General features: G+C 37.2%; 2 protein-coding genes across 4 annotated transcripts; both read right to left on the bottom strand.

The window, feature by feature from the left end:
* Positions 1-3,005: 3,005 nt before the first annotated feature.
* PNLIPRP3 (pancreatic lipase related protein 3) lies at positions 3,006-39,786 on the bottom strand. Of its 2 annotated transcripts, XM_043926398.1 has the most exons (12): positions 39,620-39,786; positions 29,400-29,560; positions 24,256-24,375; positions 23,475-23,606; positions 21,885-21,993; positions 16,768-16,887; positions 16,562-16,684; positions 13,378-13,496; positions 10,381-10,513; positions 7,267-7,378; positions 4,174-4,341; positions 3,006-3,890 (listed from the first exon to the last, which is right to left on the bottom strand). In XM_043926398.1, exons 1-12 carry the CDS (start codon positions 39,690-39,692, stop codon positions 3,827-3,829), a joined length of 1,434 nt encoding a protein of 477 aa, XP_043782333.1. In that variant the 5' UTR covers positions 39,693-39,786; the 3' UTR covers positions 3,006-3,826. The 2 variants fall into 2 exon arrangements, with proteins under 2 accessions (XP_043782333.1, XP_043782334.1); XM_043926399.1 differs by lacking the exon at positions 16,562-16,684.
* A 48,948-nt stretch (positions 39,787-88,734) lies between these two features.
* On the bottom strand, positions 88,735-141,969 carry CCDC172 (coiled-coil domain containing 172). Of its 2 annotated transcripts, XM_043926401.1 has the most exons (9): positions 141,846-141,969; positions 141,238-141,382; positions 140,981-141,066; positions 113,240-113,356; positions 111,827-111,992; positions 108,513-108,614; positions 107,692-107,794; positions 89,729-89,816; positions 88,735-88,923 (listed from the first exon to the last, which is right to left on the bottom strand). In XM_043926401.1, exons 2-9 carry the CDS (start codon positions 141,314-141,316, stop codon positions 88,882-88,884), a joined length of 783 nt encoding a protein of 260 aa, XP_043782336.1. In that variant the 5' UTR covers positions 141,317-141,382; positions 141,846-141,969; the 3' UTR covers positions 88,735-88,881. The 2 variants fall into 2 exon arrangements, 1 of the variants encoding a protein (XP_043782336.1); XR_006345439.1 differs by lacking the exons at positions 88,735-88,923; positions 89,729-89,816; positions 107,692-107,794; ... (2 more) ...; positions 113,240-113,356; positions 141,846-141,969 and adding an exon at positions 136,838-137,006 and having other exon boundaries at positions 141,238-141,281.
* Positions 141,970-144,179: the final 2,210 nt, after the last annotated feature.

Genomic DNA, 144,179 nt, shown 5'->3' with positions numbered 1-144,179 from the left:
ATCTTTGGCCCAGTCTATATAGGCATTCAGACATTCCCTCATATTGGAGTCAAATCTAGTAGAAACATTCCACTCTCCTGAGTATAAGACTTAAATCACTTAGAGCAGAACTCTAGAGAATCACATGTAAAATCAAGAAGCCCATCTGGTATTGTAATATAAGTATGTATTTGGGGGGAAAATCACACAACATAACACAAAACACACCTATTATTTTTATTACACTATCTGCAGAAAGCAAAGATTTACCAAATCTTTTTAGCCAGAGGGTATAAGAAAAAAAAAAAAAATTGATTTTCCCAAGTAGAAGAATAAAGATCCCAGAAGGGACATGAGATTTTTATGTTTATCTAACATGAGCCTAGATTTTAAAAGGCTGGCAAACAGTAACTTGGCATAAATTATACTTCTGTTCCTGAAATGCTCTGCTTGTTCTGAAGACTTGCAGAGTCAACAAAACTTGAGGGCTCTTTTACACAGGGTGATTTCTATTATTCACTTTGATCTGAGGAGCCTGGGGAAACAGACACACAACATAAGCAGCTATGTGAATTTTCCTTAACTTCTGCAGAAACATTTATGATGCACCTCCTCCAGCCCTAGGCATAATGCAGAGGTCAATGCCTCCTCCGTAACTGGATCTTTACACAATTTGCCCCTTTCTTCCAGTCCTCCCAGAGCACAAACCCTTGTAAACCTTCTTCAAGTCACCTTTCTCCTCTTACCCTGCCATTTAGCAACTAAAGTCAAAGACATTCACTGTTTTATTTTACCTACAACTCTAGCTGGTATAGCCCTTTCAAATCTATGAAGTGCTAGTACAGACATAATCCTTTGAATGAATAAAAGATGACCAGCAGGGACTTCCCTGGTGGTCCAGAGGTTAAGACTTCGCCTTTCAATGCAGGTGGTGTGGGTTTAATCTCTGGTGGGGGAGTTAAGATTCCACATGCCTTGCAGCCAAAAAACTAAAACAAAAAACAGAAGCAATACTGTAACAAATTCAACAAAGACTTTTTTTAAAAAGAAAGATCACCAGTTAACTTGAAAGCTGTAAGTAAGGTGCAGAAAGTGTCTATCCTGCAGACAAGCATGGAAGGGGTCAATGCCCACCTGAATCCCAACAAGTATCCTGACCTAAGTAACTAGTTTATAGGAAATACACAGGAGAGAGGAATGTACTAAAAGATATCAAGGGGATCCCATCAGTTGAATGTGAGAAATTTTACAGGACAAGTAATTTGGTTTATTTAAAAACTTGTGTGAAAAGAAGGGGGAGGGGAAATCACTAGAGACAGGGACATACTAATCATATACAATTTTTGGATCTTGTTTGGATATAAATTTAAACCAGTCAATGGCCCAAAGACCTTTTTCAGACAATCTGGGAAAAGTAAAAACAACTGGAATGTAAGATAATATTAAGGAATTATTGTTAATTTTTTTAATTAATCTTAAATCCATTTTTAAATTACTGTCAATTTTTATAAGACAGATATTATGGTTATGTTCAACAAATCTATTGTTTACAGATTCATACTGATATGTAGGTGGGAGAGATGGTATTACATGTAAGATCTGAAGTTCACTCCATTGGCCTAAAGAGGAAGCAGATATGGTCCAAGAGCAAGATGCTCCCACGTGCAAGTTTAGAGGCGGTGTTTGTGGGTGATGTGATGACAAGTTAGGACTGTAAATCGATGGCGATGGGCAGTGAAGGAAGTGATGGCTAATGGGATGGGAAGTCACTTTTCAGCACTAACGGCAGTTCACTCAAGAAGCAGAAGAATTTCCTAACGGTCTTCACCACAAATACCCTTCTATAGTAACGCAGGGCACTCAGAGAGAAAAAGAATTTTTTAGAAGGAGCTTTCCTAGGTCGCAATATACAGAGAAAAGCTCCAAAATCTCTTCTACCTCTCACTCACTCTGAAGACCAAGGAACACTTTGAAAATACTAATGTGCTCTCATTAGTTTTCATTATTAATCAATAGATGTACCAACCCACGGGGTTACCATGCACTATACATCATGAGCTATAGACATAATTTGTCTTAGCAAGATTTAACAACATAGTAAATATTCTTCAAATTGTTTTGAACAATGGTTATTCCACCTGGAAATGCTCTAAATGTACTTCAGTGTTGTCACCCTGAACTCTCAGATCTGCCTGGCTGGCTCCTGCACTATTTTTCATACACACAACATTCTTATAAAGCAAAAAAGGGGACAGATATAAGAACAATAGGACAGAAATTCTATAGTTAATTAAAGTAGGGATCCCAGAAGTTAATTGACTCCAATTTGTCTTTTCAAGCTAAGAAACAGCCAGCCCAGAGACCCCTTGAACAAGGAAGCAAGCCAGGACTCACAGAGTTTAATGCAGCATCCTGGCTCACAATTCTTCCTTCCAGCTGGGGAGACCGTCCTGAAAGGAAGAAAGGCTGAGCAGAGAGTGGTGCAGGCTTAGGGCAGCTGCTCTCACAGGCAGTTTCTGGCCCCTAGAGCCAGGCAGCTGACTCTACTGCCAGGGCGCTCAGGAGTACTGGGGCTGTGACACAGTGAGTAGGGGTCAGGCCCTCCTGCGGGGGCTGCTCCTGGCCACCCTGTTCCTGGGCTGGCGTGGGCCTCGGGCTGATACGGCACCAGGGAGTCAGGACGCTCAGCCCGACCGTGCTAAAGACATCCTCATCTCCTTTCCTCCTTCCACTACGCCTGGCTCTCCAATCAACCTTCTACCTCCTCCTTGTTCAATGGGAAAGTAACCCCACTCTGTTCTCTGCTTTCCACCACAACTCAAGCTCATGTACAGCCACAGGTCTCTTCTTAAGATTCAGTTGGCAGCCAGGCACCAAGGAGAATCAAGAAATACCCTGCAGAGCATCTGTCGTTATTTCTTTCCAATAATATTTATAGCCTAGTGCTAAACACTGAGCCCAGTGACAGAAAACAGAACAAATAAAAACGCTCGTCTTTTATTTTCACTGGGTGAGGACAACTGAATTAGATGAAATTGAAGCAAAATAAAAGAGAAAACACATTTAGAAATTACAATATTGTTATTATAAATGCAAAGTATTCATCAAGTGCTTTGGAAATGAAATGCTGCCTTAGAATAAATACAAATTTGTAATGGGACCTTCAAGGCCCAGAGGGATAAGTAATTCTGTGATAGGAGGCTTCTAGAAGAAGATGCTGAAGATCCTCAAGACCTATTACTTACTGATGCAAACATCACAGATAAGCTCCAAAATCTCTTCTACCTCACATTCACTCTGAAGACCAAGGAACACCTTGAAAACACTAATGTGCTCTCATTAGTTGTCATTATTAATCAATAGATGTACCAACCCATGGGGTTACCATCTACTATACATCATGAGCTATAGACATAATTTGTCTTAGCAAGATTTAACAACATAGTAAATATTCCTTAAGCAGTTTTGAACAATGGTTATTCCACCTGGAAATGCTCTAAGTGTACTTCAAACACTCAGTCAGACAGAGGCTCATTTTCACTGACAAGTCTGTACCACCATTCTTGGAGCACCTCTTCTTAATTCAGAGAAATTGTAACACAACTCTATTTGGTCACTGAAAACCAGAATCCTATAAGTCACAGTACTGTACTTCGTCCCAGGGCTCAGTCTGGTTTTAAGGTTCAGATAAAAGCTTTTCAATAAGAAAAACATCCTATTTAGAAAAAAGGCAACTGTACCTTTCTATCTTATTTACAAGGGCCAAGTTTGGTCTGGATGCCAGCTAGAAGGAGATTAATTTTCCCATTGCTCCTATTAAATAAATCCATCAAGATTATATCTGAAATTAGCATGGTTTCAGGATCTGGGCAATATTAGGTCCTACGATGTTTTGGCTACAGAAAGCAGATCTGAAAAATTTAAAGGGGGAAAAAAGACAATATTAATATGATTCCAGTGTAGGTGAGGTAGAAAATGTAGGTAGGTCTTCTAATTTAATGAGTAGTTATTATTTTATAAACACTTTCACAAATACAGTATTGGTTTCTTAAATTTTTCTTCTCTTTAACTGAAAACATTTGAGGGGCACACATTTCTATCCTATTTGCAAATTTAAAATTATATATGGATTTTAAATGTCATTTACAAAGTTTAAACTGTGTTTGAAAATGCAAAGGAAAAAGTAAGACTTACTTATATCCATATTTTCCAGATATATCTATCACCATTTCTGCTCCCAGCTTACTCTGAGAATGTTCAAATGAATACTCCTTCCAAATGAACTCAATGCTTGTAATGTTTCCAACATTAATGTCTGCATCAATTAAATCTGTATAAGTCATGCCTGGCTTCAGTGTTCCACTGTCAATAGAAAAATAAAACTCATAAGCTTGCACTGGGTATTCATAATATTGAAGTTGAAGACAACATCTGTGTGTATCATGGAAGAGAAAGTTTCATTTCCCTGCATTTGATTATAGGAGATTTATTCTTGCCGTTCACCTTGGTCAGCATCTCAGAATAGCACAATTCTAAAGCTTAAAAAAAGAGTGAGGTAAATGAGAAGCCTGACTAGTTGATTTTTAGGGGCTAGTTCTCCAGTGAAGTTCTGGTCTTGGCTTCATGGTATCAGAAACTAGAGTTTATTGACACCCCAAAAATCATCGGACTATCAATGATAGACTAAATTCACACAAAAATTAAAGAAAACCTAGAAGCCTGTTATCAGCTCACAGTGGTGCAATGCTTCCTTTTCATTAACCAAAATGTACTCCTAGCCTTCCCTTGCTACCTTCTTCATCTGTACAAAAAGAACTGGGTAACCAAACTAATGATATAGAAAGGTGTTTTGGTGAGTGTGGAAATAGATTAGAGAGAATAAGTCATAAGAGACTTGAGACATAAGACATATTTTATGCAAGCCAAAATTACTCTAGATGAGGTATCTTTAGTCCTGCTATTTCCTTACTTTGTTAATGTATTGCTTGTCTCCTCTAACTGGAGGAAAAGTTCCATGAGAGCAGGACCCGTGTCTGTTTCCCCAGCAGTTATAACAATTCTTGGTATACAACAGGCATTTAAATGTTTGCTGAATGCATGAATGGATGTTGCTATTCCTAGGGTCTGTCTTGTTCCATTACATGTAGAATTAATTGATTTCATTACCAGAGGACAACTTTTTTTCAGGTTATAAGGGGTCATTTCCCTGTTGCTCCATGAACTGCCTTCACTCAGCACACACACAGTACAGCTCGTCATGATGGTGTCATTGGAAACCCAAATAACTAAAATATAATGTACAGTGAGGGCTTCCCTGGTGCCTCAGAGGTAAAGAATCTGCCTGCCAAGTCAGGAGATGTGGGTTCGATCCCTGGGTTGGGAAGATCCCCTGGAGAAGGAAATGGCAACCCACTCCAGTATGTTTTCCTGGGAAATCCCACGGACAGAGGAGCCTGGCAGACTACAGTCCATGGGTTCACAGAAGAGTCAGACACGACTGAGTGTATTAGCATGCAAGCATGCAATCTATGGTGAAGACAGACTCAAAGCTTGACTGAAGAGTGGGACTAGACCAGCACACAAATTCATTTAGCAGACTTCTATGCAAGATGAAACATTTACTGTGGACCTGAAATGCTTAATTATTCTTAAAAAAGAGGATTGGATAATTATGCAAGGATATGACAAATAGTTTCTTTAGACATTAGCAAAAGAAGTAGAGAGATGACAAAACATTCTCACAAATTTTAGAAGGGGTGGGGACCATGCACTTCTCCTCACCTGACCCAGGTCAGCTGCCTTTGTGCAGAACACAAATCCCACAGCCTCAGGCAATGAGTGCACTGTGGGCCTAGAGCCACAGACACAAGATTGTGTTGAACTGTCCTCAGAGGAATAGCTTAATGCAGATGTGAAGAACAAGTGGACATGAGACTTGCTAAGACAGAGAAGGGTATTTGGAACATGGAACAGCATGGATAAAAGTCAGGAAGGGAGGAAAGGGTGAGATGTATTTTAATGCTGGGTAGTGTAATCAGGGTAATGTGGCTAAGCCAAAGATGAACAAAGCCAAATAGTGGGAGGCACGGCTAGAAATCGTGGGTTGGAGCCTGTGTGTGAACCGGGATCCAGACAATCACTGACTGAACTCATCTTTACAGGCAGCTGCACCAAGGCAAGATAACAAGCACAAAGGCTGCCAGAGTGATTAATCCAACATATCCCTCAACCGACAACCACAAAGCCTCTGCTTTTGGTGCCTCTGCCTTGTATTTGAAGATGATGTAAATCACAGAGCCAAAACATCTAATTTATTAATCAGTTCACAAAATGGTAACATCTAATTAGTGTGTACAATGTTAATTCTGAAATGAGTTGCAGAATTAAGTGATGGAAGTGGAAGACATAATTCAAAAATTTTAAGGCTGATCAAAGAAAAAATTAAGGAAAACTCAAGATAAAAGGAGACTGTAGCCTTTTACGAGAGTGCAGGGTGAATGTCTCTACTGAATTATTCCTACCTTTGACTATCTTACCACATATCCTATACCTGTGAGTACTACTTAGGGAGCTTATTAGAAATTTGGCCATTCATATAAATACTTTATTTCATATGGAATCTATAAAAATAAAGTGATATGCCCAAATTTGTATAACAATAATGGACTGAATTAAAAGCATATATTGTTTTTGCGACCCCATAGACTGTAGAGTCCATGGAATTCTGCAGGCCAGAATACTGGAGTGGGTAGCCTTTCCTTTCTCCAGGGGATCTTCCCAACTGAGGGATTGAACCCAGGTCTCCTGCATTGAAGGTGGATTCTTTACCAGCTGAGTCACCAGGCAAGCCCAAGAATACTGGGGTGAGTAGCCTATCCCTTCTCCAGTGGATCTTCCTGACCCAGGAATCAAACCAGGGTCTCCTGCATTGCAGGCAGATTCTTTACCAACTGAGCTATTAGGGAAGCCCTAAAAGTAAAGTGATATCCCCAAATTTGTATAACAATAATAGACTGAATTAAAAGCATATCTTGTTTCCTGTTTTTTTCCCACTTGCTTTATTATCTAGATCTGTATTTCCATCTTAACATTTCCTAACATTTTCTGTTTGTAGCTGGAACTGTGGATGAAATAGATACTATGATTTCTATTTTATATTTGGGAAAAAAGAAAAGTTATTATCAGATGATAGCTGATGGCACTGTAGGAAAAGAAAAGACTGAGCCTTACTGAGCATGACGAACTCAGGGCAGCATTGTTACCTGCCAGGTTATCATCCTTGCCTACCTGACAAGCTCAAACTCCCCGGTCTTCCCAGTCATTCCACCTACACGGAGAAATATACTTCCTTGAGTGACACTGTTCCCATCAAGTTTGACAGACAGTTTGTGCCTCCAACCTGGAAACAGAGAAAATAGGAAAGACAGAGAGAGAGAGAGAGAGAGAGAAGGGTTTAAAACAAGTGGAAAGCATGACATCTTTGTTATTGTTGTTCAGTCGCTAAGTCGTGTCCGACCCTTTGAGACTCCGTGGACTGTAGCACAGTAGGCTTCCCTGTCCTTCACTATCTCCTGGCTACTTTAATGTAAAAGTAACTTTCAGGGTTAAAGTGGAAGAGGGCTGTTCATGTTCATGAGAAAATAATAATACAACTTCATATAGCTTGAGTGAATTTGGTGAGATTATATTTTTAAAGACATATAAACTATCACATGTTGATTTTGCAGAGTAAATAGTTTAATGATATTTTTTAGAGAAAATTATTTACTTTTCCATACATTTTTTGGACTTTAGAAAAATGTGTGTGTCTTCTTCCATCCATTACATTTGTATTCTGTGGTGTGTATGCTTTCCATCAGTTCAGTTCAGTTCAGTCGCTCAGTCGTGTCCAACTCTTTGCAACCCCATGAACCACAGCACCTCCCTGTCCATCACCAGGTCCTGGAGTCCACCCAAACTCATGTCCAATGAGTCAGTGATGCCATCCAACCATCTCATCCTCTGTCATCCCCTTCTCCTCCTGCCCTCGATCTTTCCCAGCATCAGGGTCTTTTCAAATGAGTCAGCTCTTCGCATCAAGTGGCCAAAGTACTGGAGTTTCAGCTTCAACATCAGTCCTTCCAGTGAACACCCAGGACTGATCTCCTTTAGGATGGACTGAACGGATCTCCTTGCAGTCCAAGGGACTCCTTGCTTTCCATAGCCAAATTCTAATTTGCTATAGTTTGACAATTAATCCAGAAAAATATCTAGAAAACCTATTGAGCAAGAAAGTCTGTTTTTTTTTAATGACTCAGAGGCAGAATGAATTGTCCCTTCCTCTCCCACCAGGCTTTGTGCTAGGAGTTCCCAGTCAGTACAGGTCTGAGTCAACACAAAGCGTGCCAGTAGGATAAATCCCTTGCAAACAGTCCAGTGTAACTTTTAAAGAACTCTAGAACTAAACAGATCTTTCATTCTGAATTCTAAAATTGTTGTATGCTTAAAAACACAGAAAAAAATGCAATTCTTCATAAAGTTGTTTGAAAAGTCTCTGAAAGAGGAAAAAATTTACTAGAATTTTCAGTTCACAAATTAATCATCGTCAGAAAGCTCCGTTTCTCTCCTTGACCATTCCACTGCACTATGGCTGCCACCGTCACCTCTCCACTGAAAGCTAAACTCACCAGTGACGGGACTTATCCCACGAACTCCTTTGGGCTCTGTCTCATTGGACCTATCTTTGGGGACAGTGAATGCATTCTCCCTTCCTCATCATCTTTCTTTTCTTGACTCCCACATGGTTTTATCTTTTCTCTCTTTATTCATTCCTCAGTGTCCTTCACAGGGACCACTTTCTCTGCTCTCTTTCTTCTCATCTGATACATTCTTCTTGGGTAATTACATCATCCACTTCATAGCTTAGGTTACTGTCTAAACATTTGAATCTTTGACTGTGGACCACAGTGATCTCCAGAGGCTGACACCCAATCTAACTGCACATGCCCAAATCCTAACAACATCTCAGACCTAATATGTAACAAACAGAGCCCATCAACTTACTTCAAACCAGCCTCTCTGCCTGGTTACCAAGTTCAGCATATGGTATGTCATTCACCCAGTTAGAATCATCCTTGACTTCTCCACTTTCTGCATCCCTCAAACCCATTCATTGAGTTAGACAAGGCTGACTCTCACATCCATATAAGACTCCTGGAAAAACTAGATGGACTGTCTAGTCAAAAGTATGGTTTTTCCAGTAGTCATGTATGGATGTGAGAGTTGGACTATAAAGAAAACTGAGCACCAAAGAATTGATGATTTTAAAGTGTGATGTTGAAGAAGACTCTTAAGAGTCCCTTGGAATGCAAGGAGATCCAACAGTTCATCCTAAAGGAAATCTTTCCTGAATATTCATTGGAAGGACTGATGCTGAAGCTGAAACTCCAATACTTTGGCCACCTGATGTGAAGAACTGTCTCATTGGAAAAGACCCTGATGCTGGGGAAGATTGAAGGCGGGAGGAGAAGGGGATGACAAGAGGATGAGATGGTTGGATGGCATCACCGACTCGATGGATATGAGTTTGAGTAAGCTCCAGGAGTTGGTGATGGACAGGGAAGCCTGGTGTGCTGCAGTCCATGGGGTCACACACAGTCGGACACGACTGAGTGACTGAACTGACAAACCCATTCACCCAGTTCCTTTTTTTTTTTAATTAAAACTCTTTTTATTTGTTTTTATTTATTTGGCTATGCCAGGTCTTAGTGGTGGCACTCAGGATCTTCCATCTTTAGTTACAGCATGTGGGCTCTAGTTCCCTGACCAGGGACTGAAGCCACGTTCCCTGTATTGGGAGCATGGAGTCTTAGCCACTGGACCACCAGGGAAACTCCTCACTCAGGTCCTTTTTGCTTCTTCCTGCCCAAAAATAAAACCCAAACTTCCCATATGGAGCACAATTTCATTTTGACCCGATTTACCTCTCTCATCTTACCTGACTCATATTACCTTCCTCCTGGTCTCTACAATCTCAGCAGGGGGATCTTTTTTAGATTCCAGCTCTCCCTTATCTCCAGGCATTTTCATATGCAGTTCCTTTTGCTTGGAACACTCTATTTCCTTCCTTCTGTTACTCACCTTTCAGGAATCAGCGTCAAAGGCATCTTTCCTTGGAAGGCTCCCTGATCTGAGTGCAGAAATTCCTTCTTTGCATCTCCCAACAGAAAGTTTATTACTCAGGGTTGAAACTGAGAATTTTCCTTTTCTTTCCCCCAGCCTAAACTCACTGTGTTGTTCTTCACTACATCCTCAGAGTCTGGCCCGATGCCCAGTGATTTAGTAGACACTCAGTAAAAACTGTTGAATATTTAAAGGTAAGTGCCTTAAGGCATTACAATAAAATTCAGCTATGATACTTACGGGCAAACGGCGCAAGAGTCCCTGTGTTTAAAAAATAATATAATCTATTAGGCTTCATTTTTTTTAGGTGAAATCTATCAGCAAAATGACCCATTGTAGGGCAACCTTCCTTGGGACAATGGAAGCAATTTCCCTGGTGACAGAAAATAAGAGGTAATTAGACATGTAATTAGAAATGCTGACTTTCAATAAACTCAGAATGTACTATTAAACTATAATAAATCTTTCGAGTCTAAATAAAGTATATGCATTTAAGAATGACTAAGTTGCCTAATAGACCATCCTGCCTGTTTTCAAAAACAAAACATAATAAAACAAAAACAACTGAGGGATAAGGGAAAGGGGCTGGCTGTCAGAAAAATGAGTAAATAACATGAATAGACAGAGAGTCCATAGAAGAGGAAAGTCAATAGTCAATAGCTATGTAAAAAGATGCTCAATCTTACTAGCTGTCAGGAGTGCAAATTAAAACAACATACAATTTCATACTCAGCAGATTTGCAAAAATTAAGGCAATTGGAAATACCAAGTATTGGTAAGATATGGAGTGGGGAATTCTCATTTGCTTCTTATGGGAATATAAATTAACAGACGTTGCAGACAGACATTTGGTAATGTCTAATAAAGATGGAAATGCACATATGCTTTGACAATTTCACTTCTATTGTATGTCATAAAGCAACTTCTACACTAGTACATAAGAAGATACGCAAAGGTGTTTATTGCAGAATTGCTTTTAATAATGAAAACTGCAAACAACCAAAATGCACGTTAGTAGGGGAATGAATAAATAAAATGTGGCTGATTCCTACAGAATTCCTACTAAATGCAATAGGTCTATATATGTCAATGTAGACCTTATAAATTTTAATTTAAAAGCAAATTCAGAAAGACACTTATAGTTAGATACTCTCTCTATATATATATATTTATATATATATAAATAAATGAAATAAAGTAAAGTCGTTCAGTTGTGTCCGACTCTTTGCAACCCCATGGACTGTAGCCTACCAGGCTCCTCCGTCCATGAGATTTTCCAGGCAAGAGTACTGGAGTGGGTTGCCATGTATATATGTATATAAATTTCCCTCAAAGTTTGCTTTGGGGAAGGGCATGAAGCAAATATAAGGTACTTAAATTTTATCTGTGTATTTTAAAATCTAAAGCAAAACTAACAAAATACTAATTTAATGTTGGAATATTTGCTATTTTAGGTTTTTGAACTTTCAGACTTATAAACTATGGATATTTAGGCTAGGACTATAGTGCACGCGTGCATGCTCAGTCACTACATTCGTGTCCGACTCTTTGTGATCCAGTGGACCACAGCCCTCCAGGCTCCTCTGTCCATGGGATTCTCCAACCAAGAATATTGGAGTGGGTTGCCATTTCCTCCTCCAGAGAATCTTCCCAACCCAGGAATCAAATCTGCCTCTCCTGCACTGCAGGCAGATTCTTTACTGCTGAGCCACTGGGGAAGCCTAGGATTATAGTAAAACACCCCATTTAAAATTCCATTTTTAATGAGGAAAAATACTAACAAAATAATGAGGGCTCATATTGACTGACCGAGTGCTTACCATGTGCAAGGCACTGTTTAATGCACTTTATATGCATTTAGGTCAATTAATCCTCACAAAATCACTTATTATTATAATATTTTTAGTCTCCTTATTTAGCAGATGAGGAAACTAAAGCCCAGAGAAGTAAGCAATTTGTCTGAGTTTGTTTGTCTATTAAGTGAAGGCGCAAGAATGTGAATCAGATGGCGTAGCACTAAAACCCCTATTATTTTATTTACTTATTTTTTAAAATTCCATCTCATTTTTTATGACTGTTGGGTAAAAGCACAATAAAACAAGTCAAGGAAATTGACTTAACATTCTCTAGTTTGTTGCCATAATTAGCATCTATGTGGCATAGGAGCCTATGGTTCTCCAGTTTTTAGCCGATAGAACCCCACTAACTCTGAATATACTGTGACTCTGAGAACCTGCTTTCACCTGCCTTTGATGTAGTGAATGTCAGGATCCCCTTAGCCATTCAGAGCAGCACCTGGGGCTTGAAGAAGGATGAGTTTGGGGAGAAGGCGGTTTAGGGGAAATGTCAGTGCTTGTCTGGCAAGGTTTCTGAGAATAGCAGTTCACCAGCCACATTATGAACAAAGAAGACATGCCCAGGAACTGAGAAGACAGCCTGAGGGCTCACTCACCTTGATCTGTAACAGGAGGGAAACACTTACTCCTGTCCCAACACTGTTCTTATTCACAAAATGCTATTGCTTATAATACACTTTGGTTTGAAACTCCACATTTTTCTACCCTGATAAAACAGGGGATAGGTCTCTAAAGCACAAGCAGGAAAATCTTTCTACTTTCCACTACAAAACAGATTTCCTCTTTACCTTTTCATAGTGATAAGCAAATGAAAAATATGGTCACTCAGATCTGGCACCACATGCTTCATGACTCAAGTAAAATCAGATTTGGTATTTTGTAATGTATATTGATCTGCATGGAATTCCTGTGAGCTATCTATGCTTCAGTTCTGCTCTGTATGAATAATCAAATTTTAATAAAATAATTCTCATGTTCCAGGTAAACCGTAATATGTTTGATAGTACCTATTAATTGGTTCAGCCTTCTCAGGGCATCTTAGAGGATGACATTTAAAATATATACACACAAAAATTTTTGCACTGGACTTATGCCTGGTACACAACATCTAATAACTGCATAACAAATGACCAAAAAAGCAAAATTGGATATAATTCAAAAGAACTGAAACAACCAGAATACAAATAGTTGGTTTAGTTATTTAAGCCCTTCAGGAACCCCAGCTACTGTTCAGTACTCAGCACAGAAACAATCTATTATTTACCAAAATGGCAGATGCATTTTTTTTGCTACATACTCAATGTTCTAATTTTTAGTTGGCTGATCATGCTTCAAAAAAATGACTTGCTAATTGAATTACACGGCAAAATGCTTTACTTACTGCTTTAAAAGATTTGTAGGATCTACAAGGATAAGCAATAAATGCATCAGGATTGAGAATGCTTTCAGCATAAAAGCGATGACTTCGGGCATGGTTGCAATCAAAGAAGGAAAACACTTCTGTGAAAACAATTTCCAATTAACTGGTAGCAATGAACTGATAACTGATAGTATGAAACATTTCCTAGAAAGAGTAATGTTAAATGATAGTTTCTTGACTTGGATCTGGGTCACCAGACCTTGTGTGTAGTCTTAGATATTGCACATTTATTAATATTACATATAATTTTCTGGTACCAAAGAATTCTTTGTGTGAGTCTAAAGGGACATTTAATGTAGATGACTGTGTTCTGATACTAATATCCCCAACACTTCCCAGATATCTGACGTGAGCACTTAGAGGTTTAAGTATCACTGTGTACACAGTATCTCTGCCTTAGACCAATTAATTCTCTTGTCTCCCTGTTTCTGCAGGAATGACTGAACTCTCTCCTATTCAATCATAAAACAGCCAGTAAGGTTAACCAGTGCACACCTTCAGCTGAGTTTCAAGATGTGACAGGTGGAATGTATTGTAAAGAATGCTATAGACAAATTGGTTTTGTCATTGTCAGGCACAGCATTACTGCCACTAGTAGTTAGGATTACTGCAATAATTCTCAAAAATTCTAAGTACATTTGTGTTATTCTGAAATACACTCCAGTCATTTATGCTCTCTTTTCCTTACATAACAACATTTTTACTACATGGCATGGGCTATTCTTGTCATGACCTACATGACTTGGCTCACCTTTGAGTCACTAGATGTTGGTTTTGGTATATGTGGCAAATCACTTATCTATAAATGTGGACTCCAAACAGTCACTCCTTCCTAGGTCCTCACCTCTTTGCAAAATAATGTTACTAGTCTTTCCATCAAGAGATGGAACTGACTTTTTGAAAAACCTTTCTGGATTACAGGCTAGTCTTGGGACTCCTTTGACTAATAGAATGTGGAGGAACTGACAGTGAGCAAGTATCAAGGCCTTGGTCTTCAGTGACCTTCCAGTATCTATTCTTGCTCTATTAGAACCCAGTCTCCATGTTAAGAAGTTCAGGTGAACTGGCTGGGGAGAGAGGCTCCAAGGAAAACAGACCACTTAGAGAGGAGAGCTAGTACCAAGACACTGCACGTGGAAGGCCATCTTGGACCTTCCCACCCGGCTTGGCCCAGCCCAGCCCAGCTCCCAGTTGGATGCAATCACGTGCATTCACCCAAAGGACACACAGCAAAGCAGAGCTCTGCCTGAATCTTGAGCCTCATAATCATGGGCAATAAACCATTGTTCTCTTAAGCCACTATGGTTTGTTATACAATAGATAACTGAGATCATTTCAGAAATGCAACATAGCAGTGATAAAGAATTGTCATCATTTTTTTTAAGGAGGACTTCTCTTATATCAGGTTTCTTTACATACAAATTTGTATTCATAACTAATTGTGGTTTAGACAAGATGGTTCTTTAAGACATAGGGAACTATGAATTTTAAAAGTAAATGACTTCTTAGTAATAAATATAATATAAAATAAAATATTTTGAGGCTGAAAAGTCATCTAAAGATATGAATGATAAATATGCTTTTAATCTAATAAAGTTGTAGGAATTATAGTATCTCAAAATGATAGCTTATGATAAATGTAGGCTTATTTTAATTCATTATTTTACAGAATTTCAAGTACTCAGTATATAACAATTAATATAGTTATGTCAAGGAGTCTTATGATCTATGTTTTATCCTAATAGAAATTATTTCAAATCATAATAAAACAAATAATGAGAAAGAAGTTTTATAATAGATCTTTTTTGAAAGAATTTTGCTAACCAGCACTGGATAGAGCTGGCTTTAATTCTCATTTTGAGTATCTATAGTTTTACCAGTTTTAAGCAGTCATTGCAAATGGATATTTCTAATTACATTTACTTTCAAAACAGATAGTAAAACTTTGTAACTTAGTGCCAGTTAAGAGGAAATTCAAGCTACTCTCAATGCCGGGATCTGTGTTTTTTTTAAACCTCTACAACTGCCAGATGGAAAATAGAATAATTACATTATCTAGACATTCTGACCACATGGGATCAGGCAGTGGGATATTTAGAATCATCCAAAAATTTACTATCATGTCATCAAACATTATATTACTGGGCTTTATCATATATTATGGATGATACATATCATTATTTACATGATAATGATATAGAGTTGGGAGGAATGGAACTCCCAAATAATAACTTTCTGGTGTCTTATAAAGTGCCTTATTATTATTATTGGAAACTGCTATAAAGGGCTAAATACTATTTGTTTAATTTGTGATTAAATTAACTTGTGATCCAGGGTGATTCTGTCAAAAAGCAAATCAAACCATGTACTTCTTCTGCTCAAAATCCTCCCATGGCTCCCATCCCCCTTAAGTAAAAGCTGAAGTCTTTGCTACAGTCCATAAGACCCTACATTATCTCCCCCTGCCCTGTTCCTTCTCCAACCTCATGCCCTGCTACTCTCCTCTCTTTTATTTCACTCTGGCCACAATAGGCTCCTCGCTGCCATGAAACTCACAGGCTCCTGCCCCAGGCCCTTTGCACTTGTCATTCCCACCCCTCAGCCTGGAATGCCTTTCGCCCAGGTACCTGCATGGCTAACTCCTTCAGGTCATCTTTTCAGTAAGGACTTCCTGTCCACTCTATCAAAAATCTCCTTCCCCTAGGTCACCAACACATCATATTCCCATTACATGCTTCTTTTTGTCTCCTTAGCACTTATTCTATTACTGTTTTTCTAGCAAAGTAGGGTATTAACTCCTACTAATTTTTGTCTTTTGTATCTGCTATTCCTAAAATAATCTGCTATTCCTACATCTGCTATTCCTAAAATAATGCCTGGCACATAGTAAGCACTCAATACATACCTATTGGATGACTACATCCTCCTTGTTCATACTGAGTGAGACATTCTGTTAGACCCTGGGGTAACAGACTTAACCAAAACATGGACCCTGGCCTTGCAGACCTCATGACTGCTAGGAACTTCATACATGCTACTGTGTTTTGGACTAAAATATATTTTTACATTATATTATATTCAAAAGCATATTCTATCCAAGAAGGGTGCTCATTGAGTTTATAACTGCAGTTTAGAAAGTATTTACCTTCCTTGTAAATATTGAGATCAAATTTAAATAAAGGTGTAATTAAATCTTCACATCCTGGCATGTGCTTCCCTCCATTTGGGTAAAAGTCAAGGTGACCACAAGCATTAATAGTTCCAGCACCTGAAATTTAAAAAAGCAAGATACATGCTTCTAAAACTCTCCTCCATCTTTCAGTGCACTTTCGATTTGTGTTAAAAACTTACCAAGCTCAAAGAAGAGGCGAACCGCATTTGTATGGATAACATCAACAAAGTTGGCGTCTGAGGGATCCAGCCTGACTTCATTTGGAGTGTCATGGAAACACGGCCCTGCTGGGTCCAACCCTAGGAAAAAGCATAATGTGTATTAAACTGAGACATATAAAAGTACACTGACAGTGTTGCTATTTTGGAAGGATAGATGGTGAAGGCAAAATATTCTTTCTTATATGATTTATGTAGGTCAAACACCACTCAGCCTGAAGGACAGATACATAAACAGTAGGATGTGTTTATATTTATAAATGCAGGATCTGTATATACTGCAATGTCAGATTCCTACACACAAGCAAGGCTGTGTCTGGACAATACCAAACCAGCTAACAAAGTCAGAAAAGTCAAAGCAGCTACTCTAGGGTCTGTACATGGAATACCATACAGACAACTAAGGTTATGGATTGCAGACCACCTTAAAAGCAACATTTACATGTAAAAAAATAAAAAATAAAAGCTAAGAACTCTTTAAAATGTAAAGATGAATCACAAAGCAACACAATAAAAATAACAGAATCATAGTCCTCAGTTAAGGCTCACTTAGTTCCACTCATTGTATTACAAACAAAAACCTGAAGCCCAAAGAAGTGAAGGGGCTTGACAAGGCCATCATATGTTAGATGCAAAATGGACCATCATATATTAGATGCAAAATGGTGGTCAGACTTCAGTCCATTGTCTCCCATTCAAATGTCTACTAAAGCAAAGGTTAAGATATCTAAGGTCTCTAAAATGTTATGATCATTCACATAACTCTTCATTTACATATTTGATGATTATTTATCAAGCACTTATTATGTGCCAGCAACAGGGTTTTGCAACTGGATGCAAGGAATAAGGTCCTCAAGGAGCTTTCTGTTTGGAGGGGAAGGCATCGCAATTCAATGTGCTCAGTGCTGAGACAGGCGAGAGCAGGTGTTACGCAATACAGAGAAGCAACAGGCAACCCAGTCTTGGGAAACTGGGACATGCTTCTGCTAGAGATGAGAAATGCAAGCAGAGATCTGAGGGAGTAGAAGAGTCAGCCAGGGTGAAGATGAGGTCAGTAGCATCCTGGGAACAGGACAGAGAGTATACGTGGCCGTCAGGCGAGAGGGTTAATCACATTTGGGAAACTGCAACTAGCTTTCAAGGGCCGGTGCATAGGATTTCAGAATTTGGTGAGAGATGAAGACAGCATTGTAGTCAGGAGCCAGATGTAATTAGCTGAGCCACGATGAGTTTGGACATGACCTGGTTGTCAATGGGCAGCTCTTACAAGTTTGCCAAAAGGGAGGTTTACAGTCAGATTTGTATTTTAGCAAAGCCTCTTTGCTGTGAAGTGGAGACCAGGGCTCAGAGCGGAGGGGACTCAGAGCTGAGCTGTATCTGACCCCTTGGGGAAATGCAGCAGGAGTGAGCGATGAATGTGCCACAGCTGTGGGGTGTTTAATACCTTGGCATGATAGACTGTTAAATGATTCCATTTTTGTTTTTATTTTTCTGAATCATATAATCATGAGAAAGAAATGATAGAACGAGAGGAGGCAAGGAGAGGAGAGAAGAGGGGGCCTAGATAGAACCTTGAAGAACACCAACATGTAAGGAAAGGTGAAAGAAAAGGAACCTGTGAGGGAGCCTGGAAAGAAGCTGTCAGACAAGAACAAAGACAACCAAGGAGATGCAAGACGGGGAACCACAGGAGCCAAAAGAGGGTGTTCCGACAGCAAGGAGGGGTTAGCAAGTCAAATTCTGCAGAGGGGCCAAGGAAAGTAAAGATGGGAAAGGCCTGGAAGAGTCCCACTAAGAAGCTGTTGGTGGTCATAGTGGTTTTGCAAGCAGGACTGGGGAAGGAACCAGACTGCAGTGGGTTGAGGAGAGCACAGCCCTCAAGGAAACATGGCCACTTCCTTTTAGAGGAGTTGGAATCTGAGTGAGGCAAGCTAGGGTATTGGTGAGAAGAGGCTGTGGCCTAAGCAGGAAACGGCACACATGTTTTTTGTTTTTTTTTTGACATGTCAGTTCTAATAGAGTTGAGGAAAAGAGCTTGACAAGATGGGAAGAAAAGCAGACAAATGACAGTCAGGTCCCCAAAGCTGGCAAGGGACTCAGAGCACAGGTGAAAAATAAAATTAGACAGAGGGCCAATGAAGCAAACCAACAGAAGAAAGCTGCCCAAGTATTTGTCTCACAATTAATCTTCAACTCTAGGGAGAATTGTTTATGCTAATGTACAATTGCTAATTAGATACAATCTTCGGGAGCTCAGTAGAGATGTATCCAAATATAGCAGGTACACCTCAGATGATGTTGATGTGAGGACAAGGCAACCAGATATGTTTTTTTAAAAAAGACAACTAGTGTTTTCAAGATGCAGGGAAGAGAGAATCTTGGATTTGTGGTTCTAAAAGATCTCAGGAGGAAGATCAACAGAGGGGAGAACTAGAAGGTTCAACCTCTTCATTGATCTGAGTTGGGGAGGCATGACCCCTATTGCATGAATGAAAGCTTCACCCTTTGGAAGCTGAGTTTGTTAATATGTATGTATTTGGATGCATGAGTGTATCAGCATAGAGAATAACCTCTTCTCCAATAGGAAAACACTGATGCTATTTATAGATAAAAGGAAAACAAAACCTTGACTGAGTAACCCCCATGCTATAGTCATCTATGATAACTGCCTACCAGTTATAGAGAATTACCAGAGACACAGAAACTTATGCATGTCCTAAAATCTACCATATTTTAACTGGTTTTATTATAAAGCCAACATTTTTTTTTGAGATCTCGGTTCTTTTGTTATCCAAGGAACGTGATTATTCAAAGACTAACCACTTAGAAGGAATATAGACTGCAACATCCAAATTATGCAGATCCTTCAGATGTTTAGAGAGCCTTTAAAAACCTATTATTGTCTATTTATTCAATAGGATAATTCAGTTGGCAGGAAACCCTGAAGTTAAAAATTATCCGAGTTGTGAAATAAGAATTCAGGAAAACAAAATCTCCATAAATTTATTGCAACCTAGTGTGAATTTTTGACACATTTATGGCAATGTTCTTCCTTTTAATTTACAGCTGAAATGCTCCCTTAGGCTGTTAGGCCCCATGAGATTGCATTCGTACACGGTGGGCCCATTTCTTCCATTCTCTGGCAAAGATTTTTGCTACACAATAACTTGGGAACCGACTCATTGGGAAAGACCCTGATGCTGGGAAAGATTATTATTGTGAGGGCAGGAGGAGGAGAAGGGGTGGCAGAAGATGAGATGGTTGGATGGCATCACCGACTTAATGGACATAAGTCTGAGCAAACTCTGGGAGATGGTGAAGGACAGCGTAGAGTGGTATGTTGCAGTCCATGGGGTTGCAAACAGTCGGACACAACTTAGTGACTGAATAAAGAACAACAACTTCAGGGTAAATATACGAATTTTAATATTCTATGTAGAAATGGTAGTGGTGGGCTAGGGCTGGAGTTAGAATCAGAGATCTGGGAAAAAGAGGAAACTTCCAGCAGGAAAAGCCTGTTATACCATTAGACTGCAGAGGCAATATATTAATACTTTAAACCCAATTTAGAATTTGGAAAAAATATTTTAAATTTAAATCTGAAATTAAAGCACGTGTGTGTGTGTGTGTGTGTGTACACCAGAGCTGCAATGTATTGTTTCAATGAACACAAAGTGTGTACCTACTATGTGCCAGGACTGGGATGGGAGTGCAGTAAGAAAGTCTTTCTAAGTAGTTCAGAGTCTACTGAAAATAACAGGCACATGAATAATTAATTAGACTTTGTGATACAACATTTGTGTCTTCATATATAATAAAGGCATATTTCAAAGAGTGTGGGAAGCAGAAAATTAACTTTGTCTGAGGAAGAAATATCTGAGAAAATTCTCAAAGGATGACCAGCGGGTGTTTAGGGTGAGGGGGAACAGGACTTGCAAAGGCACAGAATCATGAAAATATGTGAAGAAACATGAAACAGTCATACAACAAGTTCAGATGCTTTAGACAATGAAAAGTTTCAAGCAGTGGAGTGGCACAGCCCGTGTTTAGAAAGATAATGACACTGGTAATACCTGTGTAAGACTGGAGTACCAGCCTGTTCTGAGGAGTGTCCAACTCTTTGCAACCCCATGGACTGTAATCCACCAGGCTCCTCTGTCCATGGGATTCTCCCAGCAAGAATACTGGAGTGGGTTGCCATTTCCTACTCCAGGGGATCCTCCTGAACCAGGAATCGAACCCACATCGCGTATGTTTCATTGGCAGGCAGAACTAGGCAGGGCACCAGTCATGAATGGCAAAAACTCAGGAGATGGAGAGGGCCTGAGCTGGGACAGTGACTGGGCCACAAAGAGGCACAACGCAGATGCAGGAGAAGATTGAAGGATGGAGGAGATGAGGGGTTTGATGACTGACTGTTGGTGGGGGATACAGAATAGGGAGGGGTCAGCCCAACTTACCAATAATGGAGCTGATATTTTGATTTCTAGTCAATGGACTCAAGTAGTTTGGAAGTCAAGAGTACAGGGAAGGGATGCAATTAAATATCATTCCCAACACCTTGTTCGTAGGACTCACTTCGCAACTTGTTTTCAGGTTTAACATTATACTCAGGAACAATATTCAACTTTAGTATATGTGTTGTTGAAGCAGGCACACTCAGGGACAACATTCAAAGTTTAGCAACTAGACTAGCATGGGCCTTAAACAAAACAGTCCAGCATTACAGCTACACTGGGTGAGCAGGACCACGGTGGAGTTTCTGTTTCGGTCTGTGTAGAAGCCATTATGGAATCGCAAAGCATGGAATGTGTCATCCTTCAGTCGACCATCCCCGACAGGTGGATGATCACAGGTCCCACTCCTCTGTCACCACAGATAATGCTACGGTGAACACTCTTGAAAATGGATTCACACACTCACCCTTTGGAAGCATTTCATGTTTTAGTTTAGGGAAGGTCACATTTTCTCTTGTCTTCCATTTGCTTCTGTGACCTCCTTGGTGTTCAGATATTTGATACTTTGTACACAAACAAAGACATAAACAAACCCAAGGACCATTTGCAGGGCAGGCTTACCAGTTATCCTTCCCAGGCCTGGCGTCCTTGACCCAGCTTCCCCAGCCAGATGAGCTCCCAAGCTGTGGCCAATCAAGTGTACTTTAGAAGCAGAATATCCAAATTTTTTCTGAGAGGATATTTTAAAAGGAAAACAGAACAAGCATTATTATTTTTTTTTTTTTTAAGCAGGTGGAATGGCTGAAACTGGCTTAAAATGAAAAAGGAGCTGACATGTTTCTCCCTCTCCCCCTCCAGGATGAGGAGACTGGTAAAATGACAATGCAACCCCATGTCCACCTACATCCTTATCTAGCTGAGGGAGAGAACATCAGGTGGGCCGGAGGAATACCTTCTGTCGGCGCTTTCTCCCTGTGCTAAAGGGCCTCGCAGTTCTTGGGAACAGGAAGGAGACCAGCCCAGTGACCCTTCTGTAGCTTCCAGTCCATGTTCATCCTTCCTGAGGCCCAAACCATCCCGCACACCCCCACATGGGCTAAAGGCAGCTCACGCCCAGGGGGGGGCAAACGATTCACTGAACATTTAAGTCAGCCAACACGTTCCCCTTCAGTTCAGCAAAATCTCCTCCGACTTTTTTTATGCGCCTTTAGGAGCCCACAGTTCAGGCCCCAAGATCAAGGAAGAAATTCACGAAAGCTTAGTTAGTCCTGGATTTTCTCTGAAGAGGAGGGGTGGATGGAGAAGAGGGAGGGCAGCCGTGAGTATCCGGCTCCCTGACTCTGCTCCAGCCTGAGTCCTAACTGGGCTCAGTGTTGGGCCCGCTCTCCTGACCGACCCTCAAAGTGAGCTGCAGCGCCGGCCAGTCCCCTTCCCGCTGCCTTGAATTTTCCCACAGTCCTGTCCCCACACTCCGTCAGGGCAGAAACGCTGTCTCGCTCACCGTGTCCCTTCAGTGCCGAGAAAGGAGCCCGGCCCGCAGCAAGTGCGGAGTGAAATATTTGTTGACTGTAAGGAGTGAAATCTTAAGAATCTGAAAGGGTCATAAATCTTTAGATTTTTTTTTTAACTTCACCGCATTGCATGGTGGGAAACTACTTTCTATTATGGTGGAGCATTTGGAGATTTATAAATGTCTCAGAGTATAGCCCTCATAAATAGCAAAGCTTATTTTATTCTCTTTGAAAACGTGTAGGTTCAAGAGTTGTGCCTGGACTGGCCGAGGGACCTATTTCACTGCCATAGAACCCAGTTTCTGTGGGGAAAACGCACTTCACATTCTGCACAGATAGCGCCCATAACCCAGAAACGGTTTCCTCTCTACAGTTAAGGACAGGTTTACCTTGTGCTGAAAGGAACCGAGATGGTCCTCCAGGCCGACCCAGGCGGCGACCCTGAGGGGCGGGGATGGGTTTGGTGAGGAGCCGGTGAAGACACACTGCCACCAAGTGGCGATTTGTAGAACTACAGGCACTTCTTTCACCAGAAGGAACCTAACATTCCCTTTTTGGCTACCATACACCAACGCTTATTATTTTACATGTTCGGTACTTGTGTAAACTAATAAAAAAGTACATAGAATTGCCCCCAAATTCTCGGTGTTACGATACAAAGCTGGCTCAATGTAATGTTAAAGCAATCAACTGTTCTTACCACAAGAACATCAATAAAATAAGCCACCTCAGCACCAACAACGCGGAGATTGTTTACAGCGTGGATATATTGCAGTGAACCGTTAATCCAGTCTAAATTAATGCAATTCACATCTTCCACTTTTAGCAGCACCTAAAAAGATTTATTGTAAGTATTAAAAATAAGAATTAAAGGAAACCAGAGTGCCCAAACAACTGATTCTACAACAAGAAATAACATCTGCAAGTATTGAGGACCTACCGTGTGCTTGGCCCTGTCCTAACACTTGTACATATATTAACTTATTTGATATTCACCTAAAGATAAGCAAACCTAGGCAAATATAGGTTAATTAACTTGCCCATGACCACAGAGCTAGTCAATAGAACCATAATATTCCAGACAGCCTGACTCTACCACACTGTATGGCTTGTAAATAATTAATTGCTTACTACGTTAGCAGTCTATTCATCTTGAGTAGAAGAGAGGAAAATTAATTTCCTGGAGTGAACTTGGAAATGTTTTCCTTAAATTAAATGAGAAATTTATCATACCATTCAATCTTTTGTCAAAGATGAAAATTTACTAAGAATAATTATAAAAATCTTCTATCATAATCTGTGCAATTCATAACCAGTGAAAATAAATGGGAAATGGGTAATTCATTTGGGTCTTGGAATATGGTTAATGTGAATAACTGAATGGAGAATTTCCATGAATACACGTTAGTACCTTGCAAAGTACATTCACATTAAACATAAAGCTTTAATACACCATAAAGAAGAGATTATTCACATCATACATTGCACATGTCTTGCTGCCATTTGCCGTCTGATTTCCATCCAGGTATATTGATACGTGTGATCTTGTCTGTTGCGAAGTGTGAGGCTTGGATAGTTAAATAATTAACTGCACTGACTTCCTGTTTCAGGTGAAAAGAAATTAAGGTAAAATAATTGAAAATTATTTAACATTTAGTAGAAATATTCTAAATTTGCTAAAAAGTTTTCCTCTAAGTTTGACTTTAACAACCATCTTTAATACATTTTTATCAAAGAAATAGTTACTGCTACATATTGCAAAAGTACCAAGGAATTATTAATGCATTACAAAATGCAACATACAAATTTTATCATATGGAAAAGAAATCAAAATGTTTGGTTTCAAGGTAATGCTTGTTAGAATTTCAGTAAGCCTTACTTTTGTACAGCATTTTTCAGTTGTCAACATAACTCATGAGAATTACCTTATCCAAGGCTTAGATGCATATTCCAAAGGTGACAAGATAAAATTGTCCACCACACTTTATGAATGAGGAGTAGAGGTTAGATCCTTATCACATGAAATACAACAGCATATTTAAGATATTTTATGTGATGGTGTTAAATATTGTTTTGTATTTCTTGTACTTTGTTAGATGGTTTTTATGACAAAACTCTTGAAGGCTTTAGAATACTATTAATTTAAGTGATTTTGTTATTAAGAGAAAAAGTATAAGTCAAAAGTATAAGCAATTAAGTAGAGAAAAAATAAAAGGTCAAATCAGCAAATAGCAAGTTTGACAATGGTAATCTTAAACTAAAAAACAGCAAATTTAGATACTCATGAAACTGAAATGAATGGCTGATTACTAGCTACCTGTGTTTAACGGTATATACGATTAATCATACGACCTACTAAAGTTTCTCCAAGACTGTGAACAAACAATTAAGAGAATCCCAAGCTGGCTTACAAATGGCAATAATTATAATACAGATAAAACTCGTATCTATCTACATTATAGGTACTCTGTGAAAGAGTGAAAGTGTTAGTTACTCAGTCATTTCCGACTCTATCCAACCCCATGGACTGAAGCTCACCAGGCTCCTCTGTCCATGGGATCCTCCAGGCAAGAATACTGGAGTGGAGAGCCATTCCCTTCTTCAGGGGATCTTCCTGACCCAGGGATCGAACCAAGGTCTCTTGCATTGCAGGCAGACTTTTTACCCACTAAGCCACCAGGGAAGCCCTGTGGGTACTGTGTAGAGTAGCTCATTTGGCCTTCTCAATGCTGTGATGTAGGTACGAACTTTACAGGTTAGGAAGGGGTGTAATGAGAAAGGAAGTCACTTGTCCCAAAGTACTGCAGCTGATGAATCCTGGAGAAGGATTCAAACCCACATGGTCTCTCTCTAAAGCCATGCACTTCACCACTGGGCTTTCAAGTTGTGATCTGATCATAGTGCTTTCCCCTGATGGGATGCATACCAGCTGAAGAATTTGTGATGTAGATAATAAAATCTATTGTATTGGGGCTTTTCAGCAAGCACTTCTCTGTTAAATAATCGAATCCAAGTGCAAAGATGTTTGTATATCTATGTATTTAAAAGAACTCAATGCCCATTCCAACTCTGGCTGGAGCCCCTTAAACACCTACTGTATTCCTGTTTCTACACCAAAAAAAAAAAAAAAAAAAAACCTATTTAGGAAACGTCATTTAGTAGAAAAAGTACGTATAGTTTTCCACTGTCATGAGAATAGTTGGAAGAAGTGGGACCTCGAACAAGCCTCAGAATGGCAATCTGACAAGTATTATGGTATCCAAGCATTCTTTGTTGTCACAAAAGCCATTAAGGATTTATTAACATAGGAAAAGGCAACAAAACAACTTTGTTCACTGTGCATTCAATCTAGCACACCACTTTAAAATGACACACTAACTTAGGAAATGGGAAATTCCCAAACAACATCATGGAATCAAAAGCAGACAACTTGGATCCCACAAGGACAGAAACTAAAAAGGGTGTCAGGACAGAACAGGTTATCTAGAGATAAGAGTAGAGTATTGATGTCTAGCTGGGTGCTGGGGTGTTTTCTCTTAACATTCTTATTTTTGAGTGGTCATGGAGCCTAACTGACATGGAATCAACCCATCCTATAAGTGAGGCAAAAACAGTCACCAGTTAGGCATGTTCTAGCCTTGACAAAAGCTGCAGGAACAGGAACCACTGTAATTACACAACCATGCATCACGACTAGCAATGGCAGTGAGTCACTAAGGTTAAGAAGTCACGGATACTATACTCTCATGATTTAAAAAATAAAAAAAGAAAGAAAGAAAAAAAAAAAGAAGTCACAGATTGATGGGAAAAAAAGTTGGTTTTATTCTTCCAGGAAGGTAGCTGAGACCTACGCCTCAGAAGACCATTTACATCAACAAATTGATCCTTGACAATTCACCAATTGCTAAGCCTTGATTACCAGTTCCTTATTTGGTAATTCCCAAATTGCTAAGTCTCAATTGCTAAGCTACTGCATGATTTACTTCTTTCTCATAAACAAAGGTAATCAAATGTATACAGTATAGCATGAGTCAAACCTGTGATGATCCTTGCTTTTAGCATCACACCATGACTCAGTCTACAACCTAGCTGTTATTAAAAACCACATTAACAACAAACCCTCAGGTGTCTATCTATTGCAAAATTCGGGTACAGATCTGTGTTGTCACACATGATTCTTTCCAAATGGAAGGGAGTGGGAAAGATGTGGAAAGCACTGTTTTTACGGCCCTTTTTTTAGGAAAGTAGTCGGTTTTCTGATGTTCTCTCCACTGCCCATTGGGCTCAGCCTTGCCTGAAGACTGGTCTTCATCACCTTCTGTTTTACTGCCTATGCTCTACAAAGTTCTAGTGCATGTCTCTGTCCAGAAGGATAACGGATCAGCAAGTCCTACGAGGGCTGAGGGTCAACATCAGGGGATACAGTTAGTCCTGAGCAGAAAAATTCACCCTGAAAGTCCCAAATGGATAGAGGTGCCCCCAAACATTTGTATTACCTTTTTTAAAAACGTGGTAACATACACATAACATAAAATTACTGTTTCATCCATCATTAAGAGTAAAATTCACTTGCACTGTCATTCACATTGTTATGCAAGCAATACCACCATTCCAGAACTTTTTCATCATCTCAGACTGAAACTCTGTACCCATTAAACAGTTAACTCCCATCACCGCCTCCCCCAACCCCTAGTGACTATTGATATTCTACTTTCTGTCTCTCTGAATTTGACTATTCTTGGTATGTTATATAACTGGAATCATATGTTTGTCCTTTTGTGTCTGGCATATTCAATTTAGCAAAACACTTGCAAGATATTGTACCATCTATTAGAATTTCATTTCCTTTCTACAGCTGGGTAATACTTTTCTCTTTCCTTTTTGACAGTTATAGAAATCAAACTTTTGAAGAAATTTTCTTTATAAGTTTCTCTGTACTCAAATTAAAGTCTTGTCTTTTCTTCTTTGTTCTCACCAGAGCCGTAATCTATAGAGCAGATGGTATATTTCAGTAAAGAGTTATGTGTACATATGTATGTGTGAGTCTGGTAAGTAGATAGCTATGTTTGCAGGGTGTGAAGGCCTAGAAGAAGGCTGTCTTGGCTGGTGAGACCTGCCCTGCATGTGACGGGTCTGGTGGAAAGCAAGCCTCAAGGTTATAGAAGCAGGTAAAGACTGGAGATGACTTTTGCTCCTTCCCTGGCTCCTTTCCCACCTGCCCCCTAAATGCAGATGCTCCACCTGGGTCTCGTATCATGCTTTATTCTCTCCCCTGAGATCTCATGCACTCTGAGTTTCAACTCTCACTTCTGCGTAAAAGATTTTGAATGTGTTTCTGCAGCTCCAGACCGCCTGCCAAGTTGTACGACTAACATCTCCAATAGTCTAAACCAACTTCACTTGTCAAAAATTGAACTTTTTCTTTTGCCCTAAATTTTTCAGATAAGAGGGTCATTTTTCTTCCTATCATGCATATGTGAAATCTCAGGACATGTTCAACACGTCAGTTTTTTGTTAAAGTACTCACTCTCATTACTCTGGCTCTGGTTAGCTCCCGTGTCTGATCCAAATCGCACTAGAGCTTTATTCAGTGCTGTCAAATAGAACTCTCTGTGATGATGGAAATGTCCTATATTTGTGCCGTTCAACACAGTAGCCACTGGTCATGTGTAGCTCTTGAGCACTTGAAATGTGGTTGGCGTAGCTGAAGAACTGAATTTTTAGCTTTATTTCAAGAGCCACATGTGGCTAGTGACTAGACAGCAGAGGACTAAACCGGCTGGCAGTGCCTCCCTCTCCCCACCCCCCAACCCCTGCTCTCCCAGCTCCAAGCCAGAAAGTACACTGCAGCTAGAATAAAGGTCCTAGAGCCTCCTAAAAACTCACAATGGGTCCTCATGGCTCCCAGGGTAATAGCCCATCTCCCCAGGAAGGAATTATACAAATTGTTTCTAAAACTGTGTTTCTAACTCACTCCACATTTGAAGACTTCCTCTCTGCCTTGTCTAACCCAACAGTGTATCATTTATCAAACACTCCCTCTTGTCTCTCTCCTCTGTGTGTGTGTGTGCATTCACACCATTTCCCTGTCTTTGCATTTGAAAACCCTGCCCTTCCTTCAGGACACACCTCAAACCCTCCTAAAAGTCCTTCCTGTTTCCCATCCCCACTCCCAAGGGGAAGGTAATCCCTTCCTCTCTCTGTTCCCAAAGTCTTTGATCTGTTACCTTACATCACAGACCAAAATCATGCTGCAACAAAGCTATTAGGTTACATATCTCATTTCTCCTAGTGCAGTAAATTTAAGGCACTGTCTTGTTTATTCAATTTAGTACATAATAGGTATTGTTGCTTCTTTAGTCTTACAATGTGGAAGGTTCTCAATTAATATATTAACTGAACGAAATATCAAATTTATCCCATATGAAAAACGTATTCAGAGCAATCTTTGTTTTTAAATAACAGGGCAAATAATGAGAGAAATATGTGGCTCACAACACTAAAAAGAAATGTTTCCCTTTAACTCAAGAGTTTCTACCAGAATACATTATCTATGGTTTCTGTGCTTGGAGTAACATCTTCTATTTTAGAATAATACGTGTGTGAAGGCAGCGAGTTAACTTACCTGATGGACTTTGGGATTCTGTCTAGTGTAGAGCAGAAAACGAGTGTTTATCTTTTCTGGAGACCAGGGTAACCCTGCAAACTGTCTTGAGAAGGTCCCAGTCCATGGCAGACCATCTTTAAAGCATCCCACCCTTTCATAGCAAACTTCTTCCCCTGCAGCTAAAAGATAGAGTGTTAGTATTATAGGAACCAGGCCCAGAGAACGGCTGTGTTTCACACTAAGAGGGTTTATTGAAATTAGTCTTTAAACAAGTGTGACTCAGGGAGAGTCTTTTCCAAAAAATGCTCTCCCTTCCGCCTCCCCTCCCACCCCTTCTCCATCTCACGGCCATGACCATGTGGACTTCAGCACCGCAGATGAGAGTGTAGGAGATCTGACACGACACATCCCTGACTTTGGATAATTATGTTACCTTTTTTAGTCTCAGTTTCCTTCTCTGTAAAATGGAGACAATTCCACTTACCTTACAGCCTGGTTATGAAGATTAAATGAACCATTACACAGGATAGTCCTCGTTAAAATGGGCCAGAGACATAAGATTGGATACTGTGTCTTCCCTGAGGGTCTTCTTTTTCTTATAAGACTTATAACTCTTGGTGAAAGGTATCTTTGTGTCTCCAGAGCCTAGTACCATGCCTGGCACACAGCACACAGTCTGAAAAATGTTTCAGAGTGTATGCCTACGGGCTAAGTTGCTTCAGTTGTGTCTGATTGTTTGAGACCATACAGACTGTAGTCAGTCAGGCTTCTCTGTCCATGGGATTCTCCAGGCAAGAATACTGGAGTGGGATGCCATGCCCTCCTCCAGGGGATCTTCCCCACCCAGGAATCAAACCTGTGGCTCTTATCTGCATTGGCAGGTGGATTATTTACCACTAGCACCACTTAGGAATCCCTTCAGAGAGTATAAATGAGGGCAAAGTTTCATTCAGTTTTAACTGTTTCTTCTTTCTGGAGCTCACTTTACTCATCTTTAAAATGAGAGGTTTGGGGAAAACTAGGTCTTGATCATTTCTTTCATTCATTGACTCTAATTCATTTTTCACTATGACCTTACATTCTCATGTGTTTCATAGATGAACACAAAAACTAAAAGCTGGTTCTTTAAAAAGGTAAAATTGACCAGCCTTCAGCCAGACTCACCAAGAAAGAAAGAGAGGACTCAAAAACATAAATCAGAACAGAAAGAGAAGCCAGTACTGACACTGTTGAAATATAGAGGATCATAAGAAACTACTATGAACAATTATATGCTAACAAATTGGACAACCTGGAAGAAATGGATAAATTTCTAGGAACACAAACCTACAAAGACCGAATCATGATAAAATAGAATATCTGAACAGATCAGTTACTAAGGAGATTGAATCAGTGGTCAAAAAGCTCCCAGTAAACAAAAGGACAAGATGACTCCACTGGTGAATTCTATCACACATTCAAAGAGGAAGTAATAGCAGTCTTTGTCAAACTCATCCAAAAAATAGCAGAGAAGAGAACTCTTCCAATTCATTTTACAAGGCCAGTAATACCCAGAATACCAAAATCAGACAAGAATGCCACAAGAAAAGAAACTTAGGGGCTACTATTTCTGATTGACATCAACGCAAAAATTCTCAACAAAATTTTAGCAAACAGAATTCAACAATACATGAAAAAGATCATACATGTCCTGCGTCTCTTACATCTCCTGCTTTGACAGGTAGGTTCTTTACCACTGGTGACACCTGGGAAGCCCATACCTCAACACAATAAAGGCCATATATGTCAGGCCCACAGCTTAATCATCAGGGAAATACAAATCAAAACCTCAATGAAATATCACCTCAGACCTGTTAGAATGGCTGTTATAAAAAAAATAACCAGTGTTGGCATCATGTGGAGAAAAGGCAACCTTTATGCACTGTTGGTGGGAATATAAATGAGTATAGCCATTTATATTGATACTATATATATGATACATATATATGAGTATATTATATATTATATAATATTATACATTGATGTTATATATATGATATATTTATATTATATATATGAGTAAAGCCATTATAGGTTTCCCTGGTGGCTCAGTAGTAAAGAATCTGCCTGCAATTCAGGAGACACAGGTTTGATCCCTGGGTTGGGAAGATCCCCTGGAAAAGGAAATGGTAACCCACTCCAATATTCTTGCCTGGGAAATCCCATGGACAGAGGAGCCTGGTGGGCTATAGTCCATGGGGTAGCAAGAATCAGACACAACAAAGCGACTAAATCACCACCACAGCCATTATGGAGAGTAGTATGGAGACTCCTCAAATAAATAAATAAAACTACCATATGATCCAGCAACTTCACTTCCGGGTATTTATCTGAAGAAAATAAGAACACGAACCTCAGAAGACACATGCACACCCATGTTCATTTTAATATTATTTATAATAGCAAAAGGAGAGAAGCCATCTAAGTTTCCATCAGCTGGTGAATAGAAACTGTAGAACATACATTTATACATTTGAACATTATTCAGCCATTAAAAAATGAAATCTTGCAATTTGCAACAACATGAATGGACCTCAAGGGTATTGTGCTAAATGAAACAAATCAGATAATGATGATATATCAAGCTCATAAACACAGAGAACAGACCGGGGGTTGCCAGAGGCAGGAGGTTGTGGGCCTGGGATAAACGGGTCAACTGTTTTTTTTGTTTTGTATAAATAAATGCTTTAAACACTTAATTTCATACTGTTTTTCAGAGTGATAGTTTAACTTATTCAATTATGATCTTAATTTATAATTATGATTTATTCAATTACTGTTATTCAATTCAAAAATTGATAATTTATTCAACTTATGATTATTTATTAATATTGGTTAGAGCTATTTGAAGACTTGAATTTGAGGATTTTCTTTCATCCCTTACCAAAATATATTAAATAAATCTCGATTTTCAAGTCCACTATTTTTTAACTTCGTAGTTTTAGGAAATTTTGCTTTGCTTCATTCCCTAAGAATAAGATTCCATAGTAAATATATATGAGATATATTTATTAATTAATATATTTTATTATACATTATTAAATATATTATAATATTTATTGTATATTTATTAATTTATATTTAATATAAATATAATTACATTTATATTAAATATAAATATAGATGAAAGGAAATTAAAACATTTTTAATCAAAGAAGTGTGTGTATGCTAAAAATATGTTCTGATCTTTCACCTACCCACCCATACACCCAACCCTCTCCCCAGAGGCAACAACTTAAAACACATGTCTGCAGTTCTTATGGTTACCTCCATATCTCTAAATAATGTGTTTACACTACTAGGTTTTGATTTATCAACGTCAGTCACACATGATCTATTAACTTGCTGCAATAATAAATGAGGATTTCATTAATCTACCTATTTCCTGGATCATCCAGGGCAAGAAACAGAAACCACTCTAGTTACTTTAACTGTGAGAGTTTAATACAATACATTGTTACTAATCAGGTTTTGGAGACCTGAAGAGGAAAGGAGGAACAACCTACAGGGAGCGGCTGCAAGCAGAAGGGCTGGTGAGAGAAACAGAAGAGGTGGCAGGGTTGGTGCTGGTATTCAGGCCTCTGAGAAAGGGGTGCTAGCTGGCTGGGGCTGGCCTCTTTGAGCGGGCAGCCTGCGCCTGGTTCTGGGAGTATTAGGGAAACCTAAACTACTGTTGCTGCTCCTGGATGGGTGTTTGTGCGAAGTGAATGTCCGAGAGTCATGTCCGACTCTTTGCAATCCCATGAACTGTACAGTACATGAAATTCTCCAGGCCAGAATACTGGGGTGGGTCGTCTTTCCCTTCTCCAGGGGATCTTCCCAACCCTGGGATCGAACCCAGGTCTCCATGCCTTTGCAAGACAAAGTTTGAAGAGATACTGCATCTCTGCCTGTCTTCCATCTCTGATATCTGTCTGCTGCAATTTTACATTCATACTGTCAAGACTGATAATATTCAGTCCTTGTTCTATGACGATAATTAAATCGCCCCTGTCTTATCTGTACACTGACTAAAAAAATTGAAAATCAATAAACCAAATTTATATTACTATGACCCGATAAATATTTCTTCCCTTCAGAGCCAGCCAGCATGCTATTTCCTTCTCGGCACTTCCATTGTTCACATACCCCTTCCCTTCAAAGGAGAATATTCAAATGAACTCTTATTTCCCACAATACACAAATTCCTCCAGGTCAGTGTCACTTGATCTGACTCCACATTCAGATCATGCTTTTTGTGTGCCATTTCTGTTTTCCAGGATTCTCTGGCTGACTTTGTTTCCTCCTGTTGGAAGTGTGAAAATGTGCCTTCTTCAATATATCCCTAGAACAGTGCCGCGTCTCATCAGTATTTCTCCTGCCTGGAATCCATTCTGTTTTTCCTCTTGAAGCACATATACATTCAGTTCCAATTTGAACCAATGATTTCAATTTGGATAATAGCTTTCTAATACAACCATCTATTTTTCATAGAAAGTCCAACTGCCTTAGTTTTTCCATTCCATGCCCCACGCCCCCACACCCACCACTGCAACACTCTAAGTTCTCAACTACATTATTCAGTCAAGGAAAGAGAGTTTGGGTTTAAAAATGAAGATTGTAAATACTGCATGTTTTCTATGTTTGTAACTTATCAGGGGTATTGGTCATCAAGCCCTTTTCCCATAGGGCAACAGAAAGGGCATTAAAGTAGAAGAAATTAGATGTGGTTAAGAAATTAGATGTGATTTAACTGGCAACCACTCCAGTATTCTTGCCTGGAGAATTTCATGGACAGAGGAGCCTGGCGGGCTACAGTCCATGGGGTCGCAAAGAGTCAGATAAGACTGAGCGACTAACACACAATAGCTTATCAACATCATAAGCTATTAAAACTATTTAGGAAAAAAATGGAAAGATTAATAGCTGTTTAAAAATACACATTTGGTATAAAATTAGTAACTTGAAATTGGGCCAGTAATTTAAATAGCCTAAATACCAAAGGATATAGTTCTAAAATTATAGAATTAAAGATATTATCTAGCCATTTAAATGTTTACAGAGAATTTGTAATGAAACACTTAAAGAAAGTGAGAATGATAGTGTTGGTGGGAAAAGACAGATAAGCAAACTACTTGGAATATACAGTTTCATTTAAAATGTATGAGGGAAAAGATAAAATTCAAAGGAAATTCACCAAAATATTAACAATGGTGTTAGCATTGTTTTTGTTTTTTTCCAACATATTATTCATTTATGGTCTCAAATTTTCAATAATGAATATAAATTACCTTTGTAGTAAGAAAAAAGCCACAAAACTAAAAAGTATTTTTCCACCAAATTATGTCCACATTGGCTTTTTTGTCTTATAATAATGATAATTAAAAAAGCAAAAACAGATTAAGCCCTATGTGTCATGTGTGATGAAAGGAAGACTTAGAAAAGGTGATCACCTTGTTCAATGTTTCATAAGCAAAAATGAACCACAATGCAGGTCAATCTATCACTAAACAGAACTGGGAGGTATGTCGTCAATTAGTTTTTTCTAGGTTGCACTGTGGTAACACATGATTTCCAAGTCTCACTGGCTTATAAAAATTAAGTTCAGCCCCGCCCGCTGTGCGCGCGCTGGCCGGGCAGCATGGCGGCGGCGGCTTAAAAAAAAAAAAAAAAAATTAAGTTCATTTCTTATTCATGTTGTATTTTGACTGCAACGGTTTTAGGTTGGATGTGGCTCTGAGCTATCAGTCTTCTTTATTCCAGGATCCAAGCTTAAGGAACAGACCCTGTTCAGCACTCTTGGGGCCAAGGAAATGGACGTAACAGCCGAACCAGGCAGATTTTAAGCAGGCCTTCAGACTTGGCACTATTCTCTGCTGTACGGTGTCCTGTGGACAAAGGCGGCTCTGTGGAACCCTTTGGGGGCGGCGGCGGGGTAAATAAGGGGGAACAATAAAATCTACCGCAGAAGGGTATGCACATTAAATTCCCATATGCACCAACTTTTGCCATTTTAGTTTGCATTTTTTAACTACCTATACACTTGAACATCTTTTTGTGCATTTCTGGCATTTGCACATTGTCTAATGGGTGAGATTTTCATGCTGTATGCACATTTTCCTAAAAGGTTATTTTTCTTTATTTATGTTTAAAAACTCTTTGAACAGTTAAAAATATTTACACCCTTTCTCAGATATTTAGCAAAGACATTCTAGTTGTTATATATTTTTGTTTAATAGATTTTACTTTTTGTCATATAGAAGTTTGCATTTTATTCAACAACATAATCCATCTTTTCCTTTATGGCTTTGGAGTTTTTTCTTGTTTAGAAAAACCATCTGCACTCTAAGATCATTAATGATTTCACTCTGTTTTCATAATATTTTTGTTTTACTCTTTTACTTTTAAATGTTCATTTATCTGGGATTTACTTTGATACAGAGTTTCAGTTTTCTTAGCATAAATTTATACAAAATGTAATCATTTAAATGTCTTTCACATCCATGGTTATTTCCCTTTGTTTATTTAAAACTGCCATCATGGCTTCATTTTTTTTTTCACGTTTATGTAGCAACCACCACTTACATTTATCAATTATATTGTTTTCTTCCTGTTTTTCTAATGCATTAACCTCTATTTTTATTAATTAAAATTTTCTTTCAATGTTAATTGTTCTTTTATAGTTTCTTCTATTATTGAGTCATATTTTGCTGTATTTTTCAACTGAAATGTTTTGTTTCCTCTTTGATCTAAAAGTTCTTTACAGGAGCATCTGAAATATAGCACATTATATGAAACTAGCTTTAATTGGCTAAGAAATCATAAATTGGCATGTGCATTCAGTTGCTAAGTCATGTCTGACTCTTTGCAACCCCATGGATTGTAGCCCACCAGGCTCCTCTGTCCATGGGATTTCTGAGACAAGAATACGGGAGTGGGTTGCCATTTCCTCCTCCAGGGAATCATCCCCACCCAAGGGATGGAACTTATGTCTCCTTTGTCTCCTGCATTGCAGGCAGATTCTTTACCTGCTGAGCCACCTCTGTTCAGTCAGTTTGGTTGGTCATTCAGGTCCGACTCTTTGTGAAACCATGGACTGCACTACACCAGGCTTCCCTGTCCATCACCAACTCCTGGAGCATGCTCAAACTCATGTCCATGGAGTCGGTGATGCCATCCAACGATCTCAGCCTCTGTCATCCCCTTCTACTTCTGCCTTCAATCTTTCCCAGCATCAGGGTCTTTTCCAATGGGTCAGTTCTTCGCATCAGGTAGCCAAAGTATGGGAGTTTCAGCTTCAGTATCAGTCCTTCTAATGAATATTCAGGACTGATCTCCTTTAGGATTGGCTAGTTTGATCTCCTTGCAGTCCAAAGGACTCATGAGTCTTTTCCAGCATCATAGTTCAAAAGCATCAATTCTTTGGTGCTCAGCTTTCTTTATGGTCCAACTCTCACATGCATACATGACTACTGGAAAAACCGTAACTTTGACTAGACAGATCTTTGTCAGCAAAGATCTCTATGCTTTTTAATATGCTGTCTAGGTTGGTCATAGCTTTCAATCCAAGGAGCAAGCGTCTTTTAATTTCATGGCTGCAGTCACCATCTGCAGTGATTTTGGAGCCCAAGAAATAAAGTCTGTCACTGCATTGTTTCCCCATCTATTTGCCATAAAGAGATGAGAGCAGATTCCCTAATTTCCACTTTCTAAATGAGTCTTTTCTTTATGGTACTGTGTACAGCCTTTTTCAATGACATAGAAAAGCTAGAAAATAGACTCATTAATTTATTCAAGAAGTATTTATCTGAGTGCCTATTATATGCCAGGGGTGGTTCTCAGCACTGAGGACTCAGCAGTGGAAAAAGTAGTTCAGGCACCCATGGAGTATGTAATCTAGTTGGGGGTAGAAGGCAGGCAATGGATAAGAATACATAAAATATGGTATATGTTTAAGTGTGGCAAGTGCTGGGAGAAACACAAAACACGACAGGGGTGAAGGTGCAAGCGTGTTTCTGTCAGGAGGGGTTACAATTCAAATAGAGTGGCCAGGGAAGACCTAGCGAAGAAGAGTGGCATTTGAATCCATACCTGGAGGGGATGAGGAGTAAACTTTATGGATTTCCTGGGAGGCATTCCAGGCAGAGGGAAGAAGAAGTACAAGCACATCTGGTATGATGAAGAATTACGAGGAGGCTGCCCTGAATGGAACTGAAGAAATAGGATGGGGGGTGTGGGGAGAGGCAGGTCCACGACACCTTAGTCTGAAAATTCAAAATCTAAAAGTCTTTGAGGAAAAAAGTGGGGTTTTTATTGTTTCCTTTTTTTAGTTTTCAGCAAACTCGGTAGAAAAAAATGGGTCTAAAGCCATATATATATTTTTTTTTCTTTATTCCACTTAATGTGAACATATAAGTTTTACCATAGAAATACAGGTAACTGGATAAGTGTGGTACTGGGGATTTATGAAGGGACTCTTCTTTTTATTTCTATTTTCTTTTCGAAATAGGAAACGAGCCCATCGGCCAAGAGTGTTAGTGGACAGGAAGGCACTGGAGGTTTGAGTAGAGGGGAGAAGAAGGGAGAAGAATGAAGTAACCCAGGAGCCTGGGAAAATGAAACAACCAGGGAAGCCGAATATGATGGCTTGGCAGATTCATGCTCCACTTTAGTGTAACAACCATGATTTCACAGTGAGACAGTCAGCCTGGTATGTGTTTTTCTCCAGGCACATTCAGCTATACAAGTGCAGTCACAATATTGCAAAGTGTCAGATTTAATCAGGGTCATGGTTGACCAAGTGAATCAAGAGCAGCAGAGAAGTCCAGTGTGCACACCAAGGAAAAAGCATGACTGATCACATTAAAACTGGGTAAGGAGGGGACTGAGGAGACAGTTAGCTGCCAGATCAAATGCCTTTTTAAAAATAGTTATATAAAATTTAGGTTATATATATTTCTATTACACATTCATATCTTAGCTGCCATAATTTAAAAACTGAGTCCATATCACATTTGTTTTGTAAACTATATCACACCTATTCAATTTTTAATAGAGTCTATTTGTTTTCAGTCTTCTGGTACTTGCCATTTTATACTTTGTGCTTAATTCAGTGAGATTCTAAACAGAAGTCACTGCCTATTGGAAAGCAAATATTTGAAAAACACGTATTTCTGATGGATATGGAACTTACCAATCACAACTGGGTCTCCAGAGCTTAACACAGTACTTGGCACATAGCAGGCGACTGTATTTGTTGATTTAAAAGAAAAATGTATTCATATCCTTGTTCAGAGAGGATTTTGAGGGGTGGGCTGGGAGTAGAGATAGCAAGAAGGCCTCTGAACTCTAGGAGGAGGTGATACCACTGAGAAGAGATGTGACAATACAAGAAAATAGACCAGGGCATACCTGACTCAGTTAATTCTGCTCTGGAACTCATTAATCTGCTTTCAGCATTCAACTGGAACTGTCCTGGGGTAGGAAAATCATGGAAAATAGAGCATAGTTCCTGGCATATACTAAAACTAACAAGGGCTCCATCCCTTTATTTTTATTCCATAGGGAGAGCTGGACAGCAGGGACTAAAACACACTGAAATCCCTTGATTCTATTTTGGTTAAAATGCATCAACTAACTTTTATTGTGCTTACATGCACAATGTTGAAGCAGGGTGGTAAGAACAAAAGAAACCAATAACTACTACATAGGTAATGTTAATACATAAGGAGTTTACAATATAAAGTTCAGAAGTTAATAAATACTGAGATAAGGTGTAAGATCATGACACAAATGGAAAAAATCAATGTGGAGTTTCCAGTCAGCATTAATCATTCATTCATTCAAACATTTATTGAGCATCTACTGTGAATCAGGTAATAAAAATGGAAATATGTATGTCTTTATTTACTGCTACATACTCATCTTAGAACTGAAGAAACTGAAACTTCAATGGATAAATTATTTGTCCAAGGCCATAAAGCTACTAAATGATGAAGCTGGAGGCCCAGTACAAGACTGTCCAGTGACTTTTATTTTATTGGAAATTGATGCTTTTCATATGCTTGTCAGATTCATTATTATGAAACTGGTGCATTTTCCTTTAGATAACTTTATGAAGAATAAAATATAAACAGAGCCAATATTTCAAAGTCCATGTCAATTACATTTAAGATGTCAATATACTCTGTTTCAAAGAAATTATAGATTATGAGTCTTACCTGGTGATTTGTCAAAGAATAAAAGTGCAGCAATCCAAATTCCAAACATCTGAGTTGATTTTTTAAAAATCATGTAAAATCTTGAAGTTTTTTGCTTGCAAAGTCACTGAACTATAAAAATATCAAGCAGTTTTCTTCAAAATGGTATCAATTAGTATATAAGTTCTAGGTCCAGAAGAGCATGGGACTCACACTACCTTTAATTCTTCTGCCTTGCAAAGTAAATATGTCATAGTCTGGACTTCTAACTTCACGTTAAGAGAGATAATTAGCAGGGTGTGCCTTGTGTTATGTGATGGGTAATTAAAACTTCTGAGGTGTTGCTGTTTCATCATTAGCAATATTTTGGTTAGGCATAAACTGAGTCATTCTTGAAAGATATTTTAGTACTTTGGGATGGTATTATAGTTAAGAAACATTAAAAAAAGAAAAAATTTTCCAAACTAGGATTATACATTTTATGTATTTTTCCCTAACACATTTCTTTATTTTAATTTTTGTTTAAGTTTTTATTAATTTTTAAATTTCAGTTGTTAATTTACAATGTTGTTAGTTTCTGCTGTGCAGCAAAGTGAATTGGTTACACAAACATTTACATTCATTCTTTTTTAGATTCTTTTCCCACACAGGTCATTACAGAGTATCGAGAAGTGGTCCCTATGTAACACAGTAGGTTCTCATTAGTTACATATTTTATATGTAGTAGTGTATTTATGTTAGCCCCAATCTTGCAACTTATCCCTCACCCCCAGTTTTCCTCCTTGGCAACCATAAATTTGTTTTCGACATCTGTGACTCTATTTCTGCTTTATAGATAAGTTAATTTGCATCAATTTTTTTAGATTCCACATATAAGCAATTTCACATAATTTTTGTCTTTCTTTGTGTGACTTACTCAGGATGACAATCAGGTCCATTCATGTTGCTGTAAATGGCATTATTTCATTCTTTTTTATGCCAGAGAAAAACATAATTCAAAAAGATACATGCACTCCAGTATTCACTGAAGCACTATTTACAATAGCCACGACATGGAAGCAACTTAAATGTTCACTGATGGATGAATAGATAAAGAAAGGGAACAATGGAATATTATCTAACACATTTCTGAGTGAAAACATCCACTTAATACAAGGCCCTGCCAGAATATGCTATGAATTAAACAATGAACATGGCTTATTTGGCTGTCTTACCTGTGTGGCAATATAGCATAGAATTTACCTGGTGATTGGAGCCTGATCACCTGGGTTCAAATTCTGGCTGTGCACTTATTAGCAATGACCCTGGGCTAGTAAGCTCACTGTGCTTTCCTCTGCCTGTAAAAAACCAGGGACAATCCTGGTTCCTAATACGGTCATTTAGATGACTGAATTACTTACTATACAAATAGTACCTAATATATAGTAAGTACTATATTGTGTAAATTTTATTATTGCCATTTTCAAGTATGTTAATTGTTCTAAGAGCAAGTTTATGTTCACATATAGCTAAGTATACCCTTGTACACTTGGTATACATCATTGTACACAGGATTCATAATACACTTGAATGTAAGACAAATTTGTCTTTTTGGCTACTTCATTAAGTGATGAGCAATTCAACTCACAGATATGCCTTGGTCAGTTTCTCAATTTTTAAATGTTCATGGAAGATGGCTGAAAGTATTTCTTAGTGTTTCTTAATTTTTCAGTCTCACCCTAATAGCATTAAAATTTTAAATTATTTATGAAGCATTCAGCCTTTTTATATAAAACTTGTAACACTGTGCAAGAATCAGACAAAGGAGAGATTTTGAATAAGACTAGTTACAAGTCTCGGGTGCTTTTTTGGTTGCAATATTTCCTTGAACTCATAGTAGCCAGTCCACCCTGGCGTGCAGACATGTAGTGATTAGAGCCTAAACCACCCAGCAGCACCAAGTTCAGTCAGTTGGTGTGCCCTACACCACAAAAAAGGTGTGCCCTAAAAGTTTCACCAGTTATAACTGGACATTGTTCCCAAGTGGCATTTCAAGATCCAATGTTTTCAGTCACACATGTGGGATCAGCATGAATAACATAATCTATACCTCTCAGAAGACTGCATCTTATTCATGTCTACATGAACAGGTAATTAATATTGTTGTTCAGTCACTAAGTTGTGTCCAACTCTTTGCGACCCCATGGACTGCAGCACATCAGGCTTCCCTGTCCTTCGCTATCTCCCCCAGAGTTTGCTCAAACTCATGTCCACTGAGTCAGTGATGCCATCCAACTATCTCATCCTCAATCAGCTCCTTCTCTTCCTACCTTCAATCTTTCCCAGCATCAGGGGCTTTTCCAATGTGTCAGCTCTTCACATCAGGTGGCCAAGAAAGTATTCGAGCTTCAGCTTTAGCATCAGTCCTTCTAATGAACATTCAGGGTTGATTTCCTTTAGGATTGACTAGTTTGATCTCCCTGCTGTCCAAGGGACTCTCAAGAGTCTTCTCCAGCACCACAGTGCTGGAGGTGGTTAATAAACATGGTTAAATGAAAAAAAAATCTCTCTTCGATGTTTTCACAGAACTTTTCAATGAAACTGCTATAGCATTTAGCATATCACAGACTTATTAGGCAATTACCTATTAGTCTCCTTCCCCAGACTAAATCATTCTGGGACAAAGGCAGGTTTTTGTTTATCTTTGGGCTCCAGCATCTAGCAATAATTCTATCATAGTAGACATATGGTCAGTCTTTGTTGAGAAAAACATGTAGTCTTAGATTTCATTGATCTCATATCATTCAAGGAAATTCTTCCTCTAGAGAGATTATCATGCTGAGAGTTAAAGACTCATTATACTTTAACAATTATGTTTAACGGGGTTCAGATACTGGTGAATCCTATTTGCTCACTGGAATTGTGGCAGTTCTGCCTGAAAAATGTCACATAGAAGAATTAACAATAGCTTTTAAAAGCTCATCACAAAATCAGATCTGTGCTTATATATGACAGCACACTAAAACAGAGGAAAAACAGCATATCGGTTGAATTCTTGACTCAAGAGTAGAAAATAATTCAATTAATTCTGTCCCTGGCGTGATAAATTATTTTGAAAATTTAGTAAGGCAGAGAACCTTTCAGTATGTAATGATGAATATTTCAGTATTAATGTCAGAACCCTGAATAACATGGCTATAATTTCTTAAATAACTTTTTAGGCTATTTCTTAATGCACAGCTCTTTGAATTATCCAAGATTTCAGGGAGGCTGGCATCATGGCTATTTTGGGGAAGCAAAGCAAGAGTGAAATACAAAGACATGTGCCTGAGTAATCTTAGCATTCATTCATTCATTCATTCGCCAAATATCTGAGTGGCTGCTATGTGCCAGGAACTCTTCTGGTTTCCAGTGACACACCAATGAAAAAAGACCCTGCCCTCTTGAATATTATAGTGAGGAAAGTGAAAGTGCAAGTCACTCAGTTGTCCAACTCTGCAACGGCATGGACTGTAGCCTGCCAGGCTCCTCTGTCCATGGAATTCTCCAGGCAAGAATACTGGAGTGGGTTGCCATGCCCTCCTGTGGGGGATCTTCCTAACTCAGGAATCAAACCCAGGTGTCCCGCACTGCAGGAAGATTCTTTACCAACTGAGCTACCAGGGGCAGCCAATAAACACAGTAAACCAGTAAATTCTAAAGTATGTGAAAAGGTGGCTTAAACTATGGAGAAATAAAGCAGAGTAAAGGAGACTGGGGCCTCTGGGAATTGATGGGCAGAGTAGATTGCTATTAATTTTGGTGGTCCAGGGAGGCTTCACTGAAAAGGTGACATATGAGCAAAAGAGAGTGACTAAGTAACACTTCAGGAAAAAGGACAGGTAAGCCGAGGTCAAAAGGCAAGAATCTGCCTCATGTTTTTGAGGAAAAGCAGAAAGGCCAGTGTGTCAGGGGCAGAGGGAGAAGGAGGGGATAATAGAGGACTAGGTCAGAGAGGGGTCTGGAGGCCAGAGTGGGCAAGGCCTTGTTGGTCATTGTAGCAACTTCAGCTTTTCCTCTCAGAGAAAAGAAAGCCAGTGGCAGCCTCTAAATAGAGAAGGAATCCGATTTGACTTTGGTTATAACAGGGTCTTTCTGGCTGCTCTGTTGCCAACAGACTGTAGGAGAGGGAAGGAAGGAGCCAGATGACCAGTTGGGAAGCTACTGCAGTGATCCAGATGAAGATGATGGTGGTTTGGACAGGAAGGTACCAATGGAGGTGGTAAGAAGTGGATGGGCTCAGGATGTAGCTTGAAGGTAAGAGTCAACAAGATTTCCTTTTGTTGTTGTCTCTGTTCTTTGATTTAGCGCTTAAGGGATGTAATGATTGAGGTGTATACCCAGTGCATCTTGCAGAGGTAGACAAATTTACTTTTTTTTCCTCCGATTTATTCTTGAATAATGTATTTTTCTCTCATAATTATTGCCAGGATATTCCTTACAATGTTTGACAGGACAAAAATCTTTTAATGAATTGTTTACTTTGATTGGTTTAAGGGATGTAATTTTCTCTGCAAATTTTGGAAAATATGTTTCTAAAACAGATTATACTTCTGAAGTTTTTTCTTTTTGTTGGTAAGGCTTTATTTGTATGCACATTTTGTAGTAATACACCACTTGTATGCAGACATAAAACAAGAACCTCATGTGGAAGTATAACTTCTACTGAGGAAATATTGTTGTAAACTATTACTTTGTGAACTATAGACTATAATTAGATAGTCATCACATAGTTGTTAAATTATATACAATAAAAATGCACATAACATCAACACAATTCATTATAATTACAAGTTACTCTAGAAGGCTACTTGAAGTTTCCAAGTAGCACACTTCTCATAATAGTAATTTGCCATACTAGAATGTGGCATATTAAAATTACACTTTGGAAAGTTAAATTCTTTCACATTCAGCAAAGTCAGAATAATATAATAAAGAAAAATGTCACCATCAAAGAGGCAATTGTAAAGAAAGGAGAAGTTGGGAGGATTTATACCTGCATTAAGAATTGGCAAATCATGTGTGGGATTTCAATATAGTTTGAAAAGGCTTCACTTCTAGAATCAGGGGAAGAAATGGTGATGTGGAGCCTGGACTTTAGAATTGGATCTGGGTTCAAGCCAGGCAGGACTTTAGCAGCACTATCTTTGACAACTTAGTTAATTTTTCTGAGCCTCAGACTCCCTCTATATGTTAAGTAGTAAGTATATGTCTCAATATCTTGCCTGCACTAATTCTATTTTGAATACTATTGTTTGCCTTTTATCCTTAATCTAATTATTCATTTCTCTTTTTCCTTTAGCTATATTCAGTATAACTGAAAAGTAAAATTGTATATATTTAAAGTATACAGTGTGATGATTTGATATACCTATAAATCATGAAATGATCACCATGACTGAGTGATATGGAGTTATATACCATAGAGTATTACTGTCAAGATAAAATGAGGTTATGCTCATATACGGCTTAGCTTAGCACAAGGCGAATAGCAAACATCCTATAATTAGGAGCTATAATAATTATTTTTAGGTCCAATCCAGTCTCCTGTTAATGTGTGGAGATATTCAGTGAATGTCATTGAGAAAGGCTAGGTACTTGTCCAAACAAGCCTAGGACAAAGGCAGGACTGAAAGAGAGGATCATTAGTGGGTAGGTGTTCTGAGAAAGTGAAATAACAATAGGGAAGTCTGGATGTAAATGGCTTTTGCAATTGTGAGGGAATGTGGACCCAACAGAAATGAACCACAGGGAGAGTCATGGAAGACTGACTCAGGAGGAAGGATGATGAGGTAGGTAGGCATGGGTGAGCAAAGGGTTAGTTGATGGGCAGGGATTTTAGGAAGAAGAACAAGAAAAGTAGGTCCAAGGACAAGAAGGTGACTTATAGGTAAGAAATGAGAGGGTGATGATTTGTTTGTGTGAATTAAACTTCTGTCCCACACACTTCTTGTTCCATGACCAACAGCATTTCTACCCTTCGCTAGTAGTTCTGTCACTTTCTTCCACCCATCACAAGGACAACAAGGGCATAAGTAGAGTAGAGAAAATCCAGCCAAACACATTTTAAAATAATTCAAATGCTTGTCCATAAAAGGATTTCAAGGCTCTTCTCTAGTATCGGTGCTTTCAAGGCCCTGGAACAAGCCTTGGCAATGTTTTACTTGCTAAGATACTTTGACTGCAATCGTTTTAAGACTTTTAAGTCTCTTTCCACTCTGGCTTTCCTTCTATCATACTTCTCCTTTTTAGGGTGGTGCTATAGTGGCAGTGAGTATTTCTGGGGTCCAGCTAAGGGAGATTTGGGGAAACACTTCGTAAAAAAGAAAGGTTTCCCTGGTGGCTTAGGTGGTAAAGAATATGCCTGCAACACAGGAGACCCAGGTTCAATCCCTGCATTTGGAAGACACCCTGGAGAAAGAAATGGCAACCCACTCCACTACTCTTGCTTGGGAAATCCCATTGACAGAGGAGCCTGATTGGCTACAGTCTATGGGGTCACAAAGAGTTGGACATAACTGAGCAATTAACACTTTCTTTCTTTGTAAGAGTCTGACTCCATTTTTTGATGTTTGACTGCTGACAAATTTTAAGAGTCACTATTACCTTTGTCCTTTCTGCCCCACAACTAGGCAGGTTAAGAAAGCCTGAATGGGCTAAGAAAGCCTCTTTCGGCATGAATGGGAAGTCCAAACCATGGAAGCCCCTGCACATGGGAATGGAAACCCTTGTCCCAGCCTCACCTCCTCACCACCAAAAAGTCCCAAGTCATTGTCCTTTTTCTCCCCTCTCCAGCCATTTTTAGATCAGCATGCTTGGTCTACCCTGGAGCCTACCCTGCTCTTCCCAGAAAGACTCATGATATGAGTAATAAACTTTTACTAATCAGGTTCTGTATTAGATGTTACATTTACATTAGCCCATTTTGTTCTCACAATGACCCTGATATGTTTCACTTTTTATTCAGATAAGGAAGTTGAAGTTACATATGTTAAAGAAATAATCCCCAAGATAATTATGAAAGCTGATTTGCACCCAGTATAAACCCTAAACACTACAATGTCTCTCAATAGCCTTTCAGATTGTTGATTCTCCCCAGTCTTTCGGCTGCACTTACTGTCCCTGGCACTGAAACACACATCTTTACCTTCAAGGCTCCTGAAATCATGTTTTCCCACCTACTTCTACAGCTTCTCTTGTTCCATGGCTGGCAGCTTTTCAGTTTTCTTTTCTTATTTTCAAACACAATTATTCCCAAGAGTCATCTCTTTTCTCCATATTTTGTAGATGCGTAGATATTTCCACCTGTGGCAGGACAGCCCGCTCCTATGACTCACCTTTTGTCTCTCTGTAAGACTCTTCCCTCTTCTTTCCAAAGCTTCTCGCCCAGCAACACCAATTGTCTACTGGGCCTTTCTAACTGGGTGTCTTACGTGAATCATAAAGTTACCATATCCAAGTTTTAAGAAACTCTTTTCTGATCAAAGAGCTTCTCCTCATAACCTTGCCATTCCTATTTGTTGAGTCATTGGCAGGAAATGTCCACATGGTCTTTGATACCCTCAAGGTCCCTGGCTTCCAGAGAGTCCTGTTGAACTCTGTTGATGCTTCCTCTTTGGTATCTCCCTCATCATTTTCCTACTATGAAACACACTGCAGAATCCCTGCTTGGGGTTTCATTTCTTGCCTGAAATGCTGCTGCTGTCCCAGGCTTCTGTCTCTTCAATCACATATTCTAGACATTATTTACAGATCATCCATCTTGAATCACATCTCTAATCATATTCTCCTCAAAAGTTTTTAATGAATGAAACAAACTATTTGACTTGCGTAAAGGACCTCCTGTCCGCTCCTCAGTCTAGCTTCTGAGCCTTCAAGTCCACACCCCTTCACACCCATTGCATCTGCTGAGGTTTTGCTCATGCTGGTTCTTCAATCTTGACAGTTCTTCCTCACCCTTCTTGATGTGCAAAATCATTCTCATAATTTGAGAACCAGTTCAAGTATGACAATACCTTTCATGAATATTTTTTCTGATTCCTCTTAGTCACATATGATCTCTGCAGTTTATGGATATCCACTGCATCTTGTATTATTTTTATCCTACTTATTACATTTTTTATCATTTCATTTTTAATACTGGACAATTTCCAAAGAATTTTCTTGCTTTTTTCCCCTCTTTATCTTTGACCTGCTTCACCCATTTCTCCCACCTCCTGCCACTCTCCTCTGGAAACCACTAATCTGTTCTTTGTATCCATGAGTTTGGTTTTGTTTTAGTTTGTTTTGTTTTAGATTCCACATAAAAAAGAAATTGTATGGTATTTGTCTTTCTCTGTCTGACTTATTTAACTCAGCATAATGCCTTTGAGGTCCATCTATGTTGTTGCAAATGGCAAAGTTTCTTTCTTTTTTTATGACTGAAAAATGTTCCACTGTATATAAATACCACAATTTCTTTATCCATTCATCCATCAAGGGACACAGGTTGTTTCTGTATCTTTGCTATTGTAAATAATGCATATAATTACCTTTTATCCTTCCCATAACTGTAAAAAAATTCATGTTACTTTCTTCATCTCCATTAATAACCTGTAAACTTGAAAGCCAAGACTGTGGAATTGTATGCTTGTTGTGATACCTGATTAGTAGTTTTTGTTTTTTTCCTAGAACACATATCATCATTCCATTCCCCTGCTTTGTCTATGAGATAAAGTTCAAACTCATCAGCATGTAATGTATGGCCTTCCTGAAACTTCTCCCTTGTGCTTCTCCCACTGTTCCTCACTCTAAGCACACATCAAGCGGAACCACTTAGAGCCCTGCAAACACACTCTATGTCTATGCCTCTGTGCCTTCATCTTTGCTATTTCTACACCATTTTCTCTCCCACACCTCTACTGAGTAAACTCCTAATCCTTCATCCAGATTCAGCTCAAGTATTATCTACTATGTGAAACCACTCCAACCCCAAAATTGAAAATTATCACTTATTCTAGGATCCTCCACACTTATCCAGAGATATCTCAAACTCTGATGCTGTTATTACATTATAGTTAGTCGCACATTGGACTGTGCCAACGGATTGCCATCTTGAGGTTAAGGAAATCAATCAGGTGAGGGGCCTGGCACTTGGGGGACACCCAGTACTTCTTAACAGACCTTTTATAAATAAATGAGCAAATGAAAAACTGAACAAAGAGAGGAAAGAAACTATCTAAATAAATATTAAATGAACTCAGATTGATTTGGTTTAAATATATCAAAAAGTAAAATTCTTGTCTATGGCCCATATTCCTATAATTGTAATTTTCAACAACTTATAGAGAAAGAAGCAATCCTACAAGTTTATTCATTCCACTCTTCACATATTCTAGTATAGACAGGCACTTTAAAAAATCAACTTCAGGTCTGGTTCCTAGTCTCTGAAATCCAAGGATCACTATTATGTATTGTTCTCATTGAGATAATAAAAGTGATATACGTATCCTAATATAACAAATATATGTGTTCCTACAACAAATAATACCATGAATTCAACTTTGTTACCGATGAACATTTACTTCTAATCAGGGTAAATATTGGATTACCCATTAACTAGTTCAATTTTATTAATTTGTGCTTCCATATTTCCAAAATGTCTAGTTGCTATCTTAGAGAATTTAAATTTTCTGAGAAAAAGATGACAGGGGTAACTTGAAGATAGTTGGGTTTTCTTTTTTCACAAGACAGCCAGTATTTGGGCTGCTATAGACAGAATGACATACTACTATTTGAGGTTTATTGAATATATATCCTTAAGCTCCTTACTTGATAAATCACAAAACACATTTTAACCAAAGAACTTATTTCCCTCTGGCAGATTTTATATTTAAATTTATGTGACAGTACATGATACAGAAAAGACCAAATCTGACAACTGAAGAAAGTTGTATGAAAAAGCATTCTGGACACAGAGAGATAACATAAATAAAGGGTTCTGGTCTCTACTTCTCATACCACCACTACTAGCTAACCGAGGAAAATACATTCTGAGTGTGACCCCCTGGTCTATAAAATGAGGAAGTTGAACTCTGTCATATAATGCCCTTTGTGATTCTAAAACAGTCTATACTTTGAATTTTAAGGGTCATATTCATAGATATTCGAGTAAGCTCTTCTCCTGAGGGGAAAGGGGAACTCTCTCACAATAATTCTGGTGCTATAACCATAAAACCATCTTAAGTGTCATTATTTCTTACCATCTATACTGACTCAGTGTTTATCATAGCCAGGTGGTGACTCTTGGCACCACCCAGAAAGGAGCTCTTCTCCTGGGGCAGGATATCATGAAGTAATTTTAAGAATGGAAAACGACCAGGATTGCAATTGGAAAAAAAAAAAAAGAAACCCAAAGAACCAGTGTGCTTTGGTGAGTAAAGGGGTTGATTTAGGTTCAGTCAAATCCAAGTCAAATCGTGGCAAATAGAAGGGGGGAAAGTGGAAGGAGAGACAGATTTTGTTTTCTTGGGCTCCAAAAATCACTGCAAAATGGGGACTGCAGCCATTGTAAAGGATGCTTACTCTTTGAAAGCAAAGCTATGACAAACCTAGAAAGCATATCAAAAAGAAAAGACATCATTTTGCCAACAACGGTCCATATAGTCAAAGCTATGGTTTTTCCAGTAATCATGTATGGATGTGAGAGTTGGCCCATAAAGAAGGTTGAGTGCTGAAGAATTGATGCTTTCGAATTGTGGTGCTGGAGAAGACTCTTGAGAGTCCCTTGGACAGCAAGAAGATCAAACCAATCAATACTAAAGGAAATCAACCCTCAATATTCATTGGAAGGACCAATGCTGAAGCTGAAACTCTAATACCATCTGATGCAAAGAGCCAACTCATTGGAAAAGACCCTGATGCTGGGAAAGATTGAAGGCAGAAGGAGAAGGGAGGAACAGAGAATGAGATGGGTAGAAGGCATCATCGACTCAATAGACACGAACTTGAGCAAACTCCAGGAGACAGTGGAGGACAGAGGAGCCTGGAGTACTGAAGTTCATGGGGTCGCAAAGAGTTGGACATGAATGAGCAACTGAACAACAACAACAAAAATCTGAGACCTTGCAGTGAGACCTTGCAGTGGCAAGGAAAATGAGGAAAATGAGTATCACTTTTATTTTAAAGAAACCCATAAACTGGGACCAGCTTCTTTCCCCCACTGTAGAAGGGAGTAACAAGGGAGCAACGATAAGGAGATGCTTTATGTTAAAGATGAAGCCCCACCCTTGGGCTAGGAGGCTCTTCAGAAAGGATAGGACCAGTTGACAGAAGTTGAAGAGTTCAATTTAAGGAGTATTTTCTAGTAAGTTCAGTTTAGTTGCTCAGTCATGTCCTACTCTTTGAGATTCCATGGACTGCAGCAAGCCAGGCCTCCCTGTCCATCACCAACTCCCGGAGTTTGCTCAAACTCATGTTCATCGAGTCACTGACGCCATCCAACCATCTCATCCTCTGTCGTCCCCTTCTCCTCCCGCCTTCAATCTTTCCCAGCATCAGGGTCTTTTCCAATGAGTCAGTTCTTCGCATCAGGTGGCCAAAGCATTGGAGTTTCAGCTTCAGCATCAGTCCTTCCAATGAATATTCAGGACTGATCTCCTTTAGGATGGACTGGTTGGATCTTCTCACTGTCCAAGGGACTCTCAAGAATCTTTTCCAACACCACAGTCCAAAAGCATCAAATTTTCAATCCTCAGCTTTCTCTATAGTCCAACTCTCACATCCATACACGACTACTGGAAAAACCACAGCTTTGACTAGATAGACCTTTGTTGGCAAAGTAATGTCTCTGTTTTTTAATATGTTGTCTAGGTTGGTCATAGCTTTTCTTCCAAGGAGCAAACATCTTTCAATTTCATGGCTGCAGTCACCATCTGCATGTCCTCAAATTGGAACCTATTAATTACTTCAATAATACATTTGAGAACGTTGTTTTAAGGAAAACTCATACTGTAAACAGGATATTAGGCATTTAAATATTGAATCTGCCCTCAAAGAGAGTACAGTCTGGTAGAGGTCATACAACATATACATAAAGAACTCTAATACCAGACAGAAGGTAAAATTTATGAACAGAGCAGAAAGGTAATAAATCCAGTGGTGATGGCACTGTTTAAGGAGAGGCTGCCTGACTATTTGGGGTGATGTAAGAGAGATTTATACATCTGGTAGGAAGTTAACTACATGACCTTCAAGGTCCTTTCCAACAAATGCTTTGTGGTTTTATTAAAACTATCACTACAATAAGGAATTAAAAAAAAAAAAAAACAGGATGTCTCATTTCTCTCATTCATAGCTAGTTAGATATTTTCTTCTTGCATAAATGTAAGAAATCATTTTTCCAACACACGCTCTTAAAACAAATGTTCCTAATTAATTTACTTAAAACATGTCTGAGAATTCAATCAGTTTTAAAAAATCAATAGAGCATATTTAAAACTATTTCTAAAAAGGCAGGTACCAACATACTTTCCAATATAATCATGATGGATTTTTTAAAGGAAAACAATTATTTTATACAATACAAACCAGAGAAATGAGACTAATATAATACACTTACATACATCTATAATTTCCATTCACTCTTCATACTATTTTAGCTTTAAGATTAATTGTTCAGAATCTTATTTCACAGTCACTCAACTTTGATTGACTCCAGTATTGACAGTCTTGGTACAAGTTATAAAGTCTTATGTGGTGTGATTATATAATTAAAATACTTTGTCTCATATTAATGGGTGTATGTCAGAGAACGATGATTTTCTCTGAGAAGAACGTAAACCCATACTAATTAATTTGTTGAGGAAAAGCCTACCAGGGCCATTACCTACTTGGCCTGTGCCTTATCTAATGACGTTCTGGCAGCTGCAGGCCGTGGTTGGGAGCCCTGCAGGCTCAGCCTACAATCTTCTTTAATGTGACTTCTGTGTAACAGTAAATCCATAGGTACATTTTTCAAAATGTAAAGTCACTGGATTAGATTAAAATAAAGCAGAAAAAAAAAGCATTAATGTAAGTATCTTTCCCTGGAACTTCTCACTAGCAACTTTGATTAGCATTTTAAACAGTTCCAAACTTCTCCAAAAGTCTTCACCAATGCCTAAGCTCATCTATTTTACGTGGGCTTTTGAAGATTACTTTTATTTCTAAATTATTGTGGTAGTGGAGCCTTCACTGTTGTTCCTAACTAGTCATACATATTATAAATTTAGTTGAATGGTAGTGGGCATGGTCTAACCATTTTTAGAACACTCAGTTATAAAGAAGTAGCAGGTCCACTGTTCGTGGGTCAAGATACTTACTCTGTTCTTATACCTAAGGGTATTAAGGCTCTAGCAACTGATTTAGCAAACTGTCAAGAGGCTGCTCTGTAAACTGAAAAGAAAATATATTCATGTGGAAGAGACAAAACCACTTTTAAGGAGAAAAGATATCCTGGTGTCTGATAATTATGTTCTCTCCCTTAGGCCAGATTAATAATGCTTCTGTTGCTTGGTGAGCATAGCATCTGATCACAGATAGCTAGCTGGATGATATTTATGGCCACTGTTATCCACCTAGGAAAAGACTGGTGCATCTATCTCCGCAGTAACAATATCCTTGAGGCCACTGGTCAGGTATATTCTTCCCCTAGACAGTGCTGGAGACACTCTGACAAATTCTTGCTTTCTGAATCTCTGTTTGTAGACATCATACAGGTCATTCTTTTTAATATAATCTTTCATTAAAGGATGATTGCATACTGTATAGAGGCTTAGGTCAAGGCAGGGCTTACTCATTCAAATGCCTACAAGGGCCAGTCAGTCACAGAAATAAGTGAAGCAGATGAAAGGTGAGAAAAGTCAAGTATCAGAAAAACAACCAAATTTCCTTTATATTGACTGAATTCAGTATAAATGGGTATGTACGGGATTTTTAGAAACATATAAAATTTTAAAATAAAAAATAACATTGAAAAAATAAAAGTATTTCATTACTTAGATCTTGTTGCATTATTTATTGTTTCTTCAATTTTTATTGAACCTAGTATGTCACCATCAGACCATGTAAACCTAAACCACAAATCCTTCAACTGGGTACAGTAGTATGATTTACTCAATTTCATATGCAAAATGGAATTTACAAACATCAGTGCTACTATGTACAGACTCTCTTTATACATATGTTATTCTTGGTCTAGTGTTCAGTTATGACATTCTAACATCACTGTATTTAATTTTCAGTCACATTGTTTTGCAGGTGAACAACTTCAATTTGTAGTTCTTTTTTCATATTCAGTTCAGTTCAGTCGCTCAGTCGTGTCTGACTCTTTGTGACCCCATGAATCACAGCACGCCAGGCCTCCCTGTCCATCACAAACCCCCGGAGTTTACCCAAACTCATGTCCATCAAGTCGGTGATGCCATCCAGCCATCTCATCCTCTGTCATTTCCTTCTCCTCCTGCCCCCAACCCCTCCCAGCATCAGGGTCTTTTCCAGTGAGTCAACTCTTTGCATGAGGTGGCCAAAGTATTGGAGTTTCAGCTTCAACATCAGTCCTTCCAATGAACACCCAGGACTGATCTCTTTTAGGATGGACTGGTTGAATCTCCTTGCAGTCCAAGGGACTCTCGAGAGTCTTCTCCAACACCACAGTTCAAAAGCATCAATTCTTCAGCGCTCAACTTTCTTCACAGTCCAACTCTCACATCCATACATGACCACTGGAAAAACCACAGCCTTGACTAAACGGACATTTGCTGGCAAAGTAATGTCTCTGTTTTTTAATATGCTATCTAGGTTGGTCATAACTTTCCTTCCAAGGAGTAAGCATCTTTTAATTTCATGGCTGCAATCACCATTTGCAGTGATTTGGGAGCCCCCAAAAATAAAGTCTGACACTGTTTCCACTGTTTCCCCATCTATTTGCCATGAAGTGATGGGACCAGATGCCATGATCTTAGTTTTCTGAATGTTGAGCTTTAAGCCAACTTTTCACTCTCCTCTTTCACTTTCATCAAGAGGCACTTCAGTTCTTCTTCACTTTCTGCCAGAAGGGTGGTGTCATTTGCATATCTGAGGTTATTGATATTTCTCCCAACAATCTTGATTCCAGCTTGTGTTTCCTCCAGCCCAGCATTTCTCATGATGTACTCTAGTATAAGTTAAATAAGCAGGGTGACAATATACAGCCTTGATGTACTCCTTTTCCTATTTGGAACCAGTCTGTTGTTCCATGTCCAGTTCTAACTGTTGCTTCCTGACCTGCACACAGGTTTCTCAAGAGGCAGGTCAGGTGGTCTGGTATTCCCATCTCTTGAAGAATTTTCCACAGTTTATTGTGATCCACACAGTCAAAGACGTTGGCTTAGTAAAGCAGAAATAGATCTTTTTCTGGAACTCTCTTGCTTTTTCGATGATCCAGTGAGTGTTGGCAATTTGATGTCTGGTTCCTCTGCCTTTTCTAAATGCAGCTTGAACATCTGGAAGTTCACGGTTCACATATTGCTGAAGCCTGGCTTGGAGAATTTTGAGCATTACTTTACTAGCATGTGAGATGACTGCAATTGTGTGGTAGTTTGAGCATTCTTTGGCATTGCCTTTCTTTGGGATTGGAATGAAAACTGACCTTTTCCAGTCCTGTGGCCACTGCTAAGTTTTCCAAATTTGCTGACATACTGAGTGCAGTACTTTCACAGCATCATCTTTTAGGATTTGAAATACCTCAACTGGAATTCCATCACTTCCACTAGCTTTGTTCATAGTGATGCTTCCTAAGGCCCATTTGACATCACATTCCAGGATGTCTGGCTCTAGGTGAGTGATCACACCATCGTGATTATCTGGGTCATCAAGATCTTTTTTGTACAGTTCTTCTGTGTATTCTTGCCACCTCCTTTTAATATCTTCTGCTTCTATTAGGTCCATACCATTTCTGTACTTTATTGAAGCCATCTTTGCATGAAATGTTCCCTTGATATCTCTAATTTTCTTGAAGAGATCTCTAGTCTTTCCCATTCTTTTGTTTTCCTCTATTTCTTTGCATTGTTCGTTGAGGAAGGCTTTCTTATCTCTCCTTGCTATTCTTTGGAACTCTGCATTGAAATGGGTATATCTTTCCTTTCCTCCTTTGCTTTTCGCTTCTTTTCTTTTCACAGCTATTTGTAAGGCCTCCTCAGACAGCCATTTTGCTTTTTTGCATTTCTTTTTCTTGGACATGGTTTTGATCCCTGTCTCCTGTAGAATGTCACGAACCTCCGTCCATAGTTCATCAGGCCCTCTATCAGATCTAGTCCCTTAAATCTATTTCTCACTTCCACTGTATAATCATACATAATAGTGTCTAAAAATATCTTTCAACACTCAGTCACATAAATCCACATGCTACAACAGGCCACTACAGCATACATCTGATTCATTAAAAAAAAAAGGCCTAGAGTACCTGGATTTCATGCTGTGGGATTTTATCCAGTTTACACTGCTAAATTACTTGTACATTCAGGTATATTGCATTCAAACATTTTTAGCACAAAGCCATTCCTGGAAAATGATAGAAATGGAAAATGATAGAAGTCAGGAGACTTAAATTCTATGTCTTTTGGAAAATGTTACCTTCTTGAGTTTAAGTTTTCACAGTAACTATATCCATTTCAGAAGTTTAATCACACTTATTCATCTTGACCAATTATATTACATTTTTCAAATTTTTTTTACAGACAAAGAGAAATCATTTGCTAAATTCTAGTCAGAGTCTCCTTATTTTCTGACACAAAATTTTTTGTCAATATCACCAATTTCATATAGCTGACTATGTGATGTCATTTATATCCATGCTCTCATCACCCATTCTATTTTTATGGAATAGAATATGCTACAGCCAATTTAACGTATTTCAAAAAACATATTTAACATATTTCAAAAAAACTTTTCTAGAAGTGCTAAGAAATGACTTCAGTTTGTTGGTTAATATTATTTCCAGTAAGAGTTAAATTTACAAATGCTTGCCTCCATGTAGAACACATATATTATTTTATAAAATTGTCCACTTCATCAGAAAAAGATGTTATCTTCCATTGTGCCTGAATCAAGCATCCTTTTCCTACATTCAGTGGAGATAGGATATTGTTGTTATTGTTCAGTTGCTGAGTCACGTCAGACTCTTTGAAACTCCATGGACTATAGCATGCCAGGCTCCTCTGTCCTTCACTATTTCCTGGGAGATAGGGTATAGGTTTCTTTTCCAGGAGAAACAAGTGCAAGTGGCAACTAAAATCAGCTCCAGTGTTAGAAATACAATAAGGAGTCATAGTGATTGTGGCTAAGGAAAAAGCAAATGTTCCATCTAAGGGAATAACTGCTGCTGCTCTATATAAAAAGATGTGACTGATGATTTTCATGCAGAAATGCAAGTCTAGTATTGCCAAAATCAACTTGTGAAAAGAGAACCTGAAAATGACTGGCTCAATTAAACAACAAGAAAAACAACGACAAAGCACTACAAGTCAACAGGCTGGACAAAATAGTTCAGCAAGCCCAAACAGCCCAGTATTCAATCTTTTTATTAAACTGTTAGATATTTTCATAAAATTTTACTTTTTTGAGACTACACTGACTACCACGATTGGAGTGCTGTATATTCTCCAACACTCCAAACATTCGCAAAAAATTTTACAGATATGTGTTTATAGTGTGAATCTCTTCTTTTTGTTATCCCAACAAGCTCTTTCTACTGGTGGGAATGTCCCTACTAGGTGGATGTACTGTATCTACCATCATAGAGAAGATGTTATGTGCTGCAGGGTAGCCACAGTTCTGAGATTTACGGATGGGCGTGTGACCCAAGTGGCAAGGATACATGTAAGAACTGTACAAAAACGATCTTTATGATGCAGAAAACCACAATGGCATGATCACTGACCTAGAGCCAGACATCCTAGAATGCAAAGTCAAGTGGGCCTTAGGAAACATCACTACAAACAAAGTCAATGGAGGTGATGGAATTCCAGTTGAGCTATTTCAAATCCTAAAAGATGATGCTGTAAAAGTGCTGCACTCAATATGTCAGCAAATTTGGAAAACTCAGCAGTGGCCACAGGACTGGAAAAGGTCAGTTTTCATTCCAATCCCAAAGAAAGGTAATGCCAAAGAATGACCTAGGGAGAGGTGTAGCTCAGTTGGTAAAGAAACTGCCTGCAACATAGGAGACCCCGGTTCGATCCCTGGGTTAGGAAGATCCCCTGAGGAAGAAAATGGCAACCCACTCCAGTATTCTTGCCTGGGAAATCCCATGGGCAGAGGAGCCTGGCAGAGGAGCCAGACAGTCTATGAGGTCAAAAGAACTGGACATGACTTAGCAACTAAACCACCACCACCAAAAATGTTCAAATTACTGCACAATTGCACTCATCTCACATGTTAGCAAAGTAATGCTCAAAATTCTCCAAGCCAGGCTTCAACAGTATGTGAACCGTGAACTTCCAGATGTTCAAGCTGCATTTAGAAAAGGCAGAGGAACCAGACATCAAATTGCCAACATCCACTGACTGGATCATCAAAAAAGCAAGAGAATTCCAGAAAAAGATCTATTTCTGCTTTATTGACTACGCCGAAGCCTTTGACTATGTGGATCACAATAAACTGTGGAAAATTCTTCAAGAGATGGGAATACCAGACCACCTGACCTGCCTCTTGAGAAACCTGTGTGCAGGTCAGGAAGCAACAGTTAGAACTGGACATGGAACAAAAGACTGGTTCCAAATAGGAAAAGGAGTACATCAAGGCTGTATATTGTCACCCTGCTTATTTAACTTATACTAGAGTACATCATGAGAAATGCTGGGCTGGAGGAAACACAAGCTGGAATCAAGATTGCCAGGAGAAATATCAATAACCTCAGATATGCAAATGACACCACCCATCTGGCAGAAAGTGAAGAACTGAAGTGCCTCTTGATGAAAGTGAAAGAGGAGAGTGAAAAGTTGGCTTAAAACTCAACATTCAAATGAATTCTTTTTAATGGCTGAGTAATATTCCATGGTGTATATGTACCACAGCTTCCTTATCCATTCATCTGCTGATGGACATCTAGGTTGCTTCCATGTCCTGGCTATCATAAACAGTGCTGCAATAAACATTGGGATGCATGAAACTGGAGCCCATTATACAGAGTGAAGTAAGCCAGAAAGATAAAGACCAATACAGTATACTAAAGCATATATATGGAATTTAGAAAGATGGTAACAATAACCCTATATGCAAAACAGAAAAAGAGACACAGATGTACAGAACAGACTTTTGGGCTCTGTGGGAGAAGGCGAGGGTGGGATGTTTTGAGAGAACAGCATCGAAACATGTATATTATCAAGGGTGAAACAGATCACCAGCCCAGGTTGGATGCATGAGACAAGTGCTCAGAGCTGGTGCACTGGGAAGACCCATAGGGATCGGGTGGAGAGGGAGGTGGGAGGGGGGATCGGGATGGAGAATACATGTAAATCCATGGCTGATTCATATCAGTGTATGGCAAAAACCACTACAATATTGTAAAGTAATTAGCCTCCAACTAATAAAAATAAATGGGAAAAAAATGCAAAAAAAAAAAAAAACCCAACATTCAAAAAATGAAGATCATGGCATCTGGTCCCATAACATCATGGCAAATAGATAGGGAAACAATGACAGACTTAATTTTGGGGGGGCTCCCAAATCAATGCAGATGGGGATTGCAGCCATGAAATTAAAAGTCACTTGCTACTTATAGGGAAAGCTATGACCAACTTAGACAGCATATTAAAAAGCAGAGACGTTAACTTCACCAACAAAGGCCCATCTAATCAAAGTTATGGTTTTCCCAGTAGTTATGTATGGATGTGAGAGTTGGACTATATATAAAGAAAGCTGAGTGCTGAAGAATTGATGCTTTTGAAATATGGTGTTGGAGAAGACTCTTTAGAGTCCCTTGGACGTCAAGGAGATCAAACTAGTCAATCCTAAAGGAAATCAGTCCTGAATATACATTAGAAGGATTGATGCTGAAGCTGAAACTCCAATACTATGGCCACCTGATTTGATGAACTGATTCATTGGAAAAGCCCCTAATGCTGGGAAAGATTGAAGGCAGAGGAGAAGGGGATGACAGAGTATGAGATGGTTGTATGGCATCACCGACTTGATGGACATGAATTTGAGCAAGCTCTGAGAGTTGGTAATGGACAGGGAAGTCTGGCATGTTGCAGTCCATGGGGTCGCAAAGAGTCAGACACAATTGAGTGACTGAAATGAACTGTGTGACCCAAGCCAGCTCAGTCAGAATCTAACCCAGGTTTTCATTTAGACAATTGAGATACTCTCTTTCCTTAGGGCTCACTACCTGAAAGTACAATGAAGTGTAGAATTGCTTGTGGTCATTTTTGTCACCTTGTTGGAAGAGTTTACTTCAAGTCATGCCAACATGAAGATATCAAAGCCAAAAAAAAATACTGGAAGAAGAGACAAATTGGATAATATCATTTGAATTGCTGAATCCAGCCATTTCTGAAGCCAGGGTTTTCTCTGGCCTTTCTGGTTACATAAGCCAATCTATTCTCTTTTTGGCTTAGGCTGGTTTGGGATGGGTTTCTATGACAAGCAGAGTCCTGACTTTTATCTGACTGGTACAGATAACTCATATTACCAAATATGTCTGAGTTGTTTGACAAGCTATATGGGTCATATAATCCTGAATTCTCTTACTGTAATTTACTATGCTTAATTATAATATCTTATTTAGCATCTACTATATGTTAGATTTGGAAAAGTGAAAGTGAAAGTCACTCAGTTGTGTCTGACTCTTTGCAACACCAAGGAATTCTCTAGGCCAGAATACTGGAGTGGGTAGCCTTTCCCTTCTCCAGGGGATCTTCCCAACCCAGGGATCAAACCCAGCTCTCCTGCATTACAAGTGGATTTTTTTACCAGCTGAGCAACCAGGCAAGCCCAAGAATACTGGAGTAGGTAGCCTATCTCTTCTCCAGAGGATCTTCCTGACCTAGGGAATCAAACCAGAGTCTCCTGCATCACAGGCAGATTCTTTACCAACTGAGCTATGAGGGAAGCCCAGTTTGGAAAACTGTTAAGGGCCAGATAGTAAACATTTTAGACATTTTGGGCCAGATGGACTGTCACAACTAACTCATCTCTGCATTTTAATATGAAATCAGTCACAGATAATACATAAGCAAATGAGTGTGGCCATGTTACAATAATGGCACTGAAATTTGAATTTCACATAATTTTCACGTGCCATAAAATATTATTCTTCTTTTGATTCTTTTTCAACCACTTAAGAATCATTTTTACTGTGTAAGCCACATTTGGCCTGCAGGCTTTAGATTGCTGACTTGGAAGCAGATGATAATTTTCACAAGGGTGAGCAGTGAGTCTGATTTTCAATGTGTCCATAGCACCAGAAGCAGGGCTTGCCAATAGCAGTTTATCACTAATTATTGAAAGGATAAGTGAATGCTCAAGGAAAATCAACATTACAGAAAGTTTAGTTTTCCAAATCATAACAGTCATATCAAGTATTTTAGAAAATCAGTAAAACTATCAAAGATTTAAGGAAACTGAGGAAGGCCATGCTTCTACCTAGTTCTCTAGACTCTTTTTTGTTTTTCTCTAATCTCTTTACAACATTTGCTCCTGATCAGGCCCAGGAACCTCCAAGTTTTTTTCCTTCTGTTATGCAGATTAATTTTTTCTCTTTACAGCTTCATCCACAAACTTTCATATCAAAATCAGTCAAGGTATTCAGATGAACACAGGGATCTACCCCATATGAGATGACCAGCCTTCCCAGTTCCAATAGTGACATTCTCAGAAGGTCCTTGGTCTCAGGAAACACATTTAAAAGCTCATTTTATTCACATATAAAATGGAGAGAATCACCCGTTGAACCAACCTCATATGTTCTCTTTAAAGCTTCACATGAATTACTGTATAGAATATATTCATTTCATATATATATACATATATATATATATATATAGTGGAATATATACATAAGCTTTTAAAATTCATCCAAAAATTTAATATATTAATAAAAATTTTAGCCATGTTCACAATGATCAGTGTGTACAAAGGATGTGATCCGGTCTGCTTAGATCAAGTTTAATTTTTAAAAAAAGTAATCATTTTAATGAAATTTCTCATCTTAAAAATAAACTAGTTCAAAGGTTTTCTTGGGAAAAAAAAATCAACTATGACTGGAATAATTTTCATACTATATTTTTCTAATTCTAATGAAATCTTTTTCTCTTTCATTAACCTGGAGGATAAACTTACATTTTAGGTTAAAGTAAGTAAAAAATGAATAATACAATGTATTATCAATACATAACACAGCAACCTTTAGCAATAGTATTATAAAATTTTTTAGTCTTTCATACAACAATGAACAGGTCTCTTTTCCTCAAAATCATCTTAAATGTGTTGCTTAGCTACTGTTGCTAAGATTTTTTTTTCTTTTTTGAAAAAGGATAATGTGTCATACCACCTATGGGTTCTTCTTTTTCTGTCTTGACATTTGCTATTATATCTACATAAAACTAAAAATCTACAGAGATGTGTATCTTTGTTTTAAACAAAGAATCATACATAAAATTGGTTATAATTTAATTGTTTTAAATGTTTTGTTTTAATTGTTTTAAATGTTTGCATTATGTTTCAAACTGTAAATTCTCACAAATGAAAAGTTTGGATTTATAGACCATGTCATCCAGTTCATCTGTCCATTTTCACATTTATGTCCATTTTCACATATATACCTGGCAAGCATGCCAGGTGGTCATCCAGTTCATCTGTCCATTTTCACATTTATGTCCATTTTCACATATATACCTGGCAAGCATGCCAGGTGGTGCTAGTGGTAAAGAATCCACCTGCCAATGAAGGAGATGTAAGAGACATGGGTGGGATCCCTGGGTCAGGAAGATCCCCTGGAGGAGGGCATGACAACCCACTTGGTATTCTTGCCTGGAGAATCCCATGGACAGAGGAACCCGGCAGGCTACAGTCCATGGGGTTGCACAGAGTCAGACACAACTGAAGCGACTTGGCACACACGTGAAATATACAAGTATGAAATACTTAATGCTAAGCAAAGGTGATTCCATCATTTAAGACACACAGGATGAAAACACTTGATTACTTTAATTCTAAATAATATTAATAGCTCTCTCTGGTTATCTCTCCCTGGCTCTACAAATTCAAGTGTGGACCTAAAGGGGAATATTTTCCCCCTACTCTATTACTCTAGAACGTAGTATCATTTTCCATAGCTGATTATGAAGAACTTTTACCAAAGAGGAGTTCACTCTCGTTTTTTGTTTTTTTAAGGATGGTGTGGGTAGAAGGCAATAGGGGAATGCAGGAAATTAAAGCATGTCCAGTCAATTTTCAAGAAAAAAAAAAAGATAATGTACTCTTGTCACCTCTCAGTTGTAACCTCCTAACTGGCAGGAACTAAAGTTGTGCACAAGTCTAACTATCACATTACACTGTGAGTTCTTCAAGGGCAGGGCCCTGTTTTATTCATCATTTTGCCTCTTGCACAGTGCAAGAGAATTGGGAGAGTTTAGTACGAATGTTGAAGGAACTAATAAATGGGTGAAAGAACAATAGTTGAGAGTCTATTTGTAGTCATGGCCACAACTCATTTTAGAAGATAAATGACAACATCTCATTAACTAGGACTTTAGGGTGAGCCCCAAAGAATTAGATTATTATTGATTTTAAATATTGAAAATAATTAGTGAAAATCACTCAAAAATTTGCATTCATCTCTTAAGACCTAAAAGTTTGGATTGGTTTCTGATTGACTACAGGCTACGGATGAAAGAAATATCACTAGATTAGAAACTAAACAAACATTTTGCATGTCAAGGACCATTTTGATCAACTGTTAGAATTTTTGTTCCTTTTGAATTCCTGTGTTGCATATGGCAATATTTTAGAACAAAATAAGATTAGAATTGCTTTCTACCGAATAAAAAAGTTACTTCTCAGGAAGTGCCACTTTCAATGAAGACTTTAGCAATAGTATAATAAATTTCATGACTGGATATGAATATTTGTGATCTCAACCATGAAAGGCTTTTACTCAGGGCGTCTACACTAGGGCATAGACCTCAAGGCAGGGAAATATTACTAACAGCCCTTGAAATCACCATGACTTGGCAATGTCGACTGCAGGTCTTGGAAGTCAATCAACAGTGACGACTTCCCCACATGGTCTGTTGCACAGATAAGCGCAGTGTCTGGTGGAACTAAAAAGCGCGCAAAGAAAGGCAAAAGCCACTCAGGCAGGGGGACAGCTTACTAAAGCGTCTGGGAAAGAAGGGATTCACAAATTCCTAAAACATAATCCAGGGAACTGGGAGCTTATAAAAAGAAACCTGTATAATCCACCTGGATTCAGATATTACACCAGTTTATTTGAAAACTAAAATATGTATCTCTTGTTCTAAAGGCGTAAAAGCTGAACATCACTTAAGTTAATGAAAAAAGAGGGCCTCAGACTAGTGGGACCACCCCAGTAGACTACACCAAGTCCCTTCAGAAAGGTACCAAACATAGAACTACAGGAACATGCTGACAGACCACCAGTGATCCATCAAATAAGAACTTAAGCACCTATATTTAGTGCTTTCAAGCTACTCATTTTTTACTGTATTTTGTTCAATAAATGTGAACTATTGCTGAATTGTTTTATAGCTCACTGGAAAAATGTTGTTCCCTGATATTAAATTCACCGGCATAGAGATGCTTTCTGGAATATCAAGCAGGTGCTGAGTCTTGAATTTGTGCCAGAACATTACAAACACAAGCTGCAATCACTCTGCTTCACGTTAGGAAATCAGACGGTGCTGAGGGAGCAAATACTCTTCTTAAAGGACAATGTCATCTTCAAAATGGAACCAAATAAAGGAAGCCCTTGATCCGACTTCAGAGCTAAGAAGTTCTAGAATTATGTCTAATTATGTCTATATAATTTATGTTGATCACAAGTTGCTTTCTGGGCTACAAGGAGGCAGCATATGATTTGAACTAGTGGACAGAGAGAAGCCATTCTAAGAGTCTTAGTGTAAATAGTTCAGCCGAGTGGGAGTAGGAAATGGGTGGTTGGATAAACTGGACCTGGACTTCCTGACAGGAAGAGCAAGGCGAATGCAAGTCTTACTCACACACAGTCGGGTGTCAGAGTCTGGGCAGAGAGGAGGTATGCAGAAGAGAAGGTCCAGGTTCGGGAATAAGCCCCCTAATAGCCAGGACAGCATCCAGTGATTTTATTCTCCAAACAGAAAGGAGGCCAGGAAGAGGCAAGAGAACCAAGCATTGCAGACTTACAGGGGGAAATAAAACCACCAGCAACAGTACAAAAACAACTGAGAGACGGAGATACACAGATAAATCAGTATAATCCACACTCCCCCAATTTCTACAATACCCTTCGAAGGAGTGCAACTCAAAGGTAGTAAAAACAAGATAATTATCTTTGGCTCTTAGCCACCAGCAACAAAATACTTTCCTGACACAATCATAGTTGTATTGTTACTCGCAAATGACAGATCACTAGGTCGGACCGTTTCTGATTCAGAGTCAGAATAAGTGAACCAGTTTGTCTATGTTGATATTGGGAAGTCTGTGAACTAAGGGATTATCTGAACTGTCCTCATGTTTGCCTCCAGCAATTTATGGATGATGCAGATAACAACGATTGTCATTTTGAAGAAAATTACCATTAAGACTCCCTGGGTTTCTCATCACTCCAATATCACTTGTCCTATATTAAAAATCAAAGTCTGTCCAATGAAAACACAAAGATGGTGTCTTGCTCGATGTCAGCTGTCTCTAAGCAAACTGAGAATTCACAGGTAATCATTAAGGCTGCTCCACCTTTTTTTCTTTTTTCTTAACAAGTAGATCTTTGCAAAAAACTGTGGAATTACCAGGGTTGTCTCCTGCCATGGGTGCTGAGGAATCCAACTCTGAAATGGCCCACTGGAAGATGTTTCCCCCAGGGAACCAAATAATAACAGAATCATTAAAGCATTTATCAGACTTAACTGAATATTCTGTGTAGCTGAATTACTCAGGGAGCATTAAAGCTTTGGCATTGGTTTTCATTTGCTTTTCATTTCATTTCATTCAGCATTTTCTCCTTTTAAAAAATATTTTAAATTGAGGTATAGTTAGTATCCCATAAAATATATGTATCTTAAGCGTTCATTTCAATGAGTTTTTTACAAAACTGTGGTGAATTATAGGTAACATAAAATCTATCGTTTTAACCATTTTAAAGTACAGTTCAACGGCATTAAGTACACTCATATTGTGGTGCAGCCATGACTGCCATCCATCTCCAGAACCCAGACTGAAAGTGTACCCACTGAACATTAACTCCCCCACAATGTGGAGCATCGTTCTTATGTCCACTTGCTATCTGAACATCTTCTTTGGTGAGGTGTCTGTCAAGTTCATTCTTGGTTCATTTTTAATCGGGTTGTTTGCTTCCACGTTGCCGAGGTTTTTGTATGTTTCTTACTCCCACTCCTGCCTCTGCCTCAGGTAAGCACTGTGTTCATTATTATCATTATTTTTTTTTTACTGTGGATTAGTTTTGCCTAGACTTAAACTTTATATAAATCAATTATACAGTATGTACTCATTTGAATCTGGCTTCATACAATGCCTGTGAAACTCACCTGTATTGTGGTATGTAACAGCAGCTCATTCATTCATGGTACCCAATAGTTCATTGAACCAATGCCATTCCAGACATTGGTAATTTGTGTTTCCTCTCTTTCTTTATCAGGCTTGTTGAAGTATATCAATTTTATTAACCTATCAAAGGATCAACTTTTGAATTTTTTTATTTTTTCTTATTTATAGTATCAACACACACATGCAAGTTCCTCATTACAGGTTTTAAAATGTTATTGTACTATATCTTCTAAACTGCTTTTTTTTTTTACTTAGCAATATATCACAGATATCTTCCAAAACAGATAATACAGATATGCCTCAATTTTTAAAGTTTCATAATATTCCTTTGATTCTATATTTAGGACAATTCCAAATTTTTTAAAACTACAAATAATGCTTTATTCTTGTTCACAAACATTCACACAACCCATATTGGTCCCCTGTAGTATCTGCTAAATTATAAAATTTAAAGAATGATAAAGATTTTCCAAAAATATTCATGTCCTCTCCCTCTAATTTTACCAATACTGGCATAACCTTTTTGTTTAATTTTTTCCAGTTTACAGGAAATATTGCATCTTGTTTTTATTTGTGTTTCTTTAATTATAAATAAACAGCTTTTCATATAAATATTAACCTTTGTATCTTTTTCTATTTATTATTGATATCCCTTGCCCATTTTTCTTTTTTTTTTTTTTTTTTTCCTTGCCCATTTTTCTAATGCTATCTTTTTGGAACTTTTTGAAGTTCTCTCTACATTATTCATGTTAACCCTTCACTTATCACTTGTTGCAAATATATTTTACAAGTTTTGGGTGTGCATATGTATTTGTGTTCGATGTTTTTTAAGTCATTTTTGAGACATAATTCACATACAACAAAATGTATAGATTTTAAGGGAGCGGTCTGATGACTTCTTATAAAGGTAAACACCCATGTAACCATCACCCAAACCGAGGAATAAAATAATTTCATCACTTCAGGAAGTTTATCATATCTCCTTGCAGTCATTTCTTTCTGTTATTGATACTTCAAACTATTAGAATTAGATAGATGTTTATAAAGATTCTGGCATAATACCCAGTGTACAATAAGCATTCAATGCATGAACTGTTATTATTAATCCTATCCTGGCAATGGCTAACACAATGAGTCTGTACTACTCTGAAGTCCTTCAGGAAGCTAATGCTTCATTTTCTATACACTTCTGACTTGGGTGAAACTCCTCTCCCCCACCAGTCATGGAGAACACTGCTTTCTTATTGCCATATTCTGCTAACAAACCAGCTAAATTTAAATTCAATAACAAATTCAGCTAAATTTAAATCTCCAGGAAATTGAATTTTAATTAATTCAATCCAACTCACACTAAGACATTTATACCATCTTTCATGACAAGCATCAGAAAATAATTTAAATTCTTGACTCATCCTTGAGAACAAAATGTCCTTAGACAACGAAACACAGGTGTAATGTATGCTGGTTGGCCTTGTAGTCGCTGTCTCATGCTCCTGGGATGAGAAATAATGTAGCCCAGACAAGAAATCAAGAATGTTGATGGTATTCACTGTATTCATTGTGCACCTTCTGCCACAGGAAAAGAAGCTGGTTAACTATCTTACTTGGTTTGATTCAATGATACAAAGAATTCTGCAGGTGCTATTAGATAAGATAGGAAATTTTTTTAAAAGAATCACAGGTTCTATGTGAATCTAGATGAAAAAGTGGTAGAGCTCCCATGAGGAATTAAGAGAGTGTGAGATCTGAGAGCTGACTACGCTTGCAAACAGATCTTCTAAGAGAGAGACACTAACTGCTCCTGCATACTCTCCTAGTAAGTCTTCTGTCTACCTTTCTTTGGCCCAGATTAATTAAGCCCCAAACAGTTTTCTGTCACTGAAACTGTTCAGCCACTGGGAGAGGCAGAAACTTGGGTGAATACTAGTCATACAATGATGTACATCTTTACATGTTTTATCCTATCTTCAAGCAGCTTCATCTGAATTTTTAATAAAAACAGCTCAATTATTCATTTATTCAACAAGTATCTATTAACCACTTCCTAAAAGTTTTTACCAATCCTAAAGGAAATCAACCCTGAATATTCATTGGAAGGACTCATGCTGAAGTTGAAGCTCTAATTCTTTGGCCACCTGATGGGAAGAGCTGACTCCCTGGAGAAGACCCTGATGCTCAGAAAGATTGAGGGCAGGAGGAGAAGGGAGTGGCAGACGGTGAGATGGTCAGATGGCAAAATCGACTCAAGGGACAGGAGTTTGAGCAAACTCCAGAAGATAGTGAAGGACAGGGAAGCTTGATGTGTTATAGTCCATGGGGTCACAAAGAGTCGGACACAACTGAGTGACTGAACAACAAGTTTTTACTAGTCTTGTATTCTTTGTACCCAGCACTGAGCCTGACACAACTGTTGATGTTTAATAAACATTTGACAGATGAATGAAAGAATGAAAAGAGTTAGGCGATGGATGGTATGGATAAGTTCTAATCCTTAATTTTCTTGACAGAAGTTGAAATAGTTGCCCCTTTCTTTCTTCTTGAAAGCTCTATTCTTCAAAGTCTTCCTCAATGTTTGCCCCTCAAACTCCCCTGTTTTTCACTCCTATCGCTTAGGGCAATTCCTGTTGTTCTTTGCTGACTCCTCCTCTCTTTGACTCTTAAATTTTGGTAGTTCTTCCAGAGACTGTCATAGGCCTTCTAAGTCTGCTGACTTTCCCCAGGCCATTTTATCCATCTCCTCAGACAACACACTCCTGTTTTGTTTTTTTTAGCTAGTTTGAGTTGAATATCTGATCTTTTGTAAGCAAAGTGTCCCAGCTTATTCAGTGCTCAATAAATACCTATTAAAAAGTATACCAGGTTATTGGGCAGAAAACTTGAGACAAGACTGTAGGTCAAAGAAATAAACAGCATAAGCAAAAAAGAAAGTTAAGTTTTGGACAACTTATGTTTCTGTTCTCAGCACCCCACAGATGCAAGATTTTTGATGCTCTTAAAGCACCTGAATAGGTTCTTTCTTCATCTCTCAAACTGTCATACATAAGAATCATGGTATGCTACAAAGAAATGATTTGTTCAGTTTGTTCAAAGAAGGCTATGCATTTTGTTCATGCTCTGAACAGAAAGATTCAAGGCAAGGTTACAGAACTTATTCAATATATCTATATTAAGCTATTAGGATCAACCCTTACACCAACCATTATGATGTCACTTCTTGACAAGCACCAGGGAACAATTCCTAATTTATAACCAAAAGATTTGCATAACTTGTGTCATATTCAAACAACATGCATTATGACTAGAGCACTGCCAATTCATGAGGGCATGATTTCACTGTTTCTTCTGCATTATCAAATTACACACGTATTGAAATCATATCTTCTGAGCTCATCTTGTGCAATTTCAATGTTGCAACTTTTCCATACACACAAAACCTTCATTTCTGTTTCTTAACATAATTCAAACACAGTCTATCTTTGACAATCTTATTTATAGTACACCCATCTCTTTTTTAAAATTGGAAATCCAAAATTTATATACTACAGAATTTATATAACCAATATATGAAAAAGGCCATCAATTGGCTTTTGTAACTCAAACCCTGGTTCTAAATTAACTTTCAGTACAGTTGCTCAGTAGTGTCTGACTCTTTGTGACCCCATATACTAAGTATGCCAGACTTCCCTGTCCATCACCAACTCCCGGAGCTTGCTCAAACTCATAAATTATTAACTTTAGCAGTTGCTAAAATGCATTGACAGAGGTTCACAGACTTAATCAATACTAGCACTCAAATTTTAGTTACACCTGAAGATCCCACTAAATTTAAACAATATGCTTGTAAAAGTTATCTAAATGTAAAATTTAAAAAATAGATATGTCTCACTTCAACTGTAGCCTTGCCTAAATTTCCCATAGTCATAGTACCTACTGCCCTAAAATATCCCATATTGGATATAAATGCTCCAACACAGTGAATAACAAATGAAAACTGAAGTTTTCACTTATAAAGTAGCTTGATAAGTGAGACCTTATGGACTCCTAGTTAAAATAGTTAATAAGGCCCAATGCAAATTAAAACAAAGCCTTCAAGGATAAAAATGTATTACATATAACCTAATTAATGAAGAGGTGACCATTCTCACAACTTCTCCATTTAATAGACTAAATTCACTTGGTATTAAACCTTGAAAAAAAATAAAAGGGCATTGCAAGGTGGATTACTAGAATACTTGATGTGCATGAGCATGTTAAATCACCTCAGTCGTGTCTGACTCTTTGCAACCCTATGGACTATAACCTGCCAGTCTCCTCTGTCCGTGGAATTCTCCAGGCAAGAATACTGGGGTGCACTGCCATGCCTTCCTCCAGGGGATCGTCTCAACCCAAGGGTCAAACCTGTGCCTCTTGTCTCCTGCATTGGCAGGCTGGTTCTTTACCACTAACACCACTTCAGAGCCAATAACATTTAACACTGGTGTCCTTTCCATTAGGACACCATATCAATATTCAATATTATTAAACTTACTGACTTTTGTCAACAGCTATAAGTATTTTGCTCTTATAGATTTGGCTAACATGTTCTATTCAGTGCCTACTTCTACAGAGTCTCAGCTGTGGTTTGCCTTTACCTCCAAAGGGACATTGTGACTTTTCCAGGCTACCTGTGGGGTGCCTCTGTAGTTTTGCCAGAGCACAAGGTCTTAACCACATCCACCTTCCTCCAGGAGCACAGGTATGAAATTACACTGGTGGCATCCTCCTCCAAGAAGATTCATTTGACATACTCATCATTCTTTGATAAGAGACAAATTCTGAGGTGTTGCTACAGAGGCCAAATACAAACAAGAATTTCAGGGCCATAGCTGGCAACTGCTGTATTAACAAAAACTTAAAAAAAAAGAAAAAGAAAAACCTTCCATCTTCATTCCTGTTCTAACAAGTAAATGATCCTCAGACTAGCTCCCTCACCACCTATCATCAGTTACACCTAGCCTCCAGTTAAACTAACCAGCCCCTTATGTTCATTTATCCTATCGAGTGGGGGAGAGGAGATCAAAGGACAAATATATTGTGTTCTAATATTTTTCAAGGTTTTTAGCATAGCATGCATAGCTCACTTAGTCACTGAGTGATTTGTTCATTACTCACTTATGTAATGGGCAGTGACAGTTTGACAGTGCTGGGTTTAGTGTTCCGCCTTGGAATACGAACAATGGCAACAATGGATGAGGCACCATCTCTCCCACTAGGAGCTCAGAAGCTCCAGAAGATTCTTCTCAAAACAGGGAATGAAAAGAAGTCAGTTGTGTTTGCTCAGTTTTTAGTTTTATCCAAGTTATAACTTAAGAAGTCAAATTCCTCTATATATCTCTGCTTCTAGTCATGACAGAATTATTGTTACTGTTCAGTCGATAACTCATGTTCAACTCTTTGGAACCCTATGGACTACAGCATGACAGTCTCCACTGTCCTTCACTGTCTCCCAGAGTTTGCTCAAATTTATGTCTATTGAGTCAGTGATGCTATCTAACCATCTCATCCTCTGCCATCCCCTTCTCCTTTTGCCTTCAATCTTTCCCAGCATCAGGATATTTTCTAGTGAGTCGGCTCTTTGCATCAGGTGGCCAAACTATTGGAGCTTCAGCTTCAGTCCTTCCAATGAATATTCAGGGTTGATTTCCTTTAGGACTGACTCGTTTGATCTCCTTGCAGTCCAAGGGACTCTCCCTGGACTTGCAATCCCACTGAAAACAAGGACAAAATGGGACAAAATATATGAGACAACTTTTTCAGGCACCGAGAACAGGGAGATCAGAATCACAGTCTTTGGGATAGGAATGACAAGCAGTGGTATGCCTGGGGCAATTTTGCTTCTGTGGCACAGAAAGGTAAGCCTCTAGCAAGATAGGTGAGATAGCCAGTCTTCCTGAGGGAGAAGGCACAGACCCACCCAAGTTCCAGGCAGCGGAGGCGGCCTCTAATTTGGGGGGCAGGGTACTAAAGAGGAGGCTGTTACCCAACAAAGTGGGAGTAAAGAGGCCTGAGTAGGGGGTGCAGGGTAAGAAGTAGGGGTGGGGTTAAGACATCAGGAAAGCCACACAGTATAGAGGGCACACCCTAGAGTAAGGGCCCCACCCTAAAACTAAGTTCCTAATGATAACAGAGCTGCCCAAACAATAAAAACAAGACTAACAGGATCAAAAGACTTTCTGAGTAATCTAATAAATGCTGGGATAAAAGTGAAACACTCTTTAAAGGAGGATGTCATAATCAAAATTCGTCACAGTGTTATCACCCACAGTATCCAGCATAAAATCATAAACACTGAGGTGTATACATATAATGAAATACTTGGTAAACTGAATGACTGAAATGTTGTTATATGCAACAACACAGGTGAATCTAATAGACACTGTATGAAGCCAGATTTAAGTGCATGCTGCTGCTGCTAAGTCACTTCAGTCGTGTCCGACTCTGTGCGACCCCATAGACGGCAGCCCACCAGGCTCCCCCGTCCCTGGGATTCTCCAGGCAAGAACACTGGAGTGGGTTGCCATTTCCTTCTCCAATGCGTGAGAGCAAAAAGTGAAAGTGAAATCGCTCAGTCGTGTCCGAGTCTCAGCGACCCCATGGACTGCAGCCTACCAGGCTCCTCCATCCATGGGATTTTCCAGGCAAGAATACTGGAGTGGGTTGCCATTACGTTGTATAATTCATTACACAAAGTTCAAGTACAGAAAAAACTAATCTATAGTAAAAAAAATTAATAGCAATCAAAACAGTGGTTACGGGGACTTCCTAGGTGGTCCAGTGGCTACAACTCCACACTCCCAATGCAGGAGGCCTGGGTTCAATCCCTGGTTAGGGAACTAGATCCACATGTCACAGCTAAGACGCAGTGCAGCCAAATAAATAAATAAATATTTTAAAAAACACGAAAAACAGTGGTTACCTGAGAGGTGGGAGTAAGAACTGACTGCCAGGAGACATGGGAAACTCTCAGGAGTGATAAAATTGTTTTATCCCTCAGTTTTGGTGGTGGTTACACAGGGGTTAACCTTTGTCAAAACTCATCAAATTGTCCACTTAAAATCTGTGCATTTTATTGTATGTGAATTACATTTCAAAAGTTGATTAAAATTTAAAGGAAAAAAAACAGCAAAGAAAAATATAGAATGATTTTTTTTGCATAGCAACACAGCTTTTTATGCAGGTCAGAGAGGATTCTCTTACTCAGAAAACACATGTAGATTTATTGAAGTCTTTGTAAGTTGATTTACACTGCCTCACAAGGGCTAATTGTTAAAATTTTAAGAACTTTGCAAGCCAGCTGTTAAAACTATTGTTAGCTCGAAATCACCCATGGCAGAAGTCTTTACAACACATTAGAAGTCAGATCTCCCCAAACCAACTCCCACCCAAGGGCTAGTTTATCAGCACACAACTGGATTTATGGTTTATTTATATTAAAATAAAGATCTGCATCGCATGTCATGTCTAGAGTTGTGGTCAATAAACTTTCCAAGATATAGTTCTACACAGATTATTTGTATTAATGGAGACTATCAATACCTCCTTCCCTGCTCCCCTTTTAATCCTATTACCACTACTCACAAACAATGAATTCAGATCTTTTGTCTGTTTAATTTTGGATGTGCCTTCATGTCACTCATGACATGCTCATGCTGCTACTTATTTTTTCAGTTTTGACATTATTGACTGTTTCCCACTATGGAAGATGAATATGAATTCAGTCTTCTTTCCCACAGAACACCTGCCACCATCAAAACCATATTTCACACCACTTCTATGCTTTCAACATTGTGTTATACTTTGTTAGATCAATACTCAGTGTTTACACTCATATGGTTATGAAAATATTCACAGCTGAGCTGTCTAGTATTATGATTAGTATTACTTTTCTTTCCTTGCACAACTATTTGTTTTCTCTGGAGTTACTGGTATTTCTATGCCTTTTTAATTTGCCTTGTTTTCTACGTAGTTATCACTGATTTATACCAAAAATTCTATCCCAATTATCTAAAATTTCTTTGAATAGTTCCAATATATCAGGTATTTCAGCAATTTACTCTTCTGGGAAACATATCTCTGGAGGCTGCTGTCATCTGGATTGACTGCTCTCCAGGGTGGTACACAGTTATGATTCTGGAATTTACCTTCCCCCATCTGTGAAATTCTCATCACCTCCCTTGCGAATTGTTAAATCAATTGTTGGACTGTTCTTTAAGTATTGCTGTTGAGAGATCCAAAGCATTCTGACTCCTGATCCCTAAGAGATGACTCATTTTTCACTTTATATTCTGAAATTTTGTAATGATGTCACTCGGAGCAGGTTTTGCATTGATTCAACTAGGTCTTTAAGAGTCTTTTGATCTAAAAACTCATATCCTTTAATTCTTGAAAATGTTCTCTTCTGTTTTTTTCTGCCCCTTCTAAACTTCTGTTATTCAGATGTTGAGCAAAGTGAACTTCTCTAATATTTCCCATTTTTCTTGTCTTTTTGCAGTACTTTCTGAAAGATTTCCTCAACTTTCTTTAGGTCTTTTAACTCTTTCATTACTTTTTGAAAATTTCTGCTAACACATTTTAAATTTCATTTATTTGTATCCTATAATGGCAGATATCTTCTCATCTCTCTGAGGGTATCAATGCAATCTGCTTTCTTCTCTAATTGTTTCGACAGGTCCTCTTTATGTGAAAGGCATGTTGTGTGAATACGGACTGTCTCTATTCAAGACCGAAACTGTAAAAGGTTAATTGAAGCTCTAGATGCGTAGGTGGTACTTGTCAACCGTGAGTTTAACTCTGGGATTATCTGGCTGAACTGCTTCATTGAAAAATTTCTTTCCTTAAGTCTTTCCTTTTGAGCTTGTAAAATTCCTCAGATTAAAATGTTCCAATCTTTTGCTTAGAGCAGTATGGTTCTAATGTGAGTGTGCATCAGAATCAGCTAGTGCTTGTGTGTGCTCAGTCACCTCAACTCTCTGTGATCCCACTGGCTGCAGCCCGCCAGGCTCCTCTGTCCATGGGGATTCTCCAGGCAAGAATACTGGAGTGGGTTGCCCTGCCCTCCTCCAGGGGATCTTCCCAGATCCAGGGGATTGAACCCAGATCTCCCGCAATGCAGGTGGATTCTTTATCATCTGAGCCACCAGGGAAGCCCAATGGTTAAGAATCCACCGACCAATGCAGGAGATTCAGGAGATACGGGTTCGATCCCTGGGATGGGAAGATCCCCTGGAGGAGGAAATGGCAACCCACTCCAGTATTCTTGCCTGGAGAATCCCCATGGACAGAGGAGCCTGGCAGGCTGCAGTCCATGGGATCACAAAGAGTCGGACACGACGAGCAACTAAGCACAGCATAGCACATCCTTACCACTGTGCCACCTAGGAAGCCCATAGAATCAGCTGTGAGGATTTGTTAAATCACTGGGCCCCGCCTATAGAGATTCTGATTCATAGGTCTGGGATAGGGACCTAGAATTTGCATTTCTAACAAGTTGCTAGATAATACTAACGCTGCACGTCCTAGGAACATTGAGAACACTGGCTGGCCTGGATTGCCCAAAACAAGACCTGAGTTAAAGTATTGGGATTACAATCTTCAAAATGTAAGGTTTAAAAATCCCTCTGTTTCCAATAACTATACTGTCCTCAACAGCGCCTAGAGTGCTCTGTCCAAAGATTCTCTGTTTTACGGTCTCCAGAAAACAAGGTTTAAATATTCTGCCAGAGTTTGGGAAGGGATGTTCCCTAATTGGGATGGGAAATAGGATTGAGCTTCTCAGTGTTTCTTAAGCATATATTCAGTCAATCCCTTTTTCAATCCCACTTTCACTTACATTTCCAGAAGTACACAGTACTGCTAATTCCCAAGTGTTCTGAGGATTCTTTTGGGACAAGTCAAGGTGGTTTCATCTTTTTGCCAGTTTGGGCTCTACTTGATCAAATTTTCTGAGTCATTTCCCATTCATCCATCTGTTTCCCAACTTCCAAAATCATATTGCTATCAACTCTCTACATCATCTTCTCTTTATCCATTAGGACTTAAAAAGAAAATCATTTTACTATCATATCAGTGGAGTTTGGGAGAGAAACAGAGGTAAAGGTTTGTGTTCAGTCTGCTAACTTCACAGTGAACATGGAAACCATGTTCCCAGACTCTGATTATATCTCAGAATATAAAACAAATAGGACATAGTCAAAGCAAATTGAACCATCCTCAAAAGTTACACTAGGCTGGTCAGTTTTATTTGTTTCAGACTTGGCAAAAGTAATCAACTATGTTTGTATAGGGAAAAATCTGTTTCACAGGTTGAGATTGTAACTCTCCCAAAGCCAGTGTGCCATAGGTCTGTAATACAATCTGCTGCTGCTGCTAAGTCGCTTCGGTCATGTCCGACTCTATGCGACCCCATAGACAGCAGCCCACCCGACTCCACCGTCCCTGGGATTCTCCAGGCAAGAACACCGGAGTGGGTTGCCATTTCCTTCTCCAGTGCATGAAAGTGAAAAGTGAAAGTGAAGTTGCTCAGTCGTGTCCGACTCTCAGCGACCCCATGGACTGAAGCCTGCCAGGCTCCTCCGTCCACGGCAAGAGTACTGGAATGGGGTGCCATTGCCTTCTCCGGTAATACAAGCTACATATATGAAATACTGGTGACTCAAAGCCAGCAACCAAACAATATGAACCAGATAGTTTATCTTTGCATATAAAGAGCAACAGTAAAATCATTAATACCATGCTAAGATATTCTTATCTTTTTCATATTATCTTCTGCCCAATAACAATTAAAATTATAATTCACTGAACAAATATCCAATGTCAGAATTATGGTGGTTCCTTTATATACTCTGTGTCTCATCAATTCTTTACACAATCTGCTAAGATGGGCATTATGTATTTTAATCTTTTAATACCAATTAGGAAACATATCTAGAAGAGGTAAGAAACCAGGCCACACAGGAAGGGCCGAGCCAGAATAGAACTGTAGGCTTACCTTATTCTAAAGCCCCAACATAACCATTTTGATATAACATGAGTTAAAAGCAAATACAAACATTTATTCTGAACATAAAATAAATTTTGTTTTTGCAATAAACCAAGCTGATTTTGTAATGTAACGCAGCACACTTGAATTCAAGTTTTTACAGATGTGAACCACATCTTATTTTGTGTAGGGGTGTGACCATACAGCACTCGGTAGAGCAAAATATCATTAAACTGAAGGCTTATAATTTAATAGCTCATGAGTCATGCACAAGAACCAGTTCATTTATGATTATTGTAAATATAAATGGTATGTTATGAGATGGGTTTCTGCCAAAAGAGTCAGCAGGACAGAAAAGCCTTCAGAGAGACACAGAGCTTGTTAACACTACTTTGCACTATTTTCTGTTTTTTTTTTTTAAAACAAAAACAGATTCTAAGCATTTGAACCAACAAGGTGATTTTCCCAAAGGATATTCTCAGGGTGTATATTTTTGCTTTAGTTTATATAGGTCATTCTGAAGTTTTATGTTCTCTAGGGAGACTTCTAAATAAAGAATTTATCAGAAAAGGGAGATTCAGCTAGAGAGTAATCAAGTTTTAAAATCTAAAAAATAAAGGAACACAGCTTCACTTAACACCCTAGAGTGGAAGCAATCCAGTAGACAGATAAAAAAGTGTGGGCAACAGGAGGAGAGGTGAAAAATAAAAGAAAAAAATATTTTTAAAACTTGTTTGGCAGAAGCTCTGAAAGGAAAAGCAGAGATGTTAACAATTAGGAGGAGGAAGAGATGGAAAAGTAGGAAAAAAATGTGCTTACAACTGCCCATGAAATAAATGTCTTTGTTATAGGACCACAGGATCCTGTTTCCTGGGAAGGGGAAAAAAATTACTCAGCTACACGTTTTTATGTTATGTCAGGCCAAGAGATATGTCACAGAGTCATACAAAGTAAAATGTCATTAACTAATACTGAGTTGTTCACTCAATTTAAAAGGACGTGTTAGGAAAACTAACACAAAATGTGTTGCCCAATTTAGAAGACAGCTTAACCCATCTGGAAAAGACAAATATTTTATTGGTCTGTGCATTAATGCCCCCTCCAAAGATGTCCACACCCTAATCTCCAAAACCTATGAATATGTTCAGTTACAGGGCAAAGAGGAACTCAGGTTGCAAATGGAATTAAGTCTGCTGATCAGCTGAGCTTCCTGCCAAAGTGCAGCCCTGACAACACTTTTCATTTAGTTCATTTAGACTCACACCTAATCTGTAGAACTGTAAGACAACAGTTGCTGTATTAAGCCACTAAACCTGTGGTAACGTGTATAGGGTCAACAGGAAACTAATAGGATTGACCAGTCAATACATGTAAACTCATTGTTAGTCTTACTCTCTGAAGCAAGCTAACAGACTCTCATTTAACTGAGCGTGCAAAGTAAAAATAAAATCATCACTTTTTTGTTAACAAAAACTGACTCTATTTCTCACTATTTTAAATAATTACATTTCCATACTGTAATGTAAATAATTTACATTTAAATACATTTAAATAATTATATATTCCATACTGGAGTGGGTAACCTATCCCTTCTCCAGGGGATCTTCCTGACCCAGGAAGTCTCTTGCATTGCAGGCAGATTCTTTACCAACTGAGCTCTCGGGGAAGCCCAATTATATTTCCAGTTAAACCTAATTAATGAAGTTTTATGAAAACAGAAAATAGAACTGAATTAAACAATCACATGTAGCCCGTTTAACACATCATTGTCACTGCATAATACTCATTCAGTTCGGTCAAGTCTGCTTCTTTCAACACTTGCAGAATGCTGCTGCTGCTAAGTCCTTCAGTCGTGTCCGACTCTGTGCGACCCCATAGATGGCAGCCTACCAGGCTCCTTGTCCCCAGGATTCTCCGGGCAAGAACACTGGAGTGGGTTGCCATTTCCTTCTCCAATGCATGAAAGTGAAAAGTGAAAGTGAAGTCACTCTGTCATGTCCGACTCTGCGACCCTATGGACTGCAGCCCACCAGGCTCCTCCGTCCATGGGATTTTCCAGGCAAGAGTACTGGAGTGGGTTGCCATGCCTTCTCCCTTGCAGGATGGAGTTAACCAAAACATCCTTTCCTGAGAAGAACTTCCAATGGTCTGTATGTACACGTTACTTTTTTAACTACATCAGTCTGTCATCAGATGTTCTTTCAAGATGCTTCCTCCATTCCTTTAAAAATGCTTCCCTACTAGGGACTATTCCCCATTTCCCTTTAAACACTATCAAGGTGCTACCATGAATGATAGATGGGAATTGGTTGTACTGAGTGTATGTGAATAATAAGAAGGTTATATTTATTTGGACATCTTAATTTAGAGTTGACAAAAGCACCAATAATATATCCTTACTAATACACTTTTTAAAAATACTTTGAGAAAGAAGAAAATAAAGCAAATCTGTTTGTTTACAAAATAAGATACGTGAGTACATACTATGTGTCAGGCACTGTTTAATGCACTGGGCAGACAGCAGCAAACAAGAAACAAAAATCGCCTACATACTAGCCTAAATGACAGGCAGTGAATATGACAGAGTTCATAAAAAAGTAAAATGTATCAGGTAAGTGTTGAGAGACAACGCAGAAAAGACAAGACAGGAAGTACCAGGGAGCCTGCACCACTGGCAGTAGTCCTGCTATGGAGAGGAGAAGTTCCAGACTCTGCCTCTATTTTGAAGGTACAAACAGAATTTGCTGATGGATTTGACACATGAAGTATTGTCAAATATTCAACTATTGAGATATTGTTGGAGTCAATAGATATTTCGCCCAATTTCCCTTCATCAACAGCACTGCACTAGGAGATACTCAATCACTTAATGCCGGAGCTGGCACACGAGATCCCACCCATGACAAAGTCATGAGGGAGAAAACCTGACAGGCAAGGCAGATCAGGTTTTCAGGGATTCTGAAAAGCTGCCCCCGATGCTCACGTTAAAGATGATATCTGTCTTTCTGATGCTTGCTTCAATAGACTACTCCCTAATTTCTGTGACACAGGCAGAAGGCCTCCCCCGATCTCTTTCCAAATAAGAATCAATTTAGAACTTTAATCAATAAGTTTCCCCGGTGGTGGTATTTTATGAGATTATCCAGGGTGAAAGGAGTGTTTTAATTTAAACTCCTTTGCTGGTATTTTAGTTTGTTTGGCAAATGCGTTTATGCCCTTGGTACTAATATGCATGATTGCTTATAATACCCTAATCATAAAATAACATAAAGAACCTGATCATATAAAGGCCCTAACAGACATAGAGCCCTTCGGGGAGTGAAGAAGCCCTATTAGAAAACATAAGAAAAATTATTCTATAGGTGGTTATTGGGTTGACGTTTGCTTGCTGTGCTTTTGCTCTTAATGTGCTAAGGTTGTGTTATGGAAACCATTGTTAATATAGTTATAGATCTAGAAAAATAAGAACTTAGCCCTAGTGTGGTACCAATGAGGCGGTTGTTAATTATCAGCCAGGAGTGCCAGGCAGGGGCTGCCTCACCAAAGTCGCAGAGTCTGTGTGGGGTAAACTTCTTAGATAAACTCAACTGACAACTTCTGCAGAAGAATTAACTTTTATGTTAACAAGGTTATACTTCTACTATGTTGTGACATGCTGTACTGTTGCCCTATGAGACTGTAACTTTTTTGTTAAGATCACCACAGAAACAGAAAATAGGTTTACATTCACCTGGCTTGCATAAAATGTTAATAGGCCCGAAGGCCAGAAGATAATGTACAAGACCCTCATAAACAAAGAAGTATGCAGAAAACACCCTGGTTTCGTGAAGGACAAGCTGATGTAATGTTAAACTATCTTCCCCTTAGAAATGTACTAACTTAGGGTATAAAAGCTACGGTAAAAAATAAAGATTTGCCAGACCCTGCCAGACCCTGCTGCACACCCCCCCCCCACCCCGGTCACTCTCTCTCTCTCTCTCTCTCTCTCTCCCTCGCAGACTTGGCCCTATCAAGGCTGGTCTCACGTGTCTTCTCTCTCTCGCCGACACCGTTCATCCTGAGGGTACCCCCTGGATCCTGCTGAGGCTGGACTCCGGCAACTTAACTCATGAAACAACAAAAATTCTGAGATCATGAATTCCATATATGTTAAATAACAAGGAGATAGGAATTTTACAGTAAAGCTTTAAAGGAAACACATCTCTGGTGATAAAGCTGATTGACAGATCAATTACCAAAGATCCTAAACAGAATACCTTCACTTTATTTGATGGACCAATAATTCATGATGAATCTTTGAAGACTAAAGAAAAATACTAAATAATCAAGATTAACACACATGGAAGTTATTTAAATAATCAACAAGTTAACATCAACTTTTCATGTGGTCTCAGGGTGAAAGGCTTTTATTTATATTTTTAAATTCAAAAATAAAATGTACTGATTAAACCAATAAGGCTCTTAGCAAAGAGCCTTAAGAGATTAAACCAATAAGGCTCAGTTTAGCAAAAGTAAAAACTGAAATTTCACTTTTATGTTCCTTAAACTTTATAGTTTCTCAAGGGTACATGTGAAACTAATTTGAAAATAAGTATCAAATACATACTATTAAAAATTATATATGGAACAACTGGAAAATGTATATAGACAGAAATTTAAAATTTGTATCTACAGAAATGGAGACAGAAGGAAGGAAGAAAGAATACAAGAAAAGAAGGGAGGGAGGGAGGGAGGGAAGGAAGAAGCATCACTTTTTTGCAAGCATTTGATATTCCAAACTTCCTCCAATTTCATGACATGATCGTATTTAAGGCTGTACCAGAGAAATCCAGCAGGTGGCACTCATACATTTTTCTAAATGGGATGCTGAATTAAAAACAGAATTGTTTAAATTTTGCATTTCAGGCCAGAAAGACCAAATAAATCATAGTTGGAAGCAAACACATTTGAAAATTTTCTATTATCGTGGAGAAATAATGCTTTTAAGCTGCTTTAACGCACATTTGTAGCTTGCAAGCAACTTACAATTTTCACTTCCTATTCTAGCAGCTGATAGAAAGTAAGCATTCATAATCATTACCTGCCAATCAACAGCTTGATAACAGAAGGCTGTAAGTGACCACGGAGAGACTCACAAACATTTCTCACTGATGGCATAGGGATCATTACTTTCTTCCACTTTCTCTTCCATGCTTTTATTGGTTGTTCCACATAGATGGGTTCTGAAATTAGGAATCATTATTACTACCGCTTTCAACTGAGTAAACAGAGAGGCTCAGTAAGAGTAAGAAAATTAGAAAGAGAAAAAAAAAAAAAGAAAATTAGAAAGAAAGAAAGTGAAGTCACTCAGTCGTGTCTGACTCTGCAACCACATGGACTGTAGCCCACCAGGCTCCTCCATCCATGGAATTTTCTAGGCAAGAGTACTGGAGTGGGTTACCATTTTGGATATGGTAATTCAACTAAGAAAGAAAATAAACAATAAATGAACCCAGTTTAAAAACTGGATAACCAAGAAATCCTCAATTAATAAATGTGGCTTTAATGAACAAGTTTATTCAAGCCATACTTCAATACACCTTTATTGAACACTTCATATGCTGACACTGCTCTAGGTTCTGAGAAAAAAGTGGTGCATGAGACACATAATACCCCTGCTCATGAATTTGTGGTTTTATAAACAGAAACAGACAAGGACGATTTCAGAAATCACAATAGTATGAAGAGAATTAAACTAGATGGTGTGATGTGATCATGTGACTACTTTAGACTGACTATTTAAAGGAAGGTTTCTCCCAGGAGGTGACATTTCAGCTGACATCCGGACTACAGAACAGATGGCCATACAAAGATCAGGAGGAGGAGCATCCTCGGCAGAGGGAACACAGCTTCGAAATGAACCTAAGGCCAGAGTAAGTCAGGCCTCTTTGCGGAGCAGAAAGAACAGCAAGAACGGCAGTGTGGCTGGAGAGGAATGTGCAAAGAGGAGAGGCTATGATCTGAGTCCTAAGAGGTAGCTAGGAACCAGGACGAATGGATGAAAGAATGGACGGAAGGAACAACAGAAAGGGAAAAAGAAAGAAATATGAAGAGTGCTGATTTTAGGTTAATAAGAGATTCTTTTACATGCTGATCTTTCTGGAAGTTCTCCGTTAGTCCATATTCCTGCCTTAACAGGCACTGAAGAAAGGAATACAACTCATTATGTATGAGTTTAAGAAGATGCCATCTCTCAGGTTATCACCGTAAATTATCAATAACTACAGGGTAGCACTGGAAAAAATCTGCAGAAAATGTAAAAAAGTGCAATGAATAGGGATTAATTTCAAGAGATACCCAGAAGGTGAATTTTCAGCAATACTTGATTTGAGTCTGTTTTGTACTTCTCACGGAGTCTAAAGGATATTCTTGGTTAATTAAAGATTCACATTAACTGATTCTGATTAGTCAATGTATTCTGGAAGCAAAAGGGTGATTTAAATGATCCTCAAATTTCTCTTATCTTCTAATATTTACCTGTTGTGTTAAGATTTTATTATAAGCACACTTTCAAAAACAATGTATTTTTAAGATTGTTGAAGTCCAAGAAATTAAACAGTAAATAAAGAGACCCACTGCCTTCTCCAATCTCACATGAATCAGACATCAATCAAAATCTCAGCTTTTCCTGCAAAAACTGCAATATATGTTAGACCTCCAACTAGAATCTCAATAAAGAGCTTTGCTTTCACTGGATAAAAATATTTTTATAAATATAACCTTTATTTTACAGATTTTAATTGGCACCATATTTTAGAGCAGACATTACACTGATTGCTATGATTGCATTCACGTCACCCATTCCCAACCAGGAGTTTCTTTGTCTAAATGTTACAAAAGCCATCAACATCATGTACTTTGGTGGTTTGAATCTACAAACACTTTTCAGCAATCACAAAGCCCTACCCAGAAATATTCATTAGTAATTGTATTTGCATCTATTAAACGTAGATTAAGAGGATTTTATTTTAACAAGATTTTATTTACCAACTAATTAGAATGACAATTTATTACCAGTATGACAACAATTAACTTAGAATTAACAGAACAGTACAGCTTTTCTGGTTGCAAGAAAAAAAGAAAATCATTTTTCTCCCACTCTATGGGCCTCATTTCCCACAACTACTTACTCTTTATTTTCCCAGACATCTGAATTCTGCTGCTGTCAATTTCACAAAGGTCTTTTTAAGATGAATTCGCTATGTATCAAAAGCAGCTGTTTAAATAAGCATTCGGTACTGTCAGCTTTGCTCTTGATACTTTCCATAGGAGCAGCTAGGACAGTGTTTTACCATAGTCATGGCTTTCCTCCTTATACTTTCTTTCTTTCCAATCAAAGTAAATATGCTTTTACAACCAGCATTACCCTGCAAAATTTTCCTCATGTTTAATGAATGTGACCCTTAGTACATTGTAACAACGAACCAATGATACCCCAATTTTCCCTCAGAGACAGAGTTATTGTATTATTTCATTCATATATTAGTTGATGCTGTCTCAGTATCATTCCTTTCTCAATTGTCAGTTAAGTTAGTAAGAAAATAAAGGTTCTTCTCTGGTAGGATGATTTAATCATTATAAGACCAAGCAAAAGTTTATTTAAATTTGAAAATACAATGTCTAGAAAGCATAAATGCAACTAACTATACATTCCTACCTCCAACATTTCCAAAGATAACTTCATTCTTCCCATTCTTTCATTAAAAAAAAAAAAAAATCTGGTGTCTTAAGATAAAAGGGCCACAAAACTCCAAGACCTAATCCCTGCTTCAGGCTAATGACAAAAAATATTTTTCAATTTTAGTTCATGTCTTGGAATAAGTTCCCTTGACAGAAAATGCTCTGAACAAGACTCTGAAAAGCAAGTATATTTGCTTCATCTAAGTTTCTCAGGATGACAAAGGAGAGAAGACAGGAAGAAACATAAAAAGTTGAATTAAAATATATCTGCTTCAGATACATTAAAATATTTTTTAGTATACTTAACAACTTTAAGTATCAAATTTTATACTATAAATAAATATTTGAATGACAGAACACCTTAGCCTTCTACAGCCAGGATTTAAAAGCATATCAAATTTATTTCTAATCATGTCACTGAACTGCTACTGTTTTTCTGGACTGCAAATAAATGACTTATTCATAATAATGTGACACAGTTATGTATGATTGATTGGTATGAAATAGAAAGGGACTTTGTCCTCATCAGAGATTAGAATAGGGCCTGTCCAGTGAATGCTGTCTGTCCATCTGCAGTTAGCCAGCTGAGTTACTGACTGCCCTTCTGGTAAAAGACTCAATAGACTTTTCTCAGCATAATATCTACTCTATAATAAATTCCCAAATCTCAATTGACTCTGTTTTAGAGTCATTTCTAGATTCCAATTCACTACAATATAATGACTTCACCCTTATCTTGGACTTTTAAGAATCTCATCATGATTTATCAAGTTTTAAGAGAAAAAGGATAGGCAGACAATTCTCAATTTTTGTTTATTTTACAGAAGAAAATGCTACCATTGATAAAACAATGAGTAGTTTAGGAATCTTTGATTGTACAGGCCTTAAAGCTTTTCCCTTTCTCTGCTTTTTCCTCCCATTTCAATAATTAGGCCAGGGAATAAAGAAAGGAATTTCTAGTCCAGTGGTTATGCTCTACATCCTATAATTTTGTTGCTGTTCTTCCCCTAGCCAAATAGCTCCATTAATCAGCAGGAAAAACAAGCAGCAAACCCTCTATACATCCTAGTATTATACCCAGTGGAGGGCTGAGAATTAGTAAGTTGCTTCTAAAAGAACTTCCATTACAGGAAAGAACTATGGTGGCAAGTCAGGAACCTCAGCGCTGTAGCAGTTACTCTGGGTTAGTTAGGCTTTAGTTATAACTAAGTATAGGGAAAATTTAGTGAATTCATTTAATGAATGAGCATTCATTTGAAAACTGCCTTTTTGGATAGCCAATGTCATCTTCTGGAGTAATTAAAGTCAGTCTGAGACATATTTTTACTTAGGTAATTTCAGTTATTTTTTCCTACTTAAGAGTTTAATGAATTACTAATTCTTAAAAAAAAATTAAGAACAGACATCTAATATATTGACAGTGTAGTTTTGTACACCACAATTTCTACTGATTGTTGTGTTTCCTTTTTTCAGTGAACTTCTTCCTTTGACTACCTGATTCTAACAGTCCCAGTTATGCTGGCTGGTGTTACTTGAGCAGTGTAGTCTACCATGCACTCTTAAAAAAAATCATTTGACTGCTTGAAAATTAGTTTAAATCTTAAAATATTCATTTTAAACATTCTGAAATAATGAAAATATGTTCTGAGCCTTCCATTTTTCTCAAATTCAGTTCATATAAATTCTGACTCCATTACTGAATATTCAATCTAAATAGTCTATATACACATTCATGAAAAGATTTTTACGTCAGTAAGTTTATTCTGCATATATGCCATTCTGTGTTAGTTATATAAATAATAGGCAGATCTCTACTTCACATTAATATTTTAGCTACAAAATCAATAATGAACAAAAATCACTGCAAAAAAGGCTTTACATGTAAACTTACCCTGTATATTAATGATATGATATACATTTAATAATAAATATTCACAAGACTCAGAACTTAGAATGTGGTTAGATAAATAGACTAAAATAAGATAGAACTGAAGTTATGACTAATCCCAGTAAACATTTCCCACTCTATATTTGCATATAAAATAGACTGCAATTCCCTGGTACCATTACTTTTTTTTCTTCTTAAGCAAAAGTAATTTACTATTAAATATTTAAAGAATCAAAATAAAAATAACTTCTAAATATGCAAATTACTTATACAGATGGCAACTGCTACACATCTCAAAGGAGAGTTTTAACTTTGATACTTTAAAAAAAATAAGGATGTAAAGCAACCTATACAAAAAGTTATGCCCAAATAAGACTTGATTTGAAACAAGACTACTTTAATATCAATATATCTAAGACATCTGTAAACATCTCATATTTGATATCAAATTAATTCAACTACAATCACAAAACATTTGCATTCAGTACTTTGAGATACATCCTTAAATAGCTTTTGTTTCCCTCCCCGCCGACCACAATTTAGGACCTTGTTGAACAGTTTCAATATGCTGTTTTTGTGTGTGCCATCATTATATTGCTGTATGTAGATCGATACAGTGAATGATAACCACAGGCGGAACTGTAGAAGCCTATATAATATTTGTAATTTGTACTTATGACATATGACTTCTAATTCTGATAGTTCCAACTAGGCAAATACAGAGAATGTAATAAATATCCTTTTATTTCTTCCTCTTTGTTTATTCCTGCTTCCTTCTTTCTTCCCACCACAAATATATAGTCTTGAGTTATAAATGAAAATACATACAAATATCAAAAACAAACTATGGTTACATAATGGGAAACATGGAGGGAAGGGATAAATCAGGAGCTTGGGATTAACAAACACACACTACTATATACAAAAGAGATAAGCATCAAGGACCTACTGTATAGCACATGGAATGCTACTCAATATTCTGTGACAGCCTATACAGGAAAAGAATCCGATATAAAGAATATGTGCATATGTTTAACTCAGTCACTTTATTGTGCACCTGAAACTAACACAATGTTCTAAATCAACTATACTCCAAAATTTTTTTAAAAAAACAATTAAAAAATTTTAAAGAAACTGAAGAAAATATACCTTTCTTCCTAGTTAGGACTTCCAACAGCAGAAAGATATCTGATGTTGGAAATTTAGTGACAATACCAAGGTTGATCCAAACATATGTACACTGTTTTCAGTTTCAATATTTTAGGACACCAGCAAAAGTGAATCCTGATGGCCAAAAGGAGACTATGTACCTCCCCAAGTAAACGACTTATTTCCTTCTAACCAACACTGGCATTGGGAATAAAACTGGCAGGACAAAGTACTGGAAAGTGGCTGCAGGTGCCCCAGACTCAAATCTATAGATATATTTAGAGAAAAGTGGAGAAAGCTGGCTACTCAAGATGAAAGGCCTCAGAAGGCCTCTGTCAAAAGACATCACCTTGTGATCACAAAGGATTAAAATCAAAATAAACATCTTCGCTGGTGCAAATGGTACTGACAAAAATCGGGTCTATAATCTGAGTTTTTCCACCTATACGTGTTTGATTTGATCCAAGGTAAGCTGCAAACAAAAAATGAATAACATTAGAAAGTACAAATCAGCTTAAGGGTCAGGGTGAATAAAAAATCTGAGAACACAATATGTTTCTCCTTTTTAATTCCTTTAGAAACACAATCAACTCTAAATATTTTTAACCTCAAGTTTTCCACAAGAATCTGTTGTAATGGGTATCATTCATGTATCTACCACAAAGATCTGATAGTAAGATGCTCTAGCCAAATCTTAGATAGTTGGTCAATTCTTTACAAGTTATTTGTTTCCTGATGATCTTTCTGTGCCAATGTCTGAAACAAAAACATACAATTTTTCATGAGACATATGAAATTCTTAATAAAAGAATTACATAAAATTCATGTAAATTTAGCACAACTGGGCATTTCTAAATTTTACTACTGAAAGTTTTAATAAAGATATAAATCTTAGAAAATATAACTTCTGACACAATCTATTGGAAAATTTTGAACAAGAAAATGTTTCTGGAAAATAAATATGAAAGAAAACAAAATGTATTAAATTAAAACTATAGTTTAACGTGCTTTAAAGCTAGCTATATATGTCCTCTATTAAAACAGAGCATGACAAATACTTGTTCATTTTATAAACAACCAAAGAGGTTAAAAGCAATTTGAAGTGTTCCCACACAATCTGAAAATAGGTTTCCAATAATTGAATCCAAAATTCTTGAAATCATAAAAATCATAATAAGAAAGTTTTAGGGTCAAATATAATAGAAGTATAATTTATTCTTAACAAAAACAAAAAGCTTTTAAGCATTCTGATAGTTAAACTTCTTCAGTGCATTAATCCTCTAATAACAGTTTCAGTCAAGGGGATGTTGTGAGGTCAGGTTTAAATTTTTTTTAATTCATTCTCTTTAAATATAACCTGCCTTTAGGCAGCATCAATTCTCCAAGACTCAAAACATTTCACAGGTTCATATTTTTACTTTAGTTTTGTTTTTTGTATCTAGTGCAAACACACATGAAGGGCAGAACATTAATTTAATGAAATTTATTCCAGTAAAAACATTCTTATCAGTAGGTAAAAAAAAAATGCTAAACAAAAGTTAAACAATCAGTGATGGCTTACCAACTCCAAAAATTCTATTTCTGATTGGAGAGCATCATAAACACTTTGCATGTCATCTTCCTTATAAAGTTCTAATTCTTTTTTAAGTCTGTTTTAAAGGAAAAATTCACTCGAGTAATTAGTTCAGCAATAAATTTCATAATAATTCTTTATTAAATGAATAGTGGCAGATTTGTAGCTTCTATCATCACAATTTTAAGTTAAAATTAAAGAAATTGGAAAGAGATTTCAATTCTCTATAATTCTAGTCATTAAAATTAGTCTAGCAAAAATAATTAAAGGAATAAGAATTTGAAAGAAGAAAGAAGAAATAAAGCTACCTAATTTTCGGGTGATTTAAAAACATACTTCGAAAACCCAAGAATCAGTGATAAAACCAACTCAAATAATAAAACAATTCAGTAGGGTGACAAGATATAAAATTAGCAAACAAAAATAAGTAGCCTTCATTGTCACCAGTTATTTGAATAAATTCAAATTCAAATAACTAACTTGAATTTCTTATGGATGGCTTGCTTAGTTGCTCAGTTGCGTCTGACTTTGCAATCCTTTGGACTATAGCTCACCAGGCTCCTCTGTCCATGGGATTTTTTCAGATAAGAATCCTGGAGTGGGTTGCCATTTTCTCCTTCAGGGTTTTTCATGAATAGGACATCAGAAAAATGGTTACTATCCCCAGTTAAATAAAATTTTATTTGATCCTAAGAAAAAATACTAATACTTTTTCCCCTGGTGCTGGGTGGATTGATTCTAAAGTTCATATAGTAAAAGAAGAGAACAGTCTAGAAAAAATCTTAAATTTTTTTTTCAAGAAAGTTCTAAAAAAAAAAGAGAAAACGAAGAAGGATAACTAGCTCTATGAGATACTAGATCATACCATTAATCCTTCATAATTAAAAGAGTACAGTACTGACATAAAAATAAAGCAGTGGGACACAGAAGATAGAAATAGCTTAAGAAACAAATGGACATTTAGCATATGCTAAAAGAGCCACCTAAACTGTAAAAAGAAAAGAAGATGGACTTTTTAATAAGCTGTGTTAGAATAACTAGAGAGCTATCTGCTATGTGACAATAAATGGACTGTCAAAGCTAAAACTGCCTCTTTATCTCACAGCACATATCAAAATACACTCTAACTGGATCAAAGATTTAAGCTCAAGAATAATAAAAATATGTAAGGACAAAGTGAAAGAATAGGGAAATTCCTTTATAAGTTGATACTGTTCAAGAACTTTCTCACTATGGTTCAAGATATAAATGAAATAGAAAAGTATTCAATTTAATTTAAAAAACTGCACAGCAAACCACGTGAGTAGAGTAGAAAGATGAATGACAATCTTAAAGAAAATACTTGCCACATACATCACTGATAAAAGTCTAATCTCTCTAATATGTAAAGGAAATTTATAATCAAGGGGAAAAAAGACCAAAGGCTGATTAAAAAATGGGGAAGTCATAAAAAGTGAGTTCACAGAAAAAGTATAAAAATCATTCCTAAACATATGAAAAGTGCTCAATATTACTCATAATAAAGACTTGAAAATTTACTACACAGGGATATCATGTCTCATCTATCAGATTGGTAAAACTCCAAAAACTTGATGACACATTTTTTTCATAAGCTGTGGGTAAACAGGTGTACTCAAACATTGATAGGGGAATTTAAAATGGTTAAACTTCAAAGGAGAAGAATTTGGTAGTATCTAACAAAACTACAGTTATATTTTTCCTTTGACTTCACTATTCACCACCAGTAATACACCCTGTAAATACAAAACAATATATGCACAAAGTTATTACTGCATTATTATTTGTAATCACCAAATATTGTAAACAACCTGTGTCCATTCTTAAAAGATGGGTTGAGTAAACTATAGCACATCCATATAATGGAGTATTACATAGTATAAAAAATGAAGATAAAAAGAAACATAGAAAGATGAACCAGAAACTAACAAAGTTGATCACCTACAGCAGTGAGTGAAAATGGGGTGGAATAAATAAGGAATAAAATGAAACTCATCTGTATGTATCTTTTTTTATATACTTTTGACTTTTGAACCATGATGATTATTTACATACTTGACAAATAAAATAAAGTTCAGAAAAAGAACCATAAAGTTTAACACAAAATGACAGCTGAATTAAACACAAACAGAACAAAATAAATCTGTTTTTCAAACTAATAATCACAGATAAAAATTAAAAAGAACTCAAGTAATTTTCAAAAATAATAGTCTATATACCCACAGTGAGATATGTTGTAAGGCAGTAAGAATTACAAAGGAATCTTAAATTTTACTACTTTTGTTGTTAGTGAGGGTACACAGCTAGTTATTCTAAAATTATTTTAGAAAGTTGTAGGAAATGGATAATTACATTAACATTGTTACAAACCAGAGTTTTCACTAGGAAAAGGAAGATGTACATAGAAAATGGATGTAGGGAAAAAAAAACCTGTCATTTTGGATTTGAATGGAAGAAATCAGTATAAAAATTTATGATTTTAAAAAAATGGTATTTTTATTTCTGTCCATTTAAAGTACTCAGAAGCAACAACACCCAGTAGTAATGAGCACATCTAGCATGCTAATCTTAGTTTCTAAAACCAGTACCAACAAAAGATACCAGGACTCCTTGAAATAACTTGTCCCAGGGCTGAGGCAGGTAATATTCAAGGTGAGCCTAGAATATTTTGTTGCACAAGAAGAAAGGAAATCGACCAAAAACTGATGGAAACATGTCCAAAGACACAGAAATTTAGTTCAAGGGACTGCCTATATCCAAATCTGGGACAATTCGAGCATCAAAGATAATGATAATAATGTATTTATAACACACGACATAAAAAGAAATTCATGAGTCCAGTCCACAGAAAATCTTAAAAAGGAGAAATTAAAAGAATGGGGTAACAGGAAGAGGAACCTCTGTCTTTTTTCCCCAGAATTTTATTAGCTAACAAATGAAGAAAAATTCCATTATTAGAAAGTTGCCACTTTCCAACCACCTACGTAATAATTGACTCGGGGAAGCAACATTAGTGGACACTAAAATGACTGCATGAAAAGTTACTGGGAAAAAGGCTATCCACAAGGTCTGAGTCATCCCCTATATCATTTAGTAAATACTCATGGAAAAGACTATTTTCTCATTGGAGTAACCTGGAAGACACAATCTTACCTAAGCAATCAAACCTAACTGAAAATGAAACAAAAGTGGCATTATATGCCTTCTGATGCAATGTTCTGAGGACACAGTCTTACTTATATATTATCCTTGTCCCAAATTATTTAACCTGAATCTAATGTCTAAGGAACAAATGAGTCTAAATTGAGGAACATTCTACAGTGGCTTATACTCTTAAACAATTTGATTAAAAAATGGGCAGAGGATTTGAACAGACATTTTTTCCAAAGAAGACATATGAATGGCTAACAGGGAAACGAGAAGATGCACAACATACTAATCAATTATAAGTCAAAAAAAATTTTTTTAAGTAGAGGAAGCTTTTAGATTAAAAGAGATTTAAAATATCAGCTGCTTGTCATGTGTGGACCTTATTTGGAACTTAATTTACACAAACAAAATAATGACATTTACAAATAATTGGAAATTTGAACACTGACAATATTTGATGAATCGTTATTTGTTGTCAATTACCTTATGTGTAATAATAGATTTTAGTTATACTTTTAAAGTACTTTTTTACAGGGACATAATAAGATAATAATACATATGATTTGTTTCAAGTAATACAAGAGAAAAATGAGAAGAGACATAGATTAAATAATACTGGCCATAAATTGATAATTCCTAAAGTGACCACCTGTTAAGACCACCTGACCTGCCTCCTGGGAAATATGTATGCAGGTCAAGAAGCAACAGTTAGAACTGGACATGGAACAACAGACTGGTTCCAAATCGGGAAAGGAGTACGTCAAGACTGTATATTGTCACCCTGCTTATTTAACTTACATGAGTACATCATGAGAAATACTGGGCTGAATGAAGCACACGCTGGAATCAAGATTGCTGGGAGAAATATCAATAACCTCAGATATGCAGATGACACCACCCTCATGGGAGAAAGTGAAGAAGAACTAAAGAGCCTCTTGATGAAAGTGAAAGAGGAGAGTGAAAAAGTTGGCTTAAAGCTCAACATTCAGAAAACTAAGATCATGGCATCCAGTCCCATCACTTCATGGCAACCAGATGGGGAAACAGTGAAGGACTTTACCTTTGGGAGCTCCAAAATCACTGCAGATGGTGATTGCAGCCATGAAATTTAAAAATCTTGCTCCTTGGAAGAAAAGCTATGAATAACCCAGATAGCATATTAAAAAGCAGAGACATTACTTTGCCAACAAAGGTCCGCCTAGTCAAGGCTATGGTTTTTCCAGTGGTCATGTATGGATGTGAGAGTTGGACTGTGAAGAAAACTGAGCACTGAAAAATTGATGCTTTTGAACCGTGGTGTTGGAGAAGACTCTTGAGAGTCCCTTGGACTGCAAGGAGATCCAACCAGTCCATCCTAAAGGAGATCAGTCCTGAACATTCATTAGAAGGACTGATGCTGAAGCTGAAAGTCCAACACTTTGGCCACCTGATGCAAAGAACTGACTCATTGGAAAAGACCCTGATGCTGGGAAAGACTGCAGGCAGGAGGAGTAGGGGACAACAACAGAGGATGAGATGGTTGGATGGCATCACCAACTCAATGGACATGAGTTTGAGTAGACTCTGGGAGTTGGTGATGGACAGGGAGGCCTGGCGTGCTGCAGTCGATGGGGTCACAAAAATTCGGACACAACTGCGAAACTAAACTGAACTGAAAGTTAAGTGATAATTACCTGGGACTCACTATATTTTACATTTTTACTTTTGTATATGCTCTAAATCTTCTATAATAAAACTTTAAAAAATAGAGTTTAACAAAGATAGTGGCCAAAAAGTCAACATACAAAAATATGTTATATTTCCATGCACCAGCAATAAAGAGAATACTGATGTCATTAAACAATTTACATTTAAAATTACAAGGTATCTAAAAATAAAACTCACAAGATTTTTATTAAAAGATTAAGACAAAAAAATCTGTATATTCTAAGTTTACAGATGAGAAATCTCAGCTTAATAAAGATGTAAAATCTCTCAAAAGAGACTGTAGGATGAGTGGAATCATAAGAGATTTTCATGGATATAAGCTGATTTGGAAATGTATATAAAAAAGCAATGGGTCAAGTACAGTCAAGATATTCTTGATGAAGACAAAGAAGGATAAAGGGAAGTGTTCTGCTTTAGATTAAGATTCATTATAAAGTAACAGTAGTTAAGTAGTTAAAAGTTAATAGCGTGCATTTAACAATAATTAAGACAGTTGTGAAAGAAATGAATGTTGACCAATTTAGCAGAATAGAAAACAGAATCTTAAAATAGATTCACAAATGTTATTCTGATTATTATTTTTAAATAAAAGACATGGTTTTGCAGATCATTAGAGAAAGGAGAAACCACTCAATAAATACTGCTCAGACAACTGGATACCATGTGGAGAAAAATAAAGCTATATCTTACTGTAGAATGTAAGCAAAAATTAGTTCCAAATAAACTAAAGACCTAAATGTGAAACACAAACCTTAAAAATTATTAAAGAAAATACAGGAGAATAACCTTCTGATCTAAGGTAGGGAAGAGTTCTTAAACAAGACACAAAAATGTTAACCACAGAAAGAAATGACTGATAATTTCAGTCACTGTAAAAGTAAGAAATATACCTAAGCACAAGAGTATGAAGAATACCAAAAACAAACAAAAAACTTCGTAAGTTGGGAGAGAGATTTTTAATGCATAAGAGGTCTGAAAATATAGCATTTAAGAGAATATAGATCACTGGGGAATTTGGTAATGTGCCAATGGAAGTATAAACTGGTTTAATCACTTTGATAGAAAGTTTGTTGCTACCTTGTAAAGTTCAACATTCACATGCCTTATACTCAGCAATTCCATCAGGCATATACCCTACAGAAGCTCTTGCTGTGTGCACCAGGATGATCAAAACAGCACTGTTTGCAAGAACAAAAACTGAAAACTCAAATGTGCATTAAAAAGAGAAAAAGCATATTCACATATCTATACTCAACAACACGGATGAATTTTAGAAACAAGTGAATAAAAAGCAAGTCCCGGACAGAATGATACCCTTTTTACATAACTCAAAAATAAGCAAAAATAACCAATATTTTGTTTTGGCAGGCATATAAATGACAGGTAGATTACATATATGAATACATGACATAAAGTTAGTAAATCATAAAGTAACAAAGAAAATTATATATAAGCAAGGAATGAATTAAGTAAGTCATACCACACACACACACACAAATGAAACAATCGAGGACAGCAATTACATCTGAGGCAAAGAAGGGAGTGTGGGTTAATGGAGGACCCCATAGCAAGATACTGGTGATGTTCTAGCCTAGTTCACAGGTCCTCACTATATTATTGTACTTAAGAACTAACACCTAGCTAGGGAAAAAACATAACAGTTATCAGAATGGATTGAGAAACAATACCTAATATATAAGAAGTTCACTGTGTTCTGAACTTGTAGGAATTTAACAGTGAATAAAAATTCTGAAGGAATGCTCAAGTTGGACAGAGAAAAAGTTAATGATTTGGAGCATTAGATGTTTACACAAGCATAAAATCCCTTGCAATAAATATTCTTAAAAAGTGTAAAGCTAAATGGAGAGGAACAATATACCACAGATGCTGCTATACAATGTTCATTTTAACATGTGTATACATGTTAAATACATGTATTTTCATGTATTTTCAAATACATACAGTGGTAGGGATCGTTCTTCCCACTATGCCGTCAATACTTGCCCTTTTTCACCTTTTCAGTTCAAATGGTTTGGTAAGAGCTCTCATGCCCACCAGAATTGGGTGGTGATTGGTTTCCATTTTAGTTAGTTAACAAGAAGGAGGAGAGACTACTGAAATTAAGGATGGCATTTAGGATGAATTATAGGAAGCATTTCACAATTCAGCATATAACCAAGTTGTAGAATTTAGATCTCACTTAAAGGAAAGCTTTAAAGGAGGCTGGATGCTGACGGTATGAATATTTATGTATTTGCAGCTAGGCTGGAGCTACATAATGGTGAGCAGATCTCATGCTTCAGTGCATAGACTGATTGTCTATAGGAGTCAAGAAGAGCTTCCTTCACCTACTGCACAGTAGCTAAGGGCAGTTTGCACTGGTTACTGTCTCCTTTCTCTGAATCATCAGATATTGATGAGGATGGGCCAACATTGTGATTTGCAACATTGCAAAATGTATGTTCCATGTAGTTTTTATAATTTCTTGCACCATTCCATTTTTTTCAGTTACCTCTAAGTGCCATGGAGAAGCCTTAACTAAAAGAACACTCTTTTTAGTTATAGAAATGTAAACAAATACTATTTAATTAGAAAGAAGGACAATTTTCACCCAAAGTCCTAGTACACAAATTCAAAGAGATTAAAATGTAGGTACACTTCATCTCAGGTCTTTTTCTTCCATATGATATTGATTATGTAATCTTGCCTTCTATTTTTTTCTTTTGCCTTATACTGTCATATTTATTTCCCCCAGTTAATTACATTTGCCAATTAATAACATTTAAGATAAATATATAGTAGTTTAAGTGGCTGTAACACAGTTAATTTAATCATTCATTTATAGTACAGCATTTAAGTTCTTCCTATTTTTTTCTACCATAAATAAATTTCTATGAACACCTTTGTTCATAAAGCTTCCTCTGTGCTTTGGATTATTTTCCTTGGGATACAGCTAAGTGAAATTACTGCTTTAAATGGCATAAACATTTTAAAGATGTTTACAATAACTTGTATACATCAAATAGCATTCCAAATACAAGCAATATACATCAAATTGCATTCCAAATACGAGCAATATATACTGCCACAGCAATGAGTAAATTATCTCTGTACCACACTGTTGCCAATTTTCAGTATGGTCATCTAAGTATATCTTTCAAAATTTGATAAAAAATTGATATTCAGTAGTTTTAATCTGTACTTAAATGATAAGATGTATAACTGAATTACCTTGTCTTATTCACTTTGGTATCACTATAACTTGCAAAGTGTATTGGAAAAGCAAGTGTTTAATACATGCTTGGTTGGATAAATACATAAATTAAAGACTACTGATTTTTAGTGTTTTCTTGTTGACTTTTATCTGTTAATTTTTGATAAACTGTTACCCTTTGTTCATCACAAGTACTACAAATTTCTCCCAGATTATCATTCCATGTTGATGCCATTTCTGACATATGGAATTTTAGATCTAACATGTTAAGTCTATGAATCTTATCCTTTTTGGTTACCTTAATCACAATAGAGGTTTAATAAGCAATCCTTACTACTTTTCACTAGTTTTTCATGGTGTGACATTCTTAATATCATTTCTCTATAGTAATTCATATGAAAATTATTTCAGTGTCATTTAAACACTAAATACTCCATTTTAAAGATATATATGTCATGTTCTTTCATACACAGTTCATTTATGAGCATGGGTTTCAAAGTTGATTCTGTGAAAGTAGAATTTCAGTTTTCTAATTATGCATTCCTTCAGTCCAGGCCATCAGCAGACAGGTAGGAACCTTCACAGGTGGGTAAGTCTGAATTGATGAGATCTACTGAGAAGGAAGTAAAAGAGAGAGAGCTACAAGCATCTCCATTACTTCAAATCTTGATTTGGGTGGCTTAGGCATCTCCTTTCATCACATATTTTCTATCACCTTCCCCATCCCCACAACCAAAACGGGTTGTTTCTAAAGGTAAACATGTGAAAGTGAAAAAAAATGTGCATTATGATATCAAAGGGACAAATGAACTTTGGAAATGATTGTTATATATGGCTCATATAATAAGCAAAATTATTTCAAAGTTTGGGACATTTACAAACAGGCACATTTATATCATAATATAACATTTAAAATAATCAACTGACTTCTACCATAAAAGTTCCCCTTGTATTTACTCGAAGCTTTAATAACTACAGTGTGTGCCAGGATTTCACGAAACAGGGGATTTCTATTAGCTTGAAGGCTACATAATCAATGCTGTAGAGGCACTTCTGTTAGTGAATAAATGATGAAGTTTTACCAGAAAAATGCAGAGTCAACAGAAATATTCAACAAAATACATAGCTAAGAATGATCTTGGAATTAAATAAGGATTTTCATATTTTATAAATGTTAAAAACTAAAGAGATGATAGGGGTTGGCTACAGATATCTAATTTTTGACTAGTATTTTCTAGAAACTTTAGAACTGAGATTTTGTTACACCTGTCTACTTAGAGTTTATTACTGTTGATAATCAAGAGTACTGCAACGTAGACGTGCATTATTTCCTCAATAAACTAGATAACAATTCTTATTACTCTGCTAAATGATGTTACAGAAACACTTCCACAAGTATTTAGGGATACATTTATAAAAATGCTTCTAATTATGAATATTTAAGAACTTCCTCCCATCCATCAATGGGAGGAAGCTTACAAAATATTTCATCTTTATACATCAGCATTAAAAAGAATCAAGTTGATCAGTATGTATTAATGAGAAATATTTATGTTTTCTAAGTAATAAAGCAAACTACAGACCAATGTTAAATGCACGTGTGTGTGCACACACACACACACACACACACAGACACACAGACTATAAACTCTGACAGGATGTGTGTCAAACTTTTAACAAGACATGAGAGAGGAGACTGATGTTTTACATTTTTTTAATGTCTAAACTTTTTTTATTTAATCAACAGAGTCTACTCTCATAACTTAAAACTATCTATTCATATTTGGTAAAATAAAAAATATATATATATGTAAATATACATATTTATCTGTGTATTTTTCAGAGAGGTTAGAAGTATTCTAATATCATCATGTGCTTATACCTTCCTATAAATCTAGGGACCATCAATGTGACCTCTATGACTAACTTAACTGGATGACATTTTCATTGAAGAGGCAACAGCATTGATTTATTACTTCATATAAATGCATTTAGTCTCTCAGTAGCAGGTATATATTAACTTTTGTGCAGTTTCCATTGCAAATATGCTCTTCACAAAACCACACTATCTTCAAATGCTAAGAAAGAAAATCCATGCTGTTGATTCTGCAGCTTCATTTCTGAAACAAACTTCCTGTTGTATTAAACCAGTACAAACATTGATTATAAAAAGTGTGAAACCATTCTAAGTGTTGTGGGTAAGAAAAAGCCCAAAATGTTTCAAGTTGTCTGCTATGTTACTATTTGGAGTAAATAAAAACTCATGATGAAGAATTATATTTTGGTGATCCTGGTGTTGATTAATAATAACAAATAAAAAAAAATAATAATAATAACAAATAATAGGTGTTGGAAGTTTGAAGGGGTCTATTCTTTGCTACCTGAATTCTGAGCATCTCAGAAATGAGGAAGGCAGAGGGAAGCCAAGATGGCATGTTTGCTGCTAACAGAGCAGACACTAGAGAATGTGGCTTATATCTACATGCAAAGGATTTACTACTAATACTGAACCCAGAATTAGACTAACCTAACTCACACCATGAAAGGCAGATGCCAAAAGCTTTCTCCCATGAAGTCCTACTACTGGAAAATTCAAGGGATAGAGGAGCAGAGTAGAACATACACCGTGAAGCAGGCCAGACTCCAAAGAGATAAGGCAAAGAAAGGAGCTGGTCTTCCGTTTATCCTTCCAAACTCAACAATCAGACTGAACCACTCCTCTCCACCTTAGAATAAGAAAGAAGAAGTTCTGGGGGGGTGGCTAGGAGAGTTAAACCAGTAAAGTTTTTTCTACATAGAAGAAAACAATCAGGAGCGGGAAGAAGAATTCCATGTGGCTCTCCCAGTGGTTATTATATACCATGTCTTTGGGAAGAATATTGAAAATACATGAAGAACGTCTATCCTCTTTGTAGTAAAAGTTTTTTTAAAATGTAGATGTACTCACTGGAACAAATATTTATTAAACACTATGTGCCCTTGACTATGGTAGATGCAGACACCGACAGAAAAACAAACAAGAAGTAGAGGGAGTTCCCAGTTCAGTGAGAGAGACTGATACAGCTATCATTGAATACGATCAGTCATAGAACGGAATTACAATCTCTATGAACACAGAGAAGGAAACAGTAGAGGAATGCTTTCACATTTTATTATGCTCATTTATTCCTTCATTTATTTATTCAATACCTACTCTAGGCCAAGCTCTATACAAAGGTATTTGTATTAGACCATGAGTATACAACGGTAAACAATGTAGGTTAAGATCTTTCCCCTTATTGAGCATATGAGTGATGAGACAAACATGATTAAAATAAAGCACATAAATATGTAATTATAAAACGGATTCTGTGTTAGAAAGGAAAAAATACAGTGTGTTATTAGGAAAAATAACAGGTTATAAAAAGATCACAGGAAACCTTCCCTGAGGAAATAGTTCAGTTGAGATCTAAAGGATAAGGGAGAGGGGGGGCTTCCCTGGTAGCTCAGACAGTAAAGCGTCTGCCTACAATGCAGGAGACACGGGTTCGATCCCTGGGTCAGGGAGATCCCCTGGAGAAGGAAATGGCAACCCACTCCAGTGTTTTTGCCTGGAAAATCCCATGGACTGAGGATCCTGGTAGGCTACAGTCCATGGGGTCGCAAAGAGTCGGACATGACTGAGCGACTTCACTTTCACTTTCAAAGGATAAGGTATATTTCATCAGGTAGGAGACATAAAGCAAGGGACAATCTGTTAACCTGAGGAGAAAGAAAGGCATAGATAAAGGTCTTAGGTGGAAGAAAGTCCGGATTGCTTGAGGGAGCAGAGTGAGAAGGGAAACATCAGTCAGTCAGTTCAGTCACTAAATCGTGTCCAACTCTTTATGACCCCACGGACTATAGCATGCCAGGCTTCCCTGTCCACTACCAACTCCCTGAGCCTACTCATGTTCATTGTGTTGGTGATGCCATCCAACCATCTCATCCTCTGTCGTCCTCTTCTCCTCCTGCCTTCAATCTTTTCCAAGGAGTTAGCGCTTTGCATCAGGTGGCCAAAGTATTGGAGTTTCAGCTTCACCATCAGTCCTTCCAGTGAACATTCAGGACTGATTTCCTTTAGGATTGACTGGTTGGATCACCTTGCAGTCCAAGGGACTCTCAAGAGTCTTCTCCAACACCACAGTTCAAAAGCATCAATTCTTCAGCACTCAGCTTTCTTTATAGTCCAACTCTCACATCCACACATGACTACTGGAAAAACCAGAGCTTTGACTAGATGGAACTTTGTTGGTAACCATAGTTGGGAATAACATCTGGGAGGTGGTCATATACCATATTGTGACAAGTCATGAGCTTTAGGTTGTATTATGTTCATTATGAAGCCACAGATAATTTTAATAAGGGAAATTAAGCAGCTCAATTTACAATGCAATGGTAGCAAGAGTGGTTGAGGGAAAAGCAGAAAAGAGATTGTTACTGGGATCCAGGGAAGAGAGACGAGTGGCTAGAACTAGGATGTTAGCTGTGGAGAGAGAAGTGGGAGGATTCAAGAAATGTTTTGGAGGCAAAAGCAACAAAACTTGGTGACGGGCTGGGATAGGACGGAAATGATTTGTGAACACATCAAACACACTTGCTACGTTTCATGCCAAAAGCTCGGCCTCTCTGCACCAGTGCCAAATCCAATCATGAAGACAAGAGTTTTGGGTAAAGTAGAAAAGAATAGATTCATTGTTTTGCCAAGTAAAGGAGGATGCAGCAGACTCCTGCTCTTGAAAACTATGTGTCCCAATCTGGGAGGGTTTGACAAGGAGCTCTGTAGCAGGAGTTCAAGGGTGGGCAAAATTAGGGTATATGCAGGGCTTGCACTCTTTTACTTCCATTTAGAGTCTCCTAATCTTGAGGAGCTTCTCTGGTCCCTTTAATCTTGCCTCAAGTGGTTTCTTGGCTACTCCTCTCTTGATCAGCAACTGTTCAAACCTGTCCTTTGGAACTCAGGGAAGACCATGGAGGTTGGAGCCTTGCCTATAAGAAAAGAGGAATAAAAAGACTTCTGTGCCCAGGAGCCCCACAGGGTCCTTCTTGGTTTTACATTTTGGGTTTGAGCAATACCTAGGAAAAATGCCATGTGAGCTATGCCTTGAGGACTAAATCAGATTTTAGCTAATGGAAAAGAAAAAGAAATATACAGAGGTGTGAAGTCCTCGGGCATATTTGGAAATGCACAAATAGTACTCTGATGAGCTAGCAGAATACAGTAAGTGACAGAAATGCAGGGAGGTAATACAGGTTACGCTTTTGCTTTTGGTTGATTATATTACATTTTTGAAAGAGGTCAAAGAGAAGAGTGAAAAAGCTGGCTTAAAACTCAACACAAAAATCTAAGATCATGGAATCCAATCCCATCATGTCGTGGCAAATAGAAGGGAAAAAAGTGAAAGCAGTGACAGACTTTATTTTCTTGGACTCCAAAATTACTGTGGACAGTAACTGCAGTCATGAAATTAAAAGACACTTTATTCTTTGGAAGGAAAGCTATGACAAACCTAGACACAGTATTAAAAAGCAGAGATAACACTTTGCTGACAAAGGTCCATAACAGTCAAAGCTATGGTTTTTCCAGTAGTCATGCACGGATATGAAAGTTGGTCCATAAAGAAGGCTGAGCACCAAAGAATTGTTGCTTTTGAATTGTGGTATTGGAGAAGTCTCTTGAGAGTCTCTTGGACTGCAAGGAGACCAAGCCAGTCAATCTTACAGGAAATCAACCCTGAATATTGATTGGAAGAACTGTTGTTGAAGCAGAAGCTCCAATACTTTGGCTACTTGATGTGAAGAGTCGACTCAATGTAAAAGACCCTGATGATGAGAAAGATGGAAGGCAGGAGGAGAAGAGGGTAACACAGGATGAGATGGTTGGATGGCATCACCAACTCAATGGAAATGAATTTGAGCAAACTCTGGGAGACAGTGGAGGACAGAGGAGCCTGGCATGCTACAGTCCATGGGTTTGCAAAGAGTCAGACATGACTTAGCAACTGAACAATAACAACAATAATTAAATTGTCGAGAATTCAGTGAGATCTTAGGCAGGAGGGATTAATGACAGAGATTTGAAAATTATCTATAGATGATAACCAAAACTTTAGACCAAATGAGACAAGCTATGGAGAGGACAAAATAAGAATCCAATCAATAACTAACTTTCAGGAAGTCTCTGCATTAAAAGGACAGAAAAAAAAAATGAGAAAGAAGCTTGAAAGGCATGAAATCCATATGGATAATAAGAAGTACAGATGAAATCATAAGTAATTATACAAGCATAATTATGTATAATAATTTAGAGTATTTACTGTGTACTACATGCAGGTCAGGAAGCAACAGTTAGAACTGGACATGGAACAACAGACTGGTTCCAAATAGGAAAAGGAGTGTGTCAAGGCTGTATATTGTCACCTCGCTTATTTAACTTATATGCAGAGTACATCATGAAAAATGCTGGGCTGGAAGAAGCAAAAGCTGGAATCAAGACTGCTGGGAGAAATATCAATAACCTCAGATATGCAGATGACACCACCCTTATGGCAGAATGTGAAGAGGAACTAAAAAGCCTCTTTGATGAAAGTGAAAGAAGAAAGTGAAAAAGTTGGCTTAAAGCTCAATATTCAGAAAACTAAGATCATGGCATCTGGTCCCATCCCTTCATGGCAAATAGATGGGGAAACAGTGGAAACAGTGTCAGACTTTATTTTTTGGGGCTCCAAAATCACTGCAGATGGTGATTGCAGCCATGAAATTAAAAGACGCTTACTCCTTGGAAGGAAAGTTATGACCAACCTAGATAGCATATTAAAAAGCAGAGACATTACTTTGCCAACAAAGGTCTGTCTAGTCAAGGCTATGGTTTTTCCAGTGGTCAGGTATAGATGTGACAGTTGGACCGTGAAGAAAGTTGAGCGCTGAAGAATTGATGCTTTTGAACTGTGGTGTTGGAGAAGACTCTTGAGAGTCCCTTGGACTGCAAGGAGATCCAACCAGTCCATCCTAAAGGAGATCAGTCCTGGGTGTTCATTGGAAGGACTGATGCTGAAGCTGAAACTCCAGTACTTTGGCCACCTCATGAGAAGAGTTGACTCATTGGAAAAGATGCTGATGTTGGGAGGGATTGGGGGCAGGAGGAGAAGGGGATGACAGAGGATGAGATGGCTGGATGGCATCACTGACTCGATGGACATGAGTTTGAGTAAACTCCGGGAGTTGGTGATGGACAGGGAGGCCTGGCATGCTGAGATTCATGGGGTCGCAAAGAGTCGGACATGACTGAGAAACTGAACTGAACTGAAGCACTGCTTTAAGGGCTTTATATATATATATATACATATATGTGTGTATATATACATATACACACATATATTAAGTCATTTAATTTTTATTATAATCTTGTGAGGTGGTTGCTATTATTAACTTCATTTGATAGATGTAGAGAATGAATCACAGACATGTTAAATTGCTTGTCTGGGGTCACCAACCTAGTAAATAGCAAAGCTGGGATTCAAAGGGTTTGTAACCTTAATCTCTATGCTTATTGCCTCTCAAGACCCTGAGGTTTATCACTTCTGTCCTCCCCAGACTATGTGAAAAACACTAGCTTGATCAGTTATAAAGTTCTCAGGGATGCTTCTTAGAAATTAATCCAACCTCTGGTTTAGGTGTTAATCATAGCAATATTCTGTAAATTAGTTGCCTTAACATGTGTTAATTAATGATCCCATTCTCTTCACAACAGAATCTTTTAAATAAACAAATATCTTATAATTTATAAACAGGGAAAGATTAACTAAAGAGATCATTAAAATATTGTGAATATAAAGTACTGCTTCTCTTCATTAACGGATGGCATTAAGTTGAGTCCAACAAACAACCTGAACATGGCAGATTAACTTTAAAAAACTTTACCTTTATAATCATTATAAAAGAATTTCAATAATACAGACAGAATAAAATAGGTATCAAAACTATTCTAATTATAAAAAGCAGAAACAATAAGCTCATAGAAAAGAAGTATTAATTTTTTGCAATTGCTTTCTTACAGGTTAAAGTTTAATAAAAGTAGAAGTGCCATGATAAAAACCTTAAAATAAGACTGGTTCTGAACTGGGGACTGTTGTGCCCACCTGCCTCTGCCTGGGGGACACGTGGTAATAATGGAGATGTCTGTGGTTTGTAACAACGGGGGGTGGGTAGTGCTGCTGGTATCTCGTTGGTAGAGACCAGGAAAGCTAATAAACATCTTACACTGCATGGGACAGCTCTCCCACACACAATATCCTGGCCCCAAATCTCCACAGTGCCAAGTCTGAGAAACCCTGCTATCAAAACAGAATCTATACCAACAGCAGTTAAACCGGAAAATTTAAGATGAAGGTCATTACTATAGGATTCAGTACACATTTGAACACAGAAATGAAAAAGATTCTATTATAAAATTTAGGGGTAAAATCAACTTAATTTTGGTCTTAGTGATGTTCAATAAATGTCATATCATTTCTTGCTACCATTATTAGCTCCTTGTTATTTCACTATTTATAAGACTGATGGCGCTCTTTTTCAAAATCTCTATACTTAGTACTTTGACTCTGCTCTTCACACTTGAAATCATTTTTATGGAACATACCAGAAGGGAAACTAAGCTACACATTTTAAAGAATTTAAAGTGGAAACTGATAAACACTGGCATTTCATTCAGTAACTGCTAAAATATAAAGTTTGGACTAGGCATATTAACTGATGTCTTTTTCTATACAAATTTCCTGTGTCACCATCTCTGAAGGAAAAGGCCCTCTTAACAGACTTTAAGTGTTTAATTTTAACCCAAGGAAAACTTTTATGACTGAGGGATAAACCCACAAAACTGGAGTTCATACTGGAAGCCTTTACACTATGAACTATAATGATACCAGTGGGCATGAACATTTTTAAAAGCGTAAAAAAAATCAGTGAGCAGACTGTCATTACAGAAACTCATTCTGTATCAAACATATCACCCAAGAGATTGATATTTCATGCTTATAAAACGTAACATAAAATTAAATTGCAAATATTTTCTCACAATCTACTAAAATTATGGCTTAAGGCAATACACTGCTAATATGAAGCATTTGTTCAGCTCTAGTGGACATATTTCCTGTATGATTTATGTGAAAGAAGACTTCATATGCCTCTTCATAGATTCAGTAATGAGGTTTCTGTTTCTTACATGAAACGTAGAAAGTATAAGGAAGCTCTTTAAAATTAAGCCAGCAAATGTTAACACTGAATTATTAATAAATAATAATGAAATTAATAAACTGGGGGAGATGTTCTCCTTTGGTCATTTCAGACCTCAGCCATTCTTTCATTATCCAAATACACAGAAAACACCTAAATATTTCATAGAGAAAATACATTTTCAATCTTTAGGCACAAAACCAGAAGGACAGACTTCAAGTAAAGTAGTAGACTGTGATTGCCTCCCATGAAATCTAGAAGGACCAAAAAAGGTAACTTCAGTCATTTCACTCCAAAAACTTAGGGGTAATAGAAAAAAGAGTTGTGGAAACGATCCTACATTTTATCTTTCAGGATGTGAATAACTCAAGAGTTCTTGAGGAATAGGAAAAGATAAGACTGATTTCAATATTATCAACCTGATACAATTTAAAACTTATGTGTTTTTAGCCAGTAAAGCATTTGCTTATTAACATATTTCAGAATACACATAGAAGGAAATAACATCTTAAATGATCTTGAAATTATTATACATTTGGCTTTATGCTGAAATCTACTTAACAACTTGAAAAATTACCAGACTTTATATCAAAGTATAATAGGCAATTCTTACCTTAAGCATTCAGCATCATTTTGAGGTTTTTCACTGATTTTTATTTTTTCTGCCTCTAGATATTTAGTAGTACAAATGGCTCCATTTTTTTTATCTTCAAAACCTAAACAATTAATAAAATTCTTATACTCTTTAAAAAATTAAATATAAAGGTTATCTTTCTTCATTCATAAAAACAATGCTCTAAATTTTGGTGTTTCATGTAAAATACATATACGAATGCTTTTTATTTTTCTACTTAAATGTAGCAATTAAAGACACAAAAAAAGATCTTAAATTTTATGAAATTAAAAATAACCAGATTCAACACTTAATCAATTTAGTGCTTTACCTATTCCTTTTTCACATCAATAAAATTCCCTTTTTACATCACCTATATCTCAATGAGTAAATACATTTTGAAAGAATAATATTAACTTATAATAGAGAAGACTCTTGTGAGCCCCTTGGACTTCAAGGAGATCAAACCAGTCAATCCCAAAAGAAATCAACCCTGAATATTCACTGGAATGACTGATGCTGAAGATGAAACTTCAATACTTTGGCCACCTGATATGAACTGACTCATTGGAAAAGACCCTGATGCTGGGAAAGACTGAAGGCAAAAGGAGAAGGGGGCACCAGAGGATGAGATAGACAGATATCATCACTGGCTCAATGAACATGAATTTAGTGGACTCCAGAAGATGGTGAAGGATAGGAGGGCCTAGTGTGCTACAGTCCATGGTGTCACAAAGAGTTGGACACAACAACTTAGCAACTGAACAACAAATGATGGGTATATAACTATTCATCAGCAAAGTAACTCATATATATAATACCTTTAAGCTTCCTCTGCAAAGTAAATAATTCTTGTATTAATTCACTCTTTTGTTTTTGAAGTTCATTTAACAGGTCATTATCATGTTCCATTGACTTCATTTCTAGAAATAAATATGCAAAAAAAAAAACCCGTATTTTAACTGTTTTTGGCTTTGCCTAATGTCTGTCAAGAATGATTTAACTTTTTCTTGCGTAGTAAAAATGTAAGCAATGTATGGTCAATATACTTTTGGGAGTACTGCTTAACAATATTAGATCTTCCAATCCATCAGCTTGGGATGACTTTCCCTTTATTTAGGTCTTCTTTCTTTCAACAATGTTTTTTGTAGTTTTTATATACAAGTCTTAAACTGTTGTTAAATGTGTTTTACTCTTTTTTGATTGCAAATTGAATGTTAATTTACAAATTGTCCATTTGGCTTGTGTATATTGATCTAATAACCTGCCACCTTGCTGAACTTGTTTATTAGCTCAAATAGTTTTCCTATGGATTCCTTAGGATTTCTATACACAAGATCATGCTATGTTCAAATAGAGATAGTTTTACTACTTCATTTCCAATCTAGATGTCTTATATTTTTTTCTTGCCTGACTGCCCAGGCTAAAATCTCTAGTAAAATGCTGAATATAAGTATTAGGAATGGATGAATATTTCATCTTTTCCTGATTTTAGATGAGAAATTCTCATTCTTCCATCATAAATAACATTCACCAGGGTTTTTCATAGATACTCTTCATCAGATTGAGAATGGTCCCTTTTATGTCTAGTTTATTGACTGTGTTTATCATGAAAGGATGTTGGATCTTGCCAAGTAGTTTTTTGAATTTTTTATTATATCTTTTATTTCTCTCTATTATATTCATGGTCTTGAATATTTTTATAATATCAATTTTAAAAGTCTTTCTCTGTGAATTTCATTATCTCTATGATTTCTGGAGATGTTTCTGTTGACCTAATTTCCTTTTTGGCATGAGATACAATTCCTTTTTCATAGATATAGTGATTTTTGGTTGGATACTAGACATTTTGCTTACTATTTTGTTGATGTTTGAATTTGCTCTCTTCCCCTCAAGCATGTTGATACCTGCTATTTAGCATGCAGTTAGGTAACATAATTAGGTTCAAACCTTGCTTTTAAGATTTAGAGTGTGTCCAGAATAGCCTTAGGTCAAAGGCTAATTGAATCCTACTATTAAGGCAGGATTCTTCTGTTTAATGAGCTCTTTCTATTCTGAAAGGATGGAGCATGAATGTCTCTCAGTCCTGTGTGAGCTCACGGAATTGTTGAGCTTATGATTCCCTAGCAGTTTTTCTTTATTCAGTCTAGAGGATTTTCCCCTATGTAGGCAAAGTAATATATAGCCAAAGACTCAAAGCAACCTCTATGTAGATTTCTGGAGGTTCTGTCTATGCAGTTCTTTCCTCTCTGTACGTTGTCCTGAAAATTTCAGCTAACTCAGCCTCCCTGAACCCCAGTCTTTGTATCCTTGACTCAATCAGGCCACTATGTTTTGTTTAAGTTCCCTCTCTCTCTCCTGTTGTCAAAAAACTGCAACCAGGTAAAAGCTTAGGGTAATCATCCTTCATGCGTTTTCCTTCTCTTAGGAATCAGAGTCTTGGACAGTCTCTTGCCTCAATATCTAAAAATAGTTTTTAATACATTTTCTCTAGTTCTAGTTTTTGTATTGTGCTCCTTCCTGATCATAATATATATATATATATATATATATATATATATATATATATATTAGAACTTCCCAGATGTATGCCTATAAGATGTCCCATACTCTCTACCCAAAGCAACTTATCTCTGAGAGCCTCATTTTCTTCATTTATGAAATTAAGCTAATTAAAAAGTATAATCCCTATGTTTTACGGGTTTAATTATGATCCAGGTAGCATTCTATGTAATTAAATATTATTTCACGAGTAATTACAACAATCTTGTTAAGGTCATTATCATTATCCTCCATCTTCATAAATGAAGAAACTGAAGCAATAAAACTTAAGCATCTTGTCCCAAATCACATATTACTCTCTGCTGGTTCTCCTCTTGCCCTCTTTGACATCTCTGTCTCATTATTCTCTTTCTTTCCTTAAATGCTATGCTTTTCCATTTTCTAACTTTGGTCTTTGCTACCCCTTTATGTTCCCTCTACATGTTCCCTTTGAATTATGTTAGCAACTTATCTGGAATCCCACAACTAATGTTCTAGCTTGATCTCTTGTAACAGTTTCACAACCAAATTTTAACCTGCTACTTGGGCATTTCTACCTGTTTATCCCATAGACATCTCCAACTAAAAACATCGAAACAAAACTTAAGTTTTTTTGTCCAGAAAAGGCTACAGTTCACCTCCATCTCTGCTCTTCCTCCTGGTACCATATTCTACACAATCTCTGAAGTTTGAAAACTGTGGTTCATGCTTGACTTTTGTTACATCTGTTTAGTCAGTGATACATCTGTCATGCTTCCTAAAAATCTCTTTGTCTTCTCCTCTCTTGCTAACTTCTATTTTTTTCTTTAATAATTTCATTTATTTATGGCTGTACTGTGTCTCATCGTTGCACAGAGTTTTCTCTAGTTGCAGTGAGAGGGTGTTACTCTTAGTTGGGCAGGTTTCTCATTGTGGTGGCTTCTCTTTCTGCGCAGTACAAGCTCTAGGTCGTGTGGGCTTCAGTAATTGAGGCACATGGGCTCAACAGTTGCAGAACAAGGGCTTAGCTGCTCTGCCGCATGTGGGATTTTCCCTAACCAGGGATCAAACCCGTGTCTCTCGCACTGACAGACGGATTCTTCACCACTGAGCCTCTCTTTGATGATTTCTTTAGTTCAGGATCTTATTACAGACTGCAATTACCTGCATACTAGTGTTTCTGAAATGGAATTCTCCCCACCCCACTGTGTAACAGTGTTTCCTAGTTTAAACTGTGTTGATGGTAAAATAAAGATCACAGCAACAATATCACCTATATAGTTTCTATCACAATGTACTATAAATATCTGCCTATATATTTCATCCCCCCACATTTTAGTTATACCTCCAGGACCTAGAAGGGTGCCTAATATATAACAGATTGTAAACAGAATTTGGTTATTAAATAAATGACCAATGATCATGTCACACCTACTTCTAAAGAACTTGAGACAGCTCACAGTTAAAGAGATATATAATTAAGATAAAAGTAAAAGAATAGCAATGCAATAACCCAATTTACTTATGAAAATGTAAAATTTCTGGAAAATTCATTAATTCAAAATAAGTTATCTTCATTAATGCCAGATAAATGAGATGGTACTATGTTTTCTACCCATTTTAAGAATGTTTGCCTGGTTTTCTAAGTCAGATATTTGAATCTTGACATTTTCTTTCATCAAGAGCTCTCGTTTCTTTGTTAATTCATATTCATTATTGAAATCTGTAATTTCCTTAATAAATTTTTCTTCCTCCTCTGTAACTCTTCTCTTTGTAGCCTCCTGAAAAATGGAAACAAAGGACCAAATATAGGTGTTAATTGCAACAATATTCTTCTTTAATGATTAAAATTCAATCATTTGGAAATACTGAGAATGAAACAGAAAATTATATTCCTGATACTAAAATGTTATATTCCTCCAGCAATATTAATTTTAAAAATTGAGGTTATTACATGATAACAACTAACTATTTTCATGTGAAAGATTTATCCTTAATATTTTAGGAGAATTATTGAGGTAGAAATTTTACCACCCATCATTATGTATGTGTCTGTTTGTGTATTAAACTTACAGCCATATATGCCATTTTGTCATTGCAAAATTGGTGATAAAATAACAAAATGATCAAAGTTGAAAATGAAAATCTATACTCAAAGGAATTACATTGCAACTGGATGGAAAAGAATTAAATGACCAAAGTTGAAAATGCAGGTCTACACTCAAAGGAATAACTGTCCTTTGAGTGTAAATTCCAAAAAAATCTTTTAAAATGTAGACAAGGTAAAATTACATGGTCGTTTCAAATATAGTTCTAAATAACAGTTTAAATTTCATAAAATATCAACATGAAGTAGAAATAAGAATTTCCAGAAACTTTAAACAATGCTAGAACCTAAAGTTTTTGACAATGGTAGAACCTAAACATTACTGTGTTTTCCAATTTTTTTCCAAGAAACAGAACTAATTAAGAGCTACAGCTGGAAACTTGCCATGCCATTCATAACCATTTGGTGGTTGATTCTGTTGATTCTGACTCTGGATATATATTTTTAAGTTTAAAATGTGTTTTTTTGAAAAGTCAATTAGTTACAGATTATATTCTTAAGCTGTTCTTGTCATTTAAAGCTACTGAGTCTGTTTGCTGTGATTTATGATAAAAAAAACAAACAAAATCTATCTTTGCTCCCACATCCATTAATTTGCCGCAAGTTTGAACCTCTGTGCCTTTCAAAAGCATTAAAACCAAGACCTTGAAGCCTGAGCAATTCAACTCAGTTTCAATGTTTCTTTTATGCTTATTACAATTGCAAATAATTTCTATACTGCATCCTGACAATTTAATTCTTTCAAACTATATTACTCTACCAATTGGTTTAAAATAGCACTTAATAATTTTCCATATCTCAATAGGACTACCTGCCAATATGCATATGGATAATTTTTCTAAATGTACATCTAAGCATATTTTTATACAAATTTTTGATACAATTAGTAAAATAAACTTTTCCAAGTGGATGGAGACGTACAAAGGTTTGGAGAAGCATATTCCTTTGGTTTGTAATTTCATTGCACTGTCTCTCTAAGGCATTTTCGTGTGTTTTCAAAAGCTGTAAGAAGAAGGCTTTTTCAGAAAACTGCTGAACCTTTAAAGCAAAAAAAAAAGGGGGGGGGAATCAGAATGAAACAATTAGACGTTTCAGGGTATCTTAATTAATAGAAGAGATCTGTATAGCATAAAATTTTTTATATCAACCTTTAAGATGCAAAATAAAATTCACATTAAACATCTTACTTTATATGCTCTATCTTAAATTATTTCATAAGTGCTTTACAATTTTTATAATCTCTTCCCCTAATAAAACTATAGGCGCATCAAGGGCAGAGAATGCATTTTTCCTGATATCTAGTACATTTGGTAGCTTAGGCACTAAGCTACTAAGCTATGACACACACTGAAATTTGCTTCAAGACAGCTTGTTTTAAAGAACAAGTTTTTAGTCTTATTACTAGAAAATACGGATAAAGAAATCATGTATACAATATGACTAGTAAAATAATGAGATCAAATCTAGAAACCACAGGCAAAAATCCACTCCCATGACTATAGTTATACCCAATAAAACACAAATCTGTTAAAGTTCTCATATGGCTTTTGAGAACTCATTTTTTATTTTAGTACCTCATTTGGTTCTAACTAGCAAAAGATATAATAAACATTAATATTAGATATGTAACTGTTATTTCATTTGGGCTATAAAGAATAGCATCTCTTGAGACCATGAATATTGAAATGAAAGTCAGGAAGCTTTAATATGTAAAAGCTAAAAATGATGCCAGACTGGAAATAATCCTTCCACTACATTCAGTACTGGCCCTCATAAGAAAGCATCACTTCAAGTTTGGGGCTGTTCCCATCTCCACAGAGAAAAGAAAAAAGAAATAAATCCAAACTTAAGTTGCAGAAAGCAAGATTTATGTTAGCTATAAGAGCTTCTTCAAGGTGAGAGACAGGTTGTGAAATCTCTGTCCCAGAAGATATTGAATAGTAAAGAGCTAGGAATAGTCTGGTCCAGACCCAAAGGGTTGGCCTAAAAGACATTTTGAAATGATATGGCTAAAAAGCCCTACAAATACTGGCATTAAAAAAAAAAAACAGCTGAAATAAAACAGAAAATATGATCTTACATTTATATAATATCACAGCACATCTGCCAATACCTTCAGCACTTAGTGCTGATTCCATCAACTCTATCATCAATAAAGAAAGATTAGAAAGGTACAACTTACATGACCAAAGGGATTCAGAAATACTTTCAAAATTGGGGAGGGGAGAATGGGGCAGTTAATATTTTACTGTCTGAGAAGACAGAAATTAGAAAACATATGTCTTGATCTATAAAATCATATACAAACTGGTAACAATGGTGAGCAAAGCTATGATCATGAATTCTATCACATTTATTTCAAATAAGAAAATACTTCTAAGCTATTTAATATATATTATATAAATGAGAGTAAAATGAGTTCCAAAGAAGTTAATACCTTAACAAAGGTTATATAATTAATTAGGGGAAAACCCAGGACTAAAATTCAGTTCTTCTGACTTTACTGCTTCTAAATCATGGTTCTATTATGGAAATACTAGAACTATTTCACAGTAATATAAAGATACTTTTGGAACTAAAACAGGACTTCAGGCTCTGACAACAGTATAAGTTGAAAGTGTACAAATATAAGAGACATAAAAATTACCAAATACTAGGTCTATGAGAACTCACTGAAAAAAGGTTCAGTTCAGTTCAGTTCAGTCGCTCAGTCGTGTCCAACTCTTTGCGACCCCATGAATCGCAGCATGCCAGGCCTCCCTGTCCATCACCAACTCCCAGAGTTTACTCAAACTCATGTCCATCGAGTCGGTGATGCCATCCAGCCATCTCATCCTCTGTTGTCCCCTACTCCTCCTGCCCTCAATCCCTCCCAGCATCAGGGTCTTTTCCAATGAGTCAACTCTTCGCATGAGGTGGCCAAAGTACTAGAGGTTCAGCTTCAACATCAGTCCTTCCAATGAACACCCAGGACTGATCTCCTTCAGGATGGACTGGCTGGATCTCCTTGCAGTCCAAGGGACTCTCAAGAGTCTTCTCCAACACCACAGTTCAAAAGCATCAATTTTTCGGTGCTCAGCTTTCTTCACAGTCCAACTCTCACATCCATACCTGACCACTGGAAAAACCATAGCCTTGACCAGATGGACCTTTGTAGTATATTCCTAACTCTCAGAGTTGCACTTATGAACAATAACCATCAATGCCAAAAAAAATGCTTTGAGACCAAACATCGGGCTGGATAAATTTTGGGTTAATCCAATTAGGTATTTTATGTAATATGCCTTTCAGAATCAAAATTCCTAAATTCTGATTCTGTTTCTACCACAATTTGTAGTCAAACCTGCAATGAAAACCAAAAATGGAGAAAATATTACTTATTAAACTAAGGAAGTTTAAAATAAGACAAGCAAATTTATTACTCAAATTCAGAAAAGCCTTATCTTAAGGACTCAGAAGTTAAGGTGTTCTATTATGGCTATCAATAAGACCTAAAATTATCACTGAACTCATGTCTTCTTTCTTAAAAGGAAAAATAATAATTAAAGAAAGATATTAGACATACTGTCATTTAATTGGAATGTTTTACCATAAAACATGAAATCTGAAAAAATGAAATCTAAATACACCAAATGAAAATTAGACAACTATTTAAAAGATCTGTAAGAAAGGTATAGCTGAAATTTTTCTCTTCCCTAAAATTCTATGTAAATTATCCACTTTGAGGTCTTTTTACTTCTTTGTTTTAACTCATTATTGGTGTACTCTTCATTCCTACTTTCTGTTTTACACTATCTTCTCATACACTTTCCTCTTTTAATCAAGACCTAAAAAGTCCCAGAGAATCAATTACTACAGAAAGATTACAGTAACATTAATTTTTAAATTTACTTAGGATCTGTGATGAAAACATTTAATGCATAATAGAATTGGCAAGTAGGGAAAAGAGAGTAATAGAAGAAAGAAGCAGGACTTTGGAGAAGCTCAAGTTAGGAAGGTTAAGAAAGAACAGATGCCTATGATATGCTGACTCACAAGCTGAGGATGGCAATAAGTTATGGCTGTAGGAACTACATGGGGTCTAATATTATCAGACCTTCTATTTTATTGTAACTAAGGGGTCAAAGGCTTTAGGATCTATCCAGTTCCATCTACCAAGTTATTAATTTTACTACTAAAAAAGCTTTTCAAGACCACCTATTTGTGGAATGTGTTTCTCACTATTCCTTCTGTTCTTCCTGTTATCACAACTCATTTCTTAAATTGTTTTTCACATTCTGACTTTTTAAAACCATATCTACTACTGTATAAATATTCCAAATATAACCCTGAAGATACTGATAGGGTCACAAGATGAGGTCATCTCACAGAATAAATTATCATTAGAGATTTCTCTCATCTTTCTTTTGTTGCGAAAGTATGGGTAGGATTCAGAATTGGAAAGATACTAAAAGAGATGCAAAATTGTAATTTAAAGTTTTGAACTTATCTCTGAGTCATGTTTGAATTGAGGCACTATCTTACACTCATAGTAGCCTGGACATCCATGATAAAAACAAACAAACAAACAAACAGACTTACTTACAAAAAGAAACCACTGGCTATATCTGCGAAATTACCCAGGGATCTCAAAGGGCTACAAACAATAAAAAGAAAGCAGTGGAAGGTTCAAATTTCTCTTTCTCATCTTGTTCCTTCCTCTGACTACAAACAAAATGAAAATATCTGTGTGCATCTGTAAAGTTATATTCTAGAATCAAACAGCCAAGCTTTGTAAGAAAATATTGTTGTTTTGAAAATTTTTAATTTATAACAGTGCCAACACTCTGGTTAATTTTACCTTTTTCAGCAATAAAGATTTTGCTTGTTTCTTCCCCTGTCTTATTTCTCCTGGGATATTTGAGCTGTCAATAGAGCTTGTAGTTTTCCCAATGAGTTAACTTATTTGGTCAACTAGGTCAGTTTTCAGCATAGCCATTATTTGGGACTCTTCACTACTCTTGCCACTTGGACACCCTTAGGTATTTTTCTACCAAAATAACTTGAAAATTGAGAATGACTGATGATGTGAAATTAGTGTCTGGGTTCAAGTAAAGAAAGTATTTTTAGTGCTCAAAATTCTCCCAAGTCAGGCTTCAACAGTATGTGAACCATGAACTTTCAGATGTTCAAGCTGGTTTTAGAAAAGGCAGAGGAACCAGAGATCAAATTGCCAGTATTCATGGGATCATTGAAAAAGCAAGAGAGTTCCGGAAAAACATCTATTTCTGTTTTATTGACTATGCCAAAGCCTTTGACTGTGTGGGTCATAATAAAATGTGGAAAATTCTTCAAGAGATGGGAATACCAGACCACCTGACCTGCCTCTTGAGAAATCTGTATGCAGGTCAGGAAGCAACAGTTAGAACTGGGCATGGAACAACAGACTGGTTCCAAATAGGAAAAGGAGTACATCAAAGCTGTATATTGTCACCCTGCTTATTTAACTTATATGTAGAGTACATCATGAGAAATGCTGGGCTGGACGAAGCACAGCTGGAATCAAGATTGCCAGGAGAAATATCAATAACCTCAGATATGCAGATGACACTACCCTTATGGCAGAAAAGGAAGAAGAACTAAAGAGCCTCTTGAAAGTGAAAGAGAAGAATGAAAAAGTTGGCTTAAAGCTCAACATTCAGAACACTAAGATTATGGCATCTGGTCCCATCACATCATGACAAACACATGAGGAAACAATGCCAGACTATTTTGGGGGGCTCCAAAATCACTGCAGATGGTGACTGCAGCCATGAAATTAAAAGACGCTTACTCCTTGGAAGGAAAGTTATGACCAACTTAGACAGCATATTAAAAAGCAGAGACATTACTTTGCCAACAAAGGTCCGTCTAGTCAAGGCTATGGTTTTTCCAGTGGTCATGTATGGATGTGAGAGTTGGACTGTGAAGAAAGCTGAGCGCCAAAGAATTGATGCTTCTGAACTGTGGTGTTGGAGAAGACTCTTGAGAGTCCCTTGGACTGCAAGGAGATCCAACCAGTCCATCCTAAAGGAGATCAGTCCTGGGTGTTCATTGGAAGGACTGAGGCTGAAGCTGAAACTCCAGTACTTTGGCCACTTGATGAGAAGAGCTGAGTCATTTGAAAAGACCCTGATGCTGGGGGAGATTAAGAGCAGGAGGAGAAGGGGATGACAGAGGATGAGATGGTTGGATGGCATCACCAATTCAATGGACATGAGTTTGAGTAAGCTCTGGGAGTTGGTGATGGACAGGGAGGCCTGGCGTGCTGCAGTCCATGGGGTCGCAGAGTCGGACACGACTGAGTGACTGAACTGAACTGAACTGAAACAAAGCACAAAGTATAATCTACACTTTGCTGTGGATGCTGTTGCTTAAAATAATTTCAGGTTTTAGGATCTGATATTTTGCTGATTAAATGCTCTGCCCAATAGTAAAATAGACATTACACAAGAAAACATCATGAAAGTTAGGTAGAAGTTTCCACATTCATAATCATAGTAACTGGGGTAAGAATGTGTTTGTATTGACTATGAAAAAGGTTACTTAACTATTTAAACACTAGAGTACTTCAGTGAATACTGTATCAGTTGTGGATATTAAAAAACAGATCTATTATTTTTTATAGGAGAAGAAAATGGCAACCCAATCTAGTAATTTTGTCTAGAGAATCCCATGGACAAAGGAACCTGGCAGGCTACAGTCCATGCGGTTGCAGAGTTAGACACGACTGAAGCGCTGAGGACACAGCACATTTTTTTATAAACACAGTTCTTAACCACAGATGCAATGCTTACAGAATAACTCACTATGACACAGTAATTCTAATATAGTAAGCAAAGAAGGCTCAATGTTAGTAAACATTAGTCTTTACAATTGCTCATAAGGCTTTACACGATTGCACTCCCTTATTCCCCCTATAATCTTTTCTTCTACCAGTCTCTTCTTCAATCACTCCTCTCTAGCCACACTGGTCTGCTTGTTATTCACCAAACATCCAGCCATACCCTCTCCTCAAGGTCTTTGCACTGGCTATTCTCTGCCTAGAAACCTCTTTCTCCAGATTCCTCATGGTTTATTCCTTCACCTCAGTCAAGACTTGGCTCATCTCTCCTTTTTTCACTAAGGATTATAAGGATGCCTGATAAGACCACTGCTATGTAGTTCTGTTCTGGAAGTTTTTGTTAATGCAATATATCAAGAAAAGGAACAAGAGATAGAATGATTCAAAAATCCGGCACACAGTTCTCTTTCTTTTTAATTTCTTCAAGCAAATATGATTATTGTATACTTAGTAAATCCAAGACACTGTTAGAAATAATGAAGAGTTCAGTAAAAAGGCTAGTAACAAAATAAATACCAAAAACTAATATTTTTTTTCTATTTACAAACAACAAGTAGAAAAAAAACAGGAAAGATCCCATTTATAACAGCAAAAACAAAATAAATAAAACCACAGGTAAACTCAACAAGAAGTATCTGGGACCTATATGAAAAAGTCTATACTGAGGAACATAAAAGAAAGTATAAGTAAATAGAAAGACACACTGTATTTGTGAATGTGAAGATTCATAGTTGTAAACATATCAGTTCTCCCCAAATAAAATGAGTATAATATTAATTAAAACTCCAATACTTTTGTTGGATCTTGATAAAATGATCTCGAATTCATTTTGGAAAACAAACAAACAAAAAGAATCAGGAAAATTCTAAAAAAGAAATTGTTCTTCCAGAGCATCAAAGATATTGTAAAGCTAATGTAAGTTAAATGAATGTGATACTGGTGACAAAATAAATAGATTAACAGAATTATATAGAATATATTAGAACAGACACAAATATACAGTTTCACACAAAAACACAAGCTGGTGTGTAAATGTGACATTTACCCAAGAGAAAAATAAGCAATCATTTTTATTTATGAGTAAGAAAAAATCTTGTAAAAGTTCTGGAAAAGACATTGCTTAAACAATGAATTTCAGAAACAAAAGGCTTAAAAATTCTAGTAACACAAAGATTCTAAATTTTGATTAAAAAAAGTTACAAATAATAAAATTTTCAACAAATGACATGAAAGAGTTAATACCTATTGCATATAAAAAGCTAGAATTCAGTGAGAAAAAGACAAGAAAAGGATATTATTAGGCAATACACAAGGTAACTATAAGCAATACTAACAAATGAAAATATAAGTAACCTAAAAAGTTCAAATTAAAACCATAAAAGATGTCACTGTTGACACATTTGTGAAGAAAATCAATCATTCCTATTGCACAAATAGTGAAATTGTGGAAATACAACCTAGGACTTTTCTGAGGACAATTTGAAAATTATCAAAAGCCTTAAGAATACAGTTGACCCTCCCTTGGATAACACAGGGGTTGGGGGACTGATCCTTGGTACGGTAAAAATCTATGTATAATTCATAGTTAGATCTCCATAACCACAGTTCTAATCCTCACAGTCAATCAATCAGATCATGCAGTACTGCAGTATTTATTAAAAAGAAATCTTCATGTAAGCGTACCCATGCAGTTCAAACCTATGTTGTTCAAGGATCAACCGTATCTACCAATTTGATTTCTAGGACTTTACCCTAAAAAAATAAGTGTATAGGGATGTATGGATAAAAGTATCATCACAATGATATTAATAATTGCATTATAAATAGGAAAATCAGTTAGAGAAAAATATATAATAGCCATTTAATGGGAAACTATGCTACCATTAAAATTTGTTTACTTAGATATATACTTACTGATATATCCAAGGTATAGTAAATAGAGAAAAAGGCAAAGGAGAAAGGGAAAGATATACCCAATTGCATGCAGAGTTTCAAAGAATAGCAAGGAGAGATAAGAAAGGCTTCTTAAGTGTAAAATGCAAAAAAAAAAAAAAAAAAAGAGGAAAACAATAGAATGGGAAAGACTAGTGTTATCTTCAAGAAAATGAGAGATACCAAGGGAATACTTCATCGAAAGATGGGCACAATAAAGGACAGAAATGATAAGGACCTAACAGAAGCAGAAGAGATTAAGAAGAGGTGGCAAGAATACACAGAAGAATTGTATAAAAAATATCTTAATGACCCAGAAAACCATGATGGTGTGGTCACTCACCTAGAGCCAGACATCCTGGAGTCCAAAGTCAAGTGGCCCTAGGAAGCATTACTATGAATAAAGCTAGAGGAGGTGATGGAATTCCAACTTACCTATTTCAAATCTGAAAAGATGATGCTGTTTAAGTGCTGCACTCAATATGTCAGCAAATTTGGAAAACTCAGCAGTGGCCACAGGACTGGAAAAGGTCAGTTTTTATTCCAATTCCAAAGAAAGGTAATGCCAAAGAATGTTCAAACCAGCACACAATTGTGCTCATTTCACATGCTATCAAAGAAATGCTCAAAATTCTTCAAGCTAGGCTTCAATAGTACCTGAGTTGAGAACTTCCAGATGTATAAACTGGGTTTAGAAAAGGCAGAGGAACTGGAGATCAAACTGCCAACATCCACTGGGTCATAGAAAAAGAAAGAGAATTCCAGAAAACCATCTGCTTCATTGACTATGTTAAAGCCTTTGTGTGGATCACAGCAAACTGTGAAAAATTCTTAAAAAGATGAGAATACCAGACCACCTGGTTTGGAACACACCAAAAAAAGATGCCCCTCATCTAAAGACAAAGAAGAAACCTCAGTGAGACAGTAGGATGGGTACAATCATGATAAAATCAAATCCCATACCTGCCAGGCAGGTGACCCACAAAGTGGAGAACAATAATACCAAAGAAGTTTTCCCACTCTTGTGAAGGTTCTCAGCCCCACGTCAGGCTTCCCAGCCTGGGGATCTGACAAAGGGACTGGGAATCCCCAAGGAATCTGACCTTGAAAGCCAGTGGGATTTGATTATAGGACTTCCACAAGACTGGGGGAAACAGAGACTCCAGTCTTGCAGGGCACAGACAAAATCCTACACACACCAATACCAGAGAAAGGGAACAGTGACCCCACAGGAGACTGAACCAAAACTACCTGCTAGCGCTGGAGGGTCTCCTGTGGAAGTGTGGGTTGGCAGCGGCTCAGCACAGGGATGGGTACTGGCAGCAGCAGTCCCAGAAGGTCCCCCTTGGCATAAACCCTCTTGAAGGGCAGCATCAACCCTACTGCAGAGCCCACAGACCCCAGGGCTGGGTCACCTCAGGCCAGACAACTAACAGGGAGGGAGCACAACCCCACTCATCAGCAGACAATTAGATTAAAGCTTTACTGAGCAACGTGCGGCCCACTAGAGCAAGACCTAGTTTTTCCCACCCTTTCCCTCCCATCAAGAAGCTTATAGAAGCCTCTTAGCTTCATCCGCTAGAGGCAGACAGAAGAATCAAAAAGAACCACAATTCCACAGCAGCTAAAACAAAAACCACATTACAGAAAGCTAATCAGGATGAAAATGCAGAGTTCTGCCCCAGATGAAGGCACAATATAAAACCTCAGAAAAACAACTAAATGAAGTGGAGATAGCAATCTTTCAGAAAAAGAATTCAGAATAGTGATACTGAAGATGATCCAGGATCTTGGAAACAGAATGGAGAAGATGCAAGAAATGTTTACCAAAGACCTAGAAGAACTAAAGAACAAACAAACAGAGATGAACAATATGCCTGAAGGAATCAATAGCAGAGTAACTGAAGCAGAAGAACAGACAAGTGACCCGGAGGACAGAATGGTGGAAATCACTGCCCCAGAACAGAATATAGAGAAAAGAATGAAAAAAAAAAAAAAAACACAAACAAACCTGAAGACAGCCTAAGAGACCTCTGGAACAACATTAAATGCACGAACATTTACATTACAGGGGTCCCAGAAGCAGAGGACAGAGAGAGAAAGGACCTGAGAAAACATCTGAAGCAATAATAGCTGAAAACCTCCTGAACATGAGAAAGGAAATAGCAAGCCAGGTCCAGGAAGCACAGAGAGCCCCAGGCAGGATAAACCCAAGGAGGACACCCCGAGACACACAGGACCAAACTGACAAAAACTAGAGACAAAGATAGAATATTGAAGCGACAAGGGAAAAGCGACAAATGACGTACAAGGGAACTCCAGTCAGGTTATCAACGGGTTTTCAACAGAAACTCTACAAGCCAAAAGGGAACAGCATGATATATTTAAAATGATGAAAGGGAAGAACATATAACCAAGAATACTCTACCCAGTAAGAGTCTCATTCAGATTTGATGGAGAAATCAAAGGCTTTTCAGACAAGCAAAAGTCAAGAGAATTCAGCACCACCAAACCAGCTTTGGCCTTCCCAGGTTGCACTAACAGCAAAAAAAGAAACAAAAAACCCACCTACCAATTCAGGAGACCAAACAGATGTGAGTTCAGTCCCTGGGTTGGGAAGGTCTCCTGGAGGAGGACATGGCAACCCACTCCAGTATTTGTGACTGGAGAATCCTATGGACAGAGGAGCCTGGTGGGCTACGGTCCACAGGATAGCAAAGAGTTGGACACGACTCTTAGCATGCACGCAAACCAGCTTTACAACAAATGCTAAAGAAACATTTCTACTCAGGAAACACTAGAGAAGGGAAAGACCTACAAAAAATAAACCCAAAACAATTAAGAAATGACAATAGGATCATACATATTGATAATTATCTTAAATGTAGATGGATTAAAATGCACCAAAAGACATATACTGGCTGGGTGGATGCAAACATGTGCATGTTTGCATTTCCACTTACTACATCACTTTGCTTGACCCCACAAATTGTATGTAATCATTTTATACTGTTAGGTTAATGTTCCCATTATGGCTTACAACTGTAATTATTTTATTTTTTGTCTGGCTGTTGATTGTGAAAACTGATAAACATCTTTTACTACTGTGATTATGTAACTGTTACTCACTAAATACCATTGTATCATGATTGGTCAACAGAAAAATAATAGAATTCTATATCACTAAATCTATATAATTTAATAGAAAAACCTATAATCACTTTTTAAAAATCCAGATGCATATCAGAATTATCTTGGAATTTTTTGAAAAATACAAATGCCCAGGTAATGCTTTTCTTCTCCAAAGCTCCAGATATGTTTCTAATGAGCAGCCATGATTAAAAGCAACTGGACTATATGATGATCTTTTACTTTATCTAGGTTGTTTCACTTTTTCTATTTCATATCCAGTGCTCCCATTTCATTTAGTTTATGTGTTCCAATTTGTCCATCTCTTCTTTTTTTGTGTTCTTTCTCAAGCCTTTATCAAGTGTAGCAGAAAAGCTTTTGTATATACATACATAAATAGTATGTATATGTATTTTAGAAAACTTAAGAATTTTTGCCTAACTAAAAAATTTATGACATTTTGATTTCACTTGTTTGACTTATATGAATAGAATACTAGATTTCTAATTTTAAAAGACACTTTTGCAACAAGCAACAAAGGTTTACTGTATGGCACAGGAACTCTAGTTAGTATCTTGTAATAACCAATAATGGAAAACAATCTCAAAAATAATATGTGTATATATGTATAACTGAATCACCTTGCTGTGTACCTGAAACATTAGAAGTCAACTATACTTCAATTAAATATATATATTAAGGGAAAAAAAGACTGAGAGGAGCAGGAGCTGATAATAAAGAAGAAAAGAACATTTTAGAGTAATAGCCTGGTCTATTTTCCTATTGTGGTGGTCACATATCTCCCATTCCTTCCACTTTTCTGTCTTCTCTTGGGAGGAATTGATTAGAATTTTAACTAAGAAAACCTGGACTATATTTAAAACCATGGAACTAGCTTGAACCAAAGAAGCTGAGGTAGGCAGCCTTTCAACTAATCTTGAAATATTAATTTAGGCTATAACAATTCATAAGAACACACAAGCACCAAAGGCTATAAGAAATTCTTCCCAACAGCACTGAGATGACAGGCACAGCTATGCATAGCCAGTTTACCTTTGACCGTTTCCAGTCACCTTTTCTGAACCCATCTGGGGTTCCAAAGTCCATAGACAACCTTCTCAAAATAACCCTCCATCTTCAAAATTCTTCTTCTTCTTTTCCTCAAATAAAACTCCCATTTCTAGAGAACTGCTGATTCAGCTAGGCATTAATCTGACTAGGGAAAGAATAGTAAAATACAAATAGTGATAGGCCAGGAACAGTCTGTAATGATACTTCTTAATCTGAAAGACTCTCCCTGGGGAGCTACTTTGAAATAAGGTGACTTCTGTGCAATTTGACAACTTAGGAAGCAGAACCTTACCTTACCTATCACTACATCTTCCTGTTCTGTCAGGATATAAAACAATGGAATGCTGAGGGTAGTGAATTTTCATGTACTGCTTTTAACGGAAGATCTATAAAATGTCACAGCTTCTTTAAAACATACATTTTCCTGCTCATAATAAGAAAACTTGGCACACAAGCAAGAGAAGATCAGACCTCAGTCAAGTATTCCACAATAATGCTAGAAACAGGTTGGAGATATTCACATCAACTTGTCAAACAGCAGCTTTAGTTCCAAGAAGACAGTTCATTCTTCAAGAACTCAAGAAAACAAGAATGGGGGAAAGAACAATTTATATATGCTAACTGTTGGCAAAACATAAGTCTGAACAGTTCTCACAGAATAACAACGTAAACCCTATAAAAATACCACAATAGAAGAGAAAAAGAGAATTCCCTGGAGAATTACAGAGAGAAAATACTGTATATATCTATAATAATTTTACTATAAAGTACAAATTCTTTTGCTAATCAACTACTTGATGTCCTCAAGAGGTACAAACAAAGATATGTCCACTAAAAAATAAGAGCAAGAAAAGACTCATTTTCTATTCAAAGACAGAGAAATGCTGGATAAAATATAAATAATTTAAAACATATATCATTAACATAGGGAAGCCTATGAAGAGAGAAATATCATGCCAGAAGTCATCACACTAGAGTTCAAGTCCAAAGGGGTATCTGGATACAGGCAACAGGGGCTAGGATTGTAAGAATGCTCAAATACGACTCAAAGTCAAAGCCAAAGGGAGATGAAACTGGATAAAGTCAGGAATAAAACAAACAAATGGGTTGTTATAAGCTTTTACACAGCAAAGGAAACCATAAACAAAACAAAAGACAATCAACGGACTGACCGAAAATACTTGCAAATGATGCTACCAACAAGGGATTAATTTCCAAAACACACAAAGAGCTCATACAGCTTAATGTCAGAAGAGAACTCAATCAAAAATTGGGCAGAAGACCTAAATAGACATTTCTCCAAAGAAGACATACGGATGCTCAAGAGGCATATGAAAAGATGCTCAACATCATTAATTATTAGAGAAATGCAAATTAAAACTACAATGAGGTATCACTTCACACCAGTCAAAGTGGCCTTCATTAAAAAGTCTACAAATAATAAATACTGGAGAGGGTGTGGAGAAAAAGGAACTCTCCTACACTGATGGTGAGAATGAAAATTGGTGCAGCCACTATAGAAATAGTTTGGAGACGACTTAAAAAACTAAAAATAGAGTTACCATATGATCCTGCAATCCCATTCCTGGGCATATTCTTGGAGAAAACTATAATTTGAAAAGATACATGAACCTCAATGTTCATAGCAGCACTATCTGCAATAGCCAAGACATGGAAGCATGTCAAGAATGAGAGATGAATGGATAAAGAAGATGTGGTATACATACATAATACAAAGGAATAATACTCAGCCACAAAAAAAGAATTAAATGATATCATCTACAGAAACATGTATAGACCTAGAGATTATCATATTAAGTGAAGTATGTCAGATGAGAAAAATACCATACAATAACACTTATCTGTGGAATCTGTGATGCAAATGAACTTATTTATGAAACAGAAATAGATGCACAGACATAGAAAAAAAACTTATGGTTACTAAAGGGGAGAGTAGGACAGAGCAGAGAAATAAATTAGGAGTTTAGGACTATCATATTATATACTACTATAAATAAAATAGATAAATAACAAGGACCTACTGTCTAGCACAGGGAATATCATCATCTTATAAGAACCAGTAATGGAAAAGAATCTGAAATAGAATACACACACACACACACACACACACACACATATATATATATATGTTATAGCTGAGAAAAGGAGAGAAGCTAAAGGCAAAGGAGAAAAGGAAAGATATACACATCTGAATGCAGAGTTCCAAAGAATAGCAAGGAGAGATAAGAAAGTCTTCCTCAGTGATCAATGCAAAGAAATAGAGGAAAACAATAGAATGGGAAAGACTAGTGTTATCTTCAAGAAAATGAGAGATACCAAGGGAACATTTCATGCAAAGATGGGCTCAATAAAGGACAGAAATGGTATGGACCTAACAGAAGCAGAAGATATTAAGAAGAGGTGGCAAGAATACATAGAAGAACTATACAAAAAAGATCTTAATGACCCAGATAACCACAACGGTGTGATCATTCACCTAGAGCCAGACATCCTGGAGTCCAAAGTCAAGTGGGCCTTAGGAAGCATCACTAAAAACAAAGCAGGTGGAGGTGATGGAATTCCAGCTAAGCTATTTTAAGTCCTAAAAGATGACGCTGTTAAAGTGTTGCACTGAATATTCCAGCGAATTTTGAAAACCCAACAGTGGCCATAGGACCGGAAAAGATCAGTTTTCATTCCAATCCCAAAGAAGGGCAATGCCAAACAATGTTCAAACTACCACACAATTGCACTCATCTCACACACTAGCAAAGTAATTCTCTGACGTCTCCAAGCCAGGCCTAAATAGCATGTAAATCGAGAACTTCCAGATGTTCAAGCTGGATTTAGAAAAGGCAGAGGAACCAGACATCAAATTGCCAACACCAGTTGGATCACAGAAAAAGCAAAGGAGTTCCAGAAAAACATCTACTTCTGCTTTATTGATTATGCCAAAGTCTCTGACTGTGTGGATCACAACAAACTGTGGAAAATTCTTCAAGAGATGGAAATACCAGACCACCTGACCTGCCTCCTGAGAAATCTGTATGCAGGTCAAGAAGCAACAGTTAGAACCAGACATGGAACAGCGGACTGGTCCCAAATTGGGAAAGGAGTACGTCAAGGCTGTATACTGTCACCCTGCTTACTTAGCTTATATTCAGAGTACATCATGAGAAATGCCAGGCTGAATGAAGCAGAAGCTGGAATCAAGATTGGTGGGAGAAATATCAATAACCTTAGATATGCAGATGATACCACCCTTATGGCAGAAAGCAAAGAGGAACTAAAGAACCTCTTGATGAAAGTGAAAGAGAAGAGTGAAAAACTTGGCTTAAAACTCAACATTCAAAAAAGTAAGATCATGGCATCTGGTCCCATGACTTCATGGTAAATAGATGGGGAAACAATGGAAACAGTGACAGACTTCATCTTTTTGGGCTCCAAAATCACTGCAGATGGTGACTTCAATGATGAAATTAAAGGACACTTACTCCTTGGAAGAAAAGTTATGACCAACCTCTCTCTCTCTTTAGTCTCTAAGTCATGTCTGACTCTTGCGACCCTATGGACTGCAGCCTGTCAGGCTCCTCTGTCCATAGGATTCTCCAAGCAAGAATACTGGAGTGGGTTGCCATTTCCTTCTCCACAGGATCTTCCTGACCCAGGAATTGAACCTGGGTCTCCTGCATTACAGGCAGATTCATTACAGCTCATGTTCTGAGCTATGAGGGAAGCCCTAGACAAACCTAGACAGCATATTAAAAAGCAGAGACATTACTTTATCAACAAAGGTCTTTCTAGTCAAAGCTATGGATTTTCCAGTAGTCATGTATGGATGTGAGAGTTGGACCAAAAAGAAAGCTGAGCATGGAAGAATTGATGTTTTTGAACTGTGGTGTTGGAGAAGACTCTTGAGAGTGCCTTGAACTGCAAGGAGATCCAACCAGTCAATCCTAAAGGAAATCAGTCCTGAATATTCATTGGAAGGGCTGATGCTGAAGCTCCACTACTTTGGCCACCTGATGTGAAGAACTGACTCAGTGGAAAAGACTCTGATTCTGGGAAAAACTGAAGGCAGGAGGAGACGGGGACGACGACACAGGATGAGATGCCTGGAAGGCATTACCAACTCGATGGACAGGAGTCTGATCAAGTTCCAGGAGTTGGTGATGGACAGGGAGGCCAGGTGTGCCGCAGTTTGTGGGGTAGCAAAGAGTCAGACACAACTAAGTGACTGAACTGAACTGATACATATATGAATAACATGTTATATACATATATGTATTATATGTATGTAATAGAATCACTTTGCTATACACTTGAAACTAACACAAAATCTTAAATTAACCATACATCAATTTTTAAAAGTACCTACAGGAAATTGCTGACAGAGACTACCTCTCAATCTGGAAATAAGGCAGAGAAATAAGTATAACGACTTCAACACTATCAGACTTTTCAACTAAAATGCTGCTTCTGTTCTTTTGCAAAAAAAACAAAACTGCCTATGCTGGCTATGCATGTGGAGTAATAAAACTTCACCACCGGTTTAGAGATGCAACAGAAAAGTGAGCTGCCTCTGTTGATCCATGAATAGAAAGGGAATCATACCCTAGAACCCCCAAACCCACACTTAAATTGTTCATGGATGTGAGATTCAAATGTCTCCTAGCCAGGCAGTGCAGAAATCCTGAGCCCAAAAATTAACATGAAAATTTATCCTGAACAAATGAAATCTGCACAGTTCTGGCAGCAGGGTTGAAACTGCTCCTTAGGAACATCTTTTTTATCGAGACTAGGTAGGACTCCCAAGAAAGCAAAGTTCTACTAAAGATAAGTTCACAATAAAAAAATTTAAGGCTCATAAAAAAATATACCACCATGTGAAAAGGTCAACAGATGTCACAAGCAGAATTCACAGAAGAGGAAAGAGAAACAGTGAATTCTAAGAGAAAAAAAAATTAATTTATTCACTCAATAATATGTAAAACCTACTGTAATTCAGACTGTTCTAGATAGTAAGAATAACAGTAGTAAACAAAAACAGATGAATATGTATTCCGTGCAAAGTTTACATCCACAAGGGCTTCGCATTACATTAACAAGGGCTTCGCAAGTGGTGCTAGTTGTAAAGAACCCACCTGCCAAAGCAGGAGACATAACAGACACAGGTTTGATCCCTGGGTCGGGATGATCCCCTGGATGAGGGCATGGCAGCCCACTCCAATATTTTTGCCTGGAGAATCCCATGGACGGAGGATCCTGGCAGGCTACAGTTCATAAGGTCACACAGAGTTGGACAGGACTGAAGCGAGTTAGCACACATGCAGCACAAGGAAAGATAAACGGTAAACAGATCAACATAAAAATGTCAAGAGAAATTAAGAGCTACAAAGAAAAATAAAGCAGAAGCCAGGAAAGAGATAGAGATGGCATGAGGTTTATATATGGTTTATATATTATTTTATATACGGACCTAAGGGAGGGTCAAACTTTTTGATTTTATGACTTCTGGTCTTTAAGATTTTACAGCCTTAAAAAATTATTGAGGAATTTTATTTAATTATTTTTGTGAGTTGTATCTATAAATATTTTCAGTATCAAAGATTAAAACTGAGAAACTTTTAAAGTATTTAATTCACTTAGGAATAATGACAATAAATTTGTTGTATACTAAAATAAATATATTTTTATAAAAATATTTTCCAAAACAAAATGAAGTAAGAAGCATTGCATTTGCATTTTTGCAAATCTTTTCTAAGTCTGGTTTAACAGAAGACAGCTGAATTCTTTTTTTTTCCCCATTTATTAGTTGGAGGCTAATTACTTTACAATATTGTAGTGGTTTTTGCCATACATTGACATGAATCAGCCATGGATTTATATGTATTCCCCATCCTGATCCCCCCTCCCAGCTCCCTCCCCACCCCATCCCTCTGAGTCTTCCCAGTGCACCAGCCCTGAGCACTTGTCTCATGCATCCAACCTGGGTTGGTGATCTGTTTCGCCCTTGATAATATACATGTTTTGATGCTGTTCTCTCGAAACATCCCACCCTCGCCTTCTCCCACAGAGTCCAAAAGTCTGTTCTGTACATCTGTGTCTCTTTTTCTGTTTTGCATATAGGATTATAGTTACCATCTTTCTAAATTCCATATGTATGCTTTAGTATACTGTATTGGTCTTTATCTTTCTGGCTTACTTCACTCTGTATAATGGGCTCCAGTTTCATCCATCTCATTAGAACTGATTCAAATGAATTCTTTTTTAATGGCTGAGTAATATTCCATGGTGTATATGTACCACAGCTTCCTTATCCATTCGTCTGCTGATGGGCATCTAGGTTGCTTCCATGTCCTGGCTATTATAAACAGTGACAGCTGAATTCTTATATCTGCTTCTTTATCCAATCTCTTGCACTATGTTTTTGGTTGAAGTATATGAAGAAAATCTAGCCTCACAGATGTACAGTTGGAAATGACTGGAGTATTTTAATACCCTAATAATTATGCCATATTCTTCAGGAATTAAATGAGTGGCAGTTCCTTAAAGGTTAGTTGCAATGTGGGATCTGAAACCATTTCAATAAATTTTTCATCCTGTTACAATAAAAACCATTGGTCTAAAAAAAAAAAAAGAGAAAAAAAAAAACAACAAAAAAAAACCATTGGTCTATTTTGTGCTTTGAGTGGATCTTCTATCCATGTACAATTAAAATCATGTGCTGGTCATTTCGAAAATATTCCTTCACTGAATTATTCAAGTCCTCCAAATGTTGATACACTCTATAATGCAATATTAAAAACATTTATTAATATCACCTACAAACTCAGAAAAATCTTTTATGTACTGGGAAACTGTACATACAGTGACAAACAGTGACACATATAGTGCACATGTAGTGACAAATCTGAGTCTTTCAACATTTTAATTTTTGTGTGAAAGGTTGAATATTATCATTGGCAAAATAATAATATTTGCCTTGACATCAGGGTCATTTCATTCATTTTTGAGAAAATTTTGTCAAGTACTCAAGTCTAAATAACTACACTTATCTGTCAATTATTCAAGTAAAAAGGATGCTCCAGAAAAAGAATAGCTAGTTCATACTGAAACTCAATCATACAAATACTCTCCTGTGAGACAATCATTGTACTTCAGAATATAGAAGTACTTTATGTGAACTTCCCATTTCATCACACACAATATTAAAAACACATACATAGAATGGTTAGTTTCAAAACAATATTTTTTATACTTTAATCAAAGGCATACAGTGAAATTGGTGGGTTTTGCTTTCTCACTGTGAGTGTGTGGCAGTGAATAATACAATGATACAGCCGTTTGTTGCCACTGCCTTAATTTGTTCTGAGGCGCCAATATTTGCCTTTGCACTATCAGTGTACATATCAGAACAGTGCAAATGACAAATAATAGCTTTATATTATTAAGAAAATAGTTCGACCTCACAAAACTCTTCCTATAGAGTTTTGAAAGCAAAACTGTGGTGTGGCAAACTGTGGTGTGGCATAGAGTCCCTTGGACAGCAGAGAGATCAAACCAGTCAATCCTAAAGGAAATCAACCCTGAATACTCTTTGGAAGGACTGATACTGAAGCTGAAGTGCCAATATTCTGGCCACCTGATTCGAAGAGCCGACTCACTGGAAAAAACCCTGCTGCTGAGAAAGATCGAGGGCAGGAGGAGAAGGGGGCAACAGAGGATGAGATGATTGAATGGCATCACCAACTCAATGTTGGTGATTAATCTGAGCAAACGCCAAGAGATAGTGAAAGACAGGGAAGCCTGGAGTACTGTGGTCCGTGGGATCACAAGGAGCTGGACATAACCGAGTGCAGAACAACAATGGATCATAGATCACACTTTGAGACCCACAGCTCTAAAGTGCCAACTAGGCTGAGAGGTAAGGTAACCAACCATCAAGATTTACATGTGACTGTTCCAATGTGAGAACTGAGTCTCACATTCTCATAGACTGGTTGGCCTCCCTACCAGGAGAGAGCTAAAAGTGTGTATAAAACACCAATAGCTGAGAGAACCATTTCAAGCAGAGAAGACACCAAGTGCAAAGGCCCTGAGGTCAAAGAATGGCTGGTACACTCACGAAAATTCTTTTAGTCAATTTAAAAACCCACTACAAAGGTACACACCCTAGAAGATCAGATTATCCTTAGGTGAGCTACTAGGAAATGCCAGTGCTACATTAAAATATCTGGTGAACTACTGTAGTTCCCCATTTTAGAAAAGAATTCATGACAAGCATTATAAGGCTTTCTTTAGAGAATTAAAGAGAAAATTTAAAGTAATTACAGAATTTTTAAAAAGTGAGAACATCAAGAATTTTGAATTTACTGTTAAGTTTCTATAGTTGAAGTTGCTTAATGTCAACCCTCTAATTAAGATAGAAGGTTGTTACATAATTTACCTGCCAATTACTCTTGGTATCATTTAAGAGTTGTTCAGTGAATGTTTGTTGAGCGAATGAATAAGAGAAGTGAAAAGCATAGCTAATTGATTTTCCAGGAAATCACAAATCAAAAGGTAAACTTTTTTAAAGGTATTCTTTTGTGCTGTATATTCTTAGGAGGCTAGCAAACTAAATGTTAATCTCATGCTTTCTGCATACTGAGCCACAAACTTACTGTCTTTAATTAGATCATTGTCTCAGTTCCTGGGAAGGAAGTATTTCTTTTCTTTCCTGTTTAAAACACTTCTAACATTTCAGGGTAAACAATTTATTTAGAGTAGCTCTTTTTAAAAAAAGAATACAGGCACACTAGTAGATTAAACAATTAGAAACAGTGCAGCAGATTTTCTACCTCAGGGATCCAAGCCAGGAAACGGGCAACTTTTGTGATTTATAAGCATTTGCAAATAGAAAGGCTATCTGGCATACTGTTATATGGTTTGCTCTCTACTGCTATTACCATGAAATGTTACTCAGATTTTCTTCAGATCATGAAAACAAACCTGAGAAAAAGGGAGTCCAACAAAAGCTATATGTAATAATCTTTTACTTCATTTAGAAATAAAATCATTTCAGTTATATTAAGAGAAAGATTACTACTTCTCAGAGACAAGACCCTCCCATAAAAGAACTGCAACCAATTACATGACCATTAATTAAGTAGGCCGTCTAGAAAACAGATTTGCAAAATGGCCAATGGGCACCTGAAAAGATGTTCAATATTAATCTCATTAGGAAACTGAAAATACAAACCACAATGAATTACCTTCTCCCAGCCCCTAAGATGGCTATCAAACCAACCAAATATCCCAAGAAAGCAAGTGTTGGTGAGTACATAGAAAAACTGGAACCTTCATATATTCCTGGTGGCAATGTAAAATTGACACTACAGAAAACTTGGTATTTCCTCAAAAAGTTAAACCTACAATTAACCATATGACCAAGAAATTCTACTCCTAGGTGGGATACCCAAGAGAACTGAAATATAATGTTCATACAAAAACTTGTACACAAATGTTCACAGCACCATTACTCACAATAGCTAAAATGTGGAAATAACCCAATGTCCATCAACTAATGAATGGATAAACAAAGTGCATCTATACAATGGAATATTATTCATATGAATGTTATTGTATGATTTTACTTACATGAAATGTCCAGACACAGAAAGTAGACTAGTGGTGACCGAGAGCTCATGAGGTTTGAGGGAGGTGGAGGAGTGACTGATATGGGGAGGAGTGACTAATATGGGTACAGAGTTTCTTTTTGGGGTGATGAAAATATTCTGGGCTCAGATAGTGATGGTTGCACAACCTTTTGAATGGACTAAAAGCCACTGCTTTGTAACTTTTAAGATGTATCTTTATTTTTTAAAGTAACCTCACAGCTACGTCCCCCAGCTTAAGAAATAAAACATTATAGATATAGCTGAAATACCCTGTATATCCTTCCTTGATTACATTTATCTTCTACTCCCATCAGAGATAATCACTAAGTTGATGTGTTATTATCATTCCTATGTATGCCATTATAATTTCACTATACACATAGAAATCCCTTACAAGATGTATTATTTGTTCTGTGTGTTTTTAAATGGTATCATGCTTATGTAACTTTTATAGGTTGCTTTTTTTTTTTATCACAAAGCAAAATTATCATGCCAGTTAAGTAGTTCAGAAGAGAGGACAAAATACACGAGAGTAAAAGGTATACAACAGTCACTGCAGAGAGTGAGAAAGAGAAATGCAGCTGTTTTCCAGGCAGTGTGGAGGTCTCAGCTGAGGCTAAAGCCAACATCCATGTATATATACATTGGATCAAATCTCTCCTGGAATCTCCTGAGTGTTGGCATAGTAGTAAATAATTGACTCACCCAGAATATAATTCTGGAAGTAGGTAGCTGAGGTAGAATGGAGAAGAAGGTCACTGAACATGTGGAGATCAAAGAACCAAGAAGTCAGGAAGGTAGCTGAACAGTACATATAGACAATGACATCATACAAGATGCTGGCAAGAGTTGAGATAGAGCGGAAGCCTGAGAACCAAGTGCCAAATTCTAAAGAACAAGGGAGATTACCCAGTGAGTGAGTAAAATGACAGAAAAGAGCAGGGAGGAAAGTTGGCAGAGTCTAGAATACAGGATTAACTACCACAAGCAGGTAGAGAAATAATGTCCTGGAAGCAGCACTGGGGAGTGAAGAGGACATCCACCAAACCATCACCTATGAGGTACCTTGGATGTGAAAGAAAAATCATCTTCCAGAGAAGAGACTCCAGAGTCAGTGACCCCCACAGACTGCAGTTCGCCAGGCTCCTCTGTCCATGGGATTCTCCAGGCAAGAATACTGGAGTGGGTTGCCATACCCTCCTTCAGGGAGGACATGGACTTGTGCAACTGACCAAGGTGAATAAAAAAGGGGAAATACACCTAAACTTCTATGAGAACTTAAAAAAATCAGCTATACATGTTTAAGACAAGAGAACTTTGTAATTTCATGTGAAAAGGTCAGAGATTAAAAGCAATTAAGAATAACTACCCTCAAAAGTGTCTTGGTCATGACTAACAGAGCTACATGTATGTATTAAACTATGATAAGGAGGATTTGAACTTTATTTTTCAAAATTAAGATCAAATAATTCACATGTGTTGTTATTTAAACAAATGTTAATTGGAGAAGAAATGCCTTTCTTTTATCTATGTTTTAAGCAACTTTTCATCGACAATAAAATGAAACATAAGTAGTATATAAATTTTTCTTTGATTAAACTTCTTAAAAAGGGGAAAAATCTTAATTACACAGCTTCAATATTATAAATGATAGTAATCTGTGATTTGTTCTTTCCCTAATTAGGTAATAAGAGTTCAGTTCAGTCACTCAGTCGTGTCGGACTCTTTGCAATCCCATGGACTGCAGCATGCCAGGCTTCATTGTCCATCGCGAACTCCCAGAGCTTGCTCAAACTCATGTCCATCGAGTCAGTGATGCCATCCAACCACCTCATCCTCTGTCATCCCCTTCTTCTCCTGCCTTCAATCTTTCCCAGCATCATGGTCTTTTCCAAGGAGTCAGTTCTTCGCATCAAGTGGCCAAAGTATTGGAGTTTCAGCTTCAGCATCAGTCCTAACAGATTAAGACTCTGCCTGCTGTTCTAGGAGGGTTCATAATTTTCATCAATTGAAAAAAATGAAAGCATATATTCTGAAATAAAGAAATAAATGAAGCCACCTTAAGTTACTTATTTCAATACCATTTTCCTTTAAAAATTCATGAAATATTATTTCATTAGTGTATGATGTTTATGTAATAGGTTAAAACTGGAAGAAGAAAAAAGTAAAACTGCCTCAGATTTTCCTCCATTTACTTCCTCTTGAGGGAGAATGGCTTTATGTTAGGTTTTTTGTAATATGTTTCTAAAGATTAAAATGTCCCAATTTTAACCATATATTACCATTTTTAAAAGAAGAAAACTCTTTCAAATGCTTAAAAAAGAACAAACATTCTGCAAGTCCCTAATTTTGATTTTTCCTGTCATCAATATTATAAAACCTTTCCTTGACGATCAGAAGCTATAGGCATTGGTAAGCATTAACACAAATCCAGAGAATGTTCTTGTCTTTCTGTTTTCACATTACCAAACCTAACCAGGCATATCAAAGTTCTCCAATTCACAAAGTACTCATACTACATAATCTGAGACTTTTGCAACCATGTATTTTAAAGTACTCATTGAGCCCTGAAAGCAAATGCTATCATTCAAGTTCTAATTACATGCTACTTGGGTTTTACAGAACAGAAAAATATAAATACTATACTTCCTGAATTCATTTTTTGACCACAAGCAACTTCCAAAATAAATGCCCAAAATACTTTCTGAATGTATCACTGTGCAAATAGCTCAAGCACTGGCCCATTCAAATTATGTTCTAGTTTCTCCTTATGCTGCTTCTAGTTGATAAATTGGTCAATAAATGCCAAGTCAAATATGCAAGTAAACATATTTTCATTGTTATTGGCAGACATATAATTAACTCTGAGAATAAAAGAAACAAGAAATCAATTTATGATTACTTCTTCAGTTCTTCCATTAGTCATTTACATTGTAATTGTGGTTTCACTTTAAAGATCTTTATACACACACACACACACACACACCCCATGTTGACTATATAATAAATCAAATTATTTCAGTTATAAATTAGTACTGTATGAACTGTGAACCACATATGTTAATTGTATTAGTAAAAGCAATTGTATTACTACCCACATATATGAGCTGATTAAAAAGCAATGTGCATTCATGAACCTATATTAATTAGTAATTTCAACAAATGTTTCCAAACAATGCTAGGGATTTGCTCTTTCTTCTCTCAAATAAAACTATTTCAATCAGCTTTTTATGTATGTGTATATGTCAACAAACTACATTTCCATTTTCAGCAAAATAAGCTTTTAACTGAGAAAATATTACAAAGAGTAAACCTACTATTTCCTAAAGATATTCAAGAATAAACCTTTTTTTTTCCTTAACATTTGTTATCTGCCAAGTCAGTATCTTCGCCAATCCAGGAAATAAACACTTGCTCAAAAACTTACATTACTATCCTTTTAAAAATATTGCCCTAGACTAGATGCAAAAGCTTCAGACACTATTATATGTGAATTCCATGAAGAAACAAGTTTAAGACGAGCTTTAAAAAACGTTTTAATAAAATACACTGCCATTACTCAGTTACTACTTTCATTATTGTCATTTGTTTTTATTTATTTTTTGTCATTTGTTTTTAAATTATATACCATGAACAAGTCATTTAACCTCTCTTTTTCCTCCCCTAAAAAGGGGTATTAATGTTGTTCCTCATCACAGAATTCCCGACAGGATTAAAAGAGTTAATACAAGGGAAGCATCGAGAACAGTGCCCAACATACAGTAAGGGCACAGTAAGTGTTAGCTATGCATTACTTAATTTCATATGTTTTGCCTATTACTTGTATTAGCTTCTAGTTAACAATTCTGAAAGTATCTTAATTATTTTTAAAGAAGAAATTAAGCTACACCATGACATTCTTAAAACTTTGCCCATGCCACCAGCTTTTAGAATTATTTTTAGCAGTTAGTTTATCTACTACTCACAGGCAAAATAGGACCTAAGGTCTCACTGAACCATATTTCCAAATTCTATTTTAAAAGACAGTACATCCTGAATATTCATTGGAAGGACTGATGCTGAAGCTGAAACTCTAATACTTTGGCCCCTTGATGCGAAAAACTGACTCACTGGAAAAGACCCTGATGCTGGGAAAGATCGAAGGCAGGAGGAGAAGGGGATGACAAAGGATGAGATGGTTGGATGGTATCACCGACTCGATGGACATGAGTTTGAGCAAGCTCCGGGTGTTGGTGATGGACAGGGAAACCTGGTGTGCTGCAGTCCATGGGGTCGCAAAGAGTCAGACATGACTGGGCAACTGAACTGAACTCTCCCTATTATCTCCCTTTTAGTACTCATTCACTCAAAACACCAATGTATACTGTGTGTTATGGAATACAGGTTGTGGGAATAAAAGATGGTTAAGAAAAAAATTCCAAATACAGTGTCCACAAAAGAATGAGGGATACAAACATGAATACAAGTATGCTCTGTTGTTTAATGATAAGGTGATATCCCAAATGCTATGATAAAAATCTTTCCAAGATGTACAAGGGAGGGCTCTTGGGTGGTGTTTGAACAAGAATTGAAAGGAAGAACTGAAGAAGCTTAAGAGATGGAGAAAGAATCTATGATTATTTTATCCAAAAAGAGAACTGGAAATTTCTCACAGTGTTACGCCTACTTGACTTATTTTAGCAAACAGACTTTCTCAGATTTCCCGCTGCACACTGCTCACATAATTTATCTTCAGGAGTTGGATAAATATTTTTGTATGGCTGTCTACCCTCCACTCATAGCAAGGCTATGGGTGACCTATTTGGATGATGTGCTTAGCTCCCATCCTCCCAAAGCTCAAGAGAGATCTTCCAAAACCCACTTTTATCACACCATTCCCTGATCAAAATCCTGCAATGGTTTCCTCCTATTCCCAGGCCATCAACCCCTGCTTTGTAGATTTCTCTCCACAAATGCCTTGCCTATGCCTCCCTTTTGTTCATATTCTCCCCCTGCTCCAAATACTTCTTACTCTTATATTTCACTCTGCCTCTCCAAAATTCTATCCACATTTCAAAATTCACCTTCAAGATAACATCAGATTCCTTTGTTTCTGTGTAAAATAACAGAACTTTACAAATGCTGCAGAAAAGACTGAAATGCTAGTGGAAAAAAAATGATTCCTCTGGATGAAAGACATGTTCAAAATGTGGCAGAAAACTGAAAAATAAATGGTAAGATGCAAGGAGGGCTCCGGACGGAGCGGACACATGTGTACCCATGGCTGAATCATGTTAATGTATGGCAGAAGCCAATACAATATTGTAAAGCAATTATCTTCCAATTAAAATGTGAAAAAAAAAGTCATTACAATAAAAAAGGTAGAGACTCCTTTGAAAGTTACATTCAATTGTTTCATCAACACAGCACACTTCTTAAATTATTTATTCTTCTAAACTTATTTCCCACACGAACTACTTAATTGAATCATTCTTTTTCCAATGGCATTATGCTCTTTTGAAACGTTAACCATTCCACAACAGGGACAATGAATTCTTCATGACTTAAATTGGTTTCTATAGGACAAATTCATGTTAGAGTGGAAGGTGTCACCAGATTCAGAACTTTAAATATTACCAGACAGCATGGAACAACGCTCACTAACATAGTAGCATGCTTCATGAGGGTGGGTGTGTGTGTGTGTGTTTGTGTGTGAGTGTGTGTGTCTTTGTACGTGCTCATACATGTCTGACTCTTTTGTGACCCCATGGACTGTAGCCCGTCAGGCTCCTCTGTCCATGGGATTCTCCAGGCAAGAACACTGGAGTAGGTTGCCATTTCCTCCTGGAAGGGATCTTCCCCACCAAGGGATCCAGCCTGCATCTGGTGGGTCTCCTGCACTGGCAGGAGGATTCTTTATCATAACCACCACATGGAAGGACAACTAGTTAAATAGTATCATATCCTCAAAAAGTCAAGTAAAAACACCTTTTCAAGTGATAATGAGCAAGTTCTCTTTGTCAATACCTTAGATTCCAACTGAATTTTCTCTTCATTCAGCTGCTCTGCTGCTCTCTGGATTTTCCCACGACATCTGTTTATTTCGGACCTTACTGTAATAAAAATTAAATGCGTAAACACGCCCATCTCTCTGGAGTCCCTATTCTGGTGCCTGTGATAAGACACCTTTCAGCTGTCTTTCCCCCATCCCTCACTGCTCTGCCCACTGCCCACGGCCTTCCCTGCGGCTCCAAGCCCCCAACTCAAAGAGCAGAGGCCCTGACCTTCCCGCATCAAGCGGCGACTCTCCTCCGCCTGGTGCTCAGAGAATATGATGTGCTGGAACAAAGACTCCAGACTCATCTCAGGCTGCGCTCCTGCCGCTCCCGTCTTCGTCCTTAAAATACTTTATAACCGAGTCTGAGGATCCTGGAAAGCAGAAAGAAGCCTGATTCCAGGGTCATTCCTGGTTCGGCCTCCAGAGGCCTGTCCCCCGCCAACACCAAGTACAGGGCCCCTACGGGGTGAGGTGAGGCCCGAGGCTCCGGGGCCTCGACCACACTCCGGAACTCCGTTTCCTCCATTAAGTTGGACAAACTTGCTTTTTTCCCCCTCCCGTGCGCCTTCGTTTCTCCTGTGACCTGTCTCAAACTGCCCTGTTCCCCTGGCTGAGCGCAGCTCCCCTCAGACAAGGCCTTGGCCCCGGTGCGGGGTTCTTTTTCTTTCTTGTAGAGGGTGGAAACAAAAAAAATGGAGTCACCGAGGCCTGAGCTTTGGAGCAGTTTGGATAGCAGCCCTTTCGGGGCTCGGGCTTTTCCTCTCATTCCCCTGCCCCCCAACGCCCAGTCTCAAATACAAAGTCCTCAAAGCAATCTCTCGGCAAAATACGTACCTGCACCAATATGGTGGGCTGGACACCTAGCAGAAGGCCTCACTTCGCGGGGTTCTCTGGGAACTGAGCCTACGGTGTCTCGTTGGGCCCATTACACGTCATTCAGTTGTTTCGCTTAGTTCCGCTCTGGCCACGTGGCCGGCAACAGTGTTTAGGTCATCCTGGGAGTTGGCGTGATCTGTCTCCAAGGCACAAACCCAGTCTTACAATAAAGTACAAAGTATCTGTGATTCTAAATATAAACTTTTGCAAAGTCTTATCATTTGACGACGGGAAAGACTGCTATAAATGTACAATGTCTGACATTCGCCTTAATCATTCCTTTGTAATCAGGGCATATCTTTTTTGTCTGCTTTAAAATTAATCATTGCCTTTTGTAATCAAGCTGCGGTAATATTAACACTTCAATATCTGCCGTAATATGTGTCAGAGACCAAAGTGGTTGCTAATTAAAGCTTAAACATGAAAGGCACCTTTGGGACTTTGGTATGGGATTTTTAAATTAAAAAATAAAATATTTTTAGTTTCAGTAGGTCAAAATATTAAGATTACAATAAACATTTGACTTTCTGTCTAAATGTTAAATTCAAAGTGGCTAAACTTTAAAGAAATGTGTTAATATTAAGTAAAAACTGGTAAATGTAAATTCTGTCACATCATTTGTATAATAAACTTAATTAAAATTTCAATAATGCTATAGCATAATTGGTTATAAATGTTAACCTTTTTTCAAGACTTGTATGCAAAAACTTAATTTTTAAACTTTATTATAAAAAATACATACAAAAAAAAATACATACTAAAAAGTGTAATGAAGTAGAAAAGAATTTCCCATAAATATATCATTCAGAAGCAAATGTTAGTAACGTTTTGGTTATTGCCCTTCAGGTAAGTCTCCTCATCATGCATTTGCATTTTTTCTTTACAAATGCACGGTGAATAAGTAATAATAATAGTTATTATCTGTTGAGTATTTCCCAGGTACTATTCTGAACCCTGTAAGCCCTTTTGAGATGATTTTTACTATTACCTTCAGAGCATAGTTGAGGAAACTGAGGCACAGAAGTTAAGTATTTTGCCAAGATTGCACATCTAGTATGTAGCAGAGCAAGATCTCAGATCAGAGGCCATAAATTTGATTTTGGGTTCTGCTCTTTTTCCTTCTTATTACAGCACAAGCATTTTACCATTTCATTGAAAACTCTTTTATTAATGCATTTTTAGAACTTCATAATCCTCCATCATATGGATGCATGTGTAAAATTTACATATATTGAAATAAATTTGACTTTTATTTGTTCAGCGATGGAAAACAAAATTGTGGTGTGAACCATTTTTCTTTGAGCACTCATTTGGAGGCTTATGAACTGTGCCACAGCAACCATCAAAGGAAAGGGCTTCCAGAAGATAAATTATATTACTAATTAATATCACTCCCTTCAGAATGATTTCCTGTGGACTTGCAGTGGGAGCATCCTCACAAGGAGGCTGGTTTTCAAAAGCATGCTGCTCTTTAACATTCTAATTTTATTAGTTACACTCAAGCTCACATTTATTATTTAACATGCTCTTTCTGTGCTAAAACTTGGCAGAGAGAAATTTGGGCAGACTTTAGGGAGCGCAGTCGCCTCAGTCACACAGGAGTATGGAAGAGAACACTGCTGGAAATTCTGGGGAAGGGGCATGGGAAATATGGCTTTTTCATCTTTTGTAGTCTTCTTCACCTCTCAGGATATTTTTGTGTTTTTAAATCCCAAGTTTGAGTCTTCTTAGAGGTATCACAACTATAGGCTTTAGCAGGATTTTTAATTTTATTTATAGGCACCAACACAATTATGCAAGGTCACAATTCTTAAAAATGTTTCATAATAATGAGTAAAAGTAACATATTAAGATATTGCTGTCCTGTATCAAGCTTTGTTCAAGCATTTTCCGTAGTGTTAAGATATTTTTTCTTATAGATATACATGCTGATTACATTCTGTAATGTTCAGAGCAAGAGTAGCATCACTTAAATTTATGCCAAATAAAAATTATATATGACATGGCAAAACTAGGGCATTCTATTTTCTGAAAATATATATTATAAGCCTAAAAAGAAAGATGATTCATTCAACAACTGTTTAATGAGTCTCTGCTATTCATTCAACAAATATTATTGAGCATATCCTATGTGCCATATTAGAGAAACAACAACAGGATTTAATAAAAATAGAACTACATAAAAAGTATTTTTCTTCCCCTGGATATTTCTAACCTCATTGGAGAATTATTATATTTTTCAGCATCTTGGCAGCAGTATAAACAACTGCTTTCAGATGTTTAAACAGATGT

Source organism: Cervus elaphus, chromosome 15, assembly GCF_910594005.1.
Source record: "Cervus elaphus chromosome 15, mCerEla1.1, whole genome shotgun sequence".
In the NCBI taxonomy this organism is placed as follows: Eukaryota; Metazoa; Chordata; class Mammalia; order Artiodactyla; family Cervidae; genus Cervus; species Cervus elaphus.
The sequence above is the reverse complement of the archived record's forward strand: the minus strand, read 5'-3'. Positions and strand labels throughout refer to the sequence as shown.

Excerpts from the sequence above, each read along its gene's own strand:
- CCDC172 (XM_043926401.1), bottom strand. The coding sequence starts at position 141,316 with ATGAGTCTGGAGTCTTTGTTCCAGCACATCATATTCTCTGAGCACCAG. Across the intron at positions 111,993-113,239 it reads ATATGCTTCTCCAAACCTTT|GAGGCTACAAAGAGAAGAGT; the intron begins GTACGTCTCCAT and ends TCCATTTTTCAG. Across the intron at positions 108,615-111,826 it reads GGCAAACATTCTTAAAATGG|AAATGAAGTCAATGGAACAT; the intron begins GTAGAAAACATA and ends ATTTATTTCTAG.
- PNLIPRP3 (XM_043926398.1), bottom strand. The coding sequence starts at position 39,692 with ATGATTTTTAAAAAATCAACTCAGATGTTTGGAATTTGGATTGCTGCA. Across the intron at positions 23,607-24,255 it reads GGCAGCAAGACATGTGCAAT|GTGCTGCTAAAAGTGGAAGA; the intron begins GTATGATGTGAA and ends AAATCTTTTTAG. Across the intron at positions 3,891-4,173 it reads TCTGGAAAATATGGATATAA|ATCTGCTTTCTGTAGCCAAA; the intron begins GTAAGTCTTACT and ends TAAATTTTTCAG.